Below are 144,179 nucleotides of genomic sequence, written 5' to 3' on the forward strand. Positions count from 1 at the left end.
TAGAGGATTCTTTTTGGCAGTATTGATGAGTAAATATTTTCAACCTTCATTAGTTCATAACAGTTCATAGGTTGTCGCATACAAAAAGGCACATAACATCAGAGTAAGGGGACAGAGTTCTTGAAGATACAGCCAGTGTAACAATCAGAACTCACCCAAATTAGATAAGACAAAACATGTATTTACTTCAAGGTAATATAAAGAAAATATGCACCGCTACCCTGATATAACGTGGTCAGGGGGAGCCCAAAATCCCTACCGCGTTATAAGTGAAACGCCGTTATATCGGCGTAGCGGTGGCAGGGCTGCAGCGGTGATTTAAAGAGCTGTAGCTCCAGCCACGGGGCGCCACAGGCCCTTTAAATCTCCAGCAGAACCCCGCTGCTGCAGCCCTGGAGTAGCGGTGGCAGGGCTCCAGCGGTGATTTAAAGGGCCCAGGGCTCCCCGCAGCAGCCGGAGCCCCAGGCCCTTTAAAGCGCTGCCCGAGCCCCACTGCCACAGCCCCGGGGTAGCAGCGGCAGGGCTCCAGCGGTGATTTAAAGGGTCCAGGGCTCCCCGCAGCAGCCCTGGGCCCTTTAAATCGCCAGTGAGCCCCGCTGCCGCAGCCTCGAGGTAGCGATGGCAGGACTCCAGCGGTGATTTAAAGGGCCCTGGGCTCCCCGCAGCAGCCGGAGCCCCAGGCCCTTTAAAGCGCTGCCCGAGCCCCAGGGCAGCAGCAGGAGGGCTTCAGCGGTGATTTAAAGAGCTCCCGGCTCTGGCCGCTGCAGGGAGCCCGGGCCCTTTAAATCGCCAGCCCAGCCCCGCTGCTGCAGCCCCGGGGTAGCGATGGCAGGACTCCAGCGGTGATTTAAAGGGCCCTGGGCTCCCCGCAGCAGCCGGAGCCCTGGACCTTTTAAAGCGCCGCCAGAGCCCTGCTGCTACCACACTATATGCGAACCCATGTTATATAGGGTCGCGTTAAAGCGAGGTAGCAGTGTATTTGAAATAAAGTTTGAAACATGGCCTGCAACGTATAAGAAACTTAGTAGGTCTAGCAGAGCTATTCCATGAACTTAGCAAAGAGTCCTGTGGCACCTTATAGACTAACAGACATATTGGAGCATGAGCTTTTGTGGGTGAATGCATGCATCCGACGAAGTGGGTATTCACCCACGAAAGCTCATGCTCCAAAACGTCTGTTAGTCTATAAGGTCCCACAAGACTCTTCGCTGCTTTTACAGATCCAGATAACACGGCTACCCCTCTGATACTTGACTCCATGAACTTAACACATTTCATTGCACATTGCTTTTCTTACTGCAGGCAGCAAGCTTCATCTGTCCTAACACACAGAAGTTTCCCTTGGAAAAGGTCTCCCTTCCTGTCTCTGAAACCGCTTATATGGATAAAAGTCCTTTTAATCTTTCCAGAGGGCAAGGGGATACATTCCTCCATCACATCTACTGAATGGCCAAGGGAATACTTCTGGATTGGTTAATGGCATTTCTCTTTAGTAGAGTTCGGTGATTAAAACTCAATGGGAAAAAACATTTCTACATTAACCAGCTGCTTTGTTGTTGTTGTTTGTTGTCTGAAAGGACTTTCCCAGTCTCCTAGTAGAATCAAATTTGAAAGTTCTCACTTTGAACAAGACCTATTCACAATTCAGCTATTTCAAAGGCTGGATTAAAATAAGAAGTACAAAAAAAGGGATTAAAATTGGACAGGCTATTTAGATCTTTTCAGAGAAGCATAGGAAAATACAGTGGCTCTTAGATGGAAGTCAAGAGATTGCGAGTATGGTTGAGTAAGTGATCTTATTTCTGCTAATGTTTGCCTTCATATGTCATTCACAAAAGTACGTACCTAAGATAGAATATATGTGACAATAGGTGCTGTTTTGTGATTGATATTTGTAATTCCTTTTGCAGTGTTGTTGCAGCCGTCTTGGTCCCAGCATATTAGAGAGACAAGGTGGCTGAGAAGTTGGTCCAATAAAACAGTAGTTCTCAATCAGGGGTCTGCCGCCTTCTGGGGGTCCATGAGCAGGTTTCAGGGGGTCTGCCAAATAAACCCGAGAGCAGGGCCGGCGTTGGATTTGCTAAGGCCCAGGACAGAAAACTGAAGCCCGAGCCCCATTGCCTGGGGCTGAAGCCAGAGCTGGAGCCCAAGCCTGAGCCCAAGCAATTAGCTTTGTGGGCCTCCCTGCACGCATTGCCCTGCTTGCTACCCCCTAATGCTGCCCCTGGCTTTTAATCTACTGGATATGCAGAAAAACAGTTTTTGTGGCACAGGTGGGCTGTGGAGTTTATAGCATGTTGTGGGGGCCTCAGAAAGAAAAAGGTTGAGAACCCTTCAGTAATAGATATTACCACACCCACCTTGTCTCTTTAATTCCCTTGTAATGTAATTATCAGAGGAGCGAGAACATCAGTACTCCCTTAATATGTGGAGTGATTGCATTATAGCATTCTAATTCCTGTCCATTCTTTATGGGTCTTAGCTGTTGGCTGAACAGTGCCTACATGAGAGGAAATGCTGAGCAGGATTCCCCTTAACTCCACAAAACCCAGCTCTCAATGGCAGGCAGGGGCACATTCAACTTGGGATCTGCTGCCCTGCTTGTGCCCAGATATCCACAGGCAATGAAGAGACACACCTGCAGGCCTCACTGACAGGAGGCTTTAGGGCTAAGATTTGGATTATTCTCTAGTTTGTTTCCTCTTTAGTTGCATTGCTTCCCTCTCTGCCATAATTTCCCCTTTATCTCTCCTGACTGCGTCACTATCATTCCCATGGCAGCACTTCCAGAAGGTGGGTCAGGCTGACTTTTGTTCTGGCTTTTGAATCTCTGGTTTCAGGGTTACACTGAGAACTATCTACCAGACACCTATTTGCTGTCATTAGAGAACTTAAAAGAGAAATCTCTGCTTTTAATAGCTTAAGATGCCTTTATTCTCCTGCTAGGGAGCCCATTATCTTTTAAAGCGAGTGCACAAGTCAAGGACCTCATAACACGGAGCTCATTATTGTTCAAATGCCTTTCTGGGAGACTTAGTTCTTATTCACTTTCTTCCTCCTTTTCTCATTTTGCTTTGTGTGGCTTGTATCTCACTCTATCCAACCTGTCTCCAAACCAAGGGCAAATTCCCAGATGAAATCTCTCCTCCCTGGCTCCCCATTCTGCAAGCTATACAGGTGTATCATTTGATTTCTTGTTCCTTTGTCTTACTTTATTCAAGATCTGCTCGCCCTCTTTAGACTCTTCCTTGGCATAGTCATTGTCCCTTTGAAATGTCTTCTTTGCCAGACTTCAGACTTAGATGGTAGAATAGTTCTGTGCCCAGTTGTTTTAAACGTTCACAGCCTGAGCAGAGCATCAGTCTGAAAGACCTGTTCTCTAATATTCACTGGTTATTTTTCCATTTGTATAATATTGAGTAGAGCCAAAGCATAAGTGCACTTGTCTGACACCTCTGTGAAGCCCATTAACCTTACAGTGCTCAAATATTGTTTAGCGTAAGGTTAAATTTACTTCTTTTGAAACAGATTTCCTTGGGCATTTGAGGTTTCATTAGTTAACTTTTCACCAAAAAGCCTCAAATTCAGTCTCTGGTAAAATAATTTTTGCATCATCTAGATCCATAAGAGGTAGTTTCTGCATATATTTTTGCCAAAATCCCAAATTCCTGGAAATTTCAGGCTGGACAGTTGTAGGAACCTTAAATATAATAGTTAAAAAATTGCTCTGTAGCACTTCAAAATGATAAAGATGAATATTCATCACCTTCTCTTCCCCTTGCTCATCTAACCAGAAACAAGAGATGAAGCACAGCTTTAAAGAGGTAGGGAAAATGGAAAGTTTCTGTGTTAGTTAGCATTAGGTCAAAGCCTTCTCTTAAGGAAACCTGCCAATTCACTCAGAATATTGTGAGCAACGACAGAACAATTTTCCACAATTATCCTGCAAAGAATGAAGCAAAGTCCATGCAATAGGGGTTTAAATGTTTCAATTTTCTAAAGGACCGTGTCGCGGGTCAAGTACACCCCATCCCTCTTTGGGGGCAGGACAAGGGTGTCACAGCCCCATAGTTAAGTCTGCCTGCCTGCCTTTAGCCTTGGGGCAGTACAGTCCAATGGCCAGGGTCAATATGGTCACCCTCGTCTTGAGGGCAGTATGGCTTTATAGCCATAGTCAGTATAACTGCCCTCCTCAGCAGGCCTGTGCTGCCTAGTGACTAGGGTCAGTGAAGCTGGTCTCCTCAGGAGGGCTATGCAGCCTAGTGACTTGGGTCAGTGAAGCTGGTCTCCTCAGCGGGGCTATGCCGCCTAGTGGCTGGAGTCAGTGAAGCTGGTCTCCTCAGCAGGGCTATGCAGCCTACTGGCTGGAGTCAGTGAAGCTGGTCTCCTCAGCGGGGCTATGCAGCCTAGTGGCTAGAGTTGGGGAAGTGGGCCACCACCTGGGGTGCTGGGGGTTGCAGCCAGGGTAGGGGGATGTGGACCGTCCCCCTGCACTGAGTTCCTGCCCAGGGCCTTGGTAGTGGCAAGTGGGCATGCCACTGAGTTGGTGGGGATCTGGCCGAAACACACAGATTCAAAACCTGGTTCACTAATCGGTCCACTGCCTAGTTCCCCTGGACTTCATCGTACTGTATCCCCTGCTGCAGTGTCCTGGGCATCTCCAGGGTCTCTGGGTTCCTCAGGCTGTGCTACCCCCAGTGACTCCAACCCTCCACAGGACATCTGCAGATATCCAGGCGCCTGCCTGGGTGTCGGCGTCTCTGGCTCCTACAGTCTGGGGCTTCGGCTGCTCCTGGGCTGGAGCCAGCAGCGTGTGTCCTTCCTCTCCAGCGGTGAGCCTAGAATGAGCCGGGCTGCTCCGTTTTATACTGACACAGCACGTACAGCACATGCCCAGTAGTGGTGAGGGGGCATAGCTTCCTCTGCCCAGAGTGTGGGGTTAACCCCTTCCTGTCCAGTGTGGGGCAACTACACCCCGTCAGAGATCTATAGAAGCAACTTCTCCTTATCCATTTTCAGTGCACATGACTTTAGTTAAGTGTAGTACAGAGCAAAGTAAGTGCCTGCCCCTCCAGTCCTTACTCAAGCAAAATTCCCATTTAAATCCATGGTGTTCTGTCTGAATGGACTGTTGGATTAGGCTCAGTACCATTATATAGGATGGGATGAAAAGAGTACTGAGTTCTTCTTACTCTTTTTTCGGTGCATGCTTGATAATTGAAGCAGGGTTACGCTTCAGCAATGTGGCCACCATGATGGTCTTGTTATGTAGTGCAATACTGTGCTAGTCTATGTGATCTGCTGGCATTCTGAATTCCCCTCCAGATTATGGTGTTTCTTGCCTTCCTCTGTTATTTCAGAAAAGCATTATTTAACACCCCTCCTCCCAAAAAAAACAACCAAAAACTTTTTTACAACTTCTTCTAGTTCTTTAAAATATTTGCCAGAACAAACTGAGCTTCCAGCTCTTTGAAGATGTGGAGTACCATGCTTAGTGTTGACTCTACAAGGCAAGGTTTAGGCAAAACTAATTTGTTAGTCTCTAAGGTGCCACAAGGACACCTCGTTTTATCTCTGAACTGAGAATTTCAAAAAGATACATTGAGAATACTAATAATAAATAGTGACGCTTACTACTTTGCCTCTTCCGAATGCTGTAGGAATGCTCATGGTACTCCCACTGAAGTTAATGGGAATTCTGGGCACTATGGCCTTGCAGATTGGGTCCATTAACAAACAGGTGAATTATTCCTCTCAGCACCATTCTGAGGTAAATTGACTCTTCTTTTCTGAGGAGCTTGAGATGTACTTAGTGCCCCTCAACTCCACACTAGGAGGCCAGTACTGCTTTAAGTATACCAGTACAATTAAAATAGATTAACTTCATAGTATAGACAACAAGCCCCAAGTCCTGAAATGGTGTCCTGAAGTTGTGGGTGTTAGGAACCTTGTAGAAGGCACGCAGCACACTGCAGGAACAAGTCCTTTGTCAAATACACTGTAGTATCTCCCAGGGCCGCCCAGAGCGGGGAGGGGGGGAGTGGGGCAATTTGCCCCAGGCCCTGGGCCCCACAGGGGCCCCCATGAGAGTTTTTCGGGGCCCCTGGAGCAGGGTCCTTCACTCGCTCCGGGGACCCCAGAAAACTTCTTCTGCTCCGGGTCTTCAGCAGCAATTCGGTGGGGGGGGGCCTTCCGCTCCGGGACCCGCCGCCCAAGTGCCCCGAAGACCTGCGGCGGGGGGGTCCTTCTGCCCCGGGACCTGCCGCCAAAGTGCCGGGTCTTCGGTGAGAATTCGTCGGCGGGGGCCCCCCGCCGCCGAAGACCCCAGGCCCTCTGAATCCTCTGGGCGGCCCTGGTATCTGCTAGTGCTGCAGTCCATCCTACCTATCACTAAGGGAATAAAGAACGATATTCTTTTGGATACAGTCTCCTATTGCAGCGTTATATAAGGTAGTTCCAGATTCTTAGGAAGCCACCATTGCAATTGAAATCTCTAGGTTGGTTGGACAGTGTTTTCACATATCTGGAAACCATATCAGCAGCAAGTGTGTGTAATTTGGAGTCTGTATCTCCACACATTGAAAAGAGAATTATATTTTCACTTCAGCTTCCTTTGTGCATCATTGTTTTCAATATCTTACTTTGCTCAAATGATCTTTTCCCTACTTCAGTCATTTAAACCATTTAAAATCTCATGTTGAAATGAGGTCATTTTGAGGACACATTCCTCCTGTTTGAGGCAGGAAGAGAAAGGAGAGAGAGAGCAATCAAAAAACCACCCCCTTTTTCTTGCTTTGCTGTCAGCACCCTGATATGAACAAGTAGAGTATTATCCTATTCCTATGGTGATAACTTCCTTTACTGCGCTGGCTAGAGAGTACTCATGACTATAAACTACAGTCGCATTTTGGGTGTCAATTATAGGGTTGTAAAATTGTTATAAAAATTGAGCAGCCAGCGCACAAAATCTTCTTGCACATTTTTCACCATAACGATGATAGTTACGACTTCCAAATGTGATATTTTCATTCTAATACAAACATGTCAATATAAAGAAGCTCAGCTGTCAAAAAAATGACTTGCTCAGGGTGATTGGATGAATACTATTGTGGATGGCTGTTATCTTATTACGCCAAGTAATAGAGATATTAACAAATAATGTGATGCAAAGAAAACATTAATAAACTAAGCCCTGATTCGGGGAAGTATTCAGGAAGGATGTTTAAGTATGTTGTTAAGCTTCATTGAAGTCAATAGGATTGAAGCACATGCTTAAGCGCTTTCCTGTGTAAGCAGAGTCAGGATGAGCCCCACCCTGACATCTGGTGGTAAATTATGGGGAGTGCGGAAAGAAGTTTCGGTTATTTGCATTGGCACTCCCACCCCACTTAGCATACCACAAAGCAACATGGGATGATTATTTTCACAGCTGTGGGACCCCCCAATTTCGTTGTTATTGGGGCAGGAGCAATGAAATGTTGTCACCCTGATTGGGTAAATGGGGAACTACAAAATTGTCTTGTGATGGAGGGTTTCATTGTCAGCAGGATAGCGCTTGCTAGACGGGGGACATGGGTTCCAAAACCCATTGGAGAGAGAGGCTGGGGACAGGTATCTGTATTTGGTGGTGCAGGCTCCTTGTGTGAGCCAGAAGCACCAGTTCCACCTATGCTTTTCTCCACCGTGGAATGTCAGAGTTAATTTTTGATTCCCTTAAGAATTTAGATGCAGGTTACTGAGCTGAATTCACTGGTACTGGGGCTCCCCTACTATGAGCTGAAATCACTGAAGAGCTGGACTTGCTGAGCTGAGAGCACTGTGCTAATGAGTGGAGCTGAAATCACTGAAGAGCTGGACTTGCTGAGCTGAGAGCACTGTGCTAATGAGTGGAGCTGAAATCACTGAAGAGCTGGACTTGCTGAGCTGAGAGCACTGTGCTAATGAGTAGGGGAGCCTGAAGCAATACTGGCAGAGCGGAGTGGAGCAGTTTGTGCAGCCACTGGGTGAGTGGAGCTGAGCAGCTCGTGAGGACGGCTGGAGCGGATCACAGAACAGCTGGTGGACCAGAGCAGCTGGCAGAGTGGAGCAGCCCACAGAGTAAGCGGAGCTGAGCTGTTTGCGGGGACTAGTGGAAGCAGAACCCCACGAAGAGGCAGGGCAGTTGGCCCCGAACCACGTAAGGTGCCCCTTTCTACCTAGGCTGGGGAGGGGGACCTCTGCAAAGAGACTCTTGAACTCTGGGCTGCCGGACCCGGGACAGAGACTTTTGAATTGTGGGACTTTTGGGACTGTGGGTGATTTGGGGGGTTGCTGGACTCAAGGGCCCAGAGAGAAGGACACGGCCCAAGTTGTTGGGGTGGGTCTTTGCTCACGGTTTGACCTATGAACTCCAGTTGAGGTATTTTCCAAATTTCATGCTTGTTGTTGTTTATCTTATGTAATTAAACCTTTTCTGCTACACCAAGAGTCTGTGCTTGCGAGAGGGGAAGTATTGCCTCCTTGAGGCGCCCAGGGGTGTGTGTAAGATTTTCCCAGGTCACTGGGTGGGGGCTCGAGCTGGTTTGCATTACGTTGTGGGGAAGGGACCCCTAGGTATTGAACCTGGCCCTTGCTGCTATCGTTTCAGCCTGGCAGAGGGGTTACACCTGAATTGGGACACTAATCCCTTAGTGTTGAGGAATCACCATCCCGCTCTGTCCCTAAAGGTTTAGAAACCGTCCCAATTATCTTTATGCTCCAGCCCAAGGTTCTGCCTGAGGTTAGCTGAGCTGTAGAGCTTTCTTGGTTCAGAGGAGGGGATCTAGTCAGAGCTCAGTTTTTTCTGTTTAGGCCAGTTTTGTACACCTTGGAGCAGTTGCCCCGTATGCATGTGGGTGTGTCAGGGCCGGTGCAAGGATGTTTCGCGCCCTAGGCGAAACGTCCACCTTGCGCCCCCACCCCCCGCGCCCCCGCCCTGAGGGCCCCCCCCGCGGCAGCTCCCCCCCTCCGCCTTGAGGCGCCCCCCTTGCGGCAGTTCCTCACCCTCCACCCTGAGGCACTCCCCCACCCCAGCTCACCCCTGCTCTGCGCACGAGCACCCCGAGCACGCCGTGGCTGCTTCACTTCTCCCGCCTCCCCGGCTTGCGGTGCCTAAGCTGATTGGTGCCTTAAGCCTGGGAGGCGGGAGAAGTGAAGCAGCTCACCCCTGCCCCGCCTTCAGCTTAGGCACCAATCAGCTTAGGCACCGCAAGCCAGGGAGGCGGGAGAAGTGAAGCAGCCACGGCGTGCTCGGGGAGGAGGCGGGGCAGGGGTGAGTTGGGGCGGGGAGTTCCCCTGCGTGCTGCCCCCCCCCACTTGCTGCAGGCGGCCCTCCCTGCGCTCCCCTGCCCCAGCTCCTTCCGCCTAAATGCCGGCGGAGACCAGGGTGGCTGAAGATCCAGCCGCCGCGGTTGCTGCTGAAGAAAATGGCGCCCCCCAAATCCCAGCGCGTCGCCTAAATGGTTGCACCGGCCCTGGGGTGTGTGCATGAGAGACAGAGAGATTACTTTTCTTTATTAGTTCAGGTTTACTGGACAGCTGCATCTGAGTTGGCTTGAGTTTTTGGCTCATATTTTATTTGGGATTGTTTTTTATACAGCAGCCCACAATCTGCTAGGGGATGGATGCATTAAAATAATTAAATTGATAATGCTCTAAATAAGTCCCATGTAGTATAGATAGGGCCCTACTAAATTCACAGTCCATTTTGGTCAATTTCATGGTCGTAGGGTTTTTTAAATTGTTAATTTCATTATTTCAGCTATTTAACTCTGATATTTCACAGTGTTGTAACTGTAGGGGGCCTGACGCAAAAGAGGATTGTGGCGGAGTCACAAGTTTCTTGTAAGAGAGTTGCAGTATTGCCACTCTTACGTCTGTGCTGCTGCTGACGGCAGCGCTGCCTTCAAAGCTGGGCTGCTGGAGAGCTGTGGCTGCTGGCCTGATGCCCAGCTCTGGAGGCAGAAGTGCAAAAGTAAGAGTGGCAGTATCATACCATGCCATCCTTACTTTGGCATGGCTGCTGGCAGCAGCACTGCCTTCAAAGTTGGGCACCTTGCCAGCAGCCACCGCTCTCTGGCCCCCCAGCTCTGAAGGCAATGCAGAAGTAAGGGTGGCAATATAGAGAGCCACCCCCGTACAATAACCTTGTGACTCCCCCGCCTCCTCTTTTTGGGTTAGGACCCCCAGTTTGGGAAACACTGCTTGCCCCCATTAAATCTGTATAGTATAGATTAAAAGTAAACAAAAGACCAGAGTTCACAGGGAGAGACCAGATTTCATGGTCCGTGACGTGTTTTTCATGGCCATGAATTTGAGAGGGTCCTAAGTATAGAAGAATGATAGTCTTATGGTTAATTCACTAGGCTGGGAGTCAGAAGACCTTGGTTCTATTCCTGGTTCAGCCATAGATGACTTAATCAACAATTGCTTATCTGTAAGATGAGGATGACAATACTATCCTACCTCACAAGAGGATTGTGAAGATAAAGTCATTAATGTTTTGGAAGTGCTCAGATGCTGTGGTAATTTATTTATTTATTTGGCTATGCAGTCCAGTCAAGCCAAGCCACAGTATTCTGATCAACAATGTTCAAGGCACAAAGACCTCCAGGAAGTTGAGCCATCGCAGTCCTCAACAATGTGTGTCATGGTTTGTGGCTGGCCATATTGACATAGTGGACTGTCTCTAAAATGCCACCAAAATTCCGCTTCAGTACAAATTCCGTGTCTGGTACAAAACTGGTTGAGAAGGCTCCATTGCCTTCGTGGTAAATCAAACCCAGGTTGATGTTGAGTGGGTCTGAGACAAAATAATTATTTGTTACTTTCTCTGTGAACCATGAAGCTCGCCATGTGTCCTCTACCGTAAATCCCTATTCACAAAAACTTACCCACAATGGGCACTGTGAGGGCAGACGACCATGTGGTGGATTAAACAAGTCTTTAATTAATGGTAGATGTGGCATAATCACACAATTTTGTCACCAGTTTTGCTATGCTTTCTTCTCTGCAAAGACTGGGTGGTGCAGTATTGCAGAGAACCGGTAACCAGTGGTAGAGGAGTAGATTTAAGTGTGCCTGAAATAATATGCATGGTGCAATTAAGTTGTATGTCGATCATCCTTGTGTGAGCCCAGCAAGCCCATACAGGACCTAGTACTCCACCACTGAATAACAGAGTGCCAACGCTGAAGTTTATAGCGTTTGGGTTTTGGCACTCCATGTCATTCTGGCCAGTTTCCCAAGCAGGGTGTTGCGCTATTTAACCTCAGTCGATGTCTTTGTAAGATGGTTACGATATGTGAGAGTTTTATCCATCATAGCAGCCGGTGTGAATCATGCTTTATTCACTGACTATTGAGAACTATATTCAGCTCTCTGCCCACTTGTACATGATGTAAGTAGAAGACACTTGACACAGTCTTACTTCCACTTGGTATCAGATGCCACCAACAATAATAATTGTTCATAGCCACCATATCTGCATTCAAAACACTCTCACGTATGTCAAAGGAATGTGACTGAGTGCCAAAGCATACATCATCTGCATATGCAAACTTGCAAGACCTGGTATGTGGCAGGTCATTCAAATATAAGTTGAATAATATTGGAGATAATACTGATCCTTGCAGTAGGCCATTCTTCTGGTGCCTCCAAGCACTTGTTCTATCACCAATATGCACACAGAAATGGCGATTTCTCAAAAACAGAGCCATTGCACATACCAGCCAACTGTGGTAATGAGTATTATTAATTATGCGGCCTTCCCTAATTCTGGCTTGCAAAGCACACTCTTACCTTTGACCTCACTGCTAAAGCTTCAGAGACCATTATGAAATAGCTAGAAGATATACTTTATGTACACGAATACTGTTGCTGGAAATATGCTGCTTGTGCTGAACAGTGTCAGCAGTATATGCATAGCAGCACAAGAGCTAGAAGCAGCAACTTTAATCTAAGGATTGCACTGGTCCCACAGCAATTAATTAGTGTTATTTATTAGTATTGGATCCTCCCAAATGTGCAAGCTGCTTACAGCCTCTCTCATCAAACTCTCCACTACCCCTCTCCCCACCTCTTCAGGAAAAGCTTTGGAAAGTAGATACCGGTATGCCTTGCAGCGTACCCTGAAGCTCCGTAAATCCAGTCTCTGTGGAGCCAGAGCAAGGGACCAAGTTCTAGAGTCAAGGACACCTCATGCAAAAATGTGTTTATGTTAGAAGACAGTCAGGGGTTTGGCTATTCTCCACAGAGCCATGTGTTTCCCTGCTGGTTGATGCGACCAACCTTGCTGAAGGTGCTGCATCTGCTTTACTGAGTTAAAACGGACACAGCAAAGCTCCCTAGCCTTAAGAATCTGAGCTGTAGCTAGCAATTTGAAATGTATATGCCCCCTGGCTGATCCCTCAGCCTTTGCCCACACAACACGCTCCCTGCCTGCAAAATGCCCATTATCTCAGAAGGTAGACATATCATTACATGCAATGCAATTGCTAGCACAGCAGATGGTTAGATATAGATATCCAGCAGTATGTCTGCTGAGAGACAAAATACGGTACTAGTGCCCTCTAAGGAATGTGCCTCTAGGAAGTTAAAAAACAAACTGCAGCACCTGCTTACACCTGCTCTGGATCTGGCCCCTGAGTATATGGGGTGACTACCATGCTCAGGATAAAGTGGTAAATATTTCAGAGGAAGATTAGGGAGGAAATAATGCCACCATTTTTATCCTTTTCCACTTAAAAAAAAACCCACACACACTGCTAAAAAAACAATGGCCTCAATACAACCAGGGTTTATACAGTCGTGTCTTGGTGTAATGTGGGACACAGAAGGTGGCTATGGTATTGCAAGACATCTGCAGCCCATGTTCACCAGCAAAAGGGTGGAGGTTCTAGCACCAGCCATCTCAGCCCTAAAACTAAGTGGCACTGCCTGAAAGCATGGCCAGTGCACCTGGGGATGTGCCATACCACTGAATCCCCTGCACAGCCTCTATCTATCCTTCCAAGTTCTTATAGAGGGTACATCATCCTAGTAAATGTGTTTCTACTAGCAGGGCTCCTATGGAGCACTGAGCACATGTTAAAGCTGTACTCCCTGGCTTGAGAACCTAGGAGAGGGCAGCAATGTAACCCCCTCTCCCCCCACACACACTGTATTTGCTGAAAAATCATTTGGAGGGTCATTTGGGTGAAATTTGGGGATTGGTCCTGCTTTGAGCAGGGGGTTGGACTAGATGACCTCCTGAGGACCCTTCCAACCCTGAGATTCTATGATTCTATGAGAGGTTTTGGTTGAATTTTTTTTTCCCCAAGAGAGACAAAAACCATTGTTTCAAAGCATTTAATTTCATTTTTCAATTCAAAACAGCCTTTCAAATAAATGTTTGGCCAGTATTAAAAAAAACCAACAACCCACACACATATCAAAAAAAAAAAAGTGAAAAACACCCCAAATAGTTAATTCTGAAATAATAATGTTTACAGACAACTCAAAACATCCAGCTGTCTTGAAAATAATATTTTTTTCTTTGCGTTTTTATTTCAACAAAATCTTTCAGGAAAGAAAAGATTTTTGGTTTGAATCGAACCTGATTTTTTGTTGTTGTTTTGGTTTGTCTCATTCCAAACCAAAAAATCCATTATTCACTATGCCACATGCATAGGTCATGAGCCTAAGACTGGTTTGAAGATCATGAGCTTTTACAAAATAATAATTTGGGGGGTCTGTTTATTTGTCTTCTGGTTTCATATGTTCAAGGCTTTCTTCACAAACATGAGGGCTAGAATTTTTATTTTTTTAATGAAAGCTGAGATGCTCATATAGTCACATGATTCCAGGAACTGGGCCTTTGAAAAACACTAAGTATTCCAAGAGCTGGCAACATTGCCGTAAACAAGACAATGTGATGTCTCAAATGGATCATGGAGTCATCTTTGTGAACAGTGCATGTTCTTTTTGAAAATTTGTATTTTACTGGAATCACTTCTTGTAACCTTAATGGCACCCTCTAAGTTTTACAAGGGATTTAATGAGGCTTGAGGAGTAGGTTCTGGGAGATCATTCCAGGCATAGGGGCAGCAAATCCTGACAGAACTGGATTAGAGCAAATAAAGGAAAAAATAAGAGATAACAGCGAGGTCAATGGAAGGGTAATTAGCAGTGCTTTGTGCCTGTCTGTTGCAGAGCACTCAGCACAGTATATGCGGTTAACTCTGATCCTGATCTTACCTTGGTTTTACCTGACTGTACAGTGGAGTTACTCATGATTTACGCTGGTGTACGAGAGCACAGATACAGGCCCTCTTTGAGGGCAGGCTGATCTAGTGGATTAAACATGAGCTGGGAATCACTCCCTGAATTCCACTCTTAGTTCTGATAATGACTTGCTATGTGGCCACTCTGCATCTCCATTTCACCATCTGTACAATGAGGAGAACAACATTTCTCTCCCAGGGATGCTGTGCAAATTGGTCAATTAAGGTTTGTGCCGCACATTGAAAAGGCAGTGTTATCTGATGTAAAGCCTCCAGAAAGGGGGCCGGGTGGAAAATGGAGATCGGCTTCTCATCTCCCGTTTCTTCTTCTGTCCATTTTTTAAGGCAGGATTCAATTCTGCCCTCAGATTGATACATGCAACACCCACTAACTTTCATTGGGAGACACACAGGTATCTCTGAGGACAGATTTGGGTCTTGGGAGTTTATATAATTTTTGGTTTTTATTTCAGCAGTTGCATCTAGAAGGAGGAAGAGAATGAAACTAATTTCCAGACAGCTTGGTTTCCATGGGATTTTGAGTTGATTGATCAGATCACTTGATTCTCATAACAGCTGCCATGAAGTTGCTATGATATAGTTTGTGGCATAGCATGGGCTTGTTAACACACAGATTTTTGCCAAGTTAATAAGCAGGCATTGGATACCATACAGCAGGAAGACTCCTTTTGGACTCACTGCACAGTACACTGCTGTGCCAATCTGTATTGTAGAGGTGTTTATAAAGCAGAGTTTTAGCTCGGGCACTACAGTGATACAAAGAATAAATAATAATCTGTACATCCTAAGGGCGAGAGCTGGTTGGCAATTTTCTGAAGGGAAGTTTGTCTGTTGGGAAATGACAATTTTGAAATGTTTCAAAACCTGCCTGGTTTACTGCTGGCTTACTTGGCCCTCAGTGGCCCAGGCTTCCAGCTCCTCAACAGTCCATCTGATGGGCTACCTGGAAGTCCTGGAAACCCAAGCTTCCAGCCTCATGCTCCTTGGCCATCTGGGTTCCCATGATCTGTAGTTCCACTAGGCAAGCCGTGGGTCCCCAGCAGCTCACCTGGCAGCCAGGTACCCCCTGACTTCCCAGGGAGTTGGGTGGCTGCTTTCCTGCCTGACCAGCTGGCAGCTGTTCTGCAAAAAAATTTGGAGGGTTTTTTCATTTGCTGTGGAACACAAGTTTCTTTTAAATGTCAGAAAATTCTGTTCCCGCTCAGCTCTGATAAGATCCTTGAACGAGATATGAAATTCTGTGTCTTTTCTGCCTGCAGCCTGGAGACATGAATACATGGATTTATTTGAATGACTATTATTTTTTATTATTTTTCAAATAAAATACAATTAAATCAACATTAATACAAATATACAAAGAGAAATACAAAGTGATAGAGAATGTATAGTTAATTTACTAATCACACATTTAACAAATCTGCCTGTAGGTATTATAACAATGAGTGTAATTGTGTCTCCTTATTTAGACTGAAAGACAAGATCAAAACTGCAGTAAGGTCACAGTCATAAAAGCAAATAATTACAGAAAATGTAATACACGTCTGTCTTTCTTCAGTGCACAGTGCCATGTTCTGCTCTCATTTACTCCAGTGTTAATCTTGGATAACCCAATTGACTTTAGAAGCAGAGTCTAGAATATTAGTGAAAAGTAACTGACAGTCTTGGAAACCAAAGTCCTTTACAGAAGAGAAGCAGTAAGGGTAATAGCCATCCGTGCTTTCCTACAGCATCCTGCTACTGTGCCTGGTGCTTTAGCCCTGTTCTGGAAGGAAAGCTAGTTCCGTTTCCATGCCTACTCAGTATGACTTTTCTGTTGATACTGCATATTGCAACAGGGACAGCTCTACTTCAGGATCTGAACCGAGACCACCAACTCATTCCATGTAAGCCACCAGCAAGCTGTCAGAGGGCAGCTACTTCTGATTGTGGGCAGCCTGAAGTAAATTAGAACAGGCTAACTAGAGGCAAATAGCTTTGTATCCAGTTCAGTCCCCATCCCCAGTACATGACAGGGCCGCCCAGAGGATTCCGGGGGCCCGGGGTCTTCGGCGGCGGGGGGCCCCGCTTCGGCGGTAAGTCGGCGGCGGGGGGTCCTTCCGTTCCGGGACCCGCCGCCAAAGTGCCCCAAAGACCCACGGCGGGGACCCCCCTCCGCCGAATTACTGCCGAAGCGGGACCCGCTGCCGAAGTGCAGCCCCCACCGCGGGTCTTCGGGGCACTTCGGCGGCGGGTCCCGGAACGGAAGGAACCCCCCGCCGCTGAATAACCGCCGAAGACCCGGCTGCACTCCGGTGGTGGGTCCCGCTTCGGCTGTAATTCGGCGGCGGGGAGTCCTTCTATCCCAGAGAGGAAGGACCCCCGGCCAGCGAAGACCGGGAGCGAAGAAGCTCCAGGGGCCCGGGCCCTGTGAGAGTTTTCTGGGGCCCCCGGAGCGAGTGAAGGACCCCGCTCCAGGGGCCCCAAAAAACTCTCATGGGGGCCCCTGCTGGGGCAAATTGCCCCACTTCCCCCCCCCGGGCGGCCCTGGTACATGATCCTTTGACACAATGCATCCTAACCTGGCATTTGTTAAGATATCAATAGAGAGATACTGTTCTCTGAGATGCATGTTAAAAGTGGGTATGAAGGAAAATTACAGCGCATTGCCTCTCTTCCAGCCTTTGTGTTGCTCAGTGAAAGATACATGGACACCATAAAACCACCTTCAGACTCCAAAGACACACTTTTGTGGAGATCACTTAGGATATTACAATATTTGGGCTCTGTACCATGCACAAAAGCCTGAGTATTGCTATAATATATGCAAAAGCCCTTTTCATTGGCTGGAATATTCACTTCTTCTTTGTAAGTGTTCCAGGAGCCCTCTCAGACTGTCTATTATTAAGTATGTATTAAAAATGTGTATTGCCGTGGCTTCCAGAGGCACCCGGCTCAAGAAAGGGGCTCCATTTTGCTAGGATGCTGTGCCAACATATACGCAGACGTGGTCTCTGTCCCAAGGAGTTTACTTACAAACTGAGGAATAGCTTACAATCTTTTCTTGAACCCCTCTGCACTGCCTTTGCGCTGCAAGTGAGGACGGTGGCCTTGTGTGTGTTTGCGACTTGATGGAGTAACTGGGAAAAGACGATAAACAGGACAGAGGGAGGGATTGGGACTGATTCTACTGACAGAAGCTTCATTGCATTTCACCCCCTGGTCAGAGAGCCTGGATTCATCTCCTACAGCCATTCTTGGTTACAGGAAGTGTCCACTCACTTCCCTACAAGCGCTACCTGCATCTGGGGAGAGGGAGAGCAGCCTCCCCGGGGTTCCTGCTCCCCCTCCCACATGAATAGGATGCAAGAGGGTGGGCAGAGGCAGGGAGTGGGGTTAGCCTTGGCTCCACCTCAAATGCCCCGCCCAGCACATAGGGGGAAGTAAGCTGCACCAGGAAAAGGACTGGCACAGTGTGTTTCCTCCCTGGGGCACAGGGGAAGCAGGGATTCCTTTCTGTCTTTGAGTCACAGTTCAGTCCCTGCACTGCTGCAGGAGCAGCACAACCTGCTCCCCTTGCAGTTACCTCAGGATCTATGAGGAGCTGAGTTTGATGACTTCAGTTGGAGATGAGGGCACTCAGCACCATCCAGGACCTGCTCAGGCAGAATGAGGCCCTAACTGTCAGCTATACAGATCTTCGCAGTGAAGTATGGCGCTTGTGACTTGTTTTCAAATCACTGGGTTATTTTTCTTAATTTTACCATGTTTTATTGTACTATTTGGTAGGAAAAGCTGCTTTTATTCAGTTTTTAACATAACTCCTAGTTTAAAATTTGAGGGCTGCCAAAATATCCTTGTCTCTCTCCAGTACATCTAAACAGTTGAATGCTGCCAATCAGTGAGTGACCTATATGTATGTGACTAGCTTTGAATTGCTGCAGAATGAAAACCTCCAGGGGCAGGCAGTGTTTGACTGGTCCCATTCTCGCTAACAACAGGTAGTAATGATTTTCACTCTCCCAGAGACAGTGTGTAATTTGGTTGCTACCCCCTCTGCAGCATTATTTTGTGAATTAATCATGAAGCTGAAAAGTCATAAGTGTTAATTCCAGCTTTCCAAAACCACAGAATGAATGCAGCTATACAATGGAAGGACATTCAGTTTATCTGTAAGCTGGAACTTCGGTTCCATGTTTTCTTTACAATTCCCAGGAAATCCTGTTTTTCTGCCCTCTCAGATGCTGTTAACTTTAGCAAGGTGTGCAAATGCTTGTTTATCCATATTGTTACTTATAGAGTACCCTAAAGTGTACTAGCTGCGCTACATTCATGCTTGTGCCCAAGGAGCATATCATCTTATCATCTAAGTCAGCGGTCCCCAACCTTTTTCATCTGGCAAGCGTGAGACGACGAGCCACGGAGGACCGTGGCGGTGGACAAGCATCCGCTGAAATGCCTCCAACAAGCAGCTTCATCCAGAGGCGTCGCCGCCGAAATGCTGCCGAATTTCGACGGCATTTCAGTGGATGCTCGTCCGCCGACCAGTACGCGGGCACACTTAGATGCCCCGGCGGGCACCATGGTGCCCACAGGCACCGCACTGGGGATCCCTGGTCTAAGTAGACAAAGAAAGAACAGGTTAAGAAAGGGCAGAAATGCAACAAGACTGTTTCTTTTCCAGCATTTCCCTTTGTATTGTTTTTTAATTTGATGCGTAGTATTATTAATTGTATTACAATGGCATTTAGAGCCCCTCACATGAGATCAGGGCTTCTTAGTGAGCTAGGTGCTGCACATACCCATAGTACAAGCTAATCCCTGCCAGGAGCAGCACATAGTCTCAGTGAACCGGACAGAGGGAGAAAGAAAGGAAGGATGGTTGCTGCCACTTTACAGATAAGAAACTGAGGCAAAGGGAGATTTGGGTCTAGATTTTCTAAGTAGCTCAGCACCCTCAATCAGTGACAAATTTCCAGAAGTGCTTAGCTCCCATTTAGGATGTCTACACCGCACACCTCTTTTGGCGGCATGTAGTGTACAAGTAGCTACATGCACAGTGAAACGCAGGTGGTGTCCACTCTGCAGTGTGCAACTACACACCAGTGAAAGGCTCTGGCAGGAGAGAGACAGCAGGGAAAAGCTTCACTAGCTCCTCTGCTGGAGCCTTTCACTGAGACAAGGAAAGCCTCTGGCGGTCAGAGGCATTTAGGAAAGGCTTAGCCTCCCCCCATCAGAGCCTTTCCCCAGGATGGGAAAAGATTGTGGCCACTGTGTGCTGCCGGAGTCTTTTCCTGCAGCAGAGGAAGGCTCTGGCAGCAGGGAGCTGGCAGAACCTTTCCTCACTGCCACAGTCTTCCCTTGCTGGGCGGGTCTTTTTCCTGCAGAGGGGAAGAGCTCCAGCAGCAGGTGTGTACACTACATGCCGCCAAAAGTGGTGTGTAGTGTAGACGTAGCCTTAGACATCAAAATAAGCACCCAGTTTTTCAGAAGAACTCAGGACACTGGCTGGTGAGCACTTTTGAAAGTCTGGCTCTTATTTAAATGCATTGAAAGTTTGGTCCCAACTGTGGGTCCTGAGCACTTGAAAATCTGACTCAAAGTAATGTCCCCTAAGTCGCACAGGAGGCCTGTGTTAGAGCCCAGTGCTGAACCCCCATGAATATCATATGCAAAGAATACAAAATTATTCAAGAAAGTTAAGTCCAAAGCTGGCTGCGAAGAATTACAAAGGGATCTCACCAAACTGGGTGACTGGGCAACAAAATGGCAGATGAAATTCAGTGTTGATAAATGCAAAGTAATGCACATTGGAAAACATAATCCCAACTATACATATAAAATGATGGGGTCTAAATTAGCTGTTACTAATCAATAAAGAGATCTTGGAGTCATTGTGGATAGTTCTCTGAAAACATCCACTCGATATACAGTGGCAGTCAAAAAAAGCTAACAATGTTAGGAACCATTAGGAAAGGGATTGATAAGGAAACAGAAAATATCATAATGCCACTGTGTAAATCCAAGGTAGATCCACACCTTGATACTGCGCAGTTCTGCTCACCCCATCTCAAAAATGATACATTAGAACTGGAAAAAGTACAGGGAAGAGCAACAAAAATGGTTAGGGGTATGGAACAGCTTCCATCTGAGGAGAGATTAAAAAGACTGGAACTGTTCAGTTTAGAAAAGAGACGACTAAGAGGGGATATGACAGAGGTCTATAAAATCACAAATTGTGTGGCGAAAGTGACTAAGGAAGTGCTATTTACCCCTTCCCAGAACACACGAACCAGGGGTCATTCAATGAAATTAATAGGCAGCAGATTTAAAACAAACATAAGGAAGTTCTTCACACAACACACAGCCAACCTGTGGAATTTGTTGCCAGGGGATGTTGGGAAGGTCAAAAGTATCACTGGGTTCAAAAAAGAATTAGCTAAGGTCCACCAATGGCTATTAGCTGTGATGATCAGGGACACAACCTCTGCATGTGTTGCAGTCCGCTCTAACCCTTGGTAATTTTTTTTTGCGGGGGGGTGGGCTGTGTTTGTATGTTGTTTAGCCCTGGTTGAGCCATCTTTGTGTCAAAGAAAATGACATAAACCAGATCCTGCCATTAATGAAAGGGGTGTAGCAATCTGTGTGTTTTTCGTTGGGAGAGTTCTGAGAGGCATTCTGTCCCTCCCAGGAGGAATGGCACCAGCACTGCGTTGAGGTCATGCTGTTATACTCTGCCCCCAGTTTAAGATTGTACTGAGGTGGTGATCTATACTGCCATATTTTGGGTGGAGGAAAGGCATGATTCAGCTTCTTCTTCAGCCATGGAGGTGCAATAGGATATTTCACTTAACACACTCAATTAATCTTGGATAATTTCTGAATAAATATTGCCAGGATTTCCAAACGGATGGTGGTTTAACAGCAGGGAGAAAGTTCTTTAGCAGATGAAACAAAGGGAGACTGTAGCAGTTAATATGGGAAATCTTTTGTTTCAGCAAGACTGAATGCTTTTTTAGCAGTGTGGGAGGTAAACATTGGTTTGGTAGTGTAGGTTTGGTGGTAGTCTTTCTCTGTGTTTAATTCATAATGGTTTTTTATTAATTATATTTTCCCCTCAGCACTATCTTCAGTCAGATTAATGCCATGTTCTAGTCAGCAATTTGGCCAACTGTAATATTAATAAGTAGCCAGAAGCAAGACACCTCATGGTGCAGCTGATAGGTAGATACCTTTTTTAGAAGTATGGGCTAAAATTTTGAGCCTGCATTCATTTCCCCACCCATATCAACTGCTTTGTTGTCTTCTGTCTTGCTGTGATAGCTAAGCAAAAATTGACCAAACTGCTGAGAAAACAACACCCAGGACAGACAGGAGGTGGGCTAGCACTTAGATTTCAGTGGGCAAGGTTTCACGCAGGAAACAATCAGGGAAATTCCACTGGCCTGCTGTGTGAACTTGGACAATTCACTTGACCTCTCCCTGCCCATTTGCCTTCCTGTTTTTTTTCTTTCTTGTCTATTTAGACTAAGGTCTTCAAAGCAGGGACTGGCTCTTACTGTGTATTTGTACAGTGCCTAGCACAATGGGGCCCCAACTAGAGCCAGGTAAAAAATTTTGACTGCAACTTTTTTCAGTGAAAAATGCTGATTTAGTGACATTGAGCAAAATCATGTCAATTTCATCAAATTGTTTTGGTCAAGAAAAACAAAATGAAAAAATTCCAAAAACATTGAAAAACATTTTGTTTCAACAGTTTTGAAACAAAGTTTCAATTTTTTGATTCAAAATGGCTCTTTGTTTTGAAATTTCCTTTAATTTTTTTTTAAGTTGAAAAGCTCAGAATCAAAACAAAACTCTTAGCTTGACTCGAGGCTTTTTTGTTTCTTTGTTTGTTTTAAACTTCAATTTGCCAAAAATTTAAAAAAAAATCACTTTGAGGTCAACCTGAACTTATTTTTTCCCTGATTTTTTTCAGAATTGCCAGCAAACCAAAAGCTTCATTATTTGTACAGCTCCACCCTAACCTCCTACAAATGATTAATAATAAACAGATGGGTGAAACAATTATAAGAAAATGGAGAGAGCTTGGTGGACTAGCTGCAACACAGACTGGGAGTTGGGAGTTCTAATCCCAATTTGCTGTCATTCAGGTTACTGGCAAAAATCTTACCGATTTCAGCAGGACTGCACAGAGGTTCTGAGAGACCTGGGGCAAAATCTGAAATATGGAGGATAGGTCCATCAACGGCTATTAGCCAAAATGGTCAAGGATGCAACCCCATGCTCTGGGTGTCTCTAAACCTCTGACTGCCAGAAACTGGGACAGGACGACAGGGGATGGATCATTCAATAAATGCTCTGTCCTGTTTATTCCCTCTGAAGCACCTGGCAACAGCCACAGTCAGAAGACAGGATACTGGATTAGAAGGACCATTGGTCTGACCTAGTATGGCCGTTCGTATGTTCTTACCAGGCCTCTATCCTTCCAAAAAAAATGACCACTGAGGGAAGGACCAATGAGGGGTGGGGAATGAGCCCGCCCTGCGCTCACCCTGCAGTCGCAGCTCCTAGCCTATGGGGCTGGGCCCGACTTCCTGCTCCTGGCATTGCAAGTGAGTCAAACTCATATGCCAGGTTACAACTGTCCCTTTTGCCCTCCGCCCCCTCTTGGAAGGCCCTGGATTTCAACAGGAGTAAGAACAGGTCTAATATCTTGTAGCCTCCATCTACCTCAGTTTCTCCATCTGTACAATGGGTATAAAAGGCAGGATTGAGAGTCTGAACACATTGTTGGACCAAACTCGCCCTCTTCTTGGCAGTTGATTCTATTAACGAGGTAAATAATAATACAACCTAAATTCCAACCCAATCCTTCTCCCCAGGCTTCACCTCTCCTACTATGGAGCCTGTAAATCCTATGAGAACTTCGTCTGCCAGCTCCTGGCTCGACATCAGGGGACCTGGAAGCCCTTGAGTCTCTAACACCGGGGTAGTCTGCATGGCAGGCTCCACCAGAGCCACTGACCCTGTAAGTCCTGGAGTACCTGATCCTGGGACAGTCCTCCAGGCTGCCAGGGAGATGGGTGGGTGAGCTGGCACGGAGCTAAGCAAGTTGCTGAGAGGAAGCTATCTGTCTGGCATGCAAGTTTTGAAACCTGCATGTATTCCCTCGAAAGATTAATCAAAATAGACATGTTTCCACCAAACGTTTCACTTCTGACAACTCGGCATTTTTGACAGAAAAGCGTTCTGTTGGAAAATTTCTGACAAGCTCTACAAACAAACACCTAGATGCTGAATGAGCTATAAATCCTTCCCACCACTATTAAATGGGCTGGCTCCCCACAAATCCATGTAGGGACTCAGTGTGAAATAACAGAACAACACTGGCTGTGAAATGTTTCAAAGACAAGACCTCCAAGTTATAATAGTCACCAGTCCATGTTGATTGCCTAACATTGGACTTCCCCAAAAAGTGAGGAAAGCTGTTGTGTAGCCATAAGTCACAGATATGTACAGAACCTCACTGTCCTAAAGGGGAATATAGAAGCTTCAACAGGATGTAGGAGGAACATGCCACCCACCTCTAAAAGTAATAATAAAGTACTCACAGCTGGCCCGGACCATGTGCCAAAATAAAACAGTAGCTTTTTCAGCATATTAATATTAACTGAAATCCTCCCACAAATAGGAAGTCACTTCTGGAACAAATTACAACAGGGAACAATAAGGTATTGTTATATTAAAAAAATTAGGGCCAAGTTACCCTCTCAAGTACAAGCAAATCCAAGTCTTTGGTCATTTCATTCCTTGAATCCAAGAGGTCCCCTTTTCCAGCCTCGTGATCCATGATTGAGTCCATAGACTTCGCCTCCTTAAATCCCTTTGTTTCCTCTGCCTAACCAAACCAAAAATGTTTGTTATTGTGCACCCTTACCAGAGCGCCCCCTTTCAGCATTGTGCTGTGCAGCAGACACATCGCCTGAGTTTCCTGACTCTCTTCCTGGACGCTCAGCCGCCACTGTCTTTTGGGTTGCAGAGACATAGCCTGCTGGCTAGGTCTCTTACTGTTCTACCCCTTCTGGGGCACTCAAAGTCCAAAACAAGTATAAAGCAACATAAACGCTTTCTATTCCTCTGGGAGATCTGCTAGGCACTGCCCTGGTCCGTAGGGTACAGCTTCACTGCACAGTTCACTCGGGTGATTAGCATCCACTGCAAAGCCAGACCTGAGTTACTGTGTCCTCACTGGTGTTGCACTCACCCCTATGTCTCGCTAGGGGTTCTGGAGGCATAGGCCAGAGTTCTTTGTGTGGCTGAGCAGCCACTCTATGATTCTTTCCCAATGAATTGTGGAAGAACTTATCTGTCCTTTCTAGGCACACAGGGGGAATTATGGGAAAGCAGTGGAGGACTATCAGTATTTGAGTAATTTAGCCTGCATCCTCACTACAAAGTGAGCGGGTTACCGGCCTGAGTGAAAGCTGCACCTGAGCTCTAACCTATACCTCCAGCTAGGCCCACTAGCTTGAGTTGACAGCACCACCAAACTCAAGTGAGAGGTTTTGTGTGTGGACGGGAATGGGATTTGGGGCAACACTAGAGCTGGGCAAGGTATAGCTCAGTGGTTTGAGCATTGGCCTGCTAAACCCAGGGTTGTGAGTTCAATCCCTTGAGGGGGCCACTTAGGGATCTGGGGCAAAAATTGGTCCTGCTAGTGAAAGCAGGGGGCTGGACTTGATGATCTTCCAAGGTCCCTTCCAGTTCTAGGAGATTGGTATATCTCCAATTATTATTTTCAGACAAATAGTTTGATGAAAAATGCATTTTCAGTTCACCTGAAACTATTCATAAATTTGACATGAATAGTTTTGCCACTCACAAAATGGCTGGAGGAGGAGAAACAGCAACTACCCTCTTATAACCTTTATTCGTTACGGAACTCACCTGGGCAGCAGGAGATCGAGGTTCAAATGCTCGCTCTTTTGGATCAACCAAATATTCAGATTTGGTTTGATGCAAATGAATTTAATTTTTGTTGTTGTTGTTGCAATTTTTCAGAACTGCCACTGAACTGAAAAATCAGGTATTCTCCCAGCTCCAGTCAACACTAGAGTAAGAGCCTGAAATAACTCTGCAGTAAAGACATACCCTAAGGCATTCTGGGGAAAGTCATAAATTTTCCCTATCAGGTTCTCTAAACTGCTTAATTTTGCCAAAAGAGCCAGCCAAGCAAGCAAAATTCCCACCCTGCTTTGAACAGTCTTTACACACCATATACAGGCAAAATGTACCCCTTTTCCTTACTGGTAATTCCAATTACAGAACAAAACACAAGCCTCAGCCCTGGGCTAGCCTACAAATTTATGTCGGTTTAACTGTGTCACAGGGTGTGTGGAAAGCACTAAGCCTGGATAGAATGGTGCCTGTTTTCCTAGTGCTTGGAAAATCTACCCCCCTGAGAGATGTAGTTGTACTGACCTAACCCCTGATGTAGACAGCACTACGTCCCATCAGGCTACTCCCGTCGACATAGCTAGCGCCTCGGGGAGGTGGAGTACCTACACCAACAAGAGAAGCTCTCCCATCTGCATAGAGAGCATCTTCACTAAGTGCTACAGCGGCGTAGATGCACCACTGCAGTGCTGTAGGCATAGACAAGCCCTCAGTCTGAATATTCTCCTCAGGCTCTGCTATTCCTAGGACTTTCCTGCGGGACTTTCTCTGTGTCAGTTGCCTGCTTCCTCTGCCCCAGAGAGATGCTCCAAACCTTCCTACAACCTATAGGAACTTCTGGATAGCACGAGTCAGCCAGAATTACTCTGCATCTTTGGATGGCGGTTTAGCACCAGATCTTCTGGTGACTCAACAGAGGAGTCCTGCATTCCTATGCGGAATCCTGGAACCCACCATCATAGATCCCTAAAATTCTTCCCCGTCTCACTTACATAACTGATACCTGCCTGAATGATGGAACAAAGCCTTTGTCAGCACTGCTTGCTCTGGACAGGTATTGGGTTCAGCATGAGCTAAGAGCCTGTATTAAAGGGCAACAAGGGTGTATTTGTGTACATGTCTGAAGCCATGTTAACTGGCTGTGTTTTAGCCTAGGGAGGAGGGTGTCATTACGTTAAGCTAATTTGCTTGAACAATGCAGCCTTTTTGCCCTTTAAGACAAAAAAGGGGGACAAGGGGGCAGTGTGGCTGTGTTATCTGAATGGGATTTCAGGAGGTGCTGTTTTAAAAATAGGTTAATTGAGATGCTCAGTACACCAGAAACACAGACTATGACTGAACTGGGAGTAGTTGTGGCATTCAGGCCATCCTGGCATGTCCCCAATATCTCAGCTGAACTGATTCAGTTTTAGTCTGGCCTAGTGCTGAATGTCATGGCCATCATAACAGCCATTATCCTGTGCTGAGTGGCTCCATCCTTAATGCATTCATAAGACACTGATGCTAGTGCCTAGTAAATTGTTTCATTTGGTTGGTTTTAATAGTTCATGTTTCCCTCGAGAAAGACAGACAAGATTCGGCTTCCCTCCAGCAATCTCCTGTGAGTCTCTTGCCATGTCCAGTCCAGAAAGACAAGGTGGGTGAGGTAATATCTTTTTTATTTGACCAACTTCTGGTGGGGAGAGAGACAAGCTTTTGAGCTCACACAGAGAAACTTGAAAGCTTCTCTCTCTCACCATCAGAAATTGGTCAATAAAAGATATTACCTAATCCACCTTGTCTCTCTAATATCCTGGGACCAACATGGCTACCACTACGCTGCATAATTACAGTACACATAGTTCTGAGTCTGGTTCTCCGTGCACCTGGATAGCATGGGGTCTGTGTTTTCCCACTGCTGGGCTGAGAGCAAATGAGCTGGCTGAGGTTTGCTCTAGTTAAGATGGAATTATATTGGTTGGGTGGGTGGGGATAGTATGTTACAGGGGGCGGGGGTCTGCCCCTTACAGAATGTTTGTCCTTCCCTTGGCAAAGAGGCTTACAAGTGAGGAGTCTCCGACTTTCTGATTGTCCCTGGAGTCCTAGGGGACAGTGGTGGAAGAAGGACCTTCTTTATCTGTTTAGCATAGTATTGGTGTCAGTTTCTCTGTGATCTGTGGGCTTTGCCACAGTTACCCAGTACCCTGTGACCCTCCACATTGGAGTATTGCAATGTGCTCTGTACGGAGCTTCGACACGCCGCTTGTGTAAATGCTACAGCCAGTGCAGGAGGCAGAGGCTTTTTTTAGCGGGACAAGCCATAAGGTGCATCCTTAACTCAGTGCTTCAGAGACTGCACTGGCTTCCTGTTCACTTCCTAGTGCAATTAAAAGTATTGTTACTGATTTTCAAACCCTGTATAGTTTGGCGCCTAGCTATCTGTGGACTGCTTCTCTCCCTCTGCTCTATTGAGATCAGTCAACGCATTTGCGATAAGAGTCTCGAGATTTGAATGTCCAGGAATAGTGGAAGGGCATTTTCAGTGGAGGGCTATTGACTCTGGAATTTGCTTCCCTCATTGGTCTGACAGAGCCTGGGTCGGTTGACCTTCAGGTCCATCTGTTTTCCCTGGCTTTTCCCTGAGAGGATGTTCACAGCATATTGTGTTTAATGAGAAATTCTGCTGCATAACCTATTCAGTTTTAGTTAATATCTGCTAACTGGGGAGTTGGCTGGTTGTTTTCAATTTTTTTTTTAAATTCAGGTGCTTAGAGACAGTTGTGATAAGAGCAATTTTAGAAATTTTAAAAATTAAAATAAATTTTTTAAAAATTATTATGGCTGCCATCTAGAATAAAGTGATTCAGGACTGATCAACTAAAACCAGTCCTGTGCTTCTAATGGCTTTGCGTTGTTGCTAACGCTCACCTTTTAAATCAGGATTCTTGGGTTATTTGCTGTGTGTGTATTTTTAAGCCCCAGCCTCTGGAGTCCTTTGATTATGTGAGGAGCTCAGCTTTCTTTTAAACTAAAAGTAAGTTTCTAGACCCCATAATTGCAGAAAAAAACTTGAAAATGTGGCCCAAGTGCACCCTGTAGGGTAAAAACCAAACAAATAAAAAATACCTCAATTTTATTTTTATTTTTTAAATCTCATGGTTTTAAGACAATCTCATGATTATTGCCGCCTAATGTGTGAGTTTGTTAACACTTTGGGTTGGCATTTCTACTTATAGCAACTTCTTCCTACTTCAGATGACTGTTTTGCCCTGGTCTTAGTCTCTGTGCACCTTACAAGACTGACGAATTAGGCAAAATTGGTGCACCCATCCTTGTTCCCTATTGTGTGTTTTTATCAACAAAGTCTACTATGAGCCCTTCATCCTCTTCATCCAGAGAGGGTGAGGATAGTGTGGGCATTTCTACTGACATGCCATTGCTTGATAGCATAGCTCACTGTCATTCATATTTCCTTTCATTTGTCATCCATGTTTCTCTAGTCAGTGACTGAAATGCAAAATATAATACCTAAATATTCAAATATAGGACACATTATAATATAGACTTCAGTGGGAATTGGCTGATTTCAGCAGCTTGTAGGACTAAGCCCTTGTAAATGGGTTTCCCCTTTACCTCCTGGAAACCCTGGCTGGTAAGCCCTGTGGGTGAATTAAACAGCATACATAGTTCACCAGGGTACTGTCAGCAATGTCTTCATTATCATTTGCTCCCTTTGCCCCAGGTACAATACTAACATGGCAATAGTTAATAGAAACCCCCCTTCAGGCTCCATGGCTCATCCTTTTATCCTGCTTGCCTTCTTCTCCCTGCTATTCATCTGGTGACCTAATTACCTCCTTAGCCCATCAGGATCTCTACAGATACAAGTGATCCCTTCTCACCTTCCAAACCCACTCCTACTCTAACCACACCCAGTGACCAGGATGCAGGCTCCCAAAGGCTCTCTTTAGAGCTGCTAACAGCCCATATGTTTCAAAGCAACATAATGAATGTTCTGAGAGGAATGTTTGTCTCACGTTTGGATACTAATTTGTTGCTGTTTAAGCTCAGAAAATAGCCATGGTCTGTAATGTTAGGGTTGGATGGGAAGGAAATAGCCCTATGAAAGTATGTAAAAGGCACTTTGCTTTGGAAGCAGCGTGCAGCTTTCAGGTCTGTGCTGTAATAGCAGCATAGTGCCAGATGGAGTGACTGTTTATAGCCTATACAATCCAAGAGGGAAAAATTAATAACCTCATTATCAAGGCATGTGTCCTAGTTGCAAATTCAGGCCATTAAGACACAGGCACACGTTTAGATTATGCAGAACTGCACCAGCCAGGTGGAACTTTCAAATAGTGCTTTAAGTCAAAACGTGCCTCTGAGAATCACAAAATGCAGGGGATGAGTCTGTAGTGCCCTCCCCACTTTCAGAGGGTGAGGCTCATGCTCCCAGCTATCTCCAGTAGCTGGCGTGTAGTCAATGGACCTTTAGATCCACTTCTGTCCTACTGACTTTTGAGTGACTAGTGCTCATGGGGATGCTAGCAGGGAGAAACCTTGGTCTAAGATTATAGAGACTGCAGCTGTACCTATTTTCTGTGCAGCGGATATAGGAACCAGAAAGCTCCTTGCACCCTCTCCCCTTTTGAGGGCCTATACAGAGATCAGGGACAATCAAGCCTATGCTGTTCCAAAAAGTGTCAATGGCATGGATTTTCCTGTGACTGTGGCAATAATAAAGAGGAGTCTGGATTAGGAAAGGGAGATTCACTGGGAGAAAATGGAGAGAGTAGGATGGACCATAATAGCAGTATCACAAAATCCTACATCAATTTGGGGATTCTGATCATTTTATTTTCTGGTTTAGGTGTATGCCTTTGCCTGGTTCACATTTCAAATGCTTAGAGTTCCAATAGCCTCTTCTGTTCCAAATGCAAAATTGGCATAGCCAAAAAAAATTAGCTAAATTGCATGAGGCTGGCTCAGTCAGAAGAAGAGAGGCTTCCAAGGAACATGCAGAGTGCTTGGTGCAGGAAGTAGGGTTGGTGAGTCAGAAGGTGGTACTTCCTGTGTAGTGTGTATGGAACAAATGCCCCAGCATGTTATTAGGAAGCATTTTGTCACTAGACAGCTCATGTGGATGAAATGTAAAGCAGCTCTTGACGGCTGGTGGTCATTAAAGAGGCACTTGGGCTTGATCCTCAGCAGTCATAAATCAGCATAAATTCCAATGAAGCCAGTGCAGCTCTGCCAATTTACACCAGCTGAAGTTTTGACACCACACGCCACAAGAGTTAGGGGATTGACCTTGATCTATTGGCCAAATTCCAGCTCAGGTAATTACAGTACTTGCTACCTGCCTAACCCTACTGTAGTTTCAGCTGGCTATGTTATTCCCCACTTCTCACCCTAAACTTTGGGGTAGTGTTCCTGTGCTCCAGGAAACAGCATCTGCATTTCACCACAGTAGCGGCTATATTTTAATGGTGAGTGAAATGATGTCTGCTGATAGTTTACAAATGAGTCAATTACACTTTTAGAGCACTTAGGAATGCTTTGGGATGAAAAGCATTATGTAAATGTAAGATGATATTATTTCTAGATCTCAAGTTTACTCAAAATGGAGCCAAATTTCTGTTCGTGGTGTTTTTGTTGTCAAGGACAGATTGGAGTGTATTTTTGTTCTCACTGGTTTTTTCCATGCAAATGATTCCCCTCTGTTAAGTCCAAAATTCAAGGGCATGTTTTATTTACAAAAATGACTTTCAACTCAGAAAAGAGGCCTATTGGCTGCAATTTTTGTAAATCATTGCTTCTGAGGTGAGCACTGAAGTCTGTCACTTAGCCCATGCCAAACCATGATACTTTACCACTGTGTCTGTTATGAGAAACCAGGCAATGAATACAGCTTTTCAGCTTGATTTTTTTTTTAAAGTTTTGTGGGCACAAGTTTTTTCCTGCATTTAACTATGACTACAGCTGTCTGTGAGTGCAAATGATCGTTTCAAGAGCTCTCCTTATCTCCTTGCTCCTGCTGACTGACACCTATGCACCTACAAAACTGGAGAGCCTGGTGAGGCCCCTTTACAAATGTTGCTTTTTATTCTAAAAAGATCCTATTTGCTTTACTGAAATATTACATCTAACTGTGTAATTGTCATGGATCATGATCAATCAAATTGCTCTGATGTCTGATGAAACGCATCCTAACAGGTGTTGAGAACATTACTGTATAAGGTACTGTACCTTATATAGGTTAGTCTGTAGAGTTCATCTGTTGTGTCTCACTTGTGTCAGTATCTAGCATGAAATTCCACACATGCCTTTTATTTAGGAAAGAACACAAAAGTATGTTATCTTATTCCTCTGGAATTTTCCACAGTTATTTAACATGTTAGTTTAGGCATAATTGGTTTGAGGGCTCTTGAAATTTATATCTCAGAAGTTCTTATTTACATCAGGCTTAGAGTAGTTAATTTCACTTGAGGTAAACGTGAAGCATTAGATTGCGAACGTACCTAATCCATCTCTCCTCCCCCATGACTAGAAATCCTGTGGTTAAAATAACACAGCCTCTATTCAGAGCACAAACTTAGAGCCGCTAGCTGAAGCAGACTTGGGATTTAGAGAACTCTCAGCAGATGAGTCTGTTAGGGTTTTGGTGGGGTTTTTTTATCCTACTTCTGATCCATGAGAGGAAACCAGGATCTCTCCTGTTTGCATGCAAGGTAAAAATTTCCTGCAATCTGTTTATAAATATATATCTGTGTGTGTGTCTGTGTGAAAACTGCAAAAATGTTGCTACTAATAGAGCAAGAAGCATTTGGCAAATGGCTTCACAATCTTTAACTGTTAATCTGATCTTGTGGCTATTTCAATACAACAGGAGTGAAATGATGAAATGATAAGCTTACATGGAGAGAGGAGAGCAGCACTGATTCTCTCCCTGTCACGTGGAAAAGAGGCTGAGTGTTTAAGGAATAGATAAAATAGGGTTTGGTGCAGTAACAAAACTGGATTTTATTCTGTTCAAGTCAGCCTAATGCTAAACTAGAACCTGATTTGTTTTGTTGAATGTTAAGTACAGTCCACTCCCAGGGTTGTCTGATCAGTGTAATCTCCATGCAAAAGGCTAAAGCTGTGCACTCTAGGATCACACTGGATATGTTTACAGTGTATATGTTAGTGCTGTTAAATAACAACAGAGCTATTATTCTGGAGTATTTTTGATGCAGTGTTGCCAGATAATTAAGTGCCTTTATATTTGCTGTGTTGCTTTCAAAGACACGGTGTAGTAAAAAATCATTATCTCTTTCTTGAAACCCGATTTGATTCTGAAATCAGGCATGAAACGTAGTGCTCCAAACAGAGCTTGAACTGTATTCAGAGGTTTGAACTGTACAAATTGTACCTGCCCTGCTTCTCCTCCACAGTTTAGATTATCACAGATCCTGGGCATGAAATCAGTCCTTAGGGTCTTCATTCTTGGAAATCAGTGGTCACATCATCTGAAAATACTGGCAGTGTCCATTACTGAGATAATTGCTTGTTTAATTTTTTTTCATGTTGCCACTCACTAGCCTGCTCTTTGTGTTCTCTCTAACTGCACACAACACCAAACAAATGCTGTTACAGGTGGCACTCTGAATCCTCCAGCCCATCCACATTTTGAGGTGCTAACTTTCCCACTGCCCCCTCTCTTCCAGTTCATCCTTTTTCTCTGTTTGATAGCTGGTAGAGTGGCTTCAGCCTGTGGGCTGTATTCATACAGTAAGTGGTCATCACCTGCCCCCACTATCCCCAACATGCGTCACCTCCCACAGTATGTCCTGGACTCCACTGGTCCTAGGGAGAAGCAGTTCTGAGGTGGGTAGCAAAGTCAGGTTTCTCGTGCCACAGACTATGCAATGCCACTATAAAGCCATTAGGTTGGCAAAGCCACGCACATCTTTAAAACTGACAGTGCCTCTTTGTCTTGTAGAGAGAAATGCAGCTTTATCACTCCGTACCACCACTGGCTTTGTGGTATGGGACACAGGGAATTATAGTGAATACACATGCACAGCTTTTAATGATACCCATGAACAGTAAGCCATATTAAAGAGGCAGCCAAGAGGAGAGTGAATATTCTCAGGACAAAGAAATGTGGTTAGGCAGCAACTATAAAATTTCAGTCTAGAAAGTCAAGCTGATGTCATTTTAACTTCACAGGCTAGTGCCAAGAATTGTAAGTTCCGTATCAAGATTCAGAGGAAAAAACCCCCACATACTTACAATTTGTTCATGTGGAAAAATGAACTTTTATGGAAGATATTTATGGGAACCTGCCAGAGGAGTGTGTGTTGTATTATTTTTTTATTGATGATGATGCGTATGTTCAGAGAACCAGTATATTTTACTGTAAGCTCCTTTACCCAAGAAAGGAGAAGCTCAAATGTGCATGAATGTTATGAAGGGAGGATGGTTCCAGCAAAACCGGTTGATAGCATCGCCAGCCTTTCTCTTTTTCTACTGTTTGAATGTTGTTATATATATATACAGCACCATAGATGGGCATGGTGCTGTAACAGATGAATGCAGATGATTGAAATGTAAAATGGAGGTCCTGACCACTTGGAGTCCCACCTACTTTCCAACCTAGGTAGTTAGGTTCTTCCAGTCTAAATGCCCTCGGAGTGTCAAGCTGTTGGGCGTCTTTCATTTTCTGCCCTATCCTGTTGTGCACAAAACTACACTATTGAGCAGCTGCTGTGCTTCACTGCGAAGTGGCTGTGTACTAGTGGTGAGTAAATTCATGTACAGAGATGATTTAGGCAATGCTGCCAAACCTTCAGCTGCAGGGGGCCTTGGATTATGGGGATACCAGCCCATCAGAGATGAGTTGATACTTGTGACTTATGTTCCAGTGACATGTTTTGTGGAGAACAAACAGCTTCTCCCTCCCCCTATTTAAGAGGACACCTCCATCCACCATGCCCCTAACTCCATTTGCAAGCATACATACCTAGCACAAAGGAGCGCTGGCTTTGAGGCTTTGAGGCTGAATCGGTTACTGCTTCTGAAGTGCTCTGAGATGCTCATGTGAAAGCTATTGAAGAAGAAATCATTATAGTATATTCATTATTAGCATTGTTTATTTACCATCTACTGGGTGAATATGGTGCTTAGGAAGGTGATTGACTAATATAGCCATTGGATTATAGTCCAGGAATGTGATCACCATTGTGCCTAGTGCAGGCATGAATTTTACAAGCTCCTTCACATGGCTCTAGAAAAGCATCTCACCCCTAACCAGCAACACTTGCTGTCCCAGTCCTTTCATTGTTAGTAGTAAACAGTGCAGTAGCTGACACATACGACAAACATCTCTCAGGAACTAACCTGACACCATCCAACTCATTTTTATTTCTAACCCAGTTGGGATTTGAACCCAGCTTTTACAGCACCGCTTACCCCAAATAGTTACTCTTTTTTTATATTTGGTTTGCTATAACTCATTAGGTTATTGCCTAAACCAACAATTACTGTAGTACTGTTATTGGGGATCTGGTTGGAGAGTTGGTATTTGCTGCACAGGGCCGCCGGGGGGGGGAGGGCAAGTGGGGCAATTTGCCCTGGGCCCCACAGGGGCCCCCATGAGAGTTTTTCGGGGCCCCTGGACCGGGGTCCTTCACTTGCTCTGGGGGCCCCCGAGCTTCTTCCGCTCTGGGTCTTCAGCTGCAATTCAGCGGCCAGGGGGTCCTTCCACCCCGGGACCCGCCACCGAAGTGCTGCTGCCGAAGACCCCAGGCCCCCTGAATCCTCTGGGCGGCCCTGTTGCTGCAGAGTAATGGACATGAAGCTAATTCTGCAGTTCCTCACAGAAAAAAAATTGCACAAGAGCCATCAATCTTCCCAACTGGTTTCCACATACACCTCTACCTTGATATAACGCTGTCCTTGGGAGCCAAAAAATCTTACCACGTTATAGGTGAAACCATGTTATATTGAACTTGCTTTGATCCACCGGAGTGCGCAGCCCTGCGCCCCTGGAGCACGGCTTTACCGCGTTATATACGAATTCGTGTTATATTGGGTGGCATTATATTGAGGTAGCGGTGTACTTATGAATTAATTGTCTTTAATTCTTACAGATCATTATTTGTTGTTAATGATACACTTTAAAATATAACAAAGAGTCCTGTGGCACCTTATAGACTAACAGATGTATTGGAGCATAAGCTTTCGTGGGTGAATACCCACTTCATCAGACGCATGTATTCACCCACAATACATCTCCAATACATCTGTTAGTCTGTAAGGTGCCACAGGACTCTCTGTTGCTTTTTACAGATCCAGACTAACATGGCTACCCCTCTGATACTTGAAAATATGTTTCATATGTTCCCTGTCTTCTGACACTGGGGCCCAGGTCCTCGGATCTGCCGTGTCTGTGCTGCAGGGGGACAGGGTTTGCAAAAGTGGTTTGAAGCTACCTTTATAGTTCCCAGATCTTGAGGCCGCTAAGCACCACTGCACAATTTAGAGCAGGGTCATGTCTGCTCTAAGTTGCTCAGACTGCCCAAGTCTCAGGGGCTGTTCCAGCAGGGCAAGGATTGCCAGGGCATGGGGCACTCTAGCCATACCTTTTTTCGCACCCACACCCCTTCCACCATGGACCGGAGGGGAAGATAATATAAAGGCCACTACCCCAAACATACGCCACCTGGTGATTCCCTCATGCTAGAAGATTATTCGGGCAGCTTGGTCTGCCATCTGTACGGTGGCTTTGTGCCAGCAGACTGGTACAAAGAACTGCAGCGGGTGTCAGAATCTGTTCCTGTGTTATGCTCAAACCGGTGAGATGGGGTAAGGGAAATCTGTGATGAACAATTCAGATAACAGCAGAAAGGATTTTGTCTCTCAAGGAATACAATCTTAGGTGACAATACAATCTCTTGTAACAAATTTTCTTGATGTTCCAAACAATATGTTTCTATATAAAACAGATCACATGCTATAATAGGCCTCATGTTATCTTCACACACCACCACTAAACAATGTGTACATTTGAAGATGTGAGACCCTTAACCCTGAAGTTTATAAACTTCTTTAATACAAAAAAAATTCTGATTTGTAAGACTTGGTTTGTTTTCTATTGGCCTGTGTTTCAGTTCCGACTGAGGAGTGAATAGAAATCTGGTAACAGAGAGAGAACAATATCTGGCCTTACTTTTTGATTAACAGTAGGAGTAGATGGATAACTAATTATTAGACTCCCACTAAGTGGGTGCTTTAGGTATGTACTTTCATTCTTGTGAGTATGGGTATGTCTGCACTACAATTAATAATCCTCAGCTGGCCCGCGCCAGCTGATTCGGGCTTACAGGGCTCAGGCTAAGGGACTGTTTAATTATACCGTAGATGCTCAGGCTGGAGCCCAAACTCTGAGAACCCTGCAAGGTGGAAGGGTCCCGGCGCTGGGCTGAGCCCGAACATCTCCACTGCAATTAAACAGCCCCTTAGCCCAAGCCCCGCGTTCCCAAGTTGGCTGGCATGGGCCAGCTGCGGGTGTCTAATTGCAGTGAAGACATCCCCTCAGTTACTTGTGTATATCATACTGCTCTGAAATGCGAGGCACACTGTGAGCCGGTTGTTTCGTTGTGTGTCAAATACTTTAAAGCAGAGGAGGCATCTAGAGGCCGAGTCAGGGAAGTTCGGCGAATTGCATTGCTAGTGGTGCTGGGTGAATTTAGGAAGGAAGCAGCAATGAGGAACAAACCACTGGGCATGACAGTCAGTTCTTAACCAGTGCTGTCCAACATCCCAACTCCTGGATATCCATCAGACGTGTATCTCCTGGACTGTTGAAATTACCTGGTATGTCATGATGGTATCAGTGCAATGCAAATGTAGTTGCACAGAAGCATGTGTGAAGACCAGGGGTTGATGTACTACCTCTTGTTTGAGAATACCTAAATCAGTAAAAATAAGAGAAGTGACCCAGAGCCACAAAACTTAGGGGATAGTTCTTTATACTTATTTAATGCCTCCCTCATCCGAGGGATGACTTCAAAGTCAGATCGGGTGCTGAATCTAGGTGGTGTGAGGGGAGAGAGGGTGTTTCACCACTTGACAGAAATAAGGCCCCTCCGGGAAATTCAGATCCAGATGCAGGTTTTGATTCTGAACTCCCCTAAAGTTTGGGCCCATTTTTTAAATTAAATGTATAAATTGCCAGAGACTTACATAGGGAAAATATAAGTAATCAAATAGAATATATGCAGGGCTCTAATCACATCAAATGCACTGGAGTTTTGGTGCCTAGTCAAAGCCTCTGGATACAGAAATGATATTCCCTTTTACTTAATAGTGTGGCGCCTTGACAGTGTGTTCCCATTCTCTCTCTCTCTCTCTCTGTCCCTCTTTCTCTTATTTTGCAGGTACTGAAGCTTGGCTGTTTATGCTCTTGGCATTTTCTACCTGCAGGGAAGAAAGTGACTCCTTTTGTTAAACCTCTGATGTAGTCTGATGTTAAACTTTGCACTGTGCTGAGCTACGCTGCACAACTCAGCGCAGTGCCCAAAAGGGAGCCCTAGGAGCCTAACAAACGTAACTCTTGTGGTTTCCATCCCTGTGCCCCACACAGATCACAAAGGTTTTTTAAAAATGAAAATGTATCTAGAACGTCCAGTCCTTCTAGCATCGGGGGCAATCACCAAGCCATTGTCAAAGAGCTGCCACAACACACGATGGAGCATAACTTGACATGCCTCCTTTTGCCCCATACCCGCCCCATGCACACTCAGAGTGTCTAGTTCTGAGTAGGGACTTCTGCAGTATCCATTGTAAGTTAGCTATCATCTGTGACAGCATTTCACACGAGTGGCTAAATGCTCTGTTTACGGACACCCAGGGCAATGTTACCAATTTAGACAAGGTTGAAAAGGGTGTATGTCAGCATAGAAAGGGCTTTATTTACTGTGTACTAAACTTTGCTGCAATCACTCATATATACTTCAGTGCAAAGTAGACATTTAAGATAGAAATACTGTTGTCAATACTGCGTCTTGAAGAAACACAAATAGCCTCCTTCCTGTTCTTTATTCCATGCTGAAGATCTTTCTCTCTCTCTCACACACACACACACACACACACACACACACACACACACTTTTCACGTGTTGAAACAGTCTACTTTTAACTCACATAATGCACCTTTCCTTTATATATGAATCAAGACAAAATATTGTCGACTAAGCCAGTCATATTTTACCCATGTTATTTTAGTGGATCTCATTTTGTAAAAGGTCTGAGATCTTATTGATACGCAGATCATGCCAAGGGGCTGCCACAATCACAGTGCCGAGTGTCACACAATCTCTGAGTTGATTTTTTTTTTTTGCAAGTTTTCTATTGGTATTATTGCTGTCCCAGAAATTTAATGTTCTAATGACTTCCAGGAAGAGGAATTGTTTTGGTCCACGGTCAATTATTTCTGAAGACATGCAATGCTAACAGCATGGGTTCTTTTTCTCTTGTCATTAATAAGCAGTAACTCTTACAAGCTTGAGTGAAAATACAAACATCTATATCAAATATTTGTTTTAACTTAAATTTGTTTAACTGAATTTTTAAACCAAATTTGATTAAGTAATAATTCTCCGAGAGGGATCATCTAGTGTTTTTTCCACAGGGTCAGATGACTACGTGAGGCACCTCAATAAATGGCCTGATTTAAAAAATGCTCAATACTCTCAGCTCTCATTGAAGTCAACACAAGCTCTGTGTGCTCTGTTCCTTGCCTAAAAAGGCCTAGATTCACAAAAGTATTTAGGTGCCTAAAGCCTGATTGAGGAGCCTAGGTCTGGTATTAGGTTTCTAAAGCCTGGTCTACACTAGGCGTTTAAACCGGTTTTAGGAGCGTAAAACCGATTTAACGCCACAACCGTCCACACTAGGAGGCACCATATATCGATTTTAATGGCTCTTTAAACCGGTTTCTGTACTCCTCCCTAACGAGAGGATTAACGCTAGTATCGGTATTAACATATCGGATTAGGGTTAGTGTGGATGCTGATCGACGGTATTGGCCTCCGGGAGCTATCCCACAGTGCAGCAGTGACCGCTCTGGACCGCAATCTGAACTCGGATGCAGTGCTCAGGTAGACAGGAAAAGCCCCGCGAACTTTTGAATATTTCCTGTTTGCCCAGCGTGGAGCTCCGATCAGCACGGGTGACGATGCAGTCCGAAATCAAAATAAAAAAAGAGCTCCAGCACGGACCATGCGGATGTGATCGCTGTAAGGGCAGGCAAATCCGTTCTATCAGCGCTCCGTTACAGAAGATGAAATTCAGAATCCTTTTTAAAAAATCTCCAGACAGACGCCATAGCAGGGACTCAGCGCACTGCAGCGTGACAAGCGTAACGGAAAGCCAAAGAATCAAATGGACGCTCATGGACTGGAGGACTGAAGCTATCCCACAGTTCCTGCAGCCTCCGAAAAGTATTTGCATTCTTGGCTGAGCTCCAAATGCTTCTAGGGTCAAACACAGTGTCCGCGGTGGGTCAGGGCATAGCTTGGCAATCTACTCACCCCCCCCACCCACCCCCAGAAGCGAAAGGGAAAACAATCCTGTGACTCTTTTACATGTCACCCTATCTTTACTGAATGCTGCAGATAGACACGATGCTGCAGCCGTCAACACCAACATCCTCACTCCCCCCTTGCCATGGGTGGCTGATGGTACAAAAGGACTGGTAACCGTCCTCGTCATCAGCCTATTGGCACATGGGGCAGTAACCATGCTGACTAGCATCCGTCAGGTCGATCAAGGGCTCCTGGCCCTAATTTTTTCTGGTGGATGGTGCAGTATGGCTGGTAACCATCGTCATCATAGCAACAGGGGCTGAGCTCCATCAGCCCCCACCCTTCATGTGTAAAGAACAGATTCAGTTGCCCCTGGACTAGCAGAGGGATGCTGGGCTTCTCTCCTACACACTGCTTAATGTCCTGTCTGGACTATCATAGCAGCTGGAGGCTGCCTTCCACTCATTTCTCACTAACAAGTCACCATGTCTTTTTATTCCTGCATTCTTTATTACTTCATCACACAAGTGGGGGGACAATGCTACGGTAGCCCAGAAAGGCTGAGGGAAGAACGGAATCAACAGGTGGGGTTGTTACAGGAGCACCCCCTGTGAATAGCATACAGATCATAGTTTCTGCAGGATCTGACACAGAGCAGCTGTGCTCTCTGGTTCTCTGATACAGTGGTTATCTAGTACACTTGCCTATATTCTAGGCAGGACTGATTCTATTTTTAGATACCAAAAAGGAGGGATTGACTCAGGGAGTCATTCCCAATTTTGGCTTTTGCGCCCCTGGCTAAGAGCAGCCAGGGGCACTTATGACAGCAGCAAATGGTACAAAAGGACTGGTAGCCATAATCATCCTCACCAGTTCCAATTTATGGAAGGGTTTGGATGGTGCAGTATGACTGGTAACCATCTCTGCTGTCATGCAAAAGCAAAAGCATGCTTCTGTGTAGCGCTGCTGAATCGCCTCTGTGAGCGGCATCTAGTACACATACGGTGAGAGTCACAACAAAAGGCAAAACAAGCTCCATGATTGCCATGCTATGGCATCTGCCAGGGCAATCCAGGGGAAAAAGGCGCGAAATGCTTGTCTGCCGTTGCTTTCCCAGAGGAAGGAGTGACTAACGACATTTACCCAGAACCACCCGCGACAATGATTTTTGCCCCATCAGGCACTGGGATCTCAACCCGGAAGTTCCAAGGGGCGGGGGAGGCTGCGGGAACTATGGGATAGCTAGGGAATAGCTACCCACAGTGCAACGCTCCAGAATCCGACGCTAGCCTCGGACCGCGGACGCACACCACCGAATTAATGTGTTTAGTGTGGCCGCGCGCACTCGATTTTATAAAATCTGTTTTACAAAACCGGTTTATGCAAATTCGGAATAGTCCTGTAGTGTAGACGTACCCTAAGTCCCAGTTTTAGGCTCCACTGTGATTCACAAAACTCCCACTGAAACTTGTAGGCACCTAAGCTCGCTTGGTGCCTAAATTGTTTCAGCAAAAAACTTCCTAGGCACCTGTGGTTTTGCAAAAATGGCACAGGCTCTTAACTCCAAAGAGGGTCCCAGGTTGTGAATTGCTAGCCGAGAGGCTGCAGGGAGATCCTTAGATCTCCGTAAGAAAGGCAGGGCTTAGCAAACACCCCTCTGGTTGGCATCTGCCACTGATTAGCTTAGGCAGCTCCCTGCCTAGCATGTTGGCTTTTGTGAATTTCTGTCCTGCCTTCCTTGATTTTACTTCCTCAATCATCCACCATTTTGATGCAAACAAGCAGTGACAAAACCTCTGCAAACATAGATTTGGGGTAGAAAACTGACTCTTCAGTTTTAAATGGTAGAAGAGAAGGAAGAGACTCAGGATTATGATCCATCACCTATAATTCAGCCTCTTCTTCCTGTTCTAGGCCATTTGGGTTTAGTCATTATGGCAAAGCAATGGAAAGAGTCTGTTGCATCTCTGAATCTTTTTTTGATCTTGTCCTTGCGTGGTTTTGAGTTCTTTCTTGTTAATTACATCAAGCCAGATTTCCACAGAAACTACAATAGTGTCATCAGACTGCAATCTGTCAAGTCCCTCTGAAACCTTCAATTGCTTCTGTAAACCTAGTGTTTTTCTGTAGAGTCCCTTGTGTATAAAATGCGCTGTTTGAATCAAAACCCTTCTTGTACTGAGTGCAAATCCCAACATACTTATGATAGTTTTGAACTAACTGAAGAGATGCATCCTCCCGAGAGCTCCATGGAGTGTTATTGGGGAAAGGCGAGGTGTCAGTCATCCTTTTCATTCAATCAACCCTGAGGCTGATGATGTCTGCAGAAGCATTTTTGAATTTGCACAATGCACTGTAACACTGCATTATATATTACAATTTTTTTCCATAAGGTTAATATATTGTGCTGAATATCTAGACCACAGTAGTTCTCATCCTTTTCATTCTATTTTCATTGATGGAGCAACTGCAAAATAACTTTTGTCATACTGTTCTCTGAATTTCTGGATGGCATCTGCAGCAAAACGGATGCAATGTTCCACAGTTTAATTTCAGATGTAGAATCAATACTTCATTACCTCAATCCATTAAGCAGAAACACATTTTTCCCTGTTTGGGAAGTTGTAGCCATTATATAGCCATTCCTCATGTTCAACCAACCATCCTGCATTAGTGTCAATGTTGATTCTTTAGGCTCTTCCTTTAATTTTCCGCTCTGTCTTCACTTGCGTCATGTAGTAGTGGACTTGTAAGTTTAAATCTGTCCAGAAGAATATATCCAGGGAGAAGGGCTTCAGTTATTTCTTTAAATTGCTATTTTGTGCTACATTATCTGAACAGTCCCTTATTAACACAAACTAAGCTTGGAACTTTTCTATCTTTTCTAGTTTAAGTCTTTGCCTTTCAGTTGTTTTTATAACAGTTTCCAGACCAAGAGCATGTTAAAGAGAGCTGGCTGGAAATCACTGTGGTCATGTGACTCCCATAGTGCATCCCAGTGGTTCAACCAAGGGGTAGAACTGACTACAAGGGGAGCTGTAAGTGCTCAGCACTTCAGAGAATCAGGCCACTCGTATTTAGGTGCTTAATCTTAGGCATCTATGTTTGAAAATTCTGGCCAAGGTGTTTAAAATTAGAAATCCCAAAAAATTGAGATTAGAAACCATTTTTGAAAATGAGGCCTCCACCTCTCAGCTTCATTTTCCCCATCTGTAAAACCTGGATAAGAATAGTTGCCTAAGGAGCTGTAGTGATTAATTCTATAGTGTCTGTAGAGCACTATGAACATGAAAAGCTGGATAAGGGCTAACTATTAATTATTGTTACTTATTAACTAAAAATACAATGTAGTCATTCCAGTCAAACTGAGACTAAATTATACAAACACAAACCCAATATATGTATATATCAGTTTTGCTAGTCTCCAGATAGCGTCTAGCATCAGTCTTGGCACTATACGTTGTTTATACCGAACCATGGTTACTTTAACTGTGTAAGTTATTTAATATCGTTTTGTCAGTCAGATAAGTAAATATTTTGAACAGCTCCTGACCTCCGTAACAAGCTACAACTATTCTAGCAAAGCATATTGCTGACCAGCTCTGAACGGATAAGTTGCCCTGACTTATACCCTGTGCAACCTCACTAAAGTTAATGGAATTGCCCCTGGTGTAACTTGGGGCAGTATTGGCTCATGGTGGGTTTTTTTTAATTCCTAACCCTTTTAGAACTAATAAGATGAACAAGCCAATTAAAGGTGTTCACAACAGAGCCACTTTCCTTCAGTTCCAAATAGTATATTGCTGTGAGTCAAATCCTCCTAATCCTCTTATCCTGAATCAATTGTGTTGGGGGGACTCTGCAGCATTAGGGATGGACAGAATCCCTTCATGAGTCGCTATTACAGCCTCAGTGTTTGGACTCCAGCATGGGCTCAGATACCACAGAAGTATAGTATGATAGCGGGTTTGGGATCTGTATAGCTGCAGGTCCTCTGCATAACTGGGCACCCGTTCCACTGCCTTTGCCTCCCACATGTCCATGATGGAAGGATGGATTTGTTATGAACTCCATTGACTGCAAGTTTTAGTGATAGGCCATTGTGCTTTTGAAAATGCACCAGTTAAAAAGGCTGATCTAAGCTGTGCATCTGCAGCCTTCAATCTACTGTGTGGTTTAGGATGTATTTTATGAAATATTTCTTGATATTTCCTATGACTATTTGATTTTTATTTCTTTCAGGATTCAATGCATTATACCAGTTCACTTCCCTATACAAAGGGGATCATATTACAAGCAGGAATGCTTAAGTAAAACCGTCTGAGCCTTTCCAACAGCAATTTGTTTTGGAACTGAGTGAGTGAGGAGGAGGAGGGGAAATGGGAAGACCACCAAGACTTCATGTATGAGCAATGCTATTCCACTCTTTCAGTGAGATGTAGTCTGGGCAGCCTGCAGATAGGGGTTGAGTCTGCTCCAATTGAAATCAATGGCAAAACTTTCATTGACTTTAATAATGCAGCACTGAGCCCCAAAATGTTAATTTAAGGCCTGATCTGAAAACTACAACCAGGCATAGAACTTTCTAAATGATTAGTCCCATTGTCTTCTGGGGAACTATTCCCATTACTAAGGCTATGTCTACACTGCAGGGCTGCTGCAGACATGCCGTTGCAAGGTGTGCAGTGTAGCCGGTGTTTGTCGTCGGGAGAGAGCTCTTCCAGCAACAAAATAAAACAACCCCAGTGAGGGGCAGTAGCTTCATAGCCGGGAGACCGTCTCCTGATGACGAAGCGCTGTCCACACCGGCGTTTTTTGTCATTAAAACTTCTGTCATTTGGGGTGGGAGGGTTCCACACCCCTGAGCGACAAAAGTTTTAACAACAAAAGTGCAGTGTAGACAAAGCCTATGTCTTAAGCTTGCTAGGAAGTGTTTGCAAGATCAGACCCATAGTACTCAGCTCTTAGGCCCTAACTCAACAAAGCTCTTAAGCTCATGTTTAACTTTAAGCATGGTTTTAAATCTCATTGACTTAAAGTTAAGCAGGTGCTTAAGTGATTGGCTGAACTGGGTCCTTAGTAGAGATGCAGTTTATAGCAACATTCACTCAATTGGTACCCTCGATTGGGAATTAGTTTTGTGGAATTCCTTTAATAGGATTTTACATCTTCATTTTTGCTGGGCTTCCTCTGAAACCTCTTGGTAGACACTGGTCTTTTGGAAGTTGATTTTTAATATCTCTGGACATCTACACCTCTACCCCTATATAATGCTGTCCTCGGGAGCCAAAAAATCTTACTGTTATAGGTGAAACCGTGTTATATCGAACTTGCTTTGATCCACCAGAGCACACCTCCGCCCTCCGGAGCACTGCTTTACCACGTTGTATCCGAATTTGTGTTGTATCGGGTGGCGTTATAACAGGGGAAAGGTGTGCTTATTTATCGAGTGCCAACCATGTGCATGGTGCTGTTCACGTACAGAAGACAGAGGGTGGGATTCACAAAGTCACTGAGGCACCTAGACCCCAGACTTAGGTGCCTAAATGCAGGGTGTAGACACGTAAGTCCCAGTTTCGGCTCCACTGCGATCCACAAAACTCCCACCCAACCTATAGGACCCTAAACTCACACGGCACCTACATTTTTCAGAGTAAAAACTCCTTAGGCATCTGTGCTCCTACCTTTGGGTATGCACAATCCTGCCTCGCTAGCTGTCTGGACACCTATCTAAGCCCCAGAGTGAGTGATGGACCAGGGAAAGATAGGCATTCACCCGCCTAAGTCACAGGCGGGACCCAATCTGCTAGTCAGCCTCCGAGCACGCCTACTGGATCGACTCCCATTCAGAATTGAGGAGGTGGTGGTGATGGTGCTGCCAGTGCCCAACTTATAACTTTTAGCCTAGTGATTAGAGACCCAGGTTCAAATCTCACCTCTGCTAGTGTGGGCGAAAGGGCTTGAACAGGGGTTTCCTACCCCTCAGGAGAGGTCTTCAATCACAGCTATGGGATTTTCTGATGTGGGGCTCCCTCAGTCTCTCCTATTGAAGCTGTTGCACTCTGGATAAATAATGAAAGAATAGTTGGAGCATCAGGAACGGACCCAGAGTCTTCTACTTCCCAGGTGGGTGCCCGTGCTCACTCCCTCTGGCCCAGTGACAGTTCCACTGTGGATAAATACTTAGTCATTGGGCTGGCAAGACTGAGAGTGACTCTAGTCCAGTGGTTAGGGCACTCTGATGCTTCAGGGTTGTGAGGCACCTTGCTACCATCTGCCCTTAGAGTGAGGAAGCCTGTCTATGGCTGCCAGGGGTCAGCTCCCTAACTCCGCTGGTCACAAGCAACACAGACCCTTTCCTCTCGTCCTGCACAGGCTCCACTGTCCTTCTGTGGGTTAGGGATAGGTACCCTGAGCCCTGTGAACATCTGCCTGGAGGGTCCTGCCCCTGCTCCACTGAACACTCACAGTAGTCAGTCACTGCTCCCAGCTTACCAGTACACCCCACCTTACCAGTTTTGCCTCCACTCACTGCTCTGTTTAACACACAGCATTTAGATACGTTTATACACAGATGCCGTCGCCAACTTTTCCTTTTCCCTGGGGGGGGGGGCTCCACCCCTGCTTCATCCTGAGGCCCCAACCCCACTCCACCCCTTCCCCCCAAAGCCTCACCTTCACTTTGCCCCTTCCTGCCCTCATTCCAGCCTGCCCCAAAGGCCCTGCCCTTTCCCCAGCTCTTCCCGCCCCCACTCTGTCCTCTCTCCAAGGCCCCTGCCCACTCGCCGCTCTCCACCCTTCCCAAACCCCTTCCCGAACTGCCAAACAGCTGTTTGATGGCAGCATGGCCCCCATCAGCTGTTGGGCAGCAGCACCCCACCATCAGCTGATGAGCGGGCCGGAGATCAGCTGTGGCAGGTGAATGCTGAGCATCCACAGAGTCAGTGCCTGCGGGTTTATAGTGAAACCAAGCAAAAGTTTATTTAACAAAGAGATTCAAACGATAGTAAGTGGAAGTGTTAGAGCCAAAGGGGTACATATCAAATAAAGTCATAACACACATTCTAGAAGCTAGATTTATTTACTTAGATACTTTTGTGTCTTATAGAGCAAAGCTCACCCCAAAGTCCTTCCAGGGTTTTCAGCCAGGCCTTGCTGTGATCCTTTTTACATCAGACAAAACACGCTGCCATTTGTCCCTTTGGTGAAGGATACTGTGTGTCTCTTTGCAACCTCAAATATATCAAAACAGTCCTTTGATCTTTAGTCATAAACAGACACCCTCCTGTTGGGTGTTTCTTCCTGTAGATTTCACAATCTTGTCAGTTTTGCATTCTTGATCAGCTGGTGGCTCAGTATGCAAATAGACAATGACCAGACAGAGAGATAAGCATTTACTGCCCCATGCTGAACAGGCATGTCACCTCTTGGTGACCTGCCTTTAACTTCAAGGCTTTAAGAACATAATTTCCAGTATAGATCCATAAGTTCTTAAATATTATCTGTATTTCACAATGATTACAATGCCCAGTGGGCTACTGGCTCTCAAGAGGGACCTTATAGGCCTCCCTGTGGTGAATTATTGTGCACATACTTGACACAAGGATTCTGTGCACCCCTTCTGCCCTCTGGCAGTTGACATAAAGAGGTTTTGGGGGTCACAGACACTCACCTGGGAGGCGGGAGACCCTGGGTCCATTCCCCCTCTCCCAACCACTCTTCATTACTTATCTAGAGTGCAAGAGCTTCAACAGGAGGGATTGAGGGAGCCCCACATCAGAATATCCCATAGCTCAGGGGTTAGACTGGTCTCCTGAGGGGAGGGAAACCCCTGTGCCTTCCTCTGACAGGGAGAGGGGAATTGAACCTGGGTCTCCTACATATTGGCATGTGTGCTAACCACTAGGCTAAATGTTTGTGTGGAGCGAGACAGATGCATCCCTCATTCCTGCAAGTAATTGCATAGGCACCTAAGCCACCTGCCTGCAAACAGCTGGTTCCCACTCAGAGTGCTAAGCAGTGCAAGGTGCCTTCCTGCAGCCTGGACACCATGATGCTCAGCATTGCAATGCCTAAGTTCCTTTGTGGATCTCACCCAGAGCCTGCGGAAGATTCATGGGACAATCTAATTCAAACACAGACCATATTTGATACATACAACATAGATTCAAACTTCCAGAGACTCTGGTCTCTGATTATTTGTTCGTGGCTACAGCCATCTATATCTCTATCTTGCTCTGTATATGTATGTTGATTTTTAGGCAGAAGGAAAGGGAGGAAGTGCTGCACTTTAATGATAGCATGGAGGAAAGCGCAAAGGTGAGAGCAGGAGAAAAACAGCATTTAGAATGTAGGTGGAATTAAAATACAAGTGCTATTTTTGAAGTGCCTAATGTATGGTAATAAAGCCTATGAAATTTTCTTTACATTCAGTTAGCATTTCTATGGGCATGCATCTGTCTCTCACATCACAGTAGAACATTTCCTAATGTATAGAGGTATATGCAGTAAAAGTGCAATTACTGTACAGATTAAAGTGCCAGTCAGGGGACGTGCATAGAAAATAAGGGTCACATTCAGATTCCATGCTCAATTAATCCAAATGAACCTAGGCATTACCTATTACTACAAGTGTCCTGGGTTATATTCCTACTGTAAAAATCAGTTGCCTGAATAGCTATTTGCATGTGGAACCACCCAATTTGCTCATCGAATCAGTGCAACTGCATGTAACTGTAGAGATGAACAACACATGTGGCCCAAAATGTATAATTCTGAAGGGTGAATTCCCTTTTCCAGTCTGGCCCACTTTGGCCTGCTCTGGTGGCACAAAGGAGCCTAAAAGGATCTCCCCACATGGGGATTGTATAATCCAGGTCCTGCAGCACCACTCCCTCCAGCCCCCACCATAAGGGCCAAATCTAGTCCATAATTCCTTTCAGTGGGGTAAGACTAAATCTCTTGTGGCTTTTTACCGATTTTGTTATTGAGAAAATCTGGCTAATTAGGGATACCACTGTGGAGACAAATGTGCTATTAACCAAATTCTAAAATAAGAGGTTAAAGAAACCAAGCAGAGACAGGTTTGCTCCACACTAAGTGAATTCCTTCTTATCTTTATTGCTCCCCCCACCCCCAAACCTGTCACTGATTTTTGGTCCATTAGTGATTTTTTTCTTGTCTCTGATTTCTCTGTCAAAGACTCTCGAGGTATGAAGAGAATATTGTCAGATCTCATTCACATGATGGAAGAGGCATAAAATCCACTCCATATATCATGTGCCCCTGGTTTCCAACACCACAAAGGATTTCTTCAAGCCCTCCTCATTATCTCGTATCATACTTTAATAGAAAAGCTAAAAGGCTGGTGACAAATGGCCTCATTTATCACATTTAATAGACTATTCTTTTAAGCCCATGAAATACACACTTTGGGACAAAGGCATGGAAAAATAACACGTCATTTGCACTGGTTTGCTGCCAGGTCACATTAAAAAGTTCAAGTAGTATACAAACCAGTACATTCAGTGTTCTTTCTGGTGCAGCATCCCTCCATTCACACAACCTCTCTTTCCCTTCAGGTACACACTATAAAGGGTGAGAGGTTGAATATGAGAGTCCTAGATGTCCTTCATTAATAACATTCATATTTTTATTAGCAATGTACATATGCAAAGCAAGTGCCCTGCTATCACAAAGGGTGGAACTGAGTGAAGGCACGGAAGAGCCCTCAAAGCAGAAGAAATACAGCAATTCACTGTTCTGGGGGTGGTCACTCCCCAGCTTTTTATTATTATATTTTTTATTTATATTACGGGCCCTAACCAAGACTGGGATCCCATCATGCTAAGGGCTGTGCAAAGCCATCATGACAGACACTCTCTGCTCTAAAGAGCTTACTATCTAAGTAAACAACTGAAAAGTGGGAGAGAAAATGGCCACAGGCAGACATGAAGTTACTCACCCAAGCTCCCACAGCAGACCATTGGCAGCACAGGGATTTGAATCTTGGTTTCCTACATCCTAGTCCAGGGCCCTGGCCATTGCTCTGTGTTGCCTCTCTGGCGGCAAGCAAGGGGGGCCACATACTGAGCTGGGGTGTGAGCTATGGGCCTGCAATGCTCATGTCCACATGAGGTGCTGCGGTGCTCTATGCTTGGCATGCAGTCTGTGGTGTGACTTCTCTCCAAAGCCCTTTATTCAAGTTTTTTGTGAGGGAGGCAGGGATTGCCCTTCACCAGGGCCGGCTCTAGGTTTTTTGCCACCCCAAGCAAAAACATTTTTGGCTGCCCCCCACACACACCAGTGCCATCCCCCACCTGCACCCCCTGTCGCCCCAGCCCTGGGCTCTGTCGCCCCAGCCCTGGGCTCTCTCCCCCCCACCAGTACCCTCCCCCACCTGCACCCCCTGCCACACCAGCCCTGGGCTCTCTCCCCGCCCCCACACCCTGCTACCCCAGCGCTGGGCTCTCCCCCACCAGTGCTGACTCTGCCCGTTCCCCTCTTGCCTCCAGCCGGTCCAGCACTGGCAGGGTCGGGGTAAGCAGTGTGGTGCCTGGGCTGCGCCTCAGCCCAGGGTCCCTCCAGCGAGGGCTCCCGCCTTCAGGACTGGCTGGGACCCGGGAGGGCACAGCTGGGAGGGCACAGCTGGGGGACCACCTCGGCAGGGGGCTGAGGAGCCAGGGCAAGGCAGCTCCAGAAGGAGCGAAGCCCTGGAGAGCAGGACACGGGTCCCACACGGCAGCACCCCGCCCTCTATAGCCCTGCTGCTGCTGCGTCTGGCCACTCTGCCACAGTCCCTGGGCAGCTCGGGCCACTTCGCTCAGCTGCGGCGCTGGGGGGGGTCTGCCCTGCGGCACCTGCAGGCGGCTCTGTGTGCCCCTCGGGGTGGCCCCCATCCCGAGTGTTCCCTGCTCGGCGCCTGCCCAGCCCAGCCACAACGTGCGGGTGCTGCTCCCTCGCGGCATGAACCGCAGCGGCCCCAGGGCACCCCCTGCACACGACGCGCTGCTGCTGCCAGGGCTGGCTCTAGGCTTTTGCTGCCTGAAGCAAAAAAAAAAAAAAAATTGCCGGAATGCTGACCTTGAAAATGTGCCGCCCTAAGCATGTGCTTGGTTTGCTGGTGCCTAGAGCCGGCCCTGCCCTTCACCCTACCAAGAATTATCCCCAGGGCCACAGAGAACATCCTCACTTTGCCAGGGAAAGGGAAGGGCTACACAGACCATTCGGTACGGCATGTGTATCACGCTAATCAGCAAATCACCACACAGACTCCCCCTATAAGTGACAACCACTGCCTTTTCCAACAGTAAAGGTTATGCTCAGGCTGAGGGGTCTCTCATGCAATGTAAATATTAAAGCCTATCTTCTTTCTCCAACCCTAACCCTTCCCCCCACCCCATGCTTGGTGCCAAGGGGGCTCCATAGGGGCTGGGGTGTCCAACACAGGGAGCAGAGTCACTGACTTCTGCCACACACCCTGCAATGGAATCACCCAAATTCCTCAACCACTGGCCCTTGAGCAGTCAGAATCCCACCTAAACAAGGGACACTGACAATTCCTGCCCTGACTGACATCAGTAGGATTATCCAGGCTGGTCGATAATGGCAGGATTGGGCTCAGTGGCTTCTAAGGCAGGGCTAAACAGTTTGGACTCTCCACTCTTCTTAGTTCATTCTGGACCCTGGGTATGCCTCAGGTGGCCGGTCTCCAGTGTGAATTTGTACAATATTTTAGCAGTTCAGTAAGAATTAGTTCAAGGTTTCAGTTACTCTAGTTCAGATGAAGAAAATGGTGGGTTTTGAGGAGGGCAGTGAAATCCCACCCTGCAGATTTTCCTTTAATTGTATATTTCTTTTGCAATCACTTTCCTCTTCTGTGTCCGAAATCTGCAGTTTCTGAAGACATGTGAGGAGGGGGAGGGGGAGGAGGAAGAGAGGGAACGGCTGTGGGATATAGTAGTTCTTTTCTGTGCCACCATTTGTTTAACGGAGGGAATGTATCTAATGACAGTTACTACTATTTAAGGAAATAGGTTCCTATACAAAATCCTGTGGTTTCGATGTGATCCTTTTATAGACATAAAGAGATTTTTCCACATCTCTTTCATTTTTGTTTCACTCAAACGTGGCCATTCAAACAGATAGTTCCAGAACACCATGGAACTGGACACTCTGCTCCTGTTAGTGCTATGAGAGATGAACTGTCCCACCAATTTACCAACAAAAGCCACAGGGATGCACTCTGGACCAAGCTGAGGTCAGTAGAGTTATCCTAGATTTTACAGCAATGTAAGAGGGAGCAGAATTTGGCCATATTTATCCAGATGGGTTTTGAACTGGAAATACCTCATCGCGTAGTTTGATTAACAGAATAATATTCTATATGGCAAGATCTGTTGCAGAACATAAACAAACAATTTCTAATGACTGGCTGATTCCCAGTTCCTTTACAAATGCCAATAACATAGACTAGTTAAAGTTAACTATAGGTTACCGTATAAATACTAATACAGCTTTTGAGAGTGATTCATCTCTGATGTCTTCCACCTGAGTTTAAAAAGCCACTGACTCCCTTGCACCAGTTTTACACCTGTGTAGTTCTATTAACTTCCAAGTGGCTATTTCTGATTTACAACAGTGTAAGTAAGAGGGGAATCAGGCCCTAACTGTTTAGTCGAAGTTCTGGAAATAACATGAACTTTACACAATTTAGAGCTTTATTGAAATCTTTAATTTATTACAGCATGCTATATAATCATGTACGATGCTGGCAGTAGCTGTTCTGCACGCAATTACAAAACAAAGATTTAGTGAGTTCCAGTAGCTGCTCAGTGCCAGATGAGTATTATCTCATCACATACATATGCTGTGCAAAGATGCTGGTGCTAGTATTTTCCTTCCCTACTGCAGAGGCATGCCTGGTACCACCAGTTTGTGCTGTCATAAATAATAACCTGTCCAAGCATCTCCCAAATCAAGTGCTGGGGGGGTGGACGGGCAGATACAATGTTTCAGAAAGAAACATAACTGAAGTCCATTCACTGATCTAGCTTTCCAATTATATAACTATCTTGAGTAAGAGTTGGGAGCAAGAGATTCATATACAAATTAATTGCATATTTGATTGCTTATGCATTTCTTTTATTATGATAATTTATATGAAACTATGGATCTTTGTTTCTATTACAAACCCTTCTTTTCAGTGAAAGACTCTGAACTAAAGGCCTGTTTCCTCTGGAGACCTATGACTTGATTTCCTGCTCACTTACTCCAGTATTACCCTGGAGTAACTACTGACTTAAATGGAGAAGCTCCTGATTTACCCCATTCTGAGTGGAGTATCTGGGATTTCAGTCCTGACTCAGGGTCACAGGTGGGAAAGATTTGAATGGCCTCAACTTAAACTTTAATCAGCATTTCTCCCTGGTAGAAACCACCATACACACTGATATAATTGCGATATGCCTAAGATTGGTATAGCAGTATTACCACCCTGGCTGCTTCTTGAGCCTTTCCCCAGGGCCAGAGGTTGCTCTGCAGGTGACTTACCTCACTTTCCTTTTCTTCAAGGGGCTTCTTAAATCAACTTCATACAGGCTTTTTTGAATGCAGTGACAACAGCCCTCCTTAGGGTGTGGTTTATTACACTAAAGTTCAACAATAAACCCAGAAGTTTTCTCTCCAGCCTTAAGCTAGGAATAGCCCCAAACTCTTCTGGTGTCTCAAGGTCCTTCCTGCCTTAGCAGGTTACTCCCAGCCCTTCCTAGTTGGAGCAACTTCCCTCATCTCAAGGTCTTCCCTGCAGGAGCCTCTCCCATGTTCTACAGTCTCTCTCTAAACTTCCTGATTACATTTTCCCCACCTACTGCTCTGTATGGGAGAATCAGCTCTTCCATACTCAGCTGGTCCTACTAATTAACCCCAGCCCCCATCCCAGGTGTGTGAGGCAGGCTAACAGGATGGAGATGGCCAGCTCCAGGTCTCAGGGCCTTAAAAGAGCAGGCCACCCCAGCCCAAGCAGGAAGTTTCAGACCAGGATTGAGGTGTATTGGTAGAAGTGGGCTCCAGAATGAAACAGTGCCTGCCCACACAGGGACAAATTCAATGGTGTTATTCCAGATTTACACTAGTGTAAGAGTGGTTCATTGTGCTTAGTTCTAGCCAATGAAGAGCATCAAATTCACACATGCAGAAGTGACTCCAATGGAATTATTTACTTTGAATTTTGGTAATGTGTGTACACCTATAGTTACAGGCCTACCTGCATCTCTAGTATCCAGTCAGCCCCTATTCACAGAGTACTGCAACTTGGTTAGGAAAATTAGCTCCAAGCGTAAAGTTGTCTTAAAAGAATTCAAGCAAAGAATGATGCTGCTAATAGTGGGTGGTTATTTTTTTCACCCTGATAGTACAAAAGGCTGCCAGATGTTTCTGGTATGAAAGTGGAATAGGCAACTAATATCGCTAAAGATAAGAGTGCTTGTCAACTTAAGAGCATGCATCAGAAACACTATCAATTGTAATTCAGTAATTACATACTGCACAAGTGTTTATTTCTCAAAGCATGCCAGAATTTCTGGATCTGGTTCTCTTATTTATACCAGTGCACATCAGGTGTCATTGTTTTCACTTGTACCGTTAGTAATTTTGTAAAAGTTTCAATGACAGCATATTACTTCTCCACAACTGATTTGGTAGCTTCCCAATTAAAATAAAACACAAAAGACACACGTACAAAACCATGCTTTAACTTCCTGCAGTTTTGACTGGAGACTGGCTAAAGGTAACAATACACTTTAAAATAGGCCCTACAATAAGACTGTACAAGCAAGTGTTAAGAGTCGCACAGGGCGGGGTTAGCTGCCACGGGGGGAGTCTCCCCAGGTGGGGTTAGCTGCCGCAGGGAGTGGGGGGGGGGTTACTGCTGTGGGGGGGAGATCCCGGTGGGGGTGGGGTTAGCTGGGGGTGGTGGTGGTGCAAGGTGGAAGTTTCGTGCCCTAGGCGAAACTTCCTTGCACGGGCCCTGCCAAGGTCTATTCCTTTATCTTTTCTCTCCATTATGAGTAAAGGTGATACAAATCGCAGCAAGGAGTAATTCCTTTTAGAGCTGTATCAAACTATGCCTTTGTGTAAGCTTTTGGATAGCCTAAAGTACAACTTCCTTTCATACACATGCCTTAATGATAGTCTTCAGGGCTGTAGAATGATTTCAATCCTGGATTTACCCTGATATCAATTAACACTTCAAAATGCCACAGATAAAAAAGAAGTTTAATCCTTTCCTCTTCCATTGTTTCTTTATTGCTTTTACAAACACAGATTTTAACTTGTGGTCTTTTTTGCAATTTAAAAATGCATATCAGTTAATTTGCCAGTTGTGTGGCTAATTGGTCTAGGACACATACCTCCTTTCAAGCAGACCTCTATTAACATGTAAATTACATGTTTACCCTGGCTCCTTTCTTTCTGAGATCTCAAGTGGGGAATGCCGTGTTTGGATTAGAGATTTAGAGAAATTCCAACAGCTACAAGATTATGAATACAAATAGATGAGGTGACATGAATATCAGGTGAGATACTGGAAAGCTGGGCTATGTGCCCCATGGCTTTTTATATCTCAACATTAAAGCCTAAGGGTGCACCCATTGGCTTATTGGCAATGAGTGCACATCTCAAAGGGTAAGCAACACACTTTCTACCTCCATGTGAAGCAAATGAGAAGCTTTCTTCAGCAGGTGGTGCAATTTCTGGATCAACTTCAAGGGGAACCCAAAGCAGAACAAACTGTAGGAATCCAGCCCAGAGGTGATGGAAGAATATGTTGAATCCTCCATATTGGAAAGCAAAGCTGGTCAAAAAATGTTCCTGCCAAAAAGTGATATTTAGTCAAAAATGATGCTTGTTGCAGGAAGATGTCACTTTGGATTACATTTTTCAATGGAAAAATTCAAAGTGAACTGAAACTAGCATTTTCATTTAATTTCACATTTAAGTTTAAATTTGTTTCATTTTTTGAAAACCAAATTTTTTCAAAATTTTGAAATTTTGTTTTTCCCCCTTTCTCCCTTTTTGTCACTGAGTTCAATATAATGAATAATGTACAATGGTTTTTCTTGGTTTTTTTATGTTTTTCTATCTTTCCTTTTTGTTCTTTTTACACTGTGACTTTTCAAAACGGCTCCAACTTTAGAAAACTTGCAGAGTGGCAAGAGGAAAGCACTGTAGCTTTTCTAAAGCTGATGAAGTTTTAAAAGTTAGAGTGGAAAGGGAGAGGTGGAAATAAATGAGGGAGAAAATGAAACATTTTTTTCAGCCTATTGAATTGGGTAGTGAAAAGGCAGGATAGGGAAAATGGCAAGCATTTTAATACAGCTAAATGTCACTGTAGACATCTAGGAACAAAGAATGTAGGCCATACTTTCAGGGAAGCAGTGACTCTGAAAAAGATTTGGGGAGGTAGAGGGATAATCTGCTGAACATAAGCTCTGGCTGTGATACTGTAGCCAAAAGGGCTAATGTGATGCTTGGATGAATAAACGGGGGGATCTTGAGTAAAGGTAGAGAGGTTATTTTACCTCTGTATTTGCCACTGGTGTGACTTCTGCTGCAATATTATGTCCAGTACTGGTGCTTACAATTTAAGAAAGTTTTTGAATAATTGAAGAGGGTTCAGAGAAGAGCTATGAGAATGATTAAAGGATTAGAAAACCTGCCTTATAGTGACTGAGCTCCTTGAGTCTATTTAGCTTAACAAAGAGGAGGTTAAGGGGTGATTTGATTACAGCCCGTAAGTAACTACGTAAGGAACAAATATTTCATAGTGGGCTCTTCAATCTAACAGAAAAAGGTATAACATAATCCAATGGCTGGAAGTTGAAACTAGACAAATTCAGAACGAAAATCATGAGAAAATTTTTAACAGTGAGTGTAATTAACCATTGGAACAATTTACCATGGTTGTGGGGAATTTTCTGTCATGGACAATGTTTAACTCAAGATTGGCTGCTTTTCTAAGATTTTGGGGAAGTTTTATGGCCTGTGATTTACAGAAGGCCAGACGAGATTATCACAATGGTCCCTTCCAGCTTTGGGATCTATGGAAAAACAAAATCCAAAATTTTGACCTTTCAACCTTTTTTTTTTTAGTTTTCAAAAAAACATTTGAATCAAACATAATCAAAATGTTGGATGGAAACATTATGTGTCGTTTTCTGGGATAAGTGAAACATATGAAATGAGAAATTTTGTTTCAAAATTTTTCATGAGGGGAAAAATGCATTTTTGACCAGCTGTAGTGGAGAGAAAATAATTAACTTTCCAAATAGCCAAGAGATGGTGTTATGGCAGCCAGTCCAGACTAAGATGAGCTTCTGTGGTCAGAGAGTAGGCCAGCGCCTTGTCTTGTAGATGTTAAGCTCTTTGAAAATAGCAAAAGTGGCCTTTAAATTCTGACTTCTCTGAAAGGGATAGCACCCTGTGCCCCTCAACTCCCCCAAGTTAGAAAGCAATGAACAATTTAAAAAAAATTGGTACAGATAGCATCATGCTTTCTTCAAGTCTCATGCACAGAACTGTTCCCTCTCTCTGCTCTCTTCAGGTGCTAGAGACCAGCACAGAAGGTCAAAGGCTGAAATGGTCACAGTTTTTTACACTCTGTACTTCTACACTCCCCTTTCCTCCACCCCCTCTATTGTGTCTTTTAGACACCGCTCTGCATTGGGGTGGGGAGAAAACCCAGCAGAGGCAGAATTCCTTTCAGAGCTCCCTGGCACACATACAGGGGTGCCGTATATTCCCCCCATCCACCTTGTCCGCTCTGCTTGCCAGTGCTTGGGGACAGATCCATAACCTCATCTCCTCCACACCCACTGTTTCAAGGGGTGTAGAGAGGGAGCAGTTTCTGGACTCCAAAACAGGCAGGGAATGCATTTGTTCCTGGCTGCCACTCAGAGGCACCCTACCCCCTTCCTTGCATATCTGCAGAGCAGTGTGGCACAGTCTGGTCCCCAGAAACTGCAACTAAACAGCTTTCCCAGCTGTTTTAGTCCTCTCATTATTTCAGCCCCATCCTAGTGAAAATTTGAATTATTACTTTGCCAGCAGCACATACCTTGTTACCTTTCTTTATTAACGCTCAAAATTAAGTCTTAGATGACAATGTGCTTTCCATGCAGAAATTCCATTCTAAATGATAAAGCCGTAAGGGCGCTACAGTTAGAAACTGAGATCAGATTCAACTGGAGTGTTAACATCAAGTCCACCTGAGCTGGAGTTAATAAAGAGCTCAATACTGGAAAAGACATAAACCCAATTGAATATTTATAACCATGACCAAGTAGGACAAGTCCCATCGGTGTTTACCTGTCAGAATTTCTAAGATACAGGCCATCTTGTAATGGACTGGCTTGTGTTTACCATCCTCCTTTGCTAGGGCGATATGTCAGATTGCTCACAGGTAAACGCTACTGGCCAAGCTCACCAGTTCATTCTGTTACCAGTGCCACAAATGTGCAGTTAGCTGCTGATCATGGTGTCTGCACATCTGAGACATATTATAATGCTTTAAAGAATAAGACAGACAAATGCACATACACAGAAGTAAGTATTCAAAGGGCCTAAGGTCTGTGTGTGCACATCTGCCTGCACACAGTAATCAGGAAACTGCATACTTAGGTACCCACTTTGGCTGTGTAAATCAGTGGTTTGGAGGTCTGAGCAAACGTTGAGTGTGCAGAAAGTGGGGGCCCTTTGAAAACTGGGCCCACGTTCATGCTGGCAGCCATTCAAGAACGCAGCAGCTACTAGAAAAGACAGTGGCATCCAAAATAAAAAGAAGCAGCAAAGAATCCTGTGGCACCTTATAGACTAACAGACGTTTTGCAGCATGAGCTTTCGTGGGTGAATACCGGATGCATCCGAAGAAGTGGGTATTCATCCACGAAAGCTCATGCTGCAAAACGTCTGTTAGTCTATAAGGTGCCACAGGATTCTTTGCTGCTTCTACAGAACCAGACTAACACGGCTACCCCTCTGATACAAAATAAAAAGGTAAGCTGATGATTATGACAATAATCCAGTAGAACCCCTGGGTTATTTTGTTTGGTTTCTTTAAGTGAGTGTAGTGTAGGTGAATTTTCATTGCCAGGCTGAGAGACTGGAAATCTCTGTTCACCTACAAAGCAGAAACAGCACAGGCAGCAGTGTGAGAGTCCCCTTACTGTCCTGCCTCAACCCCCATGGGAGGGGTCAGCCCTGGGGCAAAGGTAGTGCGTTTTCCCTGTCCATTCAGCCCTCACTCTCCCTGCTGAGTCTGCCAACAAGAATACCTGTTAGTGCCAATTGTGGTGGTAGTTTATTATTTATGGATGCACACCCACTAGGAGCTGGACTCTTGGGTCAAATCATCCTGTGGGGTAAACTGGTGTAGCTCCTTCAGCTTCAGTGAAGTTAACCCAATTTTCACCAGCTGAGGATCTGTTTCTAGTTAGCACCTCTCTCTAATTTGTTTTTAAATGTGTATCTGATGTTTGCCTCTGTGATCTCCTCAGCACTGGCACCCTCGCTATTACTGGTGGAGAATGACAACCGTTCCGACAGAGCTCTGGGGCAACAGCCGCTTTTATCCTGATGGTGTAGCTGGAGAGTGCAGTGGTGTTGAAATGCATTCCCAGGAGGCTTTCCCCTTTCTAGCAGGCTGTCATTAGGGAAGTGCACCCTTTCACTGATGTTTCAATGCCCGAGTGTGTCCAATTATCACAGACGTAACTCTTACCAGTTTTGCTGTCAAGGCAGAAGTATAATCTCGTGCCTCAAAAGCAGCAGGACCTGCTGTATGTGCATGTTCCACCATGTGTTACATCCACCTCTTGGCTTTGTGCAGAATCATCTTGGTCACTGGAGGGTGCATAGTTTGGCGACACTCTTTTATTAAAAGATGAGAGACTATTTTCTCCAGCCTTCAGAGAGTGCAAAACATGTGTTGCTTCACAGATCTGCCTTTGTACCATTCCAATTAGATTTGTGTACTGTACAGGGGAGACCACTGAAAGGTGAAATCCCTGCAGGGACGGATTTGTGAGATTCTGCAGGAAATTGGTATTACATGTAATTGTTTCCTGCTGAGGGATCTATCAGAAATTCACAGAAAAGCTACACTTTCATCAGTCTCCTCTAAAAGTACCTAGAAAACTAAGGTTCACTTACGCCTCAGTTATCCAGTGGTGCACACATGCCACTCTGTATGCACTCCTGTTACAGTGGTTATCTGTCTAGTTATGACTAACTATGCTGCAGTTGGCTTGTAAAGATATAATAATATTCTGTAAATTATAAATCTGCTTAAATGGCAAATGAGGAGAGTTTGGATATTTAGGACCCTCTGCACTAGGACTTTATCAGCTGAGGTTGGATATTAGGAAATACATTTTCACTAGGAGGGTGGTGAAGCACTGGAATGGGTTACGTAGGGAGGTGGTGGAATCTCCTTCCTTAGAGGTTTTTAAGGTCAGGCTTGACAAAGCCATGGCTGGGATGATTTAGTTGGGAATTGGTCTTTAGCGTGTCAGATTACAAAACCTTTTTCTAAAGTTAAAACAAAATGTTATGACATTTAAAAAAAAAATTCCTCTCCTAGACAGGTAACACTGTTAGGATGTGCCACCTTCATTCTCAAAGAGATTGGCTGCAGCTCAACTTTCTTCTCTGATTCCCCTAATTTCATAATGTGCCCAATGTTTCTTCACGTTAACATGATCTTATTTAAAATAAGAAGGCACTCACACAATGGCATATATGACAGCTTTGCAGTAATACTGATTTCTCCCTGTATGTAGAATTCAGTGTAAATGCTGGCTTATCCCCCTCAAGAATCCAGTTGTTGCTCTAACCTGTGATACTCCTGATAGGCTATTTTGAGTCAGAGTAATGTTAACTGTAGATGGGAGCTTGCATCCTGGTGTACTTGGTCCTTCCCTCACTCCCTGTAGATTTGCAAAAGTAGGCCACTGCCAGCAGCTGGTTTGGGTGCACTGTCTCCATTGAATGTGGACCCTGTATTATTCATTTGGCTCTGCGACAGCTCTAAACTTGAAGCAACTGAGACTTTGAACTAGATAAAAGGAAATTGCTGCTGTAATTATTGCAATCAGCAAAATATCTAGTGCATTGTAACTATTTTTGTAATACAAATACTTTGCCATTTCCAACCTAAGTAAAACCTCTGTGTTTGGCTTTCCAAGAAAATTGCTACTTGGACCTATTTCATGTGGATTGAAAGATATATAAACTCCTGAAACCATGCTTGCTAGCTCTGCTGCTCCTCCAGTGCCAGTAATTTCAGGAGAAATGATGGTCCCTTTGAAACATGCTTTGTAATACAACTGGAGTACAGTGGCCAACTACAGGAAACATACAGTATACCGCATGTATACAGATGGACAGCCAATTTCTCTTCTGAGATGCTCACAGTAGTGGTCATCTTCAGTATTCTGCAAACCTATATGTGTAGATTTCCTGCTGATGTCAAGCAGGAAACATACACACATAGGCAGAGGAGACACTACATTTGCACATTACTGTGCAAGACTGAGAGCAGAACTTTTTCTTCTTCCGTCATTCCCATATTTAAAGAGTTTCTTCATCCTTCTTCTAATCATGGTGCTGATAACATTGTAACTTGTGGTATTTAGTTTTTAAATGGAAACTTTTACTTCTAATCCTGGATTTACTTCTAATTCCTTTTTGAAATGTATCTTCACATCTGCATGCTATTCTTTAAGGTATCAATATGAGAATGCAGCACACTATTGGGAGGGAGGGATTTTTTCTTTGTAGTGTTGGTGTAACTCACTGAGATTTTTTTATCAAGGCTGGATACATTTTTTCAGGAATGAGCTATGCTAAGAGCATTTGACTTTAATGTTATAAGCCTCTGATTGGAAACCTAAGTTTACCTGCCACCAGATCAGTTCATCTGGTGGCTTGTTATAACCATTGCCTGACATCATCAGGAATAAACATGTTAAATCAATTAGGCCTTTTACAGTCTAGCACGGATTTAGGTAAACTGCATTAAAGTTTGCCAAACAGAAGAGTTTGATGAGAAGAGCAGATTGTTCATGTGGAACCCTGCGAGAGACAAATATTTGAGAAGTGCAAAAGTGTCTGTTACATGGACCCCTAACTGCTTTATCACATGAGAGAAGAATCTAGCCAAATGTAATGCACTTATAGCATAAGAACCTGGTTGAAAGATTTTTGTCAGATCACCCAAACAGATATTCCATCTCCAGCGAAAGGTACTGCCATCAGAATAGATAGTTCCCCGCACACATTTCTCAACTGCTCATTTATTTGTCTGCACACCATGCATAAAGATAATTTGCTTTTTGTATTTGGGATGAATTCAGTGCAGTGAAATGGTGAGGTGCTCTCTCTCTTTGTACCTGGATTTTCACAACTTTCTTATTATTATGTCTAGCTTAAGGGGAGAGGAATATGGATGACAAATTCAGCATTGCATTGGGATGCTTGGTTAACTTAAAAAACAACTATGTAGGGCTAAGAATGAGTTTATATTGTGCTTCTAGTCTCTTGTGTAATTGTTAGAGATTCAAGAGATATCTGTTCAAATCATGAGAGAAAAAATAAATAGTAAACACTAAATGCTTAATTCGGTTAATGCTAATTTTAAGGGGGTGTTTTGGCGGGGGGGTTGTTTTGATTTGGTTTTTTTAAAGGAAATGTTTGTGGTCATCAAAAGTGCTCAGTTTCCAGGCAGTCCATTCGAAGTCCTCTGTCTGGTCACAGGACAAGCAGCAATGTAAGCTGTCTCAGTCCTGATCTGGAGTAACCACCGCTAAGACTACGAGGGTAGTTCCGTTTCCACACCATTCACTCGTTACCGTCTCTGTTGAGACTAATAAGGATGCTAAGTACTAAGGCCAATTGTGGTGCTGTTTGTGGGGAGGAGACCATTGAGAAATAGAGAGAGATCATTGTTTAAGGATCAGAAAACAAACTCCTCTGTTGCTTGCTTTCTAAAAAAGGTGGAAATTAAGAGGTAGGGCACCACTCGCCATTCTTCACTCAGGTCATTTTTGCCTTGCATTTGCAGTATACCGGTAAATTGTACTCTGTGCACGATCACATGTGCTCTTGGATTCCTACAAGGCACAACAAAAGAAGGACGTAGTAAAGATTTAACTCTATTTTAATTTCCTGGTCTTAGTGGATTTAAGTTAGATCTTCAGTGTTGTTCTGACATATTGCAAGATTTTGTGTGTTAATTTTATTTTCAATGGTAATTTCTTCAGATGTTGCTTATCTATCCCCCCAAACTTTTCTGAATGCACACAGGGGTCTTTAACTACTGTTTTGGCCAAGAATTTCCTTCAAGGCTCATGTCCATTTTGGAATACTCATGGGTTGAAGGGAGCTGAATACCCTTTCTGGGATACCCTCAATTGAATACCCTCAACTGGTCTATTTTGGTGTAGCTCTGTTTACTCTACAAAGTCCCTCCATCTTGCTGGGGGTGGGGACAAGGGCAGGGGCTGCTTTCATTCCCCTCCCCACCCCCAAGCAGAGAGGGGTCCAGGCTCCCCGGTCCTGCTCCGACTTCCAGCTTGGCCGGGGGCAGGGTCTCCGGAGGAAGAGGTGGGGTGGGGGTGGGGCTTTGGGGGAAGAAGAGAGGCCTCGGGGGGAACAGGAAGGTGGGCCTCCAGCCCCCTCCCACTTTTGGGAAGGCTCCAATGCCCTTGCTATAATGTCCTTTTGGGAAGTGCTGCGCCTGGAAGCAGGGGCGGCTCTAGCAATTTCGCCACCCCAAGCACGGCGGCACGCCGCGGGGGGCGCTCTGGCGGTCACCGGTCCCGTGGCTCCGGTGGACCTCCTGCAGACATGCCTGCAGAGGGTCCGCTGGTCTCGCGGCTCCGGTGAAGCATCTGCAGGCATGCCTGCAGGAGGTCCACCGGAGCTGCCTGCCGCCCTCCCAGCAACAGGCAGAGCGCCCCCCGCAGCATGCCGCCCCAAGCACGCGCTTGGCGTGCTGGGGCCTGGAGCCGGCCCTGCCTGGAAGATAGGGTTTCCACAAATGATGATTCAGCTCTGGCAATGACGTTTCAATGCTGCTGAATTGTCCTGAGAAAGACATTGCGTGGTAGGGGGCTGATGAGGGTTCAGGTAACAAGCTGAAACAATGTGAACTGCCCCATTCATTTCAGTGGGTGCTAACCCAGATGCTAATGTTCATACTTTAAATGGTAACATTAACACTTTCACTGCTCATCCTAATATGTAAGGAGAGGGAGGATCCCTTGAGGAGGAACCAGTGTATTCTGAAGCTTGGTCTGCACTTTTAAGTTATAGGGGTGTATTAACATTGGTCAAGGGAGTGAAAACAAACGCACCCTGGCAGATCTGTGTTGACATAACCCCCAGTGTAGACGCAGCTACGTCAACAGAAGAGTGGTTCCGTAGATGTAGCTAACATTGTGCCAGGAGGCAGTGTTCCTACACTGACAGAAAACCCTTTCTGTCAGTGTAGGCCGTGACTACCCTACAGGGCTATGCTAACACTGCTATGCTGGTATATCCATAGCGTTGACATACCTTGTGACCCTCATTTGGGGTTGGCCTTTAACAACGCCTGCCAGGGCTCAAGGGAGGCACAACTGGTTTCATATTTCTGAAGGGGCCCTCAGCTTTCAAAAGTGTAAGATATCCTAGGTAGTCTGACCAGCTACTTAACAAGGCCGTAGAACCTCCCATGGTGATTCCTGCACCCAACAGCTTGTGGTTGAACCAGAGCATGTCGTGTTAGTAGGGAATAGATGGGGGGAGGGGGCGGAGACCCAATGACAGCATGGCTCCTAGTGTATTGTTGTGTGGAGTGGGCTGACTAGGAAGCATGTGAAAGGGCCGGGCTGGCTGTGCAGCGGCCTGGGAAACTGCCAGCTTGCAGCCTGATTGGTTTGTGTAGCCCTAGCCTGCATGTGGTATTTAGGCTACACTCTCTCCCCTAGTATGGGGTTGGACATCCCTACCCCATGAAGTGAGACCAGGAAAGCAACTTCATGAGATGAACCTTGCAGAGTTCCTCCTGGACATTTTTCCCTGCAAGGGGGAGTTGCCCATGGGGATGACTGGGCTCATAATTTGAGAGCTGAACTCTACATTTTGTCCTTCCATCGGTTACCCTGTGTTCACAACCTCTTTTGCTTTGAGCAGTATCACCCTCTCAGGTTGTAGTCAGTCCACTACCAATAAGGGATTGCTAGAAAGTTTATAATTTCCTCTGTGTGATATCAGTGATGTGTGTGTTAGGAATGAACAGATTAATTTTTGAATCTCACGTGATCTCTACTGCTGTAGGATTGGTATCTGATTAGAAAAAGAATTTGTACAGTACAAGTGTATCCTCTCATTATTCACGCCTTTAATCAGCCTAACCTTTAATGAAAGGGTACTTGAAGGTTATTTCTCACAATGCCTATAACCCATCCAATGTCAGGATTGAGACTTAAACCAATAAAAACAAAGAAGTGATTAATTAAGATTTTCACAGTATTCTTTATTTACCCTTTTGATCCTCAGTGCGGTACATATGGCATTGTATACAGGTACAACTATAGTTCTGAACCCCCTACAAGAGAACCATATGGGCATAACCTGGGCAAGTTAAAGATGCAGTGGCACCCTTAAATCATATTTTCCTAGATTTAAAAAAAAAGCCTAATAAAGTGTGCGTTGGCTCCTTCTTATTAATCCAAATGAGACTTTGCCTAATAAAGGATTTTATTGTTGTAATGCTTAGCCCCAGTTAATTAAGCACCGGTACTTCCTCTGTATCCAAAATGGAAGGTAACACCTTAACTTCATTTTAAAAAAAAAACAGTTATAACATGAAAGTAACAAAATCTGTGCTGATGCCTTTTACCTCCTAACAAGATTTGTTTGTAATAACAACAATTTTCTGACACAAGGCTATTGGTATAAAGAATTAATAGATTTCAAAGACTTTCATCTTGGTAGGGTGACTACTTCTTTCCTAGCCTTTTTATGTAAATATACTATACTAACATTACCATGACCCTTGGGAAGAATCAGTGTAATTAACATGACTTTTCCACCACTAATATACATTTCTCTTAGTCATCACCAGTATGTGTTCAGAGGGCATTAGAGTAGACACACGTTATTTTAAAACAGCCAAATCATTCAGTTCTTAGTTGGTCTTCCTCGGGAAGCATTTCCAGAGGAGTGGAGCTAAGATTTTAGTGGGACATTAGCGGTTGGTCCTAAGTGTATATAGAGGAGGAAATGTGTAATGTGCACTGGGGTAAATTCTGCCTTTGTATATGTGCACAGGCCATGCACTGAATGCAATGAGACTCACCCCTGTTTGTTTGTCTAAAAGGCAGAAGCTCATCTAAAGGCAGAATCTCTCCATGTTACGAGGGGTTCAAGGGAAAATGAAGCTGGTCTATCAATCATGCATTGTGCAACTGGTATGCTTCATCTAGAGATAATTTTGCCTGGACTCATATGTTCAACATACATTGGACCGAAGTGGACCAATGCTTTTGCATAGATAACAGTACAACCATGGAACAGTTAGATAGCTGTGTCACCTGCCAGTCAGTAATTTTAGAATGATTTTCTATTAAAAACTTGTTAAAAGCATAATCCTAGGGCCCCATAGAAATATTAAGGATCATTTGTGACATTGGATAACTATGTAGAATAGCTCTCCCTGTTCCTGTCTTGATGGGCTGCTCTTGGATTGGTTCATTTCCCTGGCCTCTTTCCAGCAGCTCCAGAATCTTGACCTCCTATGTCAAGATTTGTTTGGATTTGTAAAAATTGTGGCACTTCTGGTATATATCAGATAACAAGAACTTTACCCACCTCAGAATTGGATTGTCCAATGCTCAGTGTTCCTCAGTTAAGGACATGTATCTGTATTTTTCTGTCTACTGTTTAACCCAGTGGATGACAGATACATCTATAAGGCTAGTATTTTGAGGTAAATATAGCAGTTCAAATTCAAAACCAAAAACTGCCCTCAAAATATTCTTGTCAATTCAAAATTATTGTAGTTCTTTAGTTCCTTGGGTAGTGCATTTCTTTTTTGTGAGGGCCTAATGGTTTGAAGGGGTTCTGCAGTCTCTCGTAGAGCTATCTGGATGTGTCTATAGAAGATGCATGTTTCTCCACACCACACCATCGTTATCATATACTAACTACTTTCCTTATGGAAGAGTCACGTAGAATGTTATCCTTGCTATAGATACTTTTAAACCAACCATATGATTCTATATCAGGGGCATAATTCCTCATTAACATCTGTAGGACGGTTCAAAAAGGATTTATGTTCATAAAATAATATTTATAAAATTCTATTTAATTTCTATAGAAGCTTATTGGTTTCCCCCCTCTTAAATTCTATAGAACTGTAGGGTCTAAAGCACAAAGCACTTACAATAAGCTATTTTTATTACTGGCACTTACCTCACAGCTTGGTCACTGTTCTAGACTCAAGTTACTTTCCTACTGTAACATAAAACGCTGTGCTAAAGATATTATTGCATCATTGCCTTTGACGCAGTGCTCTGTGTTAAATTAGGAAACCACTGTATCAAACCAATTTACCATTGTTTCATACCAATGGGTGCCATTTTGTTGATTTCTTTTTTCCAAAAGAATAATTTGAAGAATGGAAAACTCCCCATTGACCTATGGAAGCCCAATGACATGAGATATGTGAAACTATGCCAGACAAGGTACTAGGTAACATACTGTGAGGAGTATTCTTGCTCTGGCAGATGGATGGACTAGGTGATTTAGTCTTTTCCTTCTCTAACTCCTATGATATCCTAATTCAGTTTTGTGAAAAAAAATCTTTGAAGATATAATTATCTCTTACTTTCCGAAAACAAACACGGAACCTTGAAATTGCAATGCTGGATCAAACCCAACATCTACCTGGTCCAATATTTGGTCAATATTGACAGTGGCCAATACCAGCTGCTTCAGAGGAAGAAACCCTTTAGTAGGCATTTATGGGGTAACCTGCTCCAGAGAAAGTTTCTTCCTAACCCTCCTGTAGCTAGAGGTTAGTTTATGCCCTGAAACTTGAAGGACTATATTCCTTCCAAACTCCTATTTTTGAATATTTATTATAGTAAGTAATTGTTTTTGTTATCAATATAATTTTTCTGGTTCCTGCTAAGCTCTGGGCTGCAGTGATAGCTTGTGACAATGAGATCCACAGTTCAACCGGTTGCTTGTGTGAAAAATAATTTGCTCTTATCCTCTTTCCTCTTAGTTTTGAATTTGGTGCCCTCCAATTTCATTGATTTTTGCCCTTGTTCTTATATTATGAGACAGGTGAATAGAAACTCTCAGTCTACCATACCTTCTTTTTATCCTTCAGTGTTTAGATACTTTCATCACGTCTCCTCTCTCAGAAACACAACCCCAGTCATTTCAATCTCTCTCTTTATATGAGTGAACAGATGAGTTTCTCATGATATATGCTATGTCTTTATAAGTTAAATTACTTCTAGCACCTGAGAATGTGTATGCAGTTGTTCTGAAAGTGGAATTGCTCTTTTCAACTAGCTGTACAGTTAGTTTAATAAAGGAGGCTAAGGGTGTTTGGGCACCATTAGTTACCCTCAATTTTTGTGAGTGGCTATATTGGACCTGATTCTGTTCTCACACCAGTTTTACACCAGTGTAACACCATTTGGTCAGATCCTATTTTCATCTGTGTAAATCTGGAGTGACTCCTTTGAGACTAGATTTACAGTGGTACAGGTGAGGCCAAGATGAGCCCTACTACTTCAGTGGTGGCAATTTTGCAACAAAAAAACTTCAAAAACAGACTCCAAAGAGAGACTGCTGAACTTGAATTATTATGCAAATTAGACACAATTAACTCAGGCCTAAACAGAGACTGGGAATGGTTGGGTCATTACATTAATTGAATCTATTTCCCTATGTTAAGTTCTCCTCACACCTTCTATGGGACATTTTAATTATCACTTCAAAAGTTTTTTTTTCTCCTGCTGATGATAGCTAATCTCAATTGATTAGACTCTTCCTGTTGGTATGCATACTTCCACCTTTTCATGTTCTCTGTATGTATAAATATCTCCTGTCTGTGTGTTCCATTCTATGCATCCGAAGAAGTGAGCTGTAGCTCACGAAAGCTCATGCTGAAATAAATTTGTTAGTCTCTAAGGTGCCACTAGTACTCCTGTTCTTTTTACTTCAGTGGAGTTACTTCAGCTTTAGGACTCAGTTCTACAATGTGCTGAGCACCTCCTGGGAGTTGGTGAGTGCCCTCCACTACCATTTGAAGTTAATGAGAGTTGAAGGCATTAGCACCTCCCAGGAGCTGCTTAATACCTTTCAGGATCAGGGCTCTATGCCACTGTAAATGAGATCCGGACCAGGCCTATTGCTTTTTATCTTTTGTTGCACTAACTTATTTTCCTCATTACAGCTACACACTTACTAAGGCCCTTCATCACCTGACTCTTATGGGATTCACACCTTTTGCTGGTACTTTATTCCCATATTCTCCAGACCAGGAAATCATGTTAGAAACCTGGTCTGTATTTGAAAATGATGAACTGCTAACAGTAGGTGTCAACAATGGGTTTAGCTGAGCAATTGCTGATACCCATTGTCAACAATTAGTAGTTTTGCCAGTGTAGACAAGGCTTGAGTGCTGACTGGTTTAAGCACAGTTCTCTAGAAAAATGCTAGCATGGTTTCCTTGGCCGTTGTTCTGTGGACAGAACCCACATCTCCTGACTCTTAGCCCTTTGCTTTAACTACAAGATGATCCATGTCTTTCTAATCTTTAATGAGTTGAGCTCAGCACTCCATATTACTTTCATGAAGCTAGTTCAAGGGACCAGAATTCTACAGAGCAATACATTTCTAAAATAAACATTAGAAACAATATCATAGGTCTAAGGTATCAGAGAGGTAGCCGTGTTAGTCTGGTTCTGTAAAAGCAGCAAAGAATCCTGTGGCACCTTATAGACTAACAGACGTTTTGCAGCATGAGTGTAACAGACGTCATTATCATTTAGGGCAGATTTTCTTCTGCATCTGAGCTCTTCTTAGGGCCCCTACACCAGCTGAGGATCAGCAGAACAGAGGTCTACCCTGGTGCCAATAGATCCCTCTGTCCCTGACACCCTCTATACCAAGCTGGGGGTGGTTGGCGCAAGTGCTGGCTCTGCTAACTTTACACCAGCTGAGAGATCCCCCAATCCATGCCAGAATAATTTTCAGCTGGCCAGTTCTGGCAAAGATTTGGTCCCTTTCTCACTTAGTTTGTAATCAATTTAGTTCATATTAGGTCTAGATAACAATTGCTTGACATTGGGGATTTTCTGGAGTTCATGTGAGAAATGACGGGGCAGAGAACTCCACTCAGGGAATTTCTCTGACATGGTCACAGGGTGAAAAGAAAAGTTTCATAAATAGACAGAGGGCTCTGTAAGCCTTGTTCAGACACTTAGCATATGTCTACACTGTGATAAAAGACCCGTGGTACAGCAGCAGCTGGCCTGGGTCAGCTGACTCAGGCCCATGAGGCTCAGGCTATGGGGCTATAAAATTGGGGCTTTCGGGAATGGAGGTTGTTCATAACTCTGAAATGTTCATCACTCTGAACAAAAACATTTTGGTTCTTTCAAAAGTTTACAACTGAACGTTGACTTACTACAGCTTTAAAACTTTACTATGCAGAAGAAAAATGCTGCTTTTAACCATCTTAATTTAAATGAAACAAGCACAGAAACAGTTTCCTTACTTGTCAAATCTTTGATTTAAACTTTCCCTTAATTTTTTTAGTAGTTTACATTTAACAAGTACTGTACTGTATTTTGCTTCTTTTTTTTTTTTGGTCTCTGCTGCTTCCTGATAGCGTAATTCTGGTTCTAAACGCGTGTGGTTGACCGGTCAGTTTGTAACTCTCATGTTTATAACTCTGAGGTTCTACTGTATTTTAGGAGCTTATTTTTCCCATTATTATTTCATGTTTTAGAGGCCCCAGGCAGTTTCAGTTTAAGTGTTAGCTGAAATCCTATGTTTGGGGGGGGGAAAGGAGTTTAATTAATGTGTATTAATTCCACCACTAGTGCCCCTATCTGTGCACCAAATGCTCTGACCTGTCCCAGTGACCCGGGTGTCCAAGGCACAAAGTCTAACACCACGGCGAGCCTCAGTAGGGAGGCCAAAGACTGAATGAACTTGAAAGATCCCTTGAAGTGGTCCCTCTAGGTCAGGGCTGAAGCACGCTGACCAAGCTGTGCAAGGAACCTACACTGCTGCTACCCATGCTCTATCAGTTCAGTGACTTAAACACAGAACTTAGTTCCCCACAGCTTCCAATACCGCACTTTTCAAGAACACTAAATACATGTTCAATTATTTTAAAAGAATAACCACTGAAAAATACCTTGACTGATTCCCCACCACTGAAAGGCAGCCCTTCTAATCTGCTTGCTAAAGAATGTTTAGGAAGCTGTTGAAGCTGTTAAGAAATTGAATCCCCAAGTGACGAGGGTCAAAAACACTGCTGAAGAAGCAGAAAAGAACTGACAAATGAAAACATCTCCTCTCTGTGGCAAGTCTTGACTCTTCCCTCCACGTAACAGTAAAATATTTCAAGCTAACATGCTCCAAATGAAAAAAAGGTGCCAATTCTATAAACAGGTGTTTGCTGACTGTATGGGCAATGGAACATGTTTTTCTGCAAATGCATAATAGTAATTTTGCTTATGAAAAGCATCTGTTCCAAGAAAGTTTAATATATTATGGCTGTAATGTGTGCCATATAGGACAGAAGAGGGAGGGAAAATAGCCATGGATTTAATACTACATCTGTGACTAGTTAGTTATGGTAACTCTCAGGTATGTGGTGGTTTCAGCATATGGTCTAGAATACAGTGATAGACTAGCAACAAAAGCTATAGAGAAAATTATGAAAAATCAATTCACCTACTCGTTGGAAAAAAACCAAACCGTACAAAGTGTTTTCAGTCCTGTGTCATTAACTGAACACTTGCTGGGCCTGCACCTCTAGCCTCTATCACATTCCCAACCAGGCGGTGTGCAAAAACCATTGATACAAGGTCACTTCCAGAAATGAGACGTAACACTAATAACGAGCTTAGCAGAAATGGAGGGAAAGCACTGACCCTGATGAGCAAAGCCGAGGGTGGAACATGAACTGTAACCTTAGGGGAATGAGCAGTTGGGAAAGAATTGCTAAAGACCAAGTCCTGATCCCACTGAAGTCAATGGTAAAACTCCTGACTTCATTGAAAGCAGAATTCGGCCCAAAGTGAACCAGAAAGTCAGCAGGGAAATGCATTGAGCAGTGCAGTGCTTCCCACTCACTCACCATTGCAAAGAAGTGACCTAGGCTCCCCAAAGAAGCAAGACTGCTGTTGCTGCAAAGACCTGGCCGTTGCATGGTTTGCATTTGTTCCCTCGTCTGTGTTCCCTGCTTATTACTTTTATATGTTCTCCTATCCAGCCAGTTTCTTCTGTATTTGTATGTTCCAGCGTTGGATGTGTAACACCGACAGACCCCCTGTCGACGACGGGCAGGATCGAACCTGGGACCTCTGGAGCTAAATGCATGAGTCTCTACTGCATGAGCTAAAAGCCTTATGTCTTATGCCTTAGTGAAGGCTGTAGAGCAGACTCATTAATTGCTCTCTCTAAGTGGTCTTGGTGCTACTAGATGGGACAGAACACCTCACCCAGGGTTACAGATGCAGCACTTTTCTTTCCATACTAGCCACTGACTCCAGCTTATGGATGCTGCTTTCTAGTTCCTCAGGACCAAACCCCTTGCATTCCTGTGCTGGGAATTTGTCACCCCCAGATATTTTGAAACTGTTTTAAATGTCCTGAAGGACACCTGTCAGAATGTGAGCTGAGTGAATAGGTGGCAACTTTACCTAGGACTCCTGCTCGGCTTGTCTCCTTCCCTGGGTCCTAGTCTAGCCCTCGGCTATGTCTTCCTGCAATTCTGAAACCTTCTCCGCTGTGCTTGCCCTGCCTTCTGCAGTCTGTACAAAACGCTATTGCTAACAAAATGCTCCTGCTACTGGATCATGTCACTCCTCTCTCAGGATCCCTCCATGGCTTCTTCTCTCCTTCCCCCAACACCCTCACCTTTTGGGTCCTGCACAGTGCCACCCCCATTCACATCTTTTCCTTCCTTTCCTCTTTCCAATTTCCTCTCCAAAATGTCCCCCCTCTTGGACACTTCTCCCACTGCTATCTTTTACCTTTTTCAATCCCTTTGATGCTTGAATCTGCATACCCCTGAGTGCCAAACACCTACCCTCTTCTCTGGAGGTTGGAGTCAATTGAACCAAGAGGGGGAGCTCCCTACACCAATCAAGGTGGAGCGGGACCTGTGGGGAAGCACTGTTCAGCCAGGACAGCCCTCACCATGTCCCATGCTCCTCCTTACTTTAGCCCCGATCTTCTCATTGGAGTTACTATTTGTAGTATAGTAGCAGCTACAGGGCCCCAGCTGAGAGAAGAGCCCATTTTTCTGGGTGCTGTACAAACACACAGTAAGAGACAATGCTGCTTTGAGAAATCTAGAGTCTAAAGGATGAAAAAGGAAACAGAAGTGAAACGACTTTCTCAAGGTCACACTGCAAAATAGTGTCAGAGCCAGGCACAGAACCTAGGTTTCCTGAGTCCCTGTCCAGTGCCTTATCCACAAGTTATCCTCTCTCATTCAAATCTATCCCTCACATGCACTTACAGAACTGCCACCCCTGAGCATTTAAAAACCACGAGTCTGGCCCCAAAACATCAGGCCTTATGGCTTAAAAATCATTTAGCTTTTAAAAAAATAATCCTTTTTTAAAATATTTGCCATCCAGTTTCTGAGCATTTAGGTTACACTGAGTTCATATTGTCAGGCTTTTCAGAACCTTTTTTTTTTTTAATGAAAGTTGAGATTCTCAGCTCCAAGAGCTGGGACTTTAAGAAAAACAGGAACTATGGCAAGATTTCCAATAAAATCACTGGAGTTGACAGCTCTGCACTTCTTCCATAATTCTATTGATAGCAAGCCCCAATCTAAGAATTCTGGAAAATTACATTACCAAAAAATATCCACACTGCTCTGAGATGTGAGCAGTATCCGATTATATGGTGGATTGTGTATTTGTACTGTACTGTACTTAGATTGTAAACCCCTTGAGGCAAAGACTGTCCTTTCCTTTTTTCTGCACCCTGATGGTGCTCAATAAATAACAATCCCCTCCTCTACATTGGCAACTCACCCCATTCTAACTCCCTTTAATGCCCTGGCAGCCTTTCCCTAATGAAATCAGCAGAGAGTTACCAGCGCTGGAGTGAAGAGGTGTTTTGTATATTGCATAGTAAACACCACAATAGCAAGTGAGAGGTGTTGAGGCCAAGGAGGAAGGGGGAAGTAAACAACGCCGCTTCCCATGACTCTGTTCTCCTAGCGAACAGCTGCCATAGAATAGCAAACAGTTCGTGATTGAGATAAGATTACACACATGCAAATGACGCTAATCATCCCAGAACGGTTTTTGCAAAAAGAGTCAGATTCTGGTTATTTTTTATTTGAACTACCTCCCAGTTTTCTTAACACAGTGAAGAGATTTAAATGTTCAATCCACTGTCAGCCCTTTTGACTATGGCAAATTGTGTTACCACATCTAGAGAGTATCTGTGATAAAACCCCTACGGTTGTAGTGAGACCATGTAATTTTCTATGATGAGTGTAGCTGGCTGAAACATGGTGTAGACATTTAGCAGCAAAAGGAGTACAGCTTTTTCTGTACAGACCCTGATTCTGTGGGTACTAAGCCCATACATAACTGTATGCATGTGAGTAGCCTCATTGAAGGCAGTGACATCCCACTGGAGTCAGTGGGGAGTACTCGTGTGGAAAGTTATGCACGTGCTTAAGTGCTGGCAGGTTAGATAAGAAAGAAGGATTGTTAGATAACAGAAAATGCCCGGAGAAGGGTGGTCTTATGGCTAAAGCTTAAGAATGGGGGAGCAGGAAATCTGTATTCCGTACTGGCTCTTTTGCATACTCTTGGGATGACCTTGGGCAAGTCACTTAGATTCTCTTCCTGTTTCCCCGGCTGTGTAATGGAGCTATAGTGCATCATGTACCTGACAGGGATGATGTGAGGCTCTGTTCATGAACATGGTCAAAGCCCTTTGAGAGCCTTGGGTAGGCAGGTAAAGCCAAGTGACTAATGAAAGAAATGACTCACAAATATGGAAAATTTCACTAAGCTGGAATCTATTCACCAATGATTTACCCAGCTCTATAGCTTGAGCAAATGATGGAAAAAAATATTCCTCCAATTCCTCTTTAAAAGAGATCATGAAATTCATCAACTAAATTACTCAAATCACATTGGGCCAACTCTGGTAGTAGTATCATTAAAACAGAGCTAGCTGGGACAGGATTCTGTTACAACAGGCCTATCTGGGTGCATTTCAGAAGCCAAATAATTGTGTGTTTTGGTTTGGAGAAGCTGCCGGTGGGTGGATTTGGAAGCATAGGGCTGTCTCTCCAGCCATCACTTACATACATCTCCTGCCACCAGCATCCTGGCTCCCAGGTCCCCCAAAAGCACTTCTCTGGACGAGGAGGGGACCCCTTTGATTTCTTGTCTTGAGTCCCAGCCAAGCCTGTCAGACAGCATTAATTTTAAAAGTGCATCCTATTTTCCCTTTGATAGACTATAATCTTCCATCCTACAGATTTTCCATGCACAGAGAGAGCTGATGTTTTTCTTATTAACTGTATAGCACTTACAGACTCAGCAGCTCCTGTAGGAGAGCTGGAGGTGTTTTGTTTGTCCTCTCAAAGGAAACAATATACCCCATGCTGAAGGATGTTCCCAGCAAGTCTGCTGTTGTCAGAACTGGTGGCTGGTGCTCTTGGGCCAGGTTTTTCTGCTTCCCCGGTGTTGTTTTTCAGGGAGGATACTGCATTTGGAAGTCTGTCTGACTCGGCTTCATAGCTAGACGCCTGTGTAGGAGGCCTGCAAAGGCACACTGCTCTGAGTGATGGGGATATCTGCTTGAAGCTAACCAGCCACATAGCTCCTCAGACATTCCCTTTTATTTAGCTTTCAAATGCAGTGTGTATGCTTTACCTCCTGGAAGTGCTGCGCAGGACTCCGACTTCCCACTGCACAAGTAAGCACGTTTACAGGGGTGGATTAGAGCAGGATTCATGGAGCTGTAGATCCAGGCCTTGGGCTAGAGGGGAACCCATACACCCATAAACTCCTGAGGGCCCCAAACCAACAACTTGTTCTGCACAGCAAGATCCTCCACTTACGCAAAACAAGTTGCAAGACTGGGGCCAAAGTTCAGATCTGTAGGAAGGGGCTCCACAGGGGGTCTGTTGCAGGGACGTGGGACATGAGGGATGATTATCAGGTGGGGGGGGCAAGAGTATTTGATTTGTGGTGGGCTGCTCTTTGCTTTGGGGAGAGCCCTTGGACTGGATTGGATCTGGGCCCCATTTCATCTTAACCCAGCATCTTTGTGAAGCTTAATGTTTGAAGGGTGTGTGTGTGTGTATAATATATCTGCAGCACATTAACAAGAATGTTCTTAATCCTGGGGGCTAAGCTACTTCACATGGCTAGAATGGTCAGAGGGGTGATAATGAAGAGAGATCAGATGGAATTACACAACATTCATGCCACCTGGGTTGAAACTAGAGTGGTTTATTCCTTTAAAAAAAAAGTTTTCTGTTGTGGAGGAATCTTTGATAATTTGCAGGAAGCTTGAGGTTCACTTCAAAGTCATTAAGCTGCTGGGGAGGAAAGGCAAGGCGAGCTGTCTGCACTAGGCATGCTCCGCAGTGACTGCTTCATGCAAGGCTGGGCTCGCTCACCATAACGCAGAGCACAGAGGGAAGCATGGGGGAGCCGCTTGGTAAGTCAGTGACATTCTCTTCCTACATCTCCAAGTTAAAGCCACTTACTTTATTCAGCCTGAATTAAGAGTTCAAGGGAATTGTGTGGGTGGCTTTGTTTTTCTGTAAAGCATGCTGCAAAAACGAACCAATCCACTGCAAAGCTGTCATGCAGCTGCCAACGATTCAAACTGCATCTCTTAAGTTTCTCTCCTCATGTCAAACCATAGGCTTTTTGCTCTGTTCCGGAGCTCTGAGGGTATGCAGCACATGCTGCTCTGACTGTTTTCAAACAGATTAATAGTTTTGCCGGAGCAGCGGTAGATTATTTGGTCTGTGCTGGTGCTAGTTGCAGATGTAACTGTTTGAGTACCAGAGAGTATGTGTTTACAAGCAGCTTGGCTCTCTCCTTCAATTGTTTGAAGACTACGTGAGGTATGTGTTCCCCATTTGGCTTGGACATAGGGGGACCTAAGGTCTGCTGCTAGCAGCTCCCCTTACCCCTTTGCACTGGGGAGGTGGAATCGAAGAGATCAGAGCAAAAGGGTTGGCTTGCCGCACAGCAGTGGAAAGAGATCATATTTTCAAGGCAGGTTTTAGATCAGCTGTATGCTTCTAATGAGTCTTCTGCAGTAAATTGCAGCCTGTGGCCACTTCAGGTGACCTGCTGGTTAATTGATTCAGTGACCACTGCTATAGCCGATTCGGTTTCTGTACTGATAGCCCTGCAAAGTTTACAGACTTTCCCCCCACATTTTTGACTTTTAAAATGTTGCATCAAAGAAATAATGATGTTAACCCAGGCTGCGGAAAGCACCACCCCTCACAGAGAGGGTGTAGTGCTTTAGGGATTAGGGTTTGGTAATCTGTGACTGTGAAATCTAAGTGCCTCTGTGCAGGTCTCCTTCATGGTGTCTTGCTGCTACATCCCACGAGTTTTCTTATGGTGTTTATTATTCCCAACTAAGCCCTTGTAAGGGAGATGCTGTAAAGATTGTTTATTGAGCACTATAGCCTGCCCAGAGTCTCTGATTTTCCAAGCATCTCTCTCAAGATGTTACCAGTTTAGCCATAAAATGAAACATTTAGGTACTTTCTAGCAGGGAGATGACTGTTCTGCTGCAACATGAACTAGCTTACTAATAAGAGAACCTGCATTAGCTTCTTGCCAGGAATAACAGAAATTTAATGCTTGGGATCCATCTGGATGTTTCAAAAACTAAATTCCACTCTAGAATCATAACAACAAAGCATCAGTTACTCTAATTTATACATGCGAGACAAAATGTGTGGACAGTTAATACCAGGCAGCTACTGGAAACTAACCTTTGTTCCTTCCTCCCCATGGCCGGTGAGCAGTAGACATGAGAAACACCAGCGCTTTTGTAACTAAATTAAAGACATTTAGTTAAATCCCCAAATCTTGCAAAGTATTTTTTGTGAAGAGCCATAATCTTGTTTTGTGTCGAAGCACACCAACTAAGAAAACAGACTGTGAAGCAGTCCTCTCTGTCTCACTCTCTAGCTTTTGAATTTCTTTCCAGCTTTGCTATTTTCTCTCTTTTAAAGCTACAAACTTGCCTGAAAAGCGTGTGCGTGTGTGTGTGTGTGTGTGTGTGTGTTACTGCCTGTGACAGTTTGAGGCTTCTGTCTCTGTTCATGTCCCTTTTCTACATGTTAGTTCTAGTCTTTTCCCACATTGTAACCCACTTTCTGACCAGGAGAGATGAATTCTTTAGTGAGGTAAAAGGCCCTGGTTCTGCAAATGTGACCCAACTCATGCTTAACTTTACTCTCATGAAGAGTCACAATCAAGTTAATGCCTGTCTTAAAAACTAAAATTGCCTTTAAAAACCTGATTGTTAGAATGTGATAATACAGTCATAGGCACTAATCCCTTGGCCTGATCTATACAGCTACCCCTGTTCCCTATGAGCCCCATTGACTTTAGTGGTGGTCCACTTGCACAGATTAGTTTTCAGGATCAGGGCCTTAAACCTGAGGCTGCAAAGGTTTATTATCAGATTTGTGCTTTCTATTATAAGCGAGCCCTTTTATACTTTACTCAGTTACCATTGCAAAGAGAAGAAAAAACCTGTTGTTTTTCCATTGGGTGTTAGGCTGAATATTAAATTTTAAATTGTCTTAGAACTACAAATTAGAGCCCTGATTTGGGCATCGAATCCTTGCCAATGGACTTTTGTGTCTCTATGGAATCTCTTCTGGATTGGGTTTTTGTTAAAGATTCAGAAAAACTGGTTTTCCGTTGTTAGAAGTCCCAGAAGCTAAGACACTTCAGCTCACGCTCTTGAGTAAAAATTTGAGTACAATTGCATGAGCAAGCATTTTGATCCGTGTTGTCAGGATACCAAATCTTAGTGACAATGCAATGCGTACCTTGCCTTCTAGCCTAAAGCATTCAGCCACGCTCCTGAGCAGTAGCTGAACCATTTTCCTTTCATTGCTTTAAAGGGTCTGCATTAAGTCAAAAAAGATGCTACCATTTGTTGTTGTTATAAACAGTTACGTGGAAAATAACGACCCAATTAAATTCAATTGTTAAAGAGCAGAATAAGCAACTTCTGAATAAATTACTGCAGTACAAATTGGCGAGGAGTCTCGTGGCTGTTACTCACTTGGGACCTGGTTCTGCCACTCTTATTGTGTGCCCACTATTCTCCACAAAGCAGGAGAGTGGGTAGTGACAGGAACATTGGTTCTATTCTTCTTCCCCAGTGCACCAGCCCATGCAGTTGAATTGCCATGGAACAGGGGTTGTAATCTAGAAAGGACCAATAGCAAATTACTATCGCCTGGATCGCAGGGAGGGATGGCGAATCTCTGAGGCAGGATTCCTTCCCTGCACTGCTCCTTGGTGGCAGAGCAGCACACCACTACATGCACAAGACAGATTGTGAAATCACACTCTTGCCCATTGTTTTCAGGATGGGGCCCTAGGTTGTGTCCTCACTTCCTGTAGCATTATTCAAAATTGCTGGCTTTAAAACACATTCTCCTGTGCTCAGAAAATACTAATCCGGCTGAATCTGTAGGTTTTAGTCTTTCGAGTGTTAACAGATTACAGTAGTATATTGTTAGATACATAACTTGACGGGCTTTCTCACGACCTAAAGAGCACACAGAAAATAAACAAGGATCTATTGTTCAGTGGGGAAAAGCAAATGTTTTCTGCGTCGCTATCTAATTAAGACAAGATCATTTTAAAATAATTCTCCTGACTGTCACATCAATGACATGGCACATGCAAACTTGGTTTTGCCAAAAGCAGATCTGGTCAGAGGGTGATGCATTTCTGAACTTCTCCATCATTTTCGAGCTGCTTACGAGCAGGCTGCAAGGTCCTGCCCAAATCTTCTATTTTAATGAATTTGGCCAGAGTCCATCCTAATTAATCTTGAGGGAGTTTAGGGGTAGGAGAGCAGTGTATGAAACAATTGTTCTCTTGTAATTTTCTTTTCACAGTGTGTTGACCCAACCGAGAGCTATGGATTCAAAATCCTCTGGGTCTCTTGCTGAACTCATTACACCAATTTGTTTGGTTTTAACAGATGTTGTTTTCCCCTTCATGAGTGGAAAGGGTTATCTCACTTGCTAAAACCTTGCTATTGTGCTTTGTTTCAAGAGCCTGTGGACTTGTGGAATGCTGGGGGAAGCTTACTCACTAGGTCCAGCTACAAAGGAAAGGGTAGGTCAGTCTTTCAACAACTTTATACCACCTTTAAGATCCAAATGTAGATATCTACAGAGATTGATGGGATCTTTTAACACCTACAGCAGGAATAAGCTAAATATGTCTCTGTGCAGTATAGTGCTGATTATTGTAGACGGTGAAAGATTGCAACAGCATGTACATTGCCCAAGTAGTTCATGATTAGAACATTATTGAAATTGGTCAGTGATCACTCAGACAATATTAGATGGGAAATATGTTTATAGTATTAACTATACGGGCCCAGATTTTCAAAAGTGGCTACTAATTTTGCATGCAAAAGACACAGTCCTATATCTTAAAGTTGGCATCTAAAATTTGTGGCCATTTTTGAAAATTCAGGACAGTCCCGCTTTCTCTGTGGTACTGGCTATCACTTGCCTATTCAGTCTCCAAGGGCTTGTCTACACTAGAAAAATTTGCCACTTTAACCACACCAGTGCAATTAAAATAATAAACCCTTCCCTAGTGTGGTTGCAGTTGTACAGGTATAGTTTTATTCTAGTTTGGGAAGATGAATAATCTGTATTGGCGTAAGGTACCTTTATACTGGTATAAGTGTCCACACTAGGGTTAAAAAATTACCCTGAGCAATATATTATCTTGGTATAACTTTTCTTGTGTATTCTAGCCCTTAAGTTCTGCTTTCCTTACTGTCAAATACCAAATATTAAACTACTTAATGTGGAATGAATAACATTAACAATGTGGAAACTGAAGCAAAGAGGTTTTGACTGACCCACGGCCACACAGTGTGTCAGTGACATCCCCTGAATTAGAATTTAGGATTCTTGAATCTGTCTTATCCTTACTCCACTGGACCACGAAACCGCTAAAATATTCCTCTGGTGTTTAAGTTCTTGCAGCGTATTAACAACAACAACAAAAGCCCTGCTGTGAATATGTGGTAGGACACAGACAAGAGAGGAAGATGGGGTTTGGCATCTGTGGTACAAGTATAGATCTGGGGGGCAGTCCAGAAGAGGGACATTGATTCCACATAGAAGTATGCTAACGGGAGGCAAGAGAGGCTGGTAACATGTGAAAGTAAGTGAGCAAAGCAGACACAAATGTGCTCAGAGTCTATTTACTCCAGCAGATATGATCTTTATGGAGGTATCTGAAAGGAGGGGAGGCCAGGACAAACCCTGCAGAGCCCCCACCACAAGCCACCAACTACATTTGTGAGGAGGGGAAAGTGTGTGTTTACATGTTTGTTTGTTTTTCTTGAATCCTGGCCTGAATGGCTGGCTGATCCTGCTGTGATTAGGAGAATGCTCGTGTGTGTAATCCTTTTGATCATGGAGCCCAAGCTTTATAATCAATGTCGCTGTCATCTCATAGAAGTCCAGCTCAGTGATGGATCCCGTATTACAACATTTCTTACTCCATATGACTAAATACAATTATGGTGATCTCCTCTGTGTTTTGCCCAAACTGAGAGCTGTTTCTGCTGGTTAGAAAAAAAATCCACATAGTTTAGTGTGGGAACAATTTATTGGGGCTTTGCATGTAGGTATTTAAAGTGAAACTGTTGGCTCTCAAGGACTTAGTTTTAAGAGTCAAGAAATGTAAGTTCCCTTTATTTTGTTCCAGCAAAGCGTTGACAGATTTTACCCATGGAAAGCGGCATGAACAGCATGAGAACACGTGCCTCAGTTTGAAAACATGTTTTCTTTTGTAGGTGGGTTTTGGGGGAGGAGGGGAGGAGAGGGCACGGGGGGAAGGGAGTTGGCTGTTTACTTTTTGTTTAATAAAATATTTTACTATTTATTGCAACAGTAGAACTGTCAGAGGAAATACTTCTACCACACACCGCCAACTCCTCTAGGAGCCTGTTACATCTTCAGTATGGAATGTCAGTGAACAGTGTTTAAAAATCACTCCTTCTTTATTAAAAAGAAACCAGAAAAAAGAAAAACCTCTGGCCTGTTTTCAGACTAGTAATGTGGTGCTTTGTCATCCGTGGCAGCAAGCTCTCGACATTCTGAAAACCGGCTCTTTGGCGCTGATCATAATGGTGAATATTCAAAGATTCCCCCTCTGCCTTTGTGTTTACCTTATCTGGATTTGTGCATGCTACAATAAAAGAGCGCTTATCCAGTGCTCTGGGCACACTTTTTAAAATACACAAAATAACTAAACAGACCAGATCTATTCCCCCAGGCCACCCAATAACAACATATATACCAGAAAAATGGCTCAACTCTCAATGCACATTCAATTCCCACCAGAGTCCCACATCACCACAAACAGCCCTATCCAGCACCTGTCTTCTCATGAACACTGGAGGAAAGCTTTGTAGCATACCCTGAAGGCTAGCAAACTCAGGCTGTTACAGACCTGGGCAGGAGCCGTTCCCAAAGGTCTGGGGCTCCAGTGGAGAATGCCCTGCGAGCCATTCCCTCACTCTTCTAATAATGTTGCTTCAGCTCAGGTGCCTCAACTGACCACCACTGTGCCAATATGTTACATGGCAAGAGTCAGTCTCTGAAATATGCTATTTAGTCTCTATCTGGTAACACTTTTTCCTTTTTTTTTTTTTTTTTTGTTGCCCCCACTTCCAAAGTTTCTTGGGAGCCATATTGTGCCATAATATTTTATTATTAGGAACAACACCTGATTAATTTCATTGGGGAGCTCTGCTCAGAAATTGATGGTAGAATATGGGCCATGATTTTCAGTGAATGTGAACATATACACTCTTTGCTTTCTCCTTGGGAAAAATGTATGCACTCGCCTGTCTGCAGTGAAGGTTAAATGCAAAATTCACAGATTTGTATCTTCTTGTGAGCTGAATTAGAGAGATGTGCATGCCTGAGAGCACACAGGGTCCCAACATAAAGTTACATTTCCCAGTCTACAATGACCTTGACATACACTTTTTACTTGCAATCATCAGAGATGTTTTTCAGTTAGGTCTGTTGCCTTTGAACCCCTAAGTATGGTATTGGTTGTAATGGAAACTCTCCTAACAGCCTTGTGGTGATGGGTGTCTGTGATCTGACACCAACCACCTGAATCAGAATATTTCACTTTTTTTTTTTAACTGACCCAAAATACTTCATTTTGAATCAGTTCAACAAAACATTAAACTGCATTTGGTCACTTCCTTGTCCTGAAGAGTTTACAGTCTAATTGGATTTTACTATTTAAAAGAAGATTATATGGTCAAGGTAAAAACCAGATCCTATTTAAAATGTTTGTTTTTAATACACTGTCTGCTACATAAAAGAAAAGGAGTGAGAAATAAAGAGGTTAAACCCCAAAGCTAGCACTGCCCAACACTTCCATATAAGATCCCATTTTCAGTTGCTTATAACTTTGCCAAACTTTAACTGTTTGAGCTGAAATTTCCCATGCTGAGTATGAGCCACAGGATGAATTTCTTTCGAAAATTTCTGCTAAAAGTGGTTATCTGTTTCTGAGAACAAGGTTGGGAGAAATACATTGTTTTGCTCTTACTGAAAAAAATAATAATCTTGCAGCCATTTCAGTCATTGAGAACTTCTAGTGCCCCCGTGTTTTGGATCAGCAACTTGAAATTTGTCATGGGGGTGACCTCTATGTCAGGAATATCTGCTTTTCGCTGTGTCTGTGAAAATCCACCCTATTAGCATACTTTATGTGGCATCAATATCCCTCTTCTGGACTGCCCCCCAGATCTATACTTGTACCATAGATGCCCAATCCCATCTTCCTCTCTTGTCTGCATCCTACCGTGGTGGTGGTTGTTAATACGCTGTAAGAACTTAAACACCAGAGGAATATTTTAGCGGTATCGTGGTCTAGTGGAGTAAGCATAAGACTGAGATTCAGGCATCCTAAATTCTAATTCAGGATGTGTCACTGACACACTGTGTGGCCATGGGTCAGTCAAAACCTCTTTGCCTCAGTTTCCACATTGTTAATAGTATTCATTCCACATTGAGTAGTTCTGTGGCCTGCAGTGTGCAGAAGGTCAGACTAGATGATCATGATGGTTTCTTCTGACCTTAAAGTCTGAGTTTACGAGGAAGCTGTCTGAGTGAAATGTAGAGGCAACGAAAGCTGAACTGGGGTAAAGGACGAAGAGGAGTAGATGGGGAGACGGGGTCTGTCTGCTGAGACTAGGACTGGAGCAGGAGAGGAAAACTGTGATGGAGCATGATGGGGGAGTACTGGGCGGGGTGGGGCGAGCCTCTATGCCCTGGCAGGAGTGCAGGGGTACAGGGGACTGCAGGTGGGAGGGGTGGGGAAGGGCCCCCACTTGCTGTGGTCCAGGGCCCCACAAAACCCTAATCCGCCTCTGGAAGGGGCCAGAGAGGCAGACTGGGACTGAGAGGCAGTGAGGGGGGAGCGATGAGGCAGATCAGACCAGGGGCCAGAAGAGGAGAATTGGAACTAGCTGGGCAAGGAGACTCACAGAGGAAAATGATAAGACAGAAAAAAAATCACTTGTGGGTGAACAATTTTTATGAAGCAATCACTCTATAGCACTCCTCATCCTCAAAGGAAACTTGCACAACACTTTCAAAAGACGAGCCTGGGCGCTTCAATTCATTACTCTGCTAGACACTAAAACTCATGGACAGAACAGAGACATTGGAGTTATGGCTTATTACAACAATCTGTATCTCGCTAACCCCCTCTTTTTGTCCTATGACTGCAGAAGTGTTAACGGATCACTCTGCCTCGAATGGTCCCTTACAATATGTGCTATCTACTTATGCTAAACAATCTGTTCCACCTTGTATTTAGCTGTGATGCTGGGAGTTCCTTTCCTAGATCTGAAGAAGAGCTCTGTGTAGCTCAAAAATCTTGTCTCTCACCAACAAAATTTGGTCCGATAAAAGATATTACCTCAGCCATCTTGTCTCTCTAAGGAAATAGACAAGTCACTTAAACCAAACTTTTCACAGGTGGTCACTAGTGTGTGTTCCTCATTTTCTGGGTGTCTGACTTGAATCCCTGAGGTCTGATTTGCAGTAGTGCTGAGCACTCAGAACTGCAACTGAAGTCATTGGGAGCTGTGTGTGAACATATAACATAGCAGGGGTTGTTACTCGTTAAGGGTCTGATTTACAGAGATTCTGGGCATGGCACCTCCCACTGGCTTCAATTAGAGTTGTCAGTGCCCAGCATTTCTGCAGCTCAGGCTCTAATGGACTATGTCGAGAACAAGAGAACGTATATCAAAGACTCGGATGATGAGATAGAACATACATTGTGCAGCACTCTCCAGTTCTGCCACTTCGCTGAGGCGCCGTCATTCAGTTCACAGGATGAATACTGCTTGCATACACTCATTAGGTCCAGCATATGCATCTTTCTGTGATACTGCACCAGGGTATCAATATCATTTATCTTCTCTTGCCCTTCAGGCAAGAATGACAATTCTTTCTTTCTTTTTAAAGCTAAGGAAATGTTAAGGGCACAAGACAAATGCACACACAAAGCATTTTGGTGTTTGATAATACACAACCAGGAACTCTTTTAATGTCCCCCTCCAGGGGTTCCATTGTATCCAAGTACTGGTGCTTTTAATCCTTAACTATGCTCATGTATGTGTGTGCTAATGCAGTTTTTTCATGGGTGAGTGCATACTTGTTTCTTTGACTCTGAGCATTGTAGCTTAGAGGTAGCCAAAGAAAGTTTGACCCATGTTTCCACTGCACTATGAAGTTGGACCGGCTGACTTTGACAAGTCGGAAACACTGGCGAGATAACAGGCATCCTCAGGAAGCAAAACCTATCAGAACACGGTGATGTCATTGGCAAACAAAACAAATGAGCTCTGGGAAAACAAACTGTTTTCCAGCATTGTTGATCTTACCTCAAATTAGAACCGCTGCACATCCACTTTCTGGCCCAGTTTGAGAGTCTTTAAAAGAGAGCAATAGTTCAAGTCTCTCACCCCGCCCCCCCCTCATGGGGAACTTTATTTTGCTGTCGTTTGCTTTTTAATATACACAATTTTCATTTGTTCCTCAACCAGAACTTAACAGGATAATAAACCAAAACTGTGTCCATGGGCATTAAGTTAACTCTGTGTGTACCAAATAGAATCAATGTGTTCAGGCAACATGTGGAGAGCTCAGTGTTTGAGGTCTTGTTTTAAATACTTTTTTGCCTCAAGAAGCCATTTGGGGGCTGAAATAATGCAAGATCTGATCTTCTTACAGTATTTCCACAATCCAGGAACTATAATGTTGTGAGAGGACTAGATCTCACATTTCCATCTTGTAAAATGACTGCTTAGTGCCTGTGGAAAACCATGCAAATATTAGAACCTACATACACTTCTTTAACAAATTTGAAGACCCAAGGAAAGTTTTGCAAAGCCCAATCCCATATTCAAAAGGGACTTAGGCACTTAGGAGTCTGTTTCCTTGGAAGTCAGTGTGATCTAGGCTCTTAAGTCACTTACTGCTTTTGAAGACGTTACCTCTGAACCAGAACATAAGAATGGCCCTACTGGGTCAGACCAAGGGTCCATCTAGCCCAGTATCCTGTCTTCTGACAGTGGCCAGTGCCAGGTGCCCCAGAGAGAATGAACAGAACAGGTAATCACCAAGTTATCCATCCCGTCGCTCATTCCCAGCTTCTGGCAAACAGAGACTAGGGACACCATTTCTGCCCAGCCAATTGATAAAAAAAATCTCATGCTCCAGTGCATCAGCAGATTGCCACAGAGGTCAAGAAGGAATTTCTTTCCTGCATAGTACAATTGTCAGGTATATTTGGTGTATATGTGCCATTGTTGAACATATGATACCATTCACCATACTAAATCAGATCAAGCATATGTCCCTGTTCTGAAGCAGGCCCCATCAGTGGCCTATGCAGCTGTCCGAAAGACAAAAAAAACATTTCCCATGAGTTTTTGTAACTATAGCAATGTTCAAAATGGATGTATTTTTCAAACCCACTTCTGGGATCTCATCAATTTTTTTCTATCAAAATGTTACCAGAATTGTGTTTGAAATAGTTATCAAACTTTTAAATGTTGTCACAGTTTAAATAAGCAGTTTGATTAACATCACACAAACTTTTGTGAAAATGTTGAAGTGTTGACAATATTTTACAAAATTCTGTTTTCAGTAAAAAGCCATTTTTTCTTAGGAAACTTTTTGTGCAAAAAATAGTGGATGGATCTGGTGGCCAGTCTCCTTTTTATCCCTCTTATGTCATGTTCATCTCTGCCTTGAGCTGAGTTTTTTATTTTGATGTTGGTGTTAAATCCTGCTCTCTTTTTGCTCTTGGGTGAGAACTTCTGCACCTGTTTCTTTAATTTGTCGTGTATACGATGGATAAGACGACATGCAGACAGGAATCTAATCCTGTCCATATGGATGAAATATTGATTGTTACTGAGTGTTATACTCTTTGATGGGGTATCATGATAGCAACCTTTTTCCCCCAGTCAGCTTCAGAATGGTAGCTTTCACTCTCTTGGGCTGAAAGATTCATGATCATCTGCTATTCACAGGAACCCTTCTCCACAGTAGCTCCACCCTCTCCTGCCAAGCACAGACTTTGAAGGAAGCTGAGATCTTGTGTATTAAACTAAACTCTAATGAACTGCAGCCCCTTGCTTTACAGGTTCTCTTCATTAACATGCAGTCTGCTAATCCACTTCAAGGCTTCATCAATAGTGCTCCTGGTCTGCTATCATGGAACCAAGGTATCGCTCCCATCCCTTCCAATACACACTCACACACACTTTTGACTTTTGACCCAAATTCTTTGCATTACCACATTGGAGCCAGAGTCTAGAACTGGACGTGATTCTAAGAATTCAGTGTCGCTATGGTGGGACACACCCTTTCCTGCCTGCCTCTGAATCACAGTGGTAGAGGGAATGAGCAGGATAAGTTCTTTGTCATATTGCCAGGAGTAAAATCCCTCCCTACTTTTTCATTGACCAAGGAGATGGGAAAGATTTATTAGATTATCTAGGCCATCTCCTTGCCAGTGCCCAATTGTCCCCACTTTTACATTCACTAGTGTTTTATTTTGGTTACTTTTAAAGGGATTTGTCAGTTTAAAACTCCCACGTCTGTCTGAAAGTTTTGTATCTACAATTGTTAAAAGTAGCTGCTAAGATACCTTGACTGAAAGAAGCTAAGGAGGGGGATTTCTCTCTTTTTCCTGTTGGCTTAGTTTGTTTGCATTTGATATCACTGTGCACATAGACGGTTTCATTGTTTTTCCCATCTGGTCAGTCAGTTGGTTTCCTTTTTGTTGTGCAAAACATCCACACAAACAAGTGTGATAAAAACATTTTAAAAGAAAATGTTAGTGTAAAACCACAACAAATTGGTTGGCGGACTCAGTGACACGTGCTTTACTTGAAACTACTTTTAACTCGTTCTCTGAAACTGCTTAGATTTCAAGTGGACAGCAATATTTTAAATGCCCCAAATGATCAGGGCTTCCACCCCTTTCTATTAGAAACTGTTCCACAGGATTAGAGATCTTGCAGTCAGGAATGTTTCCTCATATTCAACCTACATCTACCTTTTCTTAATTTCATCCACTTACTCCTAGTAAAAGGAACTGGCCTCCCACCTGAAAAGTAGAAACCTTGGCTTTGAAACACTAGGAAAATTGTTAATATGTACAATATGTGTACATGGGGCTTGATCCTTTCTATCTGTTTTGGTAATGTCTCTAACGTATTTATCCTCACAATACCCCTGTGAAGGAGGGAAGTGCTGCTAACCCCATTTCATGATGGACATCTGAGGAACAGAACGACCAAGAGACTTGCCGCAGATCACACAGAAGGTGTGTGTCAGAGGAAGAAATTGAACGGAGGTCTCCCAAGTCGCAGTCTAGCACTCAACCCATTGCACTGTCTTCCATTCTGAATCTATCCTGACTTCATTTATACTAGTCTTATTGGGAGCTAATGGAACTAAGCCCTATCAATAATGTCGCTATGCTGGAGACAGAGCTGTGTAGCACAGCTGAGGTACTGCAGTGTGCAGTGCCATTGGCCGCCACTGGGGGGAGGCTGAAGCTTCTGCAGTCTCTGGACTCGGGATGTCATATAGGTGGCTGCCCTGAGTCGTCCTGGCTCTGAAGCCCATAGACGTCAAGGCAGCAAAGGGGGAGGCACAAAGCATGGAATACTGGTTCCTATAGGACCAGTTCTCTCTTGATGTGGAGTATAGGGCTTCCTGCAGCCACAGTCCTTCCCTGCTGCCTCTACTTCTCCAGGACCAGCAGTGTACAGGTGGGTGGGCAGGTGGGTGTAGCGTAGTCCTGAGTTAGTTGTTGGTGGATGTCTGGTAGGAGGGAGGCGGGTTCTGTGCTTGTGGAGGAGTTTTCTGACCTGTGTGTGTGTCTGATGGAAGTGGGGGGGAAAGGTTTCAGAGTTGAAGGGCTGGTTATGAGATGTGGAGAGGTTAGGTAGGCAGTGGAAGGGCTTTTGGATAGGTATGAGGGTAGGGTTGCCACCTGGCCACGTTTTCCCAGGATCGTCCCTTTTTCTGAAGTAGCTGTCCTGGGAAATGCTCAATACACACAGCCGGCTGTCTAGTTTTATGGGCTCTCAAAATCGTCCGAGTTATCCTGGTTTTTTGTACTTCAGAGGTGGCAACCGTTGTGGGGGGCAGGGTCTGCACTGGTTGGGTTGAAGGAAGCTGGGAAGGCTTAGGGAGGTTCTGAGTTAGGAGTGGGATGTGCTGGGTTTACAGAGTTGAGTTCAGGGGGCAATTAAATCCTTTAGTGAATGAGGCTGGGGGTGACTTGGTTGTGAGTTTGAGAATGGGGAGACAGCAGGGAGATGATAGGGTAGAGCTATCTAGGAGGGAGGGAGAGAGGTTGAGATGAGGAGAGAACTGTGTTCACCCACCCTGCCCTTTATGGTGAAGTGTCTCCGTTTTTCACTCTGAAGAGCAGGGCACTGACGTGGAAGAGGGCATCCCCCTCTTCCCCTGCCACTTCCCCATATCCCCACCAAAGGACTTTCCTGTAACACCTCCCCAATGCTATCCCAGTTTTTTATTTTCAAATATGATTAACCCTGAGGGGTTATTTTGGGCACCAGCTACCACTGGGTTTTTCCCATGGTGTAACTCCACTGATTTCACTGAAGTTACTTGTGACTCTCAGTATTGAAAGTGAGATCAGAATAAGACCCATGGTCCAAAGGTTTTGTCCATTTCTAAATTGCCAGTTTCTCTCTCTGCATATTGCCTCCTTCAACCCCTGACAAATATTGTTTTCACTTGGCCACTATCCAGGACAGTAGGAGAGAAAGGGTTAATATTGACACCCCCCCCCAAGCAATAACAACAGGAAAAGCACATTTCTTCCTTGCACCTGTGTGCTGTCCAGTGGGCATTCTATTGTTTATGCAGTCACAGTGGATCTTTTTCTCTTTAGAGGTTGAATAGCTCTAGCAGCCAGCTGTTCTGTCTTCTGTGATTTTTACCTCCTCTCACAATTCCAGGTCTTTGTGTTCTAGAAACAATTAGGAATAGAGAAATCATTTGAGTGGACCTGATCTGACCCCACCTCCTGTTACTGAAGTGTTTAAAAATAAACAACAAAACCATCTTTTCCTTTAAAGAAAGGGATTCCATTCCTTTCTTCCATTAATTTGACTAGTACCTCTTGGCTGGCTTTTTTTATCCCTGTGACTATGCTGATCATTCTACTCTTCTAGTACAGTGTATCATTTAGTAGGTTTGAGGAGCCCTGTTTTGGCCAAAAAAACCAACAACAAAAAAACAACCCACCATTCCACAAATGTTACTGGGAAGTGTTTTATTTCTTTAAAGTGTACAATACCACATATAGAGGGGACAGGGGACAGATTCTTTAGGCTCTATGCAGAGGCTGGTGTAGGTTCTAAACTGGTTTAGAAATGAGTTATTTTCAAACCCTTAAGTAACAATTACATGGTCTGCGCAGGCACTGTTTAAAGTTTGGTTCTGTGTTGAAAACTGACTTCTGGAACACACTAAGTAAATGTGTCATGTCCCCCTTTAGTGCCTACTCCATATAAAGTGTCTCATATTGATAGCAGTGTGCTTCTTTAGCACAGAGTAGAGACTCTTTGTAAAGATCAGCCTTGGTGACAGAACCCAGGAGTTCATGCACCAAAGCACGGGCCTGTAGCACTTCAGCTGAAGGAGAAACTTCATTAGCTTCTAGAAGGTTCTTATTCTTTATGCAGACGTGCCACTACTGGGGACATGTAACACTGAGCATGTTATACAAGCCCCCTATCAAGTGTCCTATTCAGTGTCATACTCAATGTTTTTGCTCCCAAAGCGTTTCAAGTCTCATCCACCCACTTCAGTGATGTGGCAGAACAGCACTGGCAAGAGATGGTGCGCTGGAGTCTATTCATCTACAGAAGTGTTTACCAAGTTCCAAACCATTGAAGACTTGGTACCCCATAAATATAACAAGCTAGAAGAGTAGAATAGACAGTAGGTTACAAGAGTGAGCTCGCCAGGAGAAACTGTTACAGATCAACTAATTTGATCTGCAGAACCTATTACTAATAACAATGTGCAACCAGCAAAGAACTCAGGCTGAGTCTGTAGGGCTGGCAGATAGGAGGAAAAATCTTAACTTTGGATTGATCCCATTTGCTTTGGAAATCATCATGCAACAACACATGTGGCTCTAGATGCAGTTTACTTGGCTTCTTTGATTTGTATTACACCTATTAGCTGATTGCAGATTTCAACAGGTCCCACCTAGGCAATACAGAAATCTCCCCGAAAAGCAACCTTTAAAGACTGTAAACAAGGGAGTCTAATTGGGGGCACAGCGGCACATCAGCAGTGCCTTTATGGGCTAACATAATAACCTTTTTTTTCTTTTCTTGTGATGCATTATTTTTGTGCCTGTTCACCAGCTAATTTTGATAGAATTTGCAGGGCTCCAGGAGGAGGCTGTGCTGCCCTGCAATCTAACCCCTCTCCCAGCATAACGCACAGCTCCACCTGATCAGAGTAAAAACCATTTTTGGAGAAAATGCCTTTCTCAAGGGTTTGCTTATCTCCAGTGCAAAGCTTCCCAAGATCACTTATCAAAATCTGAAAGCTGCAATCATCACCAAATTCTTCACGCAAATGGACTGACTCAGCAGCAGCAGCTCTGCATCTGTTCCCTGGCTGAACAAATTTAGGTATATTATCTAGGGAAGGTCAACACGTGATTCATCAGCATCTGCATGTGCTTTAGTCTTATGTATTTTATTATGTTGAGGCAAGAGAATGAAACTCTGCATCCAGTAGCCCGCAGATTGAGTTAAGTTGTCTTTCCTTATTAGAGCAGCCTTCTGTTCCCTCTTTCAGTGATGGATCCTGCTGGAGAGAGCTTTCTCGTGGCACAGCAGTGAGTGAAACCAGCACAACATGTTCAGTGTGGAGGACCTCCTGATTTCTCATGGATACAAATTGTCCAAAAATCCCTCTACTTCATACGAGAACAGAAATGATGGATACCAGCCTGAGATTACAGAAAATAGAACTAGTCGGGGAACGCTGAACGGGTTTGAGACAGACTCTGGAGCCTGCATTTACAACAAGAAACCACTGGCAAAAGGCAACTTGAGCAGCAGTGAAGGCAGTCATTGGAGCCAAGGGAGGCATGCTGGTCCCGGGTACCACCCAGACCTCCGGGGTTTGTCCACTTTTCATACTTCAGAAGGGGGGTAAGTGTCTGTGTCACGCCATGGCTTGGCTTTCTCCTCTCTTCCCTTTCATTCTGGCAGATGACTGAGCATGACTTCAGCCCCACTTACCCTCTACCTGTGATAAGTGAGCGTTTGTTTGCTTCCATGCCTGGCAGTGCACTGACATGTTACATGCAGCACACTAACATTAACACACCCTTTTGTCGTGTGGAGTCTTTCTCAAAATAGCAGAGGGAAGGGGAGGGGGCAGTGTAATGAGTCAGTAACACCCTTTACAAAAGGCCTTGCTGGTGGGGAGGAGAAGCTCAGGTCACATAGGATAGGTCTGCACAGTAACTCAACACCCATGGCTGGCCTGTGCCAGCTGACTCAGGGTCATGGGGCTCAGGCTGCGGGGCTGTTTCATTGCTGTGTAGACTTCTGGGCTAGGGCTGAAGCCTGAGCTCTGGGACCCTGCCACCCTGCAGGGTCCTAGAGCCTGGGCTCCAGCCTGAGCCCAGAAGTCTACACAGCAGTGAAACAGCCCCGCAAGCCTGAGTCAGCTGGCATGGGCCAACCTCGGGTGTCTAGTTCCTGTGTGGACGTATCCTATGTCTACAATGTAAACCTAGGGTTAGTAGGACTCAAGCTGGATGACCTGCGTCAGGAACCCTGGGCATTTTAACCCTAGGTTAATAATTTTCTGACCTGTGCTTGAATCAAGGGATCTGTTTGTTGTGTATTTGGTTGTCATGGTTTTTGTTGCTATGGCAACTGAGTTAGATTATTATGGGTTAGCTCAGCCGGTTTCAACCAGCTGAGTGAGCTCTCTGTATATCTGTAAATAAAATGGAGGTTTTGGTTAGCTGCCTGCTCTCTGGCCTCAAGTGATTGCTTCCTACACCGGCTGCCCCAAGGATATAACACTGTTGTGCACACAGCAGTGCATAGACCTGAGTCAAAGTAAACTTATCCCAAAGTGCCTAGCCACTCCCCAGTGTCGACATTCTAGCCCTAGGAACATGGTGCACTGTGGGAAAACTCTACTGCCCGCCCTGTGCTCTTGATGGGACTCAGGTGCCCGTACGCAGCACATGAGTACACAAAGCTTGTAATTAGTTCCTTTGGTGGCTGGCTCAGTAGAATGACTGCAGTTTGAGAAGGCTTTATACTGAACTACCCTCTAATCTGAGAATTGAGTTCTCCAGCTCTAGGCTGAGTCACATTGGCATGAAAACACCTATGTGCACCTGTTCTGAGGACAATTAGGACACCAATCTCCAGGGCTGGCAAACTGTTCAAATGAAACTTTGCAATTCTTAATGTTTAAAATGGGATGTTCAATGAAGAGGTTTGTGTTGGGCTGGTTTTTTATTTATTTTTGTCTGTCTGTTTTGAGGTTTGAGATAAAATGTAGTTTTAAAGGAAGAACACACAAACATCCCAGCCTAGCTGTTGCCTGCTGCAGAGGAGTGAAGTGTATTCCCAGGGCTTGGGGTGCAGTTGCTCCAGCACCCCTTGGGGATTCCTTATCCCTGCCCTCACTGCACCCCAGGAGGCAGGGCTAAGGGATCCCCGGGAGGCTGTGGGGAATTTTTGGGTCTGGTTCCTACTCACTGCCCTGAGAGTTCACACAGCCTGGGCACCCCTACACATGCAGCCCAGGAAGGGCAGAGTCCCAGCTTAACACAGGTTCAGACCCTCCAGCCCTGCAGGTCTTGGGACCCTGGGTCCAAGCCCTAGGTTAGCACAATTGGTGTGTGGTCGCAAGGGGGGTTTGGCTTGAGCCCAGGCTCACGTTGCCTTTTTTGTTCACTATTGGGATATTTACACAGCAAAGATTTTGCTTATGAAAATGAATAGTTGTAAAACAACCCAGCTCCTTATTTCTCATGTGTGCGTCGATCCTTGGTGGGTATCCAGCTGAATGCAGCTACTTCTGGGGGAGTTCCCTCACCAAAGAGGGTCACAGTCTTGATTTTTAGGCAGCTCTCATGGAGTAAATATGAGACGGTGTCTGTAAGTTCCTGTTAAAGCAGCTCAGGCTCAGTGGAAGCCCTTGTCACCACTTCATAAAATGTGCTTGCACCACTGCACCTCCCATTGTGTACAGTGTGTGCACTTTTGAACTGGAATAAAACGGACAGGAAGGACTCTGTCTAGAATGCGTATGGAGTGGTCAAGTTTTGCAGCCATTTGTATGCTAAAAATGAGCAAAGGAAAGAAGCTGGGAAGATATTTAAAGCAAGGCAAAATATACTGGGTGGTTATCAGAAAAAGAGGGTCAGTTTCCTCCCCACCTTCCTCTGTCCAAAGGGTTTGGTAAGTGTTAAGGTCCTGGGTGAGCAAATGGGATCTTGTCTTGGGACATTCTTCTCCAGTGCTGGCCTAACTCACCTGTGCTGCCTTCAGTAGCACAGCAGTGCCGCCTCCCCAGGCTGCCAGGCTTTTCTCCTCTGTCCTCCACATCTCCTCCCCTTGCAGGTCACCTGTAAGCTGTTGATCTGGGCACAGAAGTGTTCTTTCTTCCCAGCTAGAATTACTGAAAGGAGCAAATTCAACAGCTGTGCAGCAGCAGTAAGGCATCCAGGGAGCTCAAAAGGATCTCTGGTCTAGGTGTGGTTCTAAGTTTGTTTGGCCTCTTTTTTTTTTTTTTGCCGGGGGGGGTGTCTTTAAAGAATGAGGATGGGGAGCCAGTGGAGGAGGTTCTTTTAGGAGTAGGATTTCCCTCCGTTGGAGGGAGATAGACCAGTCGTCAGCAGCAAAGTAATACACTACTAGAGATGGAAAAACGCAAACGTGGACAGAGCATATGGAAGGTGGAAGGGAGAACTCTAGTTGGACTTGGAGCTGGATACGTACATTAAGGGCACATCAACATTACAAGAAAATACTAGCTTGCTTGTCTTGCCATAGCCAAGATGGGAATGTCTTTTAATTCTAGTGTGGATGGGGAAAATATGGCACACTGGCTGTGGTAGCTTTTAAAAAGAGTAGAGTTAAAAAAACAGGACTGGGTGTCCATTCCGTGTGTCCCTCCCTAACCTCTTAGGAAATGGGAAATAATGGAGTAGAACCTGTCTGCTTACACTGTAGTTTAATATTAAATCTTGTTTTTAAAAAGCTCCCTTTTGCCCCTTAAAATAGGGACTCAAATATTGGGCCTGAACTGCCGTAGTTGTGGCCTTTTCATAAAAATAGGTGCCTCTCTTTTTATATGTTGCAAGTCCTACTACACAGCAGCCCTGCGAGGAAATCATACAGACACCAGCAGTTATTGTCTATGGAACGCATTTTGTTTAAACTCCTGTGTTTTCTGTCTTGCAATGTGTTTCTCTTGCATCCAGAGAGAAATATTCGAGCTTGTGCGGCAATCACTTGGTGGGGGGATGATCTTGCAGACACGCTCTCTCTTCCAAATGGGGACACTCAAACACCTCTAGAGGGCAGAGTTTATTTTTCTTTCAACTACTGATCTAATTAACATTGGTAGCTAATTAGGTTGGTTGCTGATGGAAACTCAGTCCCCATCCTGTCATTAAGCAATGGCCTTCTCTTGTGTCTGGTTGTTTCTCCATCTCCCGCTTTGGCAATGATTTTTTGGTGTCCCCTCTATTCTGCACTCCCGTATGAGGCCCCCTACCCCTTGCTTCGCACCGCCCCCTTCAGGGCCTATGCTTTGCACTCCCTCCCTTGAGCCCTAAAACAGTGTTAAGGGAAGATGACCCTTTCCTCTCCCAGACTGCAGCTCACTGGCTGAAAAACTGAGATGGGGTGGAGCAGAAGCCTCTGGTAAGCCATGGGTTTCCTCCTGGGGCTGGGGCCATGGCCCCACTTTTTACTGGCTGTAAGGATGAGCGATGGGGGGGAGGGGCTGGAGAGTAGTGAGCGGGGGCGGGGTCTTGGGGAGGAAGAGGCAGCACAGGCGCAGGGCCTTGGGGGAAGGGGTAGTGCAGTGGGGGGGCCATGGTTCAGGCACCGGTGGCCCTCCACTTTAAGGAAGCTTCCACCACTCTTGTCCTGGGGAGCTGGTGGTTTGAAGCTCTTCTCCCCATCCTGATTTTCAGCAGGGGACAGTAGAACTAAGGTCACATGGTTCCTCCCTAACCAATTGGAGCAGTGGACGTAGACGCAATAGTGGTGAGGCTTGGAAGCGGCTTCTTTCCTCCTGAGCTGCATCTGATCAGCATGGCTCAGGGGCATAGCCTTGGGTGGGCTGCGGCTCACCCACTTAGCATCCAGGCCCACCCAGACCGGGGCCAGAGCCCCCCAAATCCACAGGCTGGGAGAGGGTGAGTCGTCCCAGGCGGGGGGCGTGCCTCGTGGGGGTGGGTCTGGGTGGGGCTAGTGCTGGGGGCAGAGACTGGGGCAGCAGCACGTGGCGCCGGCAGGAGAGGAACCCAGGCGGATAGACACCAAGCCGTGGGTAGGATGGGTGGGCGGAGCTCGAGCCCCATCCGCCCCATGGGCACGCCTCGCAGCCTGTGTGCTCTGGAAGGTCTCATCCGCTGGTGCTCGCTGAGCAGTAAGGGCCAGCTGGAGGGGGTGGGGGAAGGCGGGCTCTCCATCCTTCCTCCTCCCCTTTCCCCTGCCCCCTCCCCCGTCATTGCCCGCCCACCCGAGAGTTGGGACCTACCCAATTTTCCTGTCCTAGCTACACCACTGGCAGGGATCCTAGTTTTCTGTGATAAAAACTAAATTCTCTGAGTTAAAACAACCTAAAAATCCACGTTTTTCCACAATTAAAAGGAAATGCTGAACTTTAGTTTTCCGAGGCAGCTGGGGCTCGGGCAATCAGCCCCGCATGATACTTCCAGTGATACCGGGATTTTCAGTAAAGTTTAATAATTGATATATGTTTTTATTTTTTCACAAAATATACAAACTAAAGATTTGCTGTAAAATATACAAACTAAAGATTCTGTGTTGTTTCCGCAGAGAACGGATTTCTAGGATCCCTGCTGATCAGTGATTAGCAGAACTGCTCCCAGTCTGGGATATAGTAGATTATGGAGACCTGTAAAAAAAAAAAAAAACTACATAATTCCTACAGTTGTAGGGTGAATTTAAAGCCCTGTGGCCTCCTCCATGAGAATATTGTTCATAGGGTGTGTTGAGGACTAAGTAGCTAATGGACATAGAGTGTTTTGAACACCAGATCCTGCATAGTGATGATTATTAGTGTAACCAAGTCACACTTGTAAATTCTGATGGATGATGACCAGAGACCGTGCAGCCTAGTGGATAGTGTTGGCAAAGGCACTGAGTTCAAATACTGCTACAGTTGCTCTTTTGTTTAAAAATTTCCAAAATAGTGTTTAAAAGTTTGTCATCAGTGTAATTTCAGATAGAACTAATTCACACCACATCTAGAGAAGTTATCAAAGAAACTCTGATCCAGAATATTTCCAATGTGTGTTTTTTAAAATAGAGAGACAGCAAATGGGCTTGGCAGCACATGTGTACTAGCTAGAGCAGTCATTCTCAAACTTTTGTGCTGGTGACCCCTTTCACATAGCAAGCCTCTGAGTGTGATCCTCCCCTTACCAATTAAAAGTAGTTTTTAATATATTTAACACCATTATAAATGCTGGAAGCAAAGCGAGGTTTGGGGTGGAGGCTGACAGCTCACGACCCCCCATGTAAGAACCTCACGACCCCCAGAGGAGTCCCGACACCCAGTGTGAGATCCCCTGAGCTATAGAAACAGCTGTGTTAGAAAAGAATTCTTACCACATAGGTCATGATCCTGTAAACACCATCCAACGTGATACGCCCCTCGGTCCCCTCATGCTTAGAGAGTATGTGTTTGCAGGATTGGGTCCCGAATAAGGTGTATTTAGAACTCGCACCGCACCTCTATCCGAAGATCTCAAAGCGCTTTACAAAGGTGGGTATTAGCGCAAATTTACAAATGAGGAAACTGAGCCACAGGGAGGTTAAGTGGTTCGAACAAGGCCACCCTGCAAGCTACTGGCAGAGTGGAGAATAAAATCTAAGTCTCCTGACCCTACTCTCCAGCTCTTAATGGATTGGCTAACAAGCTTTCCTTATTACTGATTTATTCTGTTAAATATAGTGGCCTACATTTTCAAAAATGTCTGGTGATTTTTGGTGTCTCAGTGATTGAACACCCAACTGAAGAGCTGGTAAGCAGGGCTGATTTTACAGAGGGCAGGTGTACTGAATAACGTTTTTGTTTTTGCTTCAGTATCACCAGTTATATTGCAAGTAGTATAGGGCAGAATTGCACAGTAAGCGGTGATGTTACCGGATATCAAAAAATTTCACAACAAGTGCCTCTTGATCATTCTCTCCATGATAACGATTCAGTTATATTCTCAGATGTGGATATGGCCACAGTGTCCTGGATACAAAATTATTTCTCCATGTGAACTAGTGCAAAGCTATTACTTGTCATAGGAGATGTGGTAACTGCTTCTGAAATCACCTCAAGTTTAACTCAAAGTAGGGTCATAGACCTTCTTTTCTATTACATTACTACTATTTTCTTCTAACAAGAGAAATTGGACAGGGGGGTTGGAGGAGAGAAAGATTTTAAAATTTCTATTTTCTAACCAAAATAACAACATGAACAACATTTCAATCCAGTAGTTTAATTTTTTTCCTCAAGATTTTTCTCCATACCACGCCCCTACTATCCTCATTCCTGAATCTAATTGCTGTGAGTCACATGATATAAACTGAATAATATTCTTTGTCTCATTAATATACATAAGTTACAAGGTTTAGAAAAGCCCTAACGTTACCTTTCTTTAAACATGCTTTCTGCATTCTAGTTGCTATGATGACATAATGTAGATCTTCAGTATGGTGTTTTACATCATGTTTAGAACTTCATTAGTTACTATAACTACAAAATACTGTTTAAACAACTTCTGTATAAAAAAAAATGTGGTTACCTTCTCGCTATTAATGAGGCAGGATTTTCTCTCCTCTGAAGCATGCATTATGACTAGGGAAACATTCACATAATTTCGTACATTGAAGGCTGACTCTTCTTTTGTTTTCTGGTGGATTCCCACTAGAAATCTAGGTAACACTTTCCCAGTAGTTATTCACAAACACTACTTTCGTATAGCCAGGGCATTTCACTGATCCATCATCAATAACAGTGATCACTAACCTCAGTGTTGATTTACTGTCTAGAAGACCCTCCAGTGGTTTTGATATTATATAGTCTTGAATAAGTACTGCTTGTGATTTTGTACTTGGTGTGTTTTAATAGTTTAGTATGACTGATCTCTCCATATATTTTATATCATTTACCAGATCTTGCATAGAACAATACCTAGCTTGTCTGTTCCCTAGACCGAGTCACTCACAGTCCCTCCAGTCAATAGCTACACAACAGCATTATAGCATTATGAGAAAACATAAAGGTAGCAGAGGTGGCCTTGGTAATCTCCAAAGGCTGACAGCATACAGTCAGCTGCAGACTCCCTCATTCTGAAAGATATAGTGGTTTAACTGTGGTAAAATTTCCAAAATAGGAGATGTCCCATTATAGCCCATGGATTAATATAGGCTTTTAATATTGACCAGGATCCAGATAGCAAATTGCAAATTGTATTTTATATGAGGAACTTTTTGTTCAGACAATGGGTTTTAATCCATCAGACTTAAAACAAAAATAGTCTTTATCCCAATTCGTTTTAAACATTTTGCTTGATAGGATAAAGTTTGCATACGTAAAAGAAAATTATTGAAGAGTGTTCTTGAATGTGGATTGCTACATTTTCATTAGGAATTCTGAATTTTATTATCTATTTAAACCTTTTTTGTGAGACTATTAGTTTTTTTTGGCAGAAACCAAGAGCAGACTGTACATATAACTCAGGGTGGGGGAAGAGGAAGGAATTTCTTGGGTTCCAGCTACATTCTTGTCCTATTTATGTCAATTTTGATTTTTCTCTCTTGTGTTATGCTGGTGGCAGTTGCATAGTAAAATAATGACAGTTAGATTTTTTGGACACCTTATTTACAAGAACAGCAGAACCACAGTATAACTAAAAGATAAACTTTTAATGCAGAAAGCTATCCATTTTCCTTTGGAATACTGTGCAAAGTATTTCACACCATGTCTGGAAACATGGGAAGGGTCTGATATTGTCTGCTGGATTTAATTCAGAAATCTGAAGTTCTATAACTAAAGTGTTTGTTTTATCCTTCCTTTTTCATGTTTCAGTGATGTGTTTTGCTAGAAACAAATTTAAAAGGTTACACACAAAAATTAACTGGATATTTAAAATCTCATCAGAACTAGATTCACATAAAATGATTCATACCACAATGGTGATATATTTGAAACATCTAGAGACACTTATTCCTTAAACAAACGCAAAAGATCAAATTAACCAGAACCACCTTCTCTTTCAACCCTTGTGCTGTAATGTAAAATCCTATTTCTTACAGAAATTTATGTTAAGAAACTCCCCCTACTGCCTTCTCTTTTTAAATCTAGAGCCATATTATATTATGCTTGGTTATCTCTGTACAGCCCTGTGAAGTCAATAGGTTTTGATGTAACTGAGAGCAGAAATTAGGGTTCAAAGCCTTGTTTAACATAGTCAATTCACTTTTCATCATATATATTCAATAGGACTCTACATATCTGCACAACGTACAACATTGTGAACATTGTTTTCAACAGCTATGCATACCAATAAAAAAAATGCCTTGCTAACGTGCATGTATATATAGCTTAGCCACCTTCCTTGCTTGGGAGAAAATGTGTATGTTAATTACTAAGAGAGGATTTTAATGTCCTATGGTTGTGAATAAATTATAGAAACTGAGAGTGGAAACCCTATTGGCATAACTCAGCATTTGACCCTCTAATAAAATTCCCCATAAAGGAAAGAGGCTGCATTTTTATAGCTTGCCTGTGACACTGCATTTCTTTTGCAGGTTTTATGACAGACATCTGTTAGCATGGTCTTCGGGGCCCAAGACTGATAAAGATCTGGCCTACTGGAGAAGAAGAGGACAAGACTTTAGCGTATTACTGGGTTACACTGACAAAGGAGACTCTGAAATGAAAGGATTGGCACCACCCCATGAGGTGTACAGACATGCTAAAGAAAGTCAGCTGGAGGTCGGAGCAGGAACAGAGAGTGTGACAAGAAGTGGCTTGCAGGAGACCTGGAAAGTGCCTGGTGATTACAAATGGCAAAGTTTAAGAACAGAAAGCTGGAACCAACCTAAAAAATTAGGAAGACAAATGTCTGATGGTGATAGAGAGAAACTGCTTCAAGATCTATACTCCTTGAGCCTGGGAGACAATGTACTTAGCTCCCATAACAAAGGGAAATCACAATCATTGCCAAGAGTTCTTTCACCAGAGACCATGAAGTGTGTGGAAATACCCACCCTGGTGAATAATCATCACTTCCTAAGTGGAACTAAAGCACCCTCGGGTCCCCAAAACAGACTGCCTTTGGAATTCACAAAACCCAGGGAAACACTTCTTCCTCTGGCCAAGCCCAAGTATGGCAGACCCCTTAAACCTCCATCCTATGAACTGCACCGACAGATGAGGGCACCTGTAGAAACCAGTGGCTTTCAGGACCACCAGCAAATAGATGAGCCCATTTCATATTTAGCCAAAGGTAATGAGCCGAAGCAAGACATTTACATTCCAGACTCTGGTTTAGAGCCCCCTGTCTATATACCACCTCCATCTTACAAGTCCCCACCTCAGCCAAGTGTGAATCAGTATTCCTTCAATGAAGTGCCTAACTATGACTTGTGCTTTGACAACGGTCAGCAGCATCCAGTAGAGAGGACCCTCAGCAGCCATCGACCCTCCACTAGCACATTGGAAACTGGGGGTGAACACTGCAAAGATGACCACCTTCCTCATGGAAAACAAAGCCATTCCAGGCACACTGATGACTACCTGAATTCCATTCAGTATATTCCTTTTGATGATCCTCGAATACGGCATATTAAAATAGCACATCCCGAGAGCCACCAGAACAACACTAAACACTCTGAAAATACATGTAGGACCAATCCTACTGCTTTGCAGGAGAGAACTATCAAACTACAATACAATAGTGCCTTTTTGGATCCATCAAACTTACTAAATACTGTAAAGGGTGAGAGAACGCCTGACAGCACCACACTTTGCAACAGGTGGTTGGCAGCATCCAATGGAGATCAGGAAAACTGGGCCCTGCCTGACCAAAGAGACAGTGGTGACACAGATAATCACCCCCTTGAAAATGAAACTAATCAGGAGTACACAAAGGGCAACCTTTCTGTAAGAAACCCACATATGGATAGCACCTGTGAGACTGTTACTAGAGTAAAAAAGTTTGAACCTGGAACTGGGATGCAGAGCAAAAAGAGTTCAAAGAAAAAAATGAATGAAACTATATTTTGTTTGGTGTCCATCCCAGTTAAATCTGAATCAAATCTGCCAGATACTGATAGGAACAATAACTTAACACAGACCCCTGATAAGAAGAATGAATTTGATAACAATGGAGCTTTGCAAGAACAAAGTCTTTTAAGTATGTCTTCCACTGACTTGGAGTTACAAGCTCTCACAGGAAGCATGACCAATAAAACTGAGTTACAAAAACAAGAGCTGTGGAAACCAGAGGAGTTCAAACAAATGAATGACCTCAGATTTACTCAGCCTACAAAACACAGGGAACTCAAATACTCTGGCTCTTGGCCAGGCGATCAGTACAAAGACCAGCAAACACAGACCTGTTTCACTGAAGACCCTAAAAACTCACAATTTTTCCATGGTATAAAACCTAGTGAACCAAATAATAAACTGATGGCTCCAAAATTCTTAGCCTGTACAACATCTTTGGTTGGGTCAGAAGAGGCAGGTTTATCCCCCGATGACAGAAGATGTAGGCAGAATACATACAATATGAAAGGTCAGATGAACCTCAGTCCATCCAGCAATAGTGCATTTTCAAGGACTGCCACCTCCGTAATTCAGGTACATTCACCAAAGGCATACCAGAGCCAGCCTTATGGGTCCTGCACAGCCATGTCTACCCAGGAAAGGGAAACTGGCACAATTCCCAGGGGTGATGTGGCCAAGGGCAAAGCAAGTGCTCCCTGCAAGAATAAAGAACTATTTGGTCAGTTTCTCTTGAAACCTGTCGGTCGCCGTCCCTGGGATGCAATAAGTGAGTTAGAAAGTTTTAACAAGGAGCTCCAAGAACAGGAAGAAAGCACTAGTAGTGAAGATGGCGCGGAGAGTGAGGGAACAAAGCAGGACTGTGTTCCTACAAAGATAGGGACCTCCAGAACTGATGAATCAACCCAGGAACTCAGACCTTGTAAGCAGCTAAAAACTGTGGTACCAGAAGTTCCTATATTTAAACAAGGAAGAGTTAAAAGTAAGTCTGAAAGTTGGAGTACAGAGCTTAAGTCTGATGATCCACATATCTGTGCTGGATCACAAAGCTCCTTGAATGCAAAAGAGAGCAGTAGTTTAATCAAGCCAGCAGATGGAAGTGTGATAACAGAAACAAGGAAGCAGGAAGCCAAGAACAGAACAAACAAACAGGGAGCAAGTTCAGGCCCAGTCAATAGAGTTTTGTCCAGTAGTCCAAGTAATGCAAATCAGAGTAATCCATTCAATCATGCGGACTTAGAGGAGACAAAAGAAGATAGAAATTACATAGCTAATATATTCGATTTTGTAAAACGGAACAAAAGCGCAACTCCCAGGAGTGATAAACCTTTAGAGAGAGGATCTATAGTAAGATTATCTTTAACTAATAGAAATCAAGGTCATTCTGAGCCAGATTTGAGGTCTGTGGGACTGGATATTGACCCTGAACCAGGTGCTAACAACTCTGATTTTTCTTCTAATGCAAATGCGATGGAGATCCCCCAAAATGAGTCACTGCAGGCAAGAGCTGCAAGGATTCTGGGTATAGAGGTAGCAGTGGAGTCTCTAATTCCTGGGGACAGAACTGGCCTCCACCAACACTCCAGCCCTGCAAATAGAGGCCAGGATCCTGAATTTCCAGTAGGGAGAACAGTACGTGACAAAGTAGAAACAAAAGACAGCTCTTATGAGGGCAGACGAAAGTGTGGCTGGACAGAAAGTTCTCTCTTTGTTGGAGAGAGAGACTTCCCATTTTGGACTGGTGAATACCAGAGCACTGACCAAGAAGCCAGATCTAAAACTCTGGTAACTGAGCGAGGTTTTGAACAGCGTGCGGGTCTCAACAGGCAAGATGAAGATCCAGACCTGCCTTGCAAGTCTGTTACGCATCAACTTGCTGAAAGAAACGTGATCATTCCGAGCTCGGAAAAAAAAGTTAGAAGCACCTCAAAGGTGATTGAGACGTTACAAGGCAAACTTGCCTCTCCTCCTAGCCGAACAGTTATGGATCGTTTGGTGCGAATGAAAGAGGTTGACTCGGTTTCCCGTATGCGGCGTCTGAGTATCAAGAGTGCAGATTCAGGGGAGGAAGTAGATGAGGAGAAACCATCAAGGGTACAAGAGGAGAGAGGAAGCTATGCGCCACTCAGCAGTAATGAACTCTCTCGCAAAATGGTGCACACAGGTGCTGTTTCCAAGCGCGTGATCTCTCTTGACGAAAATGGACACGTAACTACGATAGGCAAGAAGAAGGCTGACCGAGATTTTTGTTTAGGTAAGGCCCAGTTTTACCATTATCTGGGATTCAGTCGGGCTCTGTTTTAATAGGAAACGTACATCTACTCCCTCTGTGGTATTCTCAAAAGAAGTAATCTTCCTGTTTACCTGCTGCCATATACTACAGCTGCTAGTATAGTAATTTAATAGGCTATAAAAGGATTAGTTGTCAATAAAGAATTGTAGTTTTCTTGCAGTGAGCATTATCCTCTAAGTTATTGCAGCCACTTGGGTTCTGATTACTGAAGTTCATTCATAAAGTTGTAGGACTTTCCCCATTACCTAACGGTTTCAGAAGATTGTGTCAAAAATAAAGTGAAATTTCACAATACCTGCCCTGGTTTTACGCTCACACATTATGATCCCACCCTTTCCATGAATATCCAGCTTTTTATTCTCAAAGTCAATTCTAGTCCGATTCTATAGTCAATAGATAGGAACACATCAGGACTGAGAAGAAATAAAAAATAGACTTATAAACCTGCTATATTCTAATCTGAAGCCACGGGGAAAGGGTTAAATGTTCAGAGTAGAAATTGTCTAGATAATATTCATGAGACATTATACAAAATGTTTCAGATAACTGATATCCCCAGAGAAAACACGAGGCTGAATCTTTCAGCATATGCTTTGGAGTCCTCTGCTCCTTGGGTCAAGGATAGTCGTGCCTGCTTCTTAAGTAACTCCAAGTTAACTTATGAATTGATCAACTCTCACATGTGGTCTTTTGAACATAGTGATGTGCTAATTAAATTAATGGGCACCCTTGAGAAATGTAGCAATAGCTCTTTATAAAGTCAGGCATGCCACCTGTTCAGAGACTTTAAATTGGTTGGAAAGAGTAAATGCATGGTACTTGGTAGGCAGGTCGATAACCCAATACTTAATGTTTCTTTTGTTTTCCCCACTTCCTCTCTAATAGCTGAAAACCCACCTTGAAATTCACAAACACAAAAAATTCACAATCCATATTTAACCCAATCAGTATAAATTTCTGTAAAATTCTCCAGTGTAGGGCAATGGAGATTAACTTAACCAGACTTTAAAGGGATTTTATTTGTTCCCTCCCCAGACCCTGGAGTGAATTGCATGAATTCTACGTAAGCATCAGAAGCCCCCCCAGCTCCTACCGTTCAGGCCTTAGTCTTTGTTTCATTTCATGCCCCCTCCATCTCAGATTCTCCTTCCCCATTGAACTATACTGTACACTCCAGACTCACAGCATAGGCAAATTCAAATTCCCTGCACTAGCCAGGCCTACTGTGCCTCATAGTGGTTTCCTGTGTCTTACTCCCTTGAGACTTTCTGCTGGGCATGAGAGCAGCAGCTGAGCCTCCCTAGGAGCCCTTCTAGTGTACACTGCTGCAGGGATGTATCAAATCAGACGTTACGATTTATTTATTTATATTACTATAATGCCTCAGAGCCCCAGTGGTTTCCCAGGACCCCATTGTGCTAGGCACTGTCCAATCACAGAACAAAAAAACCAGCCCCTGGCCCAAAGAGCTTCCAATCTAAGTGCCCTGGTTTATGCCAGAGTAAATCAGAGCTGAATTGACCTCTGTTGCTGAATTGTACAGTTTGTTCCCATCTAGGTACAGCCTTCCTTGGTGGGGACAATGCCACTTCAGCAGAGCACAGAGAGGAGCTTTGCTCCTTTGCAGCTGTAACAGCATTTCCCACAACGGGATAGAATCTGATCTTCATTTCCCCTTAATCAAGTCTTATACTACAGGGCATAGTGCTCAGGGGTTGGGAAGGAATCGCCTCCACCAGCATCCTCCCATCCTCAAAACACTAACTTGTTCACGCCCAAATATGGATACAAGTGACACAGAAAATCTCAGGTCTTGGCCTCTGAGGTGTAGTCTGGAGGATAAAACTACATTTTGTAGAGAGGCTTCATGCTTTGCCTTCTCTGCTATCCCACACCACCCAAGTCCCATGATGGCCTACAGTACAACCTCCGAGTTACGAACACCTCAGGAATGGAGGTTGTTCCTAACTCTGAACAAAATGTTATGGTTGTTCATTCACAAGTTTACAACTGAACATTAACTTAATACAGCTTTGAAACATTACTATGCAGAAGAAAAATGCTGCTTTTAACCATCTTAATTTAAATGAAACAAGTGCAGAAATAGTTTCCTTACTTGTCAAATCTTTTTTAAAAATTTTTTCCCTTTTTTTTTTTTTTTTTTTTTTTTTTTTTTTTTTAGTAGTTCAACGCAGTCCTTTATTTTGATTATTTTTTTTTGGTCTCTGCTTCTGCCTGATTGTTTACTTCCGGTTCCAAATGAGGAGTGTGGCTCACCGCTCAGCTGGTAACTCTGGTGTTCGTAACCCTGAGGTTCTACTGTATGTCTAGTAAGAGGGTAGACTGAAATGGGGAGGTGGTGTAAGGACTCACTACGTATCCAGCAGAGTTTTATAGAAAAGAGCCAAAGTGCCATGCAGCTTGGACTGGAAAAGCCTGATGTCTATCATAGTTTCAGACTAGGTCAATCACCGAGGCTAGAGGAATCAGCAAACAGAGATTCTCATCCAAAGCCTTGTCTTGCTATTTTTATCCAGTAACTTGTCAAACGCACCAGTTATTTTTAAATGAGGGAGTTGGAGTTAAAATGAAACACTGTACAAGAGACAACCCCTTATTATGCAAATTACCATTGTAACAGACCACCCTAATGTATTCCCAAACACACGAGTACATTTCTGCTCCACCATTATTAAAAGATCACTTCTTAAGCTGGTGATTTTGTTTTCTGAGTGCATACTTAAGACAGGTTTCACTGTATTTTGAATGAATGGGAATAAGTCAATGCCATTGTCTTCAAAGGACACTGTAAAAATATTTCACACAATTCAAAAAAACAATTCCTCCCAACTGTTTATAATAATTATCTTGGAACCTTGAAATTGAAATCTTTTACCTTTCCAAGCTTTTATTCCATTGTCCAGTGTGCACCCATAACCCCGCCTTTCCATCCCTCCGAGCCGCCACCCCCACACACAGTGGCTTTAGGGCCAATTGTAATTACTGGGCTGCAAGCATTTGGGTGAGTTCCCAGTCTCATTGATGTCGGTGGGAGTTTTACCAGTGACTGCAGTGGGACAAGGATTTCCTCCTTAGTATGTTGGTCTTGCTAATTAGTTGTTTTATACAGCAAGCTAATGAGCTATCTAACGAAGGGGATGTGGGCTGGGGGGACTTCTGGGATTTTTGTTGTCAGCTGTGAGGAAGAAGAAGCCAGGGCTGGGAATCAGGAGACTTGGTCCCTCTTCGGCTGTGGAAATGCCACTGTGGCCATGGGCAAGTCACTTAACTTCCATGAAGTGCTGGTGCTAATTAGTCACCCACCTAGCCAGGGGGATCTGGCTTTATTCCCTAATGGTGGTGAGTGATTTGAGATCCATCTGGTGGGAGGAGCTATTGAAGTGCAGTGTATTCCTAAGTAGTAAGCAGGAGGGCAATAGTACAAACTGGCTTAGATTACATGAGCCTGTCTCATGAAATAAAACATTCAACCAGCTCATTTCATCCCTGGTGTAACCCCACCCACTTCAGTGAATTTGGTTGAGTGTGCTCAGAGCCTGCTGGGCACATCAGTCTCTGTCATGCATGAATAGGCTCCTAGGAGCGGAGACAGCAAGACAGTGATAGTCTGCACCCAAATTTGATGAAAATTTGGACATTTACAAACCTACAACTCAAGAGCCACAGTCTGTTCAACTCCTGCATGCGTTTACAGTGGGGAAGGTGGAAGAAGCTCTGGATTCCACTGGGAAGTGAAGTGCCTGTTCCCTGTTAATGCCCTCCATGGTTGTTAGCTGTCTGTGGGCAGAGTAAAACCGTCCCAGGCACTGCACTGGCTGGGTGCTGAAGGGGAGTATGCTGCACCGTCCCAGGGTAGCAGACCTACTACTCTAGCATCTGCTCCCCCAGCCTGCCTGCCAGCTGTATGACAAAGCCAAAATTCTCCCTGGAGAGTCCCTCCGCAACCCAGTCCTTTTGCTGCCCCTCATGCACCAGGCAGAATCTTGCCCTAATTCATTTGGCTTCAGTTCAGATGGCTGAAAGTGTGAGTAACTTTTCAGAGAATAAATAGTGTTCAGGCTGGGGGAGCTACCACCATTCTGTGCCCTGATTGTCACAGGCCTGCGCACTTGCAGCTCTCTTGGGAGTTGATGGGAGTACCAAGTGTTCAGCACCTCTGGCATTTTGGGAGAGCCATGATTCAAAAACGTGAATTCCTTTCTAGATTTGTCTTAATCTCCTCCTACAAAGCGTAGTTCCTACAACCAAAAGGCTGGGTGCATATAAATGGTGAAAAAAAATTACATGGGGTAAAGTGCCCATACTTTGCGGGTTCTTCCCACACAATTGATCCGTAGGGCTTAGATGCATGAGTCAATGTCTTTTAGACTACAGCAGTTCTAACGGTATTCGTCTATTGACTTTGATCCATGTTGTCTGTTAATACAAACGTTTGGACGCTGCCAGAAGAAGGTGAATGACACATTTTCTAAAATATATCAGTTGCTGACAAGGTTTCTTTTATTGATTGCCCTGTAAATACTGCAGGGAGGGAGGAAGAGAGTGGCAAGAGAGGAGACAAAATTATACGACACCAATCTGTCAGCTGCAAGGAATGTTTATTCTTATAATCTTTACATGGGGTCAAATCCAGAAGTTCTTACTTGGGAAAACTTTCCGTTGATTTAGGCCTTGATCCTGCAAGCACTTGTGCATATGAGTAAATCTGCATAGTCATTCCTGTACACACACAAGTAAAGTTACTCACATGCACCAGTGTTTGTGGGATCAGGCACTGCAGTGGGGGAGTTACATGACCACAGACTGTGGGTGTGGTTTTCAAGGACCTAAGTGATTTAGATGCACACATCCCACTGACTTTCAGTGCAGTCCCACCCCAGGACTGCAAGCTGATATGCATAGGAGGATACAGATATTTGTTTGCTTGTAAAAGGGCTTGTATACACTATGCAGCTTTTAGCGACAAGGCTGTGTCAACTCTCTATTGGTATTTTCTCGGCAAAATAGTTCCAGCCCTGCGAGCGGCATAAGCTTTGTCGGCAGGAGAGCGCTCCTGCTGACAAAGCCACATTCACACTGTTGCTTGCATCGGCAAAACTTTTGTCTTTTGCGCGTACTTACAAAAGTCCCCCCCGAGAAAGACAAAAGTTTTGGCGACAATGTCGCAGTGTAGCCAAGCCCTTACGTGATCAGAACCTGAGTAAGAACTTCAGTTTGAAACCGGCTGAAAATATAATAGACCAGCTTTTGTGTATTTTTAGCTAGAAAAATGGGTATAATCTGGTGATGATGCTATTTGTTTACTTGTTGCATTCACCAAAGTATAGGGCTGATTTTCTTTAATAATAATCACATCTTTTGTCTAGCACTCTGTCCACACAAAATAACTCTGAAAACCATGGCCTGGAGTTTTGCATGCTGGAGGAAGACAGCCTGGCCACAGTGATGTAACACAGCCTCTCTTTGCAGTACCAGTGTTTAACGCAAATACATTATTCCGCTGAGTACAGGAGACACTGAGTGCTGAAAAATGGAGACAGAACTGTATCCCCACCTTGTAAAGTGATCATATGGGTCTGGGTGGAGACACATTGCCGGGAGGTGTACGCTGCCCCTGCTTTGCTCTGCAGTATTAAGGTACGTCTGTGCCATAGCTCAGAGCGAGCCTCCCAGCTGGGACAGACAAACTCGCCCTAGCAGGCTAAAAATAGCAGTGTGGCTGTTGTGGCACAGGAGGAGGCTTGGGTCCACCCAAGCTCGAGGTCACCCTATCCCCTGGGTCCAAGTTCAGGTGGCCAGCCCAAGCCACCTCTGGTGCAGCAATGTTCATACCACTCTATGTAGTGAGCTAGTGTGAGCCCTGCAAGTGGAGTCTGTCCACCTGGGCTGGCAGGTTCGCTCCCAGCTGCAGTATAGACACACCCTTAGGGGCCAAGCCCTGGCCCCACTCAATTCAATGGCAAAATAGCAAAACTCCTTTTCTAGTTGATGGGTCTGATCCTGATCTCATCTACACAAGTTCTACACTGGTGTAGTCCATTGACTTCAGTGGAGTTACTCCCAAATCACACTAGTATAAGTGAGATCAGAATCAGGGCTAATGGGACAGGAATCAGGCTCTAGTCAAGAACTTGCGTCTCCAGGGCTCTCAGTCCGGCCCCAGCACTGAATTCTCCCACACAGTGTAAAAAAAGAATAATTGCAAGTTAATTATTCAATTTTTAAATTGACTTTTTGTAAAAGAATAGTGTGTTTGCGCGGGGTTTTCTGTACTTCTAAATTAAGAAAACAGTGTCTTATTTCTCTTGCCAGCTGCATGTACTAAACTTGAGTACATTTCAGAACCCATCACTCATGGTTTTCCTGTCTTGCATTTTTCAGATATGTACGATCCCTCCAGGGTTGAAAGGGTGTGAGCTGAACACAGATGAGAATCTAGAGACGTCTGCTCTCCTAAGAATGTTTTGCTGATTTTGCTCTGTGTTTTAACACTTGGAAATTGCCTCCATTTGTGGTGTTTATGATATTCTGATAAAGCCTTTACCACTGCCAGTAGGAAATTAGGTATTCACACATATCTGCTTTGCGGAGATCACAGAAAACTCTGACTCTTACTTGGATACCATCTGTTTTTTGTAGCATTAAGACTTAATGCCTACACTTGGCAAAGAGTTTTTATCTAAACGATGTTTAACAGTCTTCAGCTGGGATGGTAAACTCACTGTGGCTAGGCTTTGGAGCTTATTCTTCTGTGTGCATTGAAACACAGGAGATTAGTAAAATGCTTTTAAAGGAATGTGAATTTATAAGCTAAACTTCTGAATCTCTAAAGCCCAAACTCTGCATAAGTTGAGGAATCTCTGGCCATAAGACATGAGGGGTGTGTGTGTGTGTGTGTGTGTAGGGGAGGTGGGAGGGATGCTTTGGCATGAATGCAAGACAAGGCGAATGAATATTGATTTATTGTGAAATCAGTTTGGACTTCCACAGTTTGAATTAATTTTCATTAAATACTTATTTGCCACATGTAGAGAAAATAAAAGCAAATTCCCCAAACCTCCTAAAAGATCAAGACTTTTGTAGTACAGTGTACAGAACATGTAATTACAGTAGCTGGCAACTAAATGTTTTGAACCAATGCAAACAATACCACTGGCTGTTTTGCACTCAGTATTATCTATTTGTGTTTTGCTGTTTAGAAATTCTTTATATGACACAATAATTGCTGGTTTAAAATAGCCCATTTTAACAAAGTTAACTATATTTCTTGTTACAGAATACTGTCTATTTTTCTACGATGTAAACAATTAAGTGGCCAGTATAAAGAAGTATTATTATTATTATTATATTTTAAGAAGAATAATTCTTTTGACAGAAGACAGACCAAGGAGGAGTCACTTATATATCTTAATGCACATTCCATATGGCCTCATATCCAGTACTGCCACTTTCTTTTGTTGGGAAAAGAACAATCAGTATATATGTATGTGTGTGGAGTACAGGGTTAATTTCTACAATTTTCCACTCAACTGTTGGATTGTTCTTTTTGGAGCAACTCTTTGGAGAACACAGCTGAGAACCGTCCGTGCTGGTATTGCTGCCATAACATTCCACTGACTGTAATTACCAAAAAGTGGGGTTGGAGCCCTGTCTCGGTGTCTGTGAGCAGCTCTGATAAAGTACCTGGGTTTGTTTGTTAAACAGTTTTTATGCGGTGTGGTTTTGAATTAGGCTAGTGTATGAAAATAAATAAATCTGGGTCAAATTCATCCTTGGAGCCAGTGGGCATCACCGAAGGGGGTGGACAGATTTGGACTGCGTCTTTGTGACATTCAAATATATGGCTTTTTCAACAAAAATTAAAGAGGATATAAAAAGGCCTGTACATTCTGCTGTGTTTAATACTGAATTAACCTGCACAATGTTTCTGTGCTGTTAAAGCCTTTCTGTCCACTTCTGTGGGTTTTTTAAAGTGTTGTTGTTTGCTGACATTCTTTTGACAATTTATCCATGAATTTCAAGGGCTTTGTTACTGGCCATTCTTGTTTTGTAGAACCACCTTATCTTTTAAACATTTCAAATTCCTGAAATATAAATTTTTGGGTGGTCCGTGAGTTGGCAAAAACAGACCAAAAACACATACTGTGCTTTGGCAGCAAGACTTTCTTATCTGTAACACATGATTCGGTTACACAGGAACTTCATGGGATTTTTAAAAGTTTGTGACACATGCAAAGAAAATGTGATTGTATCACTGATTGAATAGAATCTTGCAGACTTTCTCCAGCTCAGCGTGTGAACAATCTGTATCCATAAGGCTTTCCCATCACCAAACTCCTTTCAAAATCTCGTCATGTTATTGCCAGTGCCAGTGCAATGACTCCACCTTCAGGAAGAAGGTGAGAGCCCCAAATCCCGAGACACTTTTCTCCTGTCAGGGGAAGAAGGGTAAGTAGTGAGCTTCCGCAGCTCCTTTCCAGGCTTCTCCCTATTGTTCACTCCCTTGCCAACCACAAACAATGGGGAGTCGGGCTGGTTCCTAGCCTATGGAGGGATGCAGTGGGCAGACCCTCTATTCCCACATGTTGTTCTGCGGAAGCCAGCAGGGTTGTCTGCAGGCCTCAGCACTCACTCGCACAGATCCATCCTTCTGCGGGACTGGGGTTCGTTTGCGGTTTACATTTTCCTTTAAAGAATCACTACTTTTCTAGCGCAGGTTCCAGACCTTGCCGAGGGGAGGAGTTGGGGACAGGAGCGTGTGGCCTTGATTTAGGAAAGTATGTGCTTAGACTCCAATTACTTCAAGGGGACCTATCTGGAAAAAAGTCTGTTAATGGCCAAAGAAATCTGGCAATTGAAATGCCCAGCCATGTACTTGCATGAGTGCTCACCCAGCCATTAAATTAACTCAGAACACCCTTTCTAGGAGTAACAAATACCGTCATTTAGCCTTCACAAGCTCAGGTCATTCAATGCAAAGATCAAGGTAGATTGTACCAGCGGGGTCGTCTGTGAGTCAGACATCCGTATCCTGTACAGGGCCACCAAGCTCCCTCAATTTAGATCCAGTGGGGAGACTTCCAAGTAGTGCAGAGTCATTAGAGGTAAGTACACTGCTTCATACGCTACAGCACCCAACCAACCTTGGGAAAAAAGTGATTGTTTAAAATTTACAAGTAATACAAATAATATGTCAAGTTTGTGCCTATCTGAAAATCTCCAGTCCGGCAGGCTTGTTTATATATAAATATCTCAATTTAGTAAAAAGGCTTTTGCTTCTTCAATGTGCTAAGTTGACAGTAATATATATGGTCAGTGTTCCACTGCCTTGGAAGCACATGCAGCCTGCTGACTGAGGGGTTTCTAGTGCTGGCACTTATGCTGGGAATAGAAATTTAATGTTTGCTGTGCTTCGCTTTCATTAGGAGTAGGACTGAACTCCTCCATACCAGGTGTAGGGGGAGAGGAGAAAGAGGGTGAGTGTGGAGGGCAGGAAGAAGGTAAAGTTATTTTGCATTACTAATTGTGAATAGTAGAAGATCCTTCAACTGTACACTGGCTGCTGCAGCTCAGATTCCGATCTCCCAGGTTAAGCTGGTATAACTGGAAACAGACTCTTTCCTTGATGGGACCCAAGAGGCAAGTGGAGGCATGAGCTAAACTGCAGCATAAGCTGGGTTTAATGGAATGGAGAGATTTGGTAGATTGTCTGTGGATCATGGTCCATAAACTGATTGTTTCTGCAACAGCCGGTTTCTTCTAGGTTGGGCTCAACTGCTCTCCATAATTTGGTTATATAGACACCAGGGCCATGATATAGCAGCCCTTATTAATTGGCATAAGCTTTACTCATGTGAGGAGCCCCACTGATTTAATTGAGATTACACTGAAGGGTGTGAGTTTACAGGCTCATGCCTGCAAACCCACAGACAATGGCTACATTGCTGAAGTCATTAGAACACTGTTAAGGAGGTTGAAATGCTAGAACATTATTTGCAATTTAATTCTCTTATTTCCAACTCACATGAAAATATTCACCAGAAGCCTCAGTGTGGGAGTAAATCAAAGCTGTTTATCCTAATGACTATTTAAAATAAATTGTTTGAAACATAGAAAAAGATGAATCCCGATGTCCCTATTAAACCCAAAATCCACAATGCTCACTACCACCCATCTGCCAACTGTTTGCATCCACCTCCCAGTGCTACAGAGCAGGGAGAGGGGGGAAAAGAACACAAAGTCTGAAGTGACCAACACAGAGCAGAGAAAAGAAATAAAAAAATGAAATTTCCCAGGAACATAAAGATTATACAATAAATGAGGAACATTCCACCCTAGACAGTAGAAAGCCTAGCTGTCCAACTCTCCACTGGTTGAAAAACTAACCAGAAACATCCCACAAGTAATTCCTAAACTGGGCAGAAAACAAGGAGATGTAAAATACAGACAGTATGCTTCAGTGTGCGTGTGTGGGTCTTTACGTAAAATGGGAAGTATTTCTAGAGAGCGCTTCAACATGTGGGTCATCTCCATTGCCAACAATAAGTCATTGCCATTGATCTCTGCTCTAAATAGGCCAAGAGGGGATTCAGAGGGATAAAGGGAGGAAACAGGGGTAAGCAACGACAATAATATTTGTATAATATCACAGGATGAATGTCTTTAAGGACTTCTTTGTATTTTTCTGCACAATGTAAACACTGTTTCCATGCTACCATGTAAGTCAGGTGGCGCTGTTGGCCAATAGACATTGTCCAAATAAAGGTTTTGCATGAACATGCTGATCTTTGCTTTTTTGTTCTTGGAAGGAATGGGGTGTGTCGGCTGATGTTTCCCTTCACCTGGAGATAGGTAGCGGGACTATGAAAACTTTAAAGCATCATGGTATTTGTCAGGGGAGTGTGGTAGCAGCCACTAAACTATGGTCATGTTATATCCTCATGGATTGAGAATTCACCTTGTAATTAAAGGGAGTGCCCTGAAAAATTACTTCCTGCACCACAAAGCTGGCCCACTTCTTGGGGGATGGCATTATAGCTTGTAACAGACTTTAAATTCACCTCACTGCCACCTTGGTTTTGTACCATCTATTTATTCTGTAGCTTTGGAATCTGTTCTCCCCATACGTGTGAATCTGGTGGTCCTTTACTGCCTAGGTCCTTTACTCCCTGGGGTAACTGGGAGTAAACTGCTGCCAGGTCAGAACAAGAGCATTTGACATCCAAATGCACGGCATGACACTCCAGTTGTCACTTTAATTTTGTCTCTCTCACTTTGTCTTCACTGCAAAAAAGATGTGTGTTTTTTACACTGAGAGCGCTAGTTATAGCCAAGAAATCCTAGCCTCAACTACCCACCCAGGTTAAAAACTGCAGTGCCTTGTCTCCAACAGGCTTTTACATCGAGAGAGCTCTCTTGTTAGAGCTCTTGATGTAAAAACACCTTTCTTTGCAATGAAGATATAGCGTAACTGGTGGCAGGAATGGCTGGGACATACAGGTCTTCTGTTTTTAGTGGCTCACCACATAGGTGCTGGAATTAGGGGTGCTGCTGCACCCCCAGGCTTGAAGTGGTTTCCATCATATACAAGGTTTACAGTTTGGTTCAATGACTCTCAGCATCCCCACTCTACAAATTGTTCCAGCAGCCCTGGCTCACCAATGTTCAGTTCTCTCTCACACACACACACACACACCCCTCCCTGTGGTCTGAAGTGCATTTTTCCTAGCTTTGCCCAGCCGAGGCAGGAATGTTTTCTCTAACAGCTGATGAAAAAAATAACCCTGATCTTTGTCCTAATCTATTCGGGCCTTTTTATACGCTGGTTACTGCTTCTAAGATGCACCACACTGTTGTGTGGCTTAAAGCTGCAGCCAGTGCTAGAGTGATGAGTAGAAAAACTACTCTGCAGTAGAAGCTACCAGGAGGAATTCTAGCTGGCTGGGTGTACTTTCTTCTAGCCCTAGCCTGCCTTGCTCTTTGTGGGGAAGCTAGCATCACTGGCTGTTGGCACCAGCCATGCACATTACCTTTGCTTCCCAGCCCCATGCAATGAGGAAAAGCTCTTTTTCCCTTTACACAACTTCACAGGGCAGCCTCCGTTTGGCACAGAGTCTGTCTGAGGGCATTTTAGACATTTAATATACAACCTTAGCAGATCCGCCTGAACTTGGAGAACTCCATACATTGAATCCTGAAGAAGCCAGCGCTATAACTATCTTATCAGTGATACAATGTCTCTTAAACATACCTGCGATGGAGAGGACACCCAACTGTGCAGGAGGCCCAGTCACAGAGAGCGGTAATTACAAAGCCACTAAAACTCTATTAGTCTGTTCAGCATTTTAATAACATTTTTTAGGGATATGCTGGGCTCTGAGTTGGAAGGGTTTGTAAAGTGGCCTGTGTTTCTTGCACTGAGAGTTCTGTGGACAGTATTTTACCCTGGTACTTTTGGTGTCTTGTCTAGTTTCTCCTGGTTCTAAGTTTAATGCTAAAGATTGATTGGCTCAGACAATGATAGAATTATAAGACTGGAAGGGACCTTGAGAGGTCATCTAGTCCACTCCTTTGCACTCAAGGCAGGACTAAGTATTATCTGGACCATCCCTGACAGTTGTTTGTCCAACCTGCTCTTAAAAATCCCCAATGATGGAGATTCCACCACCTCCCTAGGCAATTTATTCCAGTGCTTAACCACTCTGACAGGTTAGGTTAGGAAGTTTTTTCTAATGTCCAATCTAAACTGCCCTTGCTGCAATTTAAGCCCATTGCTTCTTGTCCTATCCTCAGACGTTAAGTAGAACAATTTTTCTCCCTCTTCTTTGTAACAACCTTTTATGTACTTGAAAACTGTTATCATGTCCCCTCTCAGTCTTCTCTTCTCTAGACTAAACAAACCCACATTTTTCAATCTTCCCTCATAGGTCACGTTTTCTAGACCTTTAATCATTTTTGTTGCTCTCCTCTGGACTTTCTCAAATTTATCCATCTCTTTCCTGAAATGTGGCACCCAGAACTGGACACAATACTCCAGTTGAGGCCTAATCAGTGCGGAGTAGAGCAGAAGAATTACTTCTTGTGTCTTGCTTACAAATACTCCTGCTAATATATCCCAGAGTGATGTTCACTTTTTCTGCAACAGCATTACACTGTTGACTCATATTTAGCTTTTGATCCACTATGACCCCCAGATCCCTTTCCACAGTACTATATGCTAGGCAGTCATTTCCCATTTTGTATGTGTGCAACTGATTGTTCCTTCCTAAGTGGAGTACTTTGCATTTGTCCTTATTGAATTTCATTCTATTTACTTCAGACCATTTCTCCAGTTTGTCCAGATCATTTTGAATTTTAATCCTATCCTCCAGAGCACTTGCAACCCCTCCCATCTTGGATACTGAGCCATTCACTCTCAGGTCATGGGTTTTACTCTACCTAGGTTAATGTCTGATTAACTGTCTTATGGTTGCTTGTTCCACCTGAAAGAAGCTGGTTATCTCAGCCCATTTCTTAGAGGACCAGAGGGATCCATGTTACTATTGGACACAGAATGACTAGACACAGTGGATATGTGCACACTAAATCTTACAGCCACTGCAGTAGTTACTGTGATGGTGCATGTCCACACTACCCTCGTCGGGTTGGTGGTGCGCATCTTCACCAGAGAGCAGTGTGGGGAGCTGAAAGCCCAGTCTCTGAGCTCTGCTGGCAGCTCCCTGCCAGGAGCCCAGCTGCCCCATAGGTTGCTGGAGGACTGCCCCGCCCCACTCCCCATTCCTAACTGGGAGCTGTAGGAAGCCACCTGGGCCTTCTTGCCTCCCCACTCCCTGCTGGGAGCACGGTCCAGCCACCTGGGCTTCTCACCACTGCTCCCAACTGGGAGTGGGATCCAGCCACCCAGCTCTCCAGGGAATGTAACAGCCAGTGTAAGTAACGGAGTGCCTACAAAGACACCATGTTGCCCTAAACACCAAAGTACACCCTGTGTCTCTGATGGAGGTGGAGTTATGATGTGGGTGTATTGGAGCACTTACATTGGTGGAAGCAAGGCTGTAGTGTGTACACTGACATCATTAGATCGTAGTAAGCTGCCTCACATCCGCCTAACTGTGTAGTGTAGACCAGGACAGTGACTGAACTTTCATCCTAAGAACTGAGTCTTCGAAGCAAAGGTGAGACCCCTAGCAGGGTGGTGTGGGGAAGTTTACGGTGCCTATGTGGGACGATTAGAGGATGGGAGTGCCCAGGGCTCTCCCTGCTTGGGCTCGTTCCTGAGCACCAAAAACCCTTTTAGAAGAGGCGAGTGCCAGGCTCAGCACTGAACACTGACTGGGCTGGTTCTTAGTTTGCCCTTGTGTTTGGTATCTGAGCTTATACAACAAACACATTCACAGCATCATTTCAGGTGCATGCTGAGTTCCAGAACGGCTAAGCGCCCATAGCTCCAGTCAGTCAGCACGAGATGTAGGGAATCAGCACATCTGAAAATCTGGCCCTAATTCAATAGGCCGTGAGAGTCCAAGAAATTCAGTACTAGGGTGATCAGATGTCCTGATTTTATAGCGACAGTCCTGATTTTTGGGGGCTTTGTCTTATATAAGTGCCTGTTACCCCCCACCCCCTGTCCTGATTTTTCACACTTGCTGTCTGGTCACCCTATTCAGTACAAAGCCCTGTACACACCTTTCCTCCTATTTCTGCCTTACACAGGGCTAGATTCTGACCAGCCCCTGTCAGCATGTGAGGGACAGGGCACAGAGAGCAATCACATGCTAACAGGAGCTAGCCACCCTCCTCTTGTGGAACATAGTCCCTGCTCCCACCTAGCAATTTTGTGGGCACTCTGGCCAGCCAGCAAACTACTTGGGCGTATCCTGTGTGTTTTGCAGAGTGAGGAGTGTAGTTTTCCTGCCATGCAGTGCTGCCCAGGAGGATTTCTAGCTGAGACTCTGAGTGCTCCATGGCCTCCCTGTGTGATCTCTAGCACATGCTGCTGGTGCCTGAGCACTCACACATGGCCGTTCTCTAGGCACGTAGTCAGCGGGTAGAGTTCCAGGTGTCCAATTTTCAACTGGAACACCCGGTCGAAAAGGGACCTTGGCGGCTCTGGTCAGCACTGCTCACCAGGCCGTTAAAAGTCTAGTCGGCAGCACAGTGGCACTAAGGCAGGCTCCTTGCCTGCCGTGGTTCTGCACGGCTCCCAGAAGCAGCAGCATCTCCCCACTCTGGCTCCTACACGTAGGGCAGCCAGGGGGCTCCGCATGCTGCTCCCACCCAGTGCACCAGTTCTGCTGCTCCCATTGGCCGGGAACTGCGGCCAATGGGAATTGCAGGGGCAGCACTTGCGGAGAGGGCAGCATGGAGAGCTGCCTGGCCGTGCCTCTGCGTAGGAGCCAGAGAGGGGACATGCCACTGCTTCCAGGAGTTGCTTGAGGTAAGCACGGCCTGGAGCCTGCAACCCTGACTCCCTCCTGTGCCTCAGCCACCTACCCCAGCCCTGATCCCCCTCTCTTCCCCAAACCCCTTGATCCCAGCCCGGGGCAACCTCCTGCACCCCAACCCCTTCATCTCCAGCCCCACCCCAGAGCCTGCACCCCCCCAGCTGGAGCCCTCTCCTGCACGCTGAACCCATCAGCCCAAAGCTGGAGCCCCCTCCTGCACACCAAATCCCTCATCCTCAGCCCAACACCAAAGCCCACACCCCCAGCCGTAGCCCTCACCACACGTGCAACCCCTCCCCGCACACACACACACCCCAAACCCCTGAGCCAGCCTGGTGAAAATGAGCAGGTGAGTGAAGGTGGGAAGAGCGAGCAACAGGGGTGGGAGATGGAGTGAGTAGGGGGGGGACTCAGCGGAGGGGACGGTGCAAGGGTGTTTGGTTTTGTGCGAGTAGAAAGTTGGCAACTCTATCACTGGGCCCACAGTGTCCCACGCCACTCTTACCTTTTACCACATTAACTTCATTAGTTCTCCCTTGCTGAGCTCTTCCAGGCCCAGCACAAACATTGTCTCTTACTGAGCCTAGCTCATTGTGGCTCAAGCTCACTCAACCCATTCCAGTTCTTCCAACACCTTGCAGTGGGCTGCTGTTTTCTTGTGGAGAGCGAAAACCTGGCCACTGGCAATCCCTCAGCAGAGCTCATTCAATGATGTGCTAGCACTAGCCCACAGAATGGTGCTCTGTGGCCCTGGGATAAAGCCGGTGTCCCAGGCCGTACATGCTGCACAAAGGGAAGGGTGGCTGACCAGAGAGTCTGGCCCAGATCCTTGAAGGTATGTAGGAACCTAACTCCCATTGATGTCAGTGGGCGTTAAGGACCTAAATGCTTCTGAAGAGCTGGGCCTCTGCCCTGTGCTTTCCTGTTGAAATAAAAACATTGTCTCATAATCATGACCAAAGAGGGAGGCAACATCATTTGGCAAAGCACCTTTCACTCAAACTAGCTGTACATGGGAGGCACTGTGTCCCACTGAATAAGGCACTGGCCTGGCAATCAGCAGGCCTGGATTCTAATCCAAGATCTGTCAGTGACCTACAATGTGACCTTGGGTAAGTCACTTAATTTGGCTGTGCCTCTGTTTCCCCTTGCTCTGTCTTCTTTTATTTAGATTGTAAATGTAAGCAGAGTCAGGATGAGATCTACCCTGACATCTGGTGGTACATTATGAGGAGTGGGCAAAGGAATTTTAGGAATGTGCATTTGCATTGGTAAACCCACTCCACTTAGCATAACACTCAGCAGAATGGGATGGTTATTTTCACACTGTGGAATCCCCAATTTCTTTGTTATTGGGGCAGGAAGGAAAAAAAGTGCTGTTACCTTAATTATGTGAATGAGGAACTATGAGACTGCTTTATGACAGAAATGACTCAACCTACATTAAATAGTACTTGCTAGACAAGGGACATGGGTTCCAAAACCCAGTGAAGGGAGAGAGGCTGGGGACTGGTGTGTGTACCTGATGGTATGGGCCCCTTTTGGGGGCCTGGAACACCAGTTGTACATCCTCCTCTCTCCACTATTAAAGAGCAGAGCTAATTTTGAATCCTTTAGGAGTCCATCTGGAGGCTGCTGACCTGAATTCATGTTGGGCCAAGGTGGCACTGGGGCTCCTCTACTACAAGTTGAAACCACTAAGAGCTGAAATCACTAAAAGAGCTAAGCTTACTGAGCTGAGATCACTGAGTGGGGGAGCCTGAAGATCGATTGCTAAGCAGCTGGCAGAGCGGAGCAGTCTGCAGCACGTTGGCGCCGCCCGTGGAACAGTGAGCAGTGTGGAGCGGTTCGTGGGGACGGCTGATGCGGTTCATGGGTTGGCTGGAGGAGCGGCACAGCTGATGGAGTGGAGCCAGTCGTGGTGAAGGCTGCAGCAGAACTCCATGGAGAAGCGGGGCAGTCAGCCCTGGCCCACGTAAGGTGTCCCTTAACACCCTGCGTGTGCCCCCCCCATTTCCACCCAGGCGGGGGGTGGGGTGTAAAACTCTGCAGATAAACTTTTGAACTCTGGGGTGGCACTGACCAGAGACAGAGACTCTTGGGTTGTTGGACTTTGGGGTGATTGGACTTAAGACTCTAAGGGGGAAAGGACAGTGGCAAATGTACTTGGAGGTGGGTTTTTTGCTTATGGTTTGTGTATAGTCCTGTTTGTGGTGTCTCTCCAACGTGATGCCGCATTGTTTCCCTCCTTTATTAAAAGGATTTTGCTACACTCGGACTCTGTGCTTGCGAGTGGGGAAGTATTGCCTCCTAGAGGCGCCCGGGGGGGTGGTAGGTAATTGTCCCAGGTCACTGGGTGGGGGCTCGAGCCGGTTTTGCATTGTGTTATTGAAACGGAACCCCTGGATACTGAACCCGGCCCTTGTTGCTGCCAACTCAAAGGGGCAGAAGGGTTACATTAGTTCCTTAGGGCAGGAAGTGTCTTCTCCTGGTTGTTTGTTTGGAGCCCATAGGCCTCACCGTAATACAAATAATAATAGCTCCATACAACGAATTGCTGGGCAGCAAACTGGCCAGCCAGTGTCATTTGAAGAAGTAGCAGAGCTGGGAAATCCTGAAGACAGGAAGATTTGTGTTTCATCCTAGCAGCTCCTTATTACTGTAGCGCAACGTTTACAGTGGAAAGGAAATGCTCTGTTCTCCAAGTGGCTGGTCAGACTATAAATATCCCGGATGGCGTAAGACAGGAGGTCTCTAGTTCTCAGGATGTGGGTCAAAGGATGGATGTAGGCTTTGTGTCTGGGAGAGAGCGATAATATCCCCGTGCAAGGGGCTCTGACAACACCCACAGCACAGGAAAGAAGAATAAACTCTGAGGTGCCAATCCTCAGCAGCTGTACAACATCATAGCGCCATGGACTTCAGGAGCTGCCTCTTATTCTCCTTCCCTTCTTGGCCAATCCCCTCAGTACATGGGCTGAAAAGTGTTTTTGGTTGCTTGCTTATCCCCTTTATGGGATATTAGCCCCATCTCCTGCAGCCACCCCTTCCCACTGCCACAGGTTTGATCTAACCAGCCACAGGGTTTGTGCCCTTAGATGGAAAAATGTCATGGGCAAGAAAGCTGATGGCTTTCCCTAGCTGCTCCCTAATATCCAACAGGAAACAGAGGAGCCAAAGAGCCCCTTCCACTGGTGGCTGCTGCTGCTGGGAAGAGAAAAACAGCTAGTTTGTCTGAGAGGAAATCCTAGCTACAGAGTGTCCCTAATCATCTCTCCTAAGCTCTGGCCCTGATGCCCCTCTCACTTACACTAATTTTACACAGTGTAACACCAACTGACCTCAATTTGTGTCTCCTTAGTGACAACCCCAGTGTGAAAAGAGACTCTAGATAACTTCATGTGTTGTTCAGCCAGTCCTAGCAATGCCCACTATTCCTTCAGTAATGTTACTGTGTGTTTCTCCACTTCTCCTTATGCAAGAAACCCAGAGAGAAGAGGGAATTACCACTCCCCCATTTATTGGAAATTCCAGTTTACTAAGCCCTTCGGAACTCTTGAAACACAGCAGGTAAGGCGGCAAGAGGTTTTGAGCTAATAGACCACGTTATATTTTCAAAGTGCCATACGAATGTCAACTAACCAGCCCCACCCCTCTGCACAGAGTGCCTGGAGACTCCCTGATTCCAGTTGTATGCATGGATGTAACCGAAAGGAAATATCAATCTGTTTCTATACACGGCACCTTTACATGTGGAGGAGTTGCTCTGCCTGCTATAGAGGCAGCTGCTGCTTTGTGCGTCAGTTCAGGTGCCGGATGTCAGACTGAGGCACTGAGCGCGCTGTTCTCTGTTGCATGGAGACTTTGTAGGTGTTCTTTCTTTCCCTTTTGTTTTCCTTAATTGGAAATAAGTCCTCTAGGCTAGTGGTGGGCAACCTGCAGCCCGTGTTGCACGCGGCCCGTCAGGGTAATCCACTGGCGGGCCGCCACGCAGTTTGTTTACATTTGCACAGCCGCTCGCAGCTCCCAGTGGCCACAATTTGCCATTCCCAGCCAATTGGAGCTGTGGGAAGCGGCGCATTCCGCAGGGACATGCTGGCCGCTGCTTCCTGCAGTTCCCATTGGCCGGGAACAGCGAACCATGGTCACTGGGAGCTGCGGGCAGCCATGCAAATATAAACAAACTGTCTGGAGGCCCGCCAGCGGGTTACCCTGATGGGCTGCATGTGGCCCATGAGCCGGAGGGTGCCCACCATTGCTCTAGATTGAAAGTGACATGGGCCTTTGTTCTTTGTGTAGGGGAAAACCTAGCAAGAGAGACTGAGTCCACAGACTATTTGTCCCTTGGAGGGAGGCCTACTGACTAGGCATAGCTCTGGGATATCTCTGTTGAGCTTTTAAAACCACTAATATTCCTTCTGTCCTCTAACCCCTGGTACAGCAGGCTCTATAGTGAAGTGGAGCTACTGTGCTGTCTGACATGCTGCTGTGTCTTCCTAGATCCATCATAAGACATGAGGAGGGTGTCTCAGACATGGTGGGGCAACAACCGTTGGTAAACGATGACTTTTGAAGCCACATGTGGAATATCTTGAGTCAGGGCTTCTGAGATAGTAGCACCTGGCTCAGGAAGCCAGGGTTGTGGTGATGGAAGTATTTCTAAGGGTACGTCTTCACTACCCGCCATATCGGCGGGTAGCAATCGATTTCTCGGAGTTCGATATATCGCGTCTCATCTAGACGCGATATATTGAACTCCGAATGTGCTCCCGTTGACTCCGGAACTCCACCACCGCGAACGGCGGTGGCGGAGTCGACGGGGGAGCTGCGGACGTCGATCCCGTGCCGTGAGAACGGGTAAGTAATTCGAACTAAGGTACTAAGACTTCAGCTACGCTATTCGTGTAGCTGAAGTTGCGTACCTTAGATCGAACCCCCCCCCCTCCAGTGTAGACCAGGCCTAAAACAAGCTACTGCTGGCTTAAGCATGTCTGATCTTATTTGGCTTCAAAAGCCTAATACAGCTAAGCCTAGTAAAGAGACATCCCAGAGAAAGAGCAGTTCATGGACTCAGTATCTCTTGCGCACTAGACGTGCTCTCAAACCTTGGTCCTCCTTTAGCTCAGTAGTTAGCCCAGGGCCTGATTCTCTAAGGCATGTCTGAGGAGGCACAGCCCAGACATGGGGAGTCAAAGGTGGCTTAAGAATATTGGGTTACTCTAACTTATAGCTGCATGTGAATTACTCTGCAGCCTAAAATAGATCACTAAGGACTTCAGCCACCCCCTCCTGTCCCCCAGAGCTTGCCCTTACACAGGGGGCTGATGTGGGGGGAAGTGTAGGGTCTCGTATACTGCTCCTGTGCGGCTTCTGCGCTAGGGGAATTCCCCCATACACCATTCTGCCCTCCAAAATCAAATGGCTGAGTTCCATTTAGCAGTTCTATAAATACATAGGAGCAAGAGAAAGAGGGAGGAAAGTGTAGGTCCATTATTGAGCAGGGAAGAGGAACTAAGGAGAGATGACTTGAAGAAGGCTGTGGTGTTTAATGCCCATTGTGCTTCAGTCTTCACTAAAAAGGGTAATTGTGACCAGATCCTTAACACAATTAATATTAACAACAAGGGGAAGGAACACAAGCCAGAATAGGGAAAAACGCATCTAAGACTATTAGATAAGTTAGATGTATTCACGTCAGCAGGGACTGACAAAATTCATCCTGAAGGAACAAGCTGAAGCAATCTTGGAACCTTTAAGGAGAGAAGAGGAGCCAGAGGCCTGGAGAAGAGCAAACATAGTGCCTATCTTTTAAAAAGGGGAAAAAAAGGATCTAGGGAAATATAGACCAGTCTGTCTAATTCTGATACCTGGAAAGATACTGGAATGAATTATTAAGCAATCAATTTGCAAGCATCTAAAGGATAATAGATAATAAGTAATAGCCAACATGAATTTGTCAAGAACAAATCATGTCAAACCAACTTAATTTCTTTCTTTGACAAGGTTACTGGCCTAGTGGATATTGGGGAAGAAGCAGACGTGATATATCTTGATTTCAGTAGGGCTTTTCACACAGTCCCACATGACATTCTCATAAGTAAACTAGGGAAATGTGGTCTAGATTAAATTACTATAAGGTGCACAACTGGTTAAAAGACTGTACTCAAAGAGTAGTTATCAATGGTTCATTGTCACACTGGTAGGATATGTCTAGTGGAGTCCCCTGGCAGTCAGTCCTGGATCCGATACTATTCAATATTTCCATGAATGACTTGTATAATGGAGAGGAGAGTATGCTTATAAAACATGTGGAAAACACCCAGCTGGGAGAGGTTTGTCTTCAAAGACAAAGTACTACACTTAAGAAGAAAAAATCAAATGTGCAAATACAAAATGAGGAATAACTGGATAGACAAAGGACAAGGATCTGGGAATTATAGGGGATCATAAATTGAATATGAGTTAACCCTGTGATGCAGCTGAGAAAAAGGCTAATATCTTTTGGGGATGTATTAATAGGAGTGTGATATGTAAGACACAGGAGGTAATTGTCCTGTTCTCAGCACTGGTGAGGCCCCAGCTGGAGTACTAGGTCCAATTCTGGGTACCACACTTTAAGAAAGATGTGGACTAATTGGAGAGTGTCCAGAGGAGAGCAGCAAACATGCTAAAAGATTAAGAAAACTTGACCTATAAGGAAAGAGTTACAAAAATTGGGTGTGTTTAGTCATGAGAAAAGAAGACAGAGCAGGGAGCTGCCAACAGTCTTCAAATGCATTAAGGGCTGTAATAAAGAGAACAGTGATCAATTATTCTCTATGTCCACTGCAGGAAAGTCAAGAAATAATGGTCTTAATCTGCGGCAAGGGAGATTTAGCTATCGGGGGGTGGGGGGGGAATTGTAACTATAAGGATAGTTAAGCACTGCAATAGGCTTCCAAGGGAAATTGTGGCATCCCCATCATTGGAGATTTTAAGAACACGTTTTAGACAAACACCTGTCAGGAATGATCTAAGTATACTTGGTCCTGCCTCAGCATGGGGGGCTGGATTAGATGATCTCTTGAAGTCCCTTCCGGCCCCACAGTTCTATGATTCTATAAGTCTTCACACTGCGGAAGGAGCGTAAATGGGCCATCGTCTGACCTCAGCTGTTTTTTGGAAGCAGAGGTCTTTCATTCAGTTTCTTGCTAACGTGGCTAGATTATAAATAAAGATAAGGCTGCGGTTGATATTTGAACCTCAAATACCTGTCTGTATTCTGCACTGTCTGTCATCAGGGTTGTATTTGCATAACGTCTCCCTGAAGTACGAGCAGAGTGAAAATGCACAAAGTAGCTCACTTGGTGGGTCTGCAATTGCTTAAGTCAGATTGGATACATATAGATGTGCATATAATGCCAAGTGGCAGGAGCTCCAGTGCAGTATAAGCATGGAAGGGGCAGGAGCAAAGTCCAGCTTCCCTGTGCTTGGTTTTCTAGGTATGACTGAATGAAATCATAATGGTAGTGTTGTTATCCTGCTGATAGATACATTCTTGTATTTATGTATTTGTCCAGTTCTATGGAACCAGGATGTCTAGGAGGGCAAGGTTCTCCAATTGGCTAATTTTGCTTTCTGTGCAATTCTTCATACAAAGAATACACCCTGTTTTCCTCACCAGTGCAGCAAGGTTCATCATGACTATGTTTAAGAAATATATGCCAATACATTGGGGGGAAAGATGGATTGATTAAAAGCTCTTGCCAAGTACAATGTAGATGTTCAGCCACCTATGCACATTTCCTGCTTCATCTGACCTCTGGGTCATCCTTTCATTAAATGTGGAGAAAGACTGAGGCAGGAAAGGCTTGACAACAGCACCACCTGCTGGATGGATGATGGAAGTACCCAGGTATAATCAAGTTCTAAAGCGCCTGAACTCTTCTACATTTCCAGAAGGTATTCTCCAGACTGAGATTCTTTCTGTTACCCCTAGTTCTGTGCTTCCCTGCAGATGGGCAGAGCACCTTCCTGCAGGTGGGAGAAGATTGACTCACTTGAGTGATGTACATGCTGACAAGGAAATTTTTGATTTTGCTTAACCTTGTCCCTCTTTCCTCACATGATTACTCTCACATACTTTAAGATGTTGCTGATTTTAGTGATTAAAAGCAGCTGCCGGAGAGTTTGATTTCACACAGAGTTCAGTCACACAGCACTGTGCTAGGCCTGGCAAGGAAATAACTGCCGAGAACGTCTAATCGCTGCAAGGTGTCGGCATGTGCAAAAAGTACAGAAAGTCCCTGGTGCACGTAGAAGCTGTTCATGTGGGTGTAATTAGTATTGTCCTGTATCCAATGGGTTGATGTTTAAAGAAGTATTGTAACAGCGGTGAGCCAAAGCGATCCAGGAAAACTTGTATGCCTTCAAAGTGAGAATGACATGTCCTGGGAGAGGGGGACAGGGAGAGGAAGTTTCAATAAATGGACTATCAGCACACCTTGTGTTGAGGTCTTGTGGGTTTTCAGAAAATGAGCAAGGGCAGATCTTGGGACTCCTGGGGAACACCTGATATGCTGTTTGTAGTAGTGCAACTGGTATGCCTTTCTTTTCTGCACCCTGTGCCTTTCAGTTTCTAAGAGCTCTGCCTGTTGCAGAGATTGCAGCCATTTTATTCTCAGCACTGCTCAAGCCCAAAGGAGACCCACAGTGTTTTCTCCCACAGGGAGACTTAATGGACGGGAGAAATAGCAAAAACCTGGTGATGTAGGAATTGGTGTCGATGGCCAGAGGACTGGCCAGAGCCAGCCTCATGGGTGGGCACTGTGGTCGGGCGGCGCTGTGGTCAAGAGGCAAGGAGCAGAGTGGGCCTGGGGTGCAAGGCCACGGAAGGGAGCTCGGGGCAATTTTAGGGGGAGACTGTGCTTAATTTGTGCTGGGGCTTGCCAGGGCTGAGTCCTGGCACCTTTAGGCTTGGCAGTTCATAGCCCCAGCACCTCTGGGCTCGTGGCCAACAGCTGCCACTCTCCAGCTGCCCAGCTCTGAAGGCAGTGCCGCCGCCAGCAGCAGTGCAGAAGTAAGGGTGGCTATACCAATTTTGGTTGGACGTATTCCTGGAGGTTTCATCGCATGACGCAATCTTTAATGGAGGACTCCAGGACAATCCGGGAACACTAACAACCCTAATGCCATGCCACCCTTACTTCTGCACTGCTGCTGGCGGCAGCACTGCCTTCAGAGCTGGGCGCCCAGCCAGTGCTCAGGCTTGCCAGGGCTGAGTCCTGGCACCTCTTTCATTACAAATTAAGCAATGGGGGGAGGCAGCAGGGCCCAGGGGCAATAGAGGGGTGGGAAGCCTGGGGAAGCAGCAGGTGCCAGGGCGATGGGTGGGAGGCCAGGAGGGCAGAGGGGGCCAGGGACAGTGGAGAATGGGTTAGGGGCTGGGGGCAGCAGTGGGGGCCAGGGCCGATGGGAGGATGGATGTGGGGGCCAGAGGTAGCAGTGGAGCCAGGAGTGATGGGGGGAGTGGGGAGCACAGGGAGGCAGCGGGAGCGGGGAGGAGAGTGGGAAGCCTGGGGAGGCAGCAGCAGGGGCCAAAGACGATCAGGAGATGGATGGGGAGGCAGCAGGGATTGGGGTGCCAAAATGTAAGTTTGCCCAGGGTGCCATTTTCCCTAAGGCCAGCCCTGGCCTTCTGCCTGGTGTCATGTGCTACTCGGACTGGAGGTAGGCAAGCCATTTGTCCAGTTCGAAGCTGGACAGTCCTCTTTTTCTGAGGTTTTGTGGCAAAACCAAACATGGCTTTGTCTGGTATCATGGGTGGAGGACACCATTTTGAAGCGCATGCCTCTCTGCCCCCGCCAGCGTGACCTCGCATGCAAATCATGCTGGCAGGGGCAGTTAGGTGAGGATGTGGCAGTGCCCATGTTAACTGGGGGTGCCATCTTTTGAAAGAGACATAAAACCGAAGTCCTGACTATGGTATCTACTGCCTAGATCCTAGAGCACTTTTCACAAGGCTGGAAGTGGCAGCTCCTATATCCTGGAGAAATTCCACTCTGGATAAGCCCATTTGGCCTCCTCTGAGTATCAACACTTGAAGGGCAGTGAACCAACACACTGAGGGCCTTCAAGGTTTGGGTTACCCAGACCTTGTTGTCATCTCCCCAAATGTAATGTTGTATCATAGTCAGTAACATGGGGAATCCAGGGTTCCCGCCTCTCCCACCCACCAAAACTCACCTCAGCCTTGAGAACGTGACATAGGCCCCCATTAGCATTCCAGTAACTCCACAATGAGAATCTTCTCCCTCTGCAGCTGAATCCTGTTCGGGGTAGGCAAATGTGGCACTAGAAGCTTGTATAGGAAATAAACTGAAGGTGATTGTTTAAAAGCAAGAAATCTCAGGCAGTTAGGAGGTAAATATGGTGATGTTCAGCTGAATGCACTTATTTTCCATGGCTGTGGGAATCAGGGTGTCTAGAGAGTAGCTGGAAAAGGGACTGTTGTATGTCAGTCTGATTGTGGGATCACTCATCTGGAGGAGGAGAGCTAGAGCTTGGGCACTTATCTTTCAAGGGAGGAGCGGCCCCGTGAGGTAGTTTGGAGCCCCAACAGACATGAATGACGTAAGCATGGAGTTCCTTGTCCAGCACTATGCCCTGTGGAATCTGAATTTCTCTAGTCTCACTCATCCCTTTACATTTTCCTTTACATTTCTCTTTGAATTATCAGAAAACAGAACGAAACTTTGTCAGGATCACCAAGTTTTGCCTCGTTTCCAGCTGGCTCTCTAACTTAATCCAGGTTTTCTCAAAATTTGTCCCTAAACTGGCTAAGAAGTTTGTGAACTCAGCAAATTTGTCCCGGGTGTCACATCTGTAGCAAACCCAGCAGTAGTTGTGTTGGGAGGGGAAGAGAGGAGAGGTTGGAATGTTCCACACAGCTTTATTTCCATCCACCTATTCCAAGGATTCAGGCGTATAAATGATCTCACTCCCCCAGTCCCATGCAGATTATTTCTGGACTCTGATGCTTCACTGACTTTGTAACTTTATGCTAGTTACTTAAGCTTTCTGTACTTCTGTTTTTCCCATCTGCAAAACAGAAATAAACCCCACCTTTGAAAGCATTTTGAGAGCTACAGGTGAGAAGATACTATATAGTGCATGTAGTGAGGCGGAGTGGTCTCTCCGAACTGGAGAATGAGGGACCACGACACTCCCTCTGGTGGGAGGAGCTAAATCCACCCCGTCCTCTTCACCGGACTAGGAGAACCCTGGAGCTCGGTGATGAAGCACCAGAAGGAGCAGATGTTTCTTCCAGGGAGCTGAGATCTCGACAGGATCCTGGACTAGGCCCTGATTGGAGGTGCACCCTGTGGTCAGAGGAGGCAGACGAGTACCCTGAGGAGCTGCCAGAACTGCCTCCAGACAAATGCCCTGGGGAGCTGTGGGGACTGCTGGTTGCCAAGTACCCCGAGGAGATGGAGAACCTCTGGACTGCGGGGCCCTACACCCAGACTGTGGTTGGAGTAGCCCTGGGGAACAAGACTTTAGTCTAGTTTTGCTGCCAAAGAATGAGTCAGTGTGTTTCAGTAAGATCCCCACTGACCCAGTGGTGGACCCATCTGCCACTGTTAGGGCCCTGGGCTGGGACCTGTGGGGCTGGGTTCCCCTAACCCCCTGCTGCTGATCCCACTCCTGGGGTGGCAAACTCCCCCTTTTGGCCCAAAAATCTGTGCTGTGTTGTTGGCTTACCCCCACCAGAAGGCTGTGGAGCCATAGACTGTTAATTGGTGTCTGCCCCTGCCAGAAGGCTGTGGGGTAAAGACCATTTGTGGCTCTGTCCCACCCAGAGGGCCAGAGCTTTCCTTTATAGACTGTTGTGTTCTGTCTGCCCCAGCCAGGAGGCTGTGGACCGAAGACTGTTTGCGCTCTTCCTCCTCCCCTCAGAGGGCCAGTGCTTCCCCACGGACTACTGATTACTGGCTGCCTGTAGTGAGGCAGGGGTGGTCTCCCTCCCCACTTGGGAGCAAGGGACCACTACACTGCAACATATTATTATTATAGGCAGTGATGAGCTGCCGAATTTTTAACAACGGGTTCCCTCCTCCCTCCAAAATTTTAACAACGGGTTCCCTCCTTCCCCCCCACTCCGTGGGGGGGGTCGTGCCCCATCCAACCCCTCATGTTCCTTAACACACACACTCCGAGACCCCTGACCCATCCCCCCCTTCCCTGTCCCCTGACTGCCCCTTGCCGCTCCACCCAACCCCTCCTCTCATTCTCAATGGCCCCCCAGAACCCCTACCCCATACAACTACCCCTTCTCTCTGTCCCTGAGTGCCCCCACCACCTCATCCAACCCTGCTCTTTCCTGACTGCTCCCCGGGACCCTTGCCCCCATTCAATCCCCCTGTTCCCTGCCCTCTGACTGCCCTGACCCCTATCCACCCCCCCACAACCCACCCCCTCCCTGCCCCCTTACCACACTGCCTGGGGACCGGGTCCACTCTGCTAGGACCACGACCGGCACCGGGGCCCGGCCGCTCGGCGGCAGCCGCGGGGCCCGACTCCCCGGGCCGGCGCTGGGCTGGAGGGAGTCGCGGTCTGGGACCGGGAGCTGCTGAGCCAGCCGCACCTCCCCTCCCCCTCCGCGCCCCAGCTTACCTGCTTTCTGCCTCCATGCTGCTTGTTCAGGCTTCCCGCGAACATCTGATTCGCGGGAAGCAGGGGAGGGGGAGGAGAAGGGGGCGGAGCAGGAGAGGAGTGGGCGGGAACTTTTGTTAAATTTAGCAGCCCTTAACAAGCGGTTCTAAAATGGCTGCTAAATTTAACAACGGGTTCCCGCGAACCCGTGCGAACCCGCTACAGCTCACCCCTGATTATAGGTGTTTTTTCCTTGCTCTGCATCTTTATTTCTTGAAAAAGCCGTTTCCACGCCTTTCTAGAAGGCAAAATGTCTCCTTATTCCTGAACTGGCAGGGAGGTGGCCTAGGTGCCTTGATAGGTCTCTTCCATCCATCGATAGTGAGAGCATTACATGAGCTGAGCAGATGTTTACATTATTGAGGTCACCTCACTCACAGCCCATTGGACAACACTTGAGACTGCTAACTCTGTACAAACCACAAATCAGCAGGAAACACACCACATTGCGTAAGACATGTTCTAACGTAGCTGTGCTCAGTCCTCTCTGGGAGCTGCTGTACCAGTGAGAAGTGTGCTGTGACTTATCTGCACCTGGGTGTGTAGTAAAGGCTGGGCACCCACATTTTTGCACATAGGGACCCCTCTCTTGGGCAATATGCCAAGAGCCTGCCACTTACCTTGGTGCAGATTACAGGCACCTTCCTCTCCTCTAAGGATGTGCCACCTGTTGAGACTACACAGGTGCTGGACACTGTGGCTCTCATTGGCTGTGGGTGCTCAGCACCTCTGAGAATCACCACGTAGTTGGGTGCTTACCTTTATGCACCCAGCTTTGAAAATGTTGGCCTTAATCTTTCAGATTCAAAGGCCGTCTAATTCAGTGATCCTCTAGTGCAGTGATTCTCAACTTGGGATATGGGTACCCCTGGGGTACACAAAGGTCTTCCAGGGGGTACGTCAACTCATCTAGATATTTGCCTAGTTTTATAACAAGCTACATAAAAAGCACTAGTGAAGTCAGTACAAACTAAAATGTCATGCAGAGAATGACTTATTTATACTGCTCTATATACTATACACTGAAATGTAAGTACAATATTTATATTCCAGTTGATTTATTTTAGAATTATATAGTAAAAATAAGAAAGTCAGCAATTTTTCAGTGAGTGTGTTGTGACACTTTTGTATTTTTATGTCTGATTTTGTAAGCAAGTAGTTTTTATGTGAGGTGAAACTTGGGGTACGCAAGACAAACCAGACTCCTGAAAGGGGTACAGTAGCCTGGAAAGGTTGAGAGCCACTGGTTTAATACACAAACAGATGAGAGCCAGCGCCTGCTGGAGTCAATGGAAAGACTCCCACTGACGTCAATGGATTCCAGAGCAGGCTTCTAGTGAGCAACTTGAAGCCGTGGATTGAGTCTGGAGGGATGGCAACTGAGTAGTGCCAAATGCACAGCATTCCCCTGTCCCCACAGACACAGACCCTGATGGCACAGAAACCCTTTGCTAGCTGTTCCATAGACATGGAGGAAGTGGGGCTTTACTTCACCCAATTTCTCCCACAGCTGTTCCCCACTGGTTTGGGAAAAGTAGTTACCGCAGAATCAAACGTCCATTGCTTACCATCCCTGCCCACCTCGGTACTCTGGAACTCCCCTCCCCTTCTCACGACCCCAAATTGGGGCTTCCCAGGGTTCCTGTAAGTAGGGTGAGCCCCTGCTACTGTAGCGAGGCTGCTGAGAGGTAGGGAGTGGCCAAGGGTCTCTGTGCACATGTCCTTTCCATCCAACAGATCCTGGAGGGCTGCAGGTTTAGGGATTGTAACCCCAGGCCTCTTCCACAGAAGACCAATCACACACTGCTTAACGGAAGATTTGTAAGGAAACTGAGTGCAGTTTCTGCCTCCATTCCCTGTGCATGTTACACCCACATAGGGCAGCATCAGACCCAATGTCAATACAAAAGCCAGTCATGACTTGGTGAGATATGGCATTGAAAAACAAGAGAGAAGGGCTTTGAATCCCATTGGCTCCAATGGGATTTGGATCAGATTCTTCACCATGCTCCTCAAGATGCCTCTAATTGCCTTTTTTCAAAACTGAATTAAGTGGAAAGTTTTCTGCGTGGCTTTTATTTGCATGAAATGAATTTCTATTATGACCAGGTCCCTCTCCCTAAGATCAGAAGAACTTGTGCCCTTAGTTCTAGCCGGGTCTTTCTTTCAATGGATCAGTTGCTATTATTTTAAAGCTCTGTGCCAGGTCACTTCAGAGAGCCCATCTCTCTGCAATGAGAGAGAGGCTTTAGGTTTAGGGAAAACAGACATCAGTGAAAAATAGATACAACAAAATAGATCCAAAGGAGCTGAAATGAGGATAAGTCAGAAAACCAGAGACCTCATTTTGGTGGCTAAAGTTTCAAGCAGAACTAACGTCAGGCACCTAAATCAGTACGCGTGGGATTTAACAATGGATTCTGGTTTTAAGCACCCAGCTTTGGAAATTTAGCCCTTATAAAGAGAAAAACAGGCAAAGAGAAGCATATTGTGACCTAGAAAATATCCTTGTCAAACCAGTGGTTCACCTTTACCAAACACCCACTGCTCTGTTTCTAAACCTGGACCAGTGTTTTTAAATTAGTTATTTGTATAGCAAAAAACCTGATTTGTGGGGATTTTTGTTGTCACCTTGTTTGAATCAGTGGATTATTTTTAGTTGATACATTATACAATTAGTACAAAATGTAAATCTAGTGATCCAACTTCAGCAGAAACCCATATGAAACACCGGTAGACTGTCACTTTATGGCTGTTCAGTTAGCTCAGAGCTGTTCTTGAAGTCAATCTAATCTTGGTGGAAGTCTATAGGAAAACTGAAGGGATCCCCTGTGGCTACTGAAAACAGAATAGATTCTTATATGGCTTCCTCAGTTAAATCGTTAATTTTGAATCCCATGTGCAGTAACTCCTTTAAAAATGTTACATTATATAGATCATTTTGAAGCATTATTATAGGCAGAGCTATAGCACTGCCTATTGTTAAGGTTGCCTGACACTTCCCATTATAAGACCCTGTATTCAGTTCTTATAACTTTGCCACACTTTAACTGTTTGGGCTGATATGCTAGTGTCTGCCCCAGGCTAAATTCTTCTGGAAAATGTAATTTGTTTCTCAGGACAAGGCTCAGGGAAAATATGTTTTGCCTATAATAAAAAAATTCTTGAGACTTTGTAATAAATGCTCTAGCATCCTCATGCTGTGGAGTAGGCACTTAAAATTAGGAATGGGGTGAAAGGCATGTCTTGTCAGGTATGTCCTTTTGCAACCCTCATGAAAATCCACCCATATCTGACCTTTGAAAAAAATCACACTTTGCACACTGGTCCTGCAAGAGCTGAATTGGGCCAAGTGGTCTAATAAGCTAATTAGGCTGCAAACAGGCTGGAGGCAGCTAATTAGAGAGACCCTCACCTGTGGGTGACAGGTAGGATCTATATAAGTCAGGAGGCTGGCAACAGAAGGGGCTACTGTCATTCCCTGGAAAGAGGGAGGAATGCCTGGAGACTGCAGAGCTGAGTTGCCTAAAGTTACTCCCTGGGAGGAGGGAATGAAGAGACTGGCAAACCCAGAGGAGTGGGGAAGGTCAGGAGGTATGGTAGTGGCTCAAGGAAAGGCAGCAAGGTGCAGGGAATGGACCTGTGCTGCTGTGTAGAAAGTCCCTGAGCTGGAACCCAGAGTAGAAAGTAGACCTGGGTTACCTCCACTGAGAGAGTGACACTGTGAGGCAGTGAAGCAGAAGACGTCCTGAGACTGCTGGAGAGCAGGAACCTTGATACTCCCCCTTGGAAGGGGAACCGTGATCGTGACCTAGCTGGAATCACAAAGAAGTCAGCTGTGGCTCCTGAGAGCCCAAGAGGGACTGCAGAGGAGAAACAGATGGGGTGTAATGGCTAGAAGATGCATTGGCCTTGACCGCACTAATCCCCAGGACCATCATCAAGTAGCACCATCCAGTGGTGAGTAGATCAAACCCCATCACAGGGAGAGACCAAGATTGGAGGAAGAGCCTGGGAAGGGAGACATTACTGGGAACCAGTGGCGGGGAGAGGAAGAGATGGGTTGGAGACAGGAGGAGGGAACTCTGAGTGGCTGGACAAGGAGTTGGGGCAGAAGAAGGGGAAGGGGGGAATGGGACTGAAAGGCAGGATGACACAGTGGTTTAGACACTAGTCTAGGATTTGAGATTCCCTTCACTACACAAACTTGCTGTGTGACCTTGGGCAAGTCCCTTAGCTTCTGTGTGCCTTGGTTCCCTGCCTGTAAAAGGGCCAGTGCTATTATTCCCATATCTCACAGGGTGTTATGAAGACATCATTAATGTTTGCGAAGCACTCAGATACTGCAGTCATGAGCACCATAGAAAAGCCTGTGAGGAAATTAATAATTGTCTCTTCAGAGCATCAGTTGAATAGTGTGCAGTGAATAAGGGGTGGGGCCACACACTGAACAATGGGAAAACAAAATACTGAATAGTTGATCATTTGTGTGATGCTGGTGGCGCCTCCTCCTGGTTGTCCTGAGTACTAGTTTTGTCCCGGTGTTGCACCATCCGTTGGTGATGTCCCTCCCATTCTGTCTCACTTTGTGGCCCCTCTCACTCTAGAAACCGCAGCCTCCTCTTCATAACTGAGTCACCATATGTGTTCCCTCCTTCCTGGGTATCAAATGGGCTCAGGCTGTCTTCCTGCTCACCTGGGCCCACCCTCTACTCTGGGTCCCAGCTCAGGGCTCCTCTCATCGGCACCCAAGGTTTGACCTACTTCATACATGGCTGCTTTTCCCCTGATACTTGCCCACCTCTGGCTCTCCCACTTCTCTGGGCTTGCCAAGCTACACTCCCTCCTCCCAGGGAGTAACTGTAGACTACTTGCCTCTAGCCCCAGACACACCTCCCCTTCTTCCAGGGATGCCTTCCCTCCTCCAGCTCCTTCTTTTGCCAGATTTCTGGCTCATAGGGCCCTCCAGCTGATCCTGCTTCCAATCAATTCCCTGCTCCCTAGCTTCTCCTCCAGGTGCAGCTTGTGGAGTCAGTCACTCCCCAGGCCATCTTAACCCCTTCCAGTCCTGTGTGGGGTGGACACCTCATCACAATCTGATATTTTCATTCCTGTGCACTAGGTGAGGCAGAGGTTCTGTGCAAAGTAGTATGTGACCATGTAATTAAAGACTCTGTCATAATGCATACATACTGCACAAGGGCTGTAAGGGGTTGCCCAGGCAACCTTAGTTCTGGTATTTCCTAATTTTTAAGCATTTGACTTTGCAACTTTAATCTTTTAAGGTAACTTTTTGTATATAATAACGTGTCAATGGTGAATCCTAATTATGAGGCAATCCTCTTAATCTCCCTCTCAAACAATACAAGAAACTACTAGAGTAAATATTTAGTTGTCAGTTATCATTCTACTAAAAGCTGCTGTCTTGTGGGTCTGCTGTGGCTAGCACTCTTCCTGTCTAGTGTGGCTAGATAGATCTGGCTTGAGTTAGCATGGCAGTTAAATATTACAGTAGAGCTGAGCAAATAATTTGTAGTAATTTATTTGACTTTTACCTCTCCATGAATTGTCTACAAGCAGACTGACTTTCCAGAATTTGATAAAACTACTCATTGAATAACTTCTTGATCTATAGACTACTTGTGAGCCATTTGTTGCCAATTTTCAGTATTTGGACTTTGTGGTGGTCAGTTTTGATTGCACACGAGTCACAAGGAGTGTTTCTGTTCCCTGTTCTCTGACTGGATGAGTGTAATTCTCAGATTCTGGTTTACAGCATGAATGTTCACTTTTGCACTTGTCTGCAGTTATGTACTGTACAGTTTTATAGTGGTATAGCTTATTCTCATTTGTGGAATGAAATAAACTATATAGCCATTGTATACCAGTAAAACTGTCTACACTAGGGTTTTTACAGGTATAGCTGTTGGCAAAAAAATCTCATCCCTAACCAACATAGTTGTCCTTGTAAAAGTTTCAAGTGTAGACCAGGCCTTACAAATTCAAAACTCCCTCAGTTGTTTTCTGTTTGGCAAGGCTAAACAATTCCAGTATGTCCCTGAACACCTGCAGGCCCTCTGGAAAGCAGTTCCTGAACACCAGAGAAGCATAAACCGGTTAAAATAAAAACAGGAAATGCTTCACATCACACTTTCTTTTCATTAAAAATTTCTGCAACCATTCTGGCAGCTAATATGTTCACATAGCTGTGCATGGAAAGTGAACCACAAAGAGGCATGGATGCAGTCAAAATGAACTGGCTTTCAACATATGGATGTTTGCAGAAAACATTTAGTAGTGTTCACCTAGATCTGTGCATGACTGCATCGGTTAGATGGTCTCCTTAGAGTATGTATCCCATGCTTTCTGAATACTGTTGTAGAATAAAGGCTTGTCGCACTTATGTCACTACAGCATGTAAAACTATGCAGCCCTAAGAGAGAAACAAATAAGATGTAACTTTAACTACTTTGCATTATTACACATGGCAAAAACACTTTTAGTACAGATGCGGTGGTGTGTATCGACACATGGTTATAGCATGACCAGTCAATAAGGATATAATACTGGGATGTATATTGCTGTTCATTTTAGTTTGGGCAAAGTTGGTATTAGTTTGGTGCATTCTGCTCTGATACCCTTGAAGGAAAAACTACACACACACACCCCAACAGAATTTTTGGAAGCTACAATTTAAGATATTTAGGCTATTTCATCCTAGGAATTGTCAAAGACAGACTCAGGACTCACAATTTGTCAGACCACTCTGTATTATTAGCACAGCGCTTTGCTAATACACCCAGATAGTTTGTGTCTTGCATGGTACTCACATTATCTTATTTATACAGATAAAAGGGTGTAAACTTAACAAGATAACAAAGGAAGCAGAATCTGATAAGTTTACCCAGGCTAGACATGCATATCTTATTTCCTTACTAACTATTACTGCTCTCTTGTTAATGTTCCACCATTCGCTTAAGTGGACTCACTGTTTATGCCTTAATGTTTCTTTTCCTGACACCTGTATTTCAACATTCCTTATTTCTGCTTAAAGGTACATACAGCATTTCTTTAATCAATTTTATTTTTACAATATAATTCATTCTACTTTCATAGAATTAAATTCTGGTGTCATAAAAGAACAAATATTTTACATGTTTCCTCTATGAAGACCCTGGACCACAGGCACCAACTCCATGGGTGCTCTGGAGCTGGAACACCCATGGGGGGAAAAATGGTGGGTGCTGAGCACCCACTGGCAGCCCCCCATCAACTCTCCCCCCCAGTGCCTCATGCCCCCCGGCAGGCCCCATGGATCAGCACCTCCCACTCCCTCCCTGCACTTCTCCTGCCTGCCACTAACAGCTGTTTTGCAGTCTGCAAGAGGCTGGGAGGGAGGAGGAGGGGTGAGGATGCAGCGCATGGTGGAGGAATGCAGAACTGGTCAGGAAGAGGTGGGGTGGGGCCTGGGACAGAGCTGGGGGTTGAGCATCCCCTGGCACTTTGGAAATTCAGTGCCTGTGCACTGGGCGGTCTCAAGGACACAAACTGTTCCACCTACTAGGCTATGCCTGTAACCATCTCTGGGAAGTTATGCCACCGTGGCTAAACAACGAAGAAAGAGGCATTAGCGGCAAAAAGGCATCCTTTAAAAATTGGAAGTCAAATCCTACTAAAGAAAATAGAGAGGAGTACAAACTCTGGCAAGTCAAATGTCAAAGTATAATTAAGCAGGCCAAAAACGAATTTGAAGAGCAACTAACAAAAGACTCAAACTAACAGCAAGAAAAATCTTAAGTATATCAGAAGCGGGAAGCCTGCAAAACAATCAGTGAGGCCATTGGACAATTGAGGTGTTAACTCAAGGAAGACCCAGGCCATTGCAGAGAAGCTGAATGAATTCTTTGCATCAGCCTTCACTGCAGAGGATGTTAAGGTGATTCCCACACCTGAGCCATTCTTTTTTAGATAACAAATCTGAGGAACTTTCCCAGATTTGAGGTGTCAGTAGAGGAGGTTTTGGAACAAACTGATAAATTAGACAGTAATAAGTCACTAGGACCAGAGGGTTCCCAACAAGAGTTCTGAAAGAACTCAAATATGAAATTCCAGAACTACAAACTGTGCTATATAACCTACCACTTAAATTAGCTTCTGTACCAGATGACTGGAGGATAGCTAATGTGATGCCAATTTTTAAGACTCCAGAGACAATCCTGGCAATTACAGGACAGTAAGCTTAACTTCAGTACAGGCAAATTGTTAAATCTGTGCTTCACTAGAGTTTCAACCAGACACCAAGATGAACACCATTTGTTGGCAAAGAGTCAACACTGCTTTTGTCAAGGGAAATCATCCCACAACAATCTACTAGAGTTCTCTCAGGGGGCGGCCAAACATGTGGACAAGGGTGATTCAGTGGATATAGTGTACTTGAACTTTCAGAGAGCCTTTCACAAGGTCCCTCAACAAAGGCTCTTAACAGGGGTGAAAGTAATTTAAGGGACTTTACTGGTATGCAGTGATGGCAGGGATTTAAAGGGCCCGGGGCTCCCCGCAGTGGCAGGAGCACTGGGCCCTTTAAATCCCCACCCAAGCTGGGCTCCGGCGGTGATTTAAAGGGCCAGAGGCTCCGGCCACTGTGGGGAGCCCCAGGCCCTTTTAAAGTGCTGCCGGAGCTCTGGCAGCAGGGCTCAGGCGGTGCTTTAAAGGGCCCGGGCCTCTCTGCAGCAGTGTGAGCTCCAGGTCCTTTAAATCACCACCCAAGCCTAGCTGCCAGAGCTCCAGCAGTGATTTAAAGGGCCCAGGGCTCCCCGCAGCAGCTGGAGCCTCTGGCCCTTTAAATCACCACCAGAGAAGCCGGTCCATACTGGCTTACTTTCACCTCTGCCACTTAACGACTCCAAGATCTCTTCTTTTTATGGGTAGTTCTGTGACAACAGCTGCTCCATGTGCACTGGCAGTCAAAATAGCTAACAATGTTAGGAACTTTCATGAAAGGGATAGATAAGACAGTATATATCCTAATCCCCCTGTTGTCAAGTGTGTGTGTGTACTGTCCCAGCTCTGTGCAGATAATTGGCACAGCAGACCTCAGTCGAACTGCCCAATGACCACAAGACGTGGTTTAGTAGCGGATGGTGCCCAGTCAGGTATATTGTCAATGAAGCACAGTTATAGCACCTGGCAGACTCTACAAGGATACACACATGGCCATGACAACGGACGCAGCTCAGTGAATGGTGGGACTTTCCATTCCCCCCTTGGCTGGATAAAGATACTCCCTCTGAAAAGCATCTTTATACCCTGATACAAGCAAGTTAGTTCTGCCTCTGACATAATTAGTTACTGCCCCTTGATGTGGCTAGTTATTACCCATCACCTTGTACAGTTGGTTTGATCAAAATGTCTCTATGTACTGTCATCCTGACCTTATCTTTTGGGAGGGGTCAGTGTGGTTGTTATCCTTGGGGAATGTTTTTGTACCATCCTTGATATCGGGATGTGTTTGCGTGAGCACTCTGTACTTAGCACTTCTTAGGAATGTGTGCATCTGCATTATCAGCCCTGTTCTTGCCAGATTCTGTGAGCAGGTCCTGCCTCAGACCAGGCCTCTGATACACAGGATTATATCTCAGGCTCTCTTCCTTCTACACCCCCTATATAAATCTGTGGTACACCCACACCTTGAATACTGCTTGCAGTTCTGCTCACCCCATCTCAGAAAAGATATATTAGAAATGAGAAAAGTACAGAGAAGGAGAACAAAAAATGATGAAGGGTATGGAAGAGTTTCCCTATGAGAAAAGATTTAAAAGATTGGGACGGTTCTGTTTGGAAAGGAGACAACTAGGGGGATATGATAGCGGTCTATAAAATCATGAATGGTGTGGAGACAGTGAATAAGGAAGTGTTATTTACCCCTTTACAAAACACAAGAACCAGGCATCGCCCAATGGATTTAATAGGCAGCAGATTTAAAACAGAAGGAAGTAATTCTTCAGACAACATACAGTCAACCTGTGGAACTCCTTGCCAGGGGATGTTGTGAAGGCTAAAACTATAATTGGGCTCAAAAAGAAATTAGATAAGTTCATGGAGGATAGGGCCATCAATGGCTATTAGCCAAGATGGTCAGGTATGCAAACCCTTGGTCTGGGTGTCCCTACGCTCTTGATA

General features: G+C 44.8%; 1 protein-coding gene and 1 long non-coding RNA gene across 9 annotated transcripts; one reads left to right on the forward strand and one right to left on the reverse strand.

The window, feature by feature from the left end:
- Positions 1 to 15,728: 15,728 nt before the first annotated feature.
- LOC123365155 lies at positions 15,729 to 26,131 on the reverse strand. Its single transcript, XR_006577453.1, has 3 exons — positions 25,227 to 26,131; positions 24,046 to 24,177; positions 15,729 to 16,234 (listed from the first exon to the last, which is right to left on the reverse strand). It is a non-coding gene; the product is annotated as an uncharacterized LOC123365155 (long non-coding RNA).
- A 90-nt stretch (positions 26,132 to 26,221) lies between these two features.
- Positions 26,222 to 116,643, forward strand: JCAD (junctional cadherin 5 associated). 8 transcript variants are annotated; one of them, XM_045005007.1, is made up of 5 exons: positions 76,646 to 76,801; positions 80,425 to 80,487; positions 92,820 to 93,178; positions 102,071 to 105,804; positions 112,246 to 116,643. In XM_045005007.1, exons 3-5 carry the CDS (start codon positions 92,880 to 92,882, stop codon positions 112,278 to 112,280), a joined length of 4,068 nt encoding a protein of 1,355 aa, XP_044860942.1. In that variant the 5' UTR covers positions 76,646 to 76,801; positions 80,425 to 80,487; positions 92,820 to 92,879; the 3' UTR covers positions 112,281 to 116,643. The 8 variants fall into 8 exon arrangements, with proteins under 8 accessions (XP_044860943.1, XP_044860944.1, XP_044860948.1 ...); XM_045005008.1 differs by lacking the exons at positions 76,646 to 76,801; positions 80,425 to 80,487 and adding an exon at positions 26,222 to 26,289; XM_045005009.1 differs by lacking the exons at positions 76,646 to 76,801; positions 80,425 to 80,487 and adding an exon at positions 31,100 to 31,290.
- Positions 116,644 to 144,179: the final 27,536 nt, after the last annotated feature.

This window comes from Mauremys mutica, chromosome 2, assembly GCF_020497125.1.
Source record: "Mauremys mutica isolate MM-2020 ecotype Southern chromosome 2, ASM2049712v1, whole genome shotgun sequence".
Taxonomy (NCBI): Eukaryota; Metazoa; Chordata; order Testudines; family Geoemydidae; genus Mauremys; species Mauremys mutica.

What these genes read in the sequence shown, in the direction of transcription:
- JCAD (XM_045005008.1), top strand. Translation starts at nt 92,880, where the DNA reads ATGTTCAGTGTGGAGGACCTCCTGATTTCTCATGGATACAAATTGTCC. An exon ending in TTTCATACTTCAGAAGGGGG is followed by an intron (nt 93,179 to 102,070) that starts GTAAGTGTCTGT and finishes TTTCTTTTGCAG; the next exon opens with GTTTTATGACAGACATCTGT. An exon ending in TGACCGAGATTTTTGTTTAG is followed by an intron (nt 105,805 to 112,245) that starts GTAAGGCCCAGT and finishes TGCATTTTTCAG; the next exon opens with ATATGTACGATCCCTCCAGG.